The sequence below is a fragment of the Podarcis pityusensis genome (genome assembly GCF_964106645.2).
Source record: "Podarcis pityusensis genome assembly, chromosome: 10".
NCBI lineage: Eukaryota > Metazoa > Chordata > Lepidosauria > Squamata > Lacertidae > Podarcis > Podarcis pityusensis.
In genome coordinates, this window is record NC_138035.1 from 4,324,782 (window position 1) to 4,428,391 (window position 103,610).

Genomic DNA, 103,610 nt, shown 5'->3' on the forward strand with positions numbered 1-103,610 from the left:
GGTACATCAACCACGTGTTCCAGGACTTGCTAGACAAGTACGTGGTGGTGTACCTGGATGACATTCTGGTTTACTCCCGTGACCCGGCGCGCCACGAGGGTCATGTCCGGACCGTGCTGCAGCGCTTGCGCGAGCACCGTTTGTATGCAAAGCTCAGCAAGTGCGAGTTCCATCAGCGGTCAGTGGACTTCCTGGGTCACCGACTCTCACCAGGTGGGGTGCAGATGGATCCTGGGAAGGTGGCAGCGGTTCGAGAATGGGCGGCACCTCGGAACCGCAAGGACCTACAGCGTTTCCTGGGGTTCGCCAACTATTACCGGACCTTCATTGCGGATTATGCTCATCGCACCACCCCGTTGACCCGGCTACTGCGCCCCAAGACGCCGTTTTCCTGGGACAAGGAGGCAGAGGAGGCATTTCAAGGGTTGAAGGCCTGTTTCCAGAGAGCGCCAATCTTGCAGCATCCGGATCCTTCTCGACCCTTTGTGGTAGAGACTGACGCCTCCAGTACGGCTCTCGGTGCTGTCTTGTCTCAGCAGTGCGGACCGGAAGCGCCACTCTTACCCTGCGCCTTTTATTCCCGCCAGCTCCTTCCAGCGGAGCGTAACTATAACGTGTGGGAGCGGGAACTACTGGCCATCAAGGTGGCCTTTGAGGTTTGGCGCCACCATCTTGAGGGGGCACGACACCCGGTGGAGGTGAGAACCGACCACCGGAACCTGGAGTACCTCCAGACCACCCGCAAGCTGAACCAAAGGCAGATCCGGTGGGCGTTGTTCTTTTCCCGGTTCCAGTTCCGGATCCGCTACATCCCTAGCTCCCAAAACCAGAAGGCGGATGCCCTGTCCCGGAAACCTGAAGACAACGCAGACACGGTACAGCAAGCAGTACCCACCACGATTCTACCACCAGCTGCATTCCTGGCCACCCAGGAGGTTGAGCCACTGCAGGCTCGGGTGCGGGAACAGCAGCGGGTCGACGCTTGGGCCCAGGAACGACTCCGGGAACTGGCCGAAGGGTCATGCCCTCAGTATCCAGGGCTGGTCTTGCATCAGGGTCTTCTGCTGCACCACGGGCGCCTGTACATCCCACCAGGGCCGCTGCGGGCTGAGGTTCTCCGGATGACCCATGATGCTCCAGCAGCGGGGCACTTTGGGCGGTATCGGACCACCCATCTGGTAAGCCGTGAGTTTTGGTGGCCCCGTCTGAAGGCTGACGTGGCTCGCTACGTCGCTGGTTGTGATGTCTGCAGGCGGGCCAAGGGGCCTACCGGGCGACCCCCCGGCCTTCTTCAGCCGTTGCCGGTTCCACCACGTCCTTGGCACACAGTTTCTCTGGACTTTGTAGTGGAGCTACCCCCGTCTCGGGGCTACACCTGCCTTCTAGTTTTCTCCGACCATTTCACGAAGATGGTGCACTGTGCCCCCTGCCCATCCGTACCCTCAGCTAAGGAAACCGCTCAGCTGTACCTTCAGCATGTCTTCCGCCTGCATGGCCTACCTGAGCGTGTGGTGTCCGACCGTGGCGTTCAGTTCACGTCCCGGTTTTGGCGTGCTTTGCACCAGGCCCTCGGAACAGAGGTCTGTCTCTCATCTGCTTACCACCCACAGACTGATGGCCAGACGGAACGGGCGAACGCGGTGCTGGAGCAGTACCTCCGGTGTTACTGCAGCTACCAGCAGGATGACTGGGTCGACCACCTAGCCTTGGCGGAGTTCGCTTATAACAACGCGGTGAATGCGTCCACCCAGCAGACCCCGTTCCAGGCCAGCTACGGTTTTCATCCACGGTTGTTCCCGGATGTGCTGCCGGCATCTGCGGTCCCTGCGGTGACAGAGTGGCTTCAGGAGCTCCAGTCCCAGCAACAGCTGTTGATGGAGCAGCTGCGCCAGGCCAAGGAGGCGTACAAGGTCCAGGCCGACCGCCACCGCCAGGTGGGGCCGGAACTCCATGTCGGTGACCTGGTATGGCTCTCCACTCGCCACCTCCACCCTTCTCGACCTTCGCGGAAGCTGGACGCCCGTTTCACCGGCCCGTTTCCCATCGTGCACCAGGTCTCGCCGGTGGCATTCCGTCTCCGGTTGCCAGCAACCCTGAAGGTTCACCCGGTATTCCACAGGTCCCTTCTGAGTCCGGTGGCCCCACCCGACGAGTTCCACCCGAACCGTCCCCGACCGCAGCCAGTTTTGGTTCAGGGAGAGCCTGAGTACGAGGTGGAACGCATTCTGGACTCCCGATACCGCAGGGGAAAGCTGCAGTATCTCATAGACTGGAAGGGGTATGGGCCGGAGGACCGTTCCTGGGAACCAGCGACCAACGTCCACGCGCCTGCCTGCCTCCGAGAGTTTCATGCGGCGTACCCCAACAAGCCGGGTCTGGACCCTCAATTGAGGGGGGGGCCTGGGAGGGGGGATGGTGTGATGGCCTGGGATTCCGAGTCTGAGAGTGAACCGGAGGAATCCCAGCCGGCACAGGAGTCCCCGCCTCCAGGGCCGGCTGAACTGGGGCAAGGCCTAGATGCTGAGGAGCCTGCACCTGTGCCAGATCCTCAGGGGCAGGCACCAGGTGAGACCATTCTGGCCCCAGAGGTGCTGGAGGACTCAGTGGCTACAGGTGAGCCTCCCCCAGGGCCCAGTAACCCTTCGGCCTCTCCTGAACTGCAGAGGCTTAGGGCAGAGAGGCGAAGGGAACTGGTCTCTCCCAGGAGGAGTGCTCGCCTTAAGGCCAAGAGAGGCGGGGCTCCTGGGGGCCGGGACCGCCCCCGGCCTTAGAAGAAGATAAAGGTCAGGCAGCCCGGTCCCAGGTTGCGGGAGCAACGTCGTTGTGGAGTACCTGCTTTACCCAGACCTAGATCTGCACTCCCAGTGTGCTTGTTCCACGCCCGGCTACCTGCTCCTGACTCTCCGGTGTTCCTGTTCCTCGCCCAGCTGCCCGCTGCTGACCCACCAGTGTTCCTGTTCCCCGCCTGGCTCCCTGCTTCTGCTCTACCAGTGTTCCTGTTACCCGCCTGGCTTCCTGCTGCTGCCCTACCAGCGTTCCTGCTCCCCCGCCCGGCTCCCTGTTTCGGACCTCGCGTCTCATCTAGTGATTGTCTACCCGGCTGGTGACTCTGGACTGAACTTCGGCTACGGTATTAGTACCTTCCCCCCCCGGGACCAGCACAACAGTGGTACTGCAGGTTAAATACTTAATTCCTTCCGGAAGTCTGTTCTTAACCTGAAACTGTTCTTAACCTAGACACCACTTTAGCTAATGGGGCCTGCAGCTGCCGCCGCACGATTTCTGTTCTCATCCTGAGCAAGGTTCTTAACCCGAAGTACTATTTCTGGGTTAGCAGAGTCTGTAACCTGAAGCGTCTGTAACCCAAGGTACCACTGTACTCTCATAGAAAGGCGAGTTCTAATTTATTTGCTTTTGAGTGCACAAAGATGCACCCGTCTTGCATGCTTGAGTACAGCAACTCCAGGGCATGAGCGGAGTAGGGGCCACGTGTAGAGCAAGTCCCTCACTTAGGTCAAAAACACACACAGAGGCAGCAGGACTTCTTCAGTAATAGTTCACTGAGCTTTCAAAGCATGCAGTTCTCACTGGGTCCCCAGTGAGGCACAAAACTTAGCTCCTGAGAGCAAATCCAGTTTCAGCAGTAAAAAAATACAGCACACAGGATATCTACATCAGGCGGACACACACCGGCAGAAGGGAGCGAGGGAGGAAAGAGGCTTGAAGGACACAGAGCAATGGATGTGTGTCTTTCGCTTCCTGTCGTCTGGGAGTGAAGTCAGCAACTCGGCATCTGCAGGGGCTTCACAAAGCAAAGCTTTCTGCCGGCTGCTTCCAGGCAAATGAGCATCCCAGAAACACACACTGTGATCTGTGGTGTGTTGCCATATCAATTGTTTTTGAAAGGTTATCGCGATGTGGTCTAGAAACCAGTATGGGACAATATATCGCCCAGCCCTAATCCTCACTGACCACCAGCAATCCAGATAAACCCTCACCCTTCCTCTATCGAAAGGTACTTTACATCTTAGATTATAATGACATTGTTTGGCATTGCCTTCAATATTTCATTACTATACAGTTTTACACATAAATACCAGAACTTCACATACACAACATGTGTTAAAGACTGATTTCTTCCTGAGTTCATTTCTGTGAAGAAAAGAGTGGACACTGAAAGGAAAACGTCCCGTTCTCCATACATCTAAATGGGTTCTTTCATGCGAGAGTCTCTGGATGTTCCTTAAACGATCCATTGTAAATAAAGCACTTTTTGCAATCTTTTTATTTAAACTGCTCCTCCTCTTTGAGTTTGTTGATGGTTTGTAGGGTTTCAACTCCTAAAGTTCTTCCTGTCCGTGAGTCTGTTGATTTAGAATTTCCACCAGGACTGAACCTCTATCTACTTTTCTTTTTTAAAAAAGTAATATTTATTAAAGGTTTAAGGGTTACAGAAAGGAAAAAAGGAAAAAACAAAGTTAAACAAAACAAAACAATACATTACAATAAAGAAAACAACAACAACAGAAAACACTACTTATCTTAACAAAACAAAAACAAAAACAGAAAAAATTAAAAACACAACGAATATTCCCATAACTTATCTTTCATTTACTTGTTTCATTGACCTCCTCACACCTCCCTTTTTTGTATTCTAGTTCAGTTAGCCATTTCAGCAAATCCTTTCCATCTTTCTCAGTTTTTGTCCTATAATTTGTCTTGACACAATCTAACCTTACTTTTCCCCCTTTAGCCGATTAACAATCTATTTTTCCTTAATCCTTTATAACATTTCTGCTAAAGCCATATAACTTCATTCCAACATCCTTCTAACATTCACTAATTTTACAATGTTTCTGTAAATAATCTTTTAATTTCTTCCAATCTTCTTCCACCGAATCTTCTCCCTGGTCTCGGATTCTGCCAGTCATTTCCGCCAGTTCCATGTAGTCCATCAACTTCATCTGCCATTCTTCCCTGGTGGGTAGATCTTGTGTCTTCCAGTACTTTGCAATAAGTATTCTTGCTGCTGTTGTGGCATACATAAAGAAAGTTCTATCCTTCTTTGGCACCATTTGGCCGACCATGCCCAGGAGAAAGGCCTCTGGTTTCTTCAGAAAGGTATATTTAAATACCTTTTTCATTTCATTATAGATCATCTCCCAGAAAGTCTTAATCCTTGGGCATGTCCACCAAAGGTGAAAGAATGTACCTGCAGTCTCATTACATTTCCAACATTTATTATCGGGCAAATGGTAGATTTTTGCAAGCTTGACTGGTGTCATGTACCACCTGTAGATCATTTTCATTATATTCTCTCCTAAGGCATTACATGCCGAAAACTTCATACCTGTGGTCCATAACTGTTCCCAGTCAGCCATCATAATGTTATTTCCAACATCTTGTGCCCATTTAATCATAGCTGATTTCACCGCTTCATCCTGAGTGTTCCATTTCAACAGCAAGTTATACATTCTTGACAAATTCTAACTTTGGGATCTAACAATTCTGTTTCCAATTTTGATTTTTCCACCTGGAAGCCAAGTTTTTTGTCCAAATTATATGCCACCATTATTTGGTATTAATGGAGGCAGTCTCGCACTCTATTTTTTTATTTTTCAAAACTCTGTAGTTTTAATCTATCTCCCTCTTGTTCCAAAATTTCCCAATATTTCGGCCATTTGGCCTCCATATTGAGCTTTTTCTGAGCCTTCGCTTCCATTGGTGACAACCACCTTGGGATTTTATTTTCTAGCAAGTCCTTATATCTTATCCAGACATTAAACAGTGCTTTTCTGACAATATGGTTTTTAAACGCATTATGTGCTTTGACCTTATCATACCACAGGTATGCATGCCAACCAAATACATTGTTGAATCCTTCTAAGTCCAACACATCAGTATTTTCAAGAAGCAGCCATTCTCTCAGCCAGCAAAAAGCGGCTGATTCATAATAACGTTTAAGGTCTGGCAGGGCAAATCCACCTCTTTCTTTAGCGTCAGTTAATATCTTAATTTTTATTCGAGGCTTCTTGCCCTGCCAGACAAATCTAGAAATATCTCTCTGCCACTTCTTGAAACAGTCCATTTTATCCAAAATTTGCAATGTTTGAAACAAAAACAGCATCCTTGGCAATACATTCATTTTTATCACAGCAATTCGGCCTAGCAATGATAGCTTCAGGTTTGACCATATTTCTAAATCCTTTTTCACTTCCATCCAACATTTTTCATAGTTATCCTTAAATAAATTCACATTCTTAGCAGTCATGTTAACCCCAAAGTATTTCACTTTCTTAACCTGTATTAATCCTGTCTCCTTCTGAAACTTATCTCTCTCAATCACAGTTAGATTTTTCTCTAAAACCTTTGTTTTCTTTTTTTTCTTTTTTTCATATTTTTTTATTAATTTTCAAACATTTATACAGTTTTCCAAAATACAACAAATTACTTCTTATTTGTTTTTGAACTTCCCTCAGCGTCTCTGGCAATCATCCGTATTCATAACTGAAGTTACACATTCCTCCTTTCGTGTTGCCATTACACTTCCCTTCTCCCACTATTTACTGCTGACAATACTTCTCCGTTTTTACAGTACCTCTTGAAATCCCGCTAGCGTTGTATTCTCACCACATATGTTTTTCAGATAATCTACAAACTTTCCCCAGTCTTCGATGAACTTTTGGTCTTTGGTATATCTGATTTTCCCAGTTAATTTATCCAATTCCGCATAGTCTGTCAATTTCAGTCTCCATTCCTCTATCGTCGGTATTTCCTCTTGTTTCCATTTCTGGGCAATCAGGATTCTGGCTGCCGTTACCGCATATTGAAAGAGTTTGCAGTCTTTTCTTCTTATATCCTTTCCTACCATCCCTAAGAGAAAAGCCTCCGGTCTTTTTACAAAGGTATATCTTAACATCTTTTTCATTTCATTGTATATCATTTCCCAGAAGCTTTTCACTTTCTTACATTCCCACCACATATGAAAAAATGTCCCTTCTTTTTCTTTGCATTTCCAACATTTGTTATACATCTTATACATCTTTGCTAACTTTACTGGTGTAATATACCATCTATAAAACATTTTCATAACATTTTCTTTCAGTAACGTGCATGCGGTGAATTTTATATTCTCTTTCCACAATTTTTCCCATTCCTCAAATTGAATGTTATACCCAAAATCTTTTGCCCATTGTATCATTACCGTTTTAACCTCTTCATCTTTCGTATGCCATTCCAACAATACCTTATACATTTTTGACAGCGTTTTGTATTCATTGTTTATTATGTCCCTTTGAAAGTTTGATTCTTTTTCTACATAACCCCTTTCCTTCAGATCTTTTTTAAACATTTCATTTACTTGAAGGTAGTGCAGCCAATCATATACCTGATCTTTAACTTGTTCATATGGTTTCATTTTCCATTTTCCTCCTTCTTTAATTACCAAAAACCTTTGTTTTCATCTTATTCAACTTAAAGCCTGCTACCTGACCAAATTCTTGAATCAGTTCCAATACTCTTTTAGTACTAGATTCTGGCTCCTGTAAAGTCAATACCAAATCATCAGCAAATTCCTCTTGTTCCAAATCCAAATCCCAAAAATCTGCAAATTCCTGTGTGAGAAAGTCTATCAGACTGTCCTTCTCCAGTTCAGGTACAGCTCTGATCCTCAAATTCATCTGTTTTTCCTTGAGCTCAATCATAGAAAGCGTCGACTTGTGGTCCTCAAGTTGCCTCTGTAGGTCTGGGACTCTCTCTGTTTCCAGTTGTGTTACCTTAACTTCCACGGCAGCAACTGCTTCCCTGGCTTCCTCTGCGGTCTGTCGAATCGAAGTAGATTCCTGTATCAGTTTCTCGATGGTTTCTGTGTTGGCATTCACCTTTTGTTCCAAATTATTTAAACTTTCTGTGTTTTGATCAATTTTAGTAGATGCAGCATCCACTTTCTTATTTAGCTGTTCCAATGAGTCATTTAGCTTACTTAATGCAACTGCTAAAGCCTCTTCTGATAACATTCCTCTTGGTTTAGAATGTGTTAGTACAGCCGCAGATGACGCAGAAGGGCCGGATGTTGACGCTCTTCGCTGCCAAGACTTTCCAGACCTTGTTGTTTTGTCTGGGATTGAGGAATCTATTTTTTCTTTTCCATCTGCCATAACACTTAAGAAATCCAAGGTCAGTCACACAGTCCCACAGTTTTACCTTACAGCTGGAAAATTCCCCTGATCCAACTCTTGTAACAGTTTTAGAAACTTCCTCTAGGGGGAAACAGTTGCTATTTGTATTTGTATTAATCCATAATAACGCCTTTTAAGACACAGTTCAAACAATAAAGTTAGTTTCAATTTTCAGCTACTTTTCCTCCTTTTTAAGATCAGAAGAGGACAGCTAAAAACAATGTATCTCTCTTATTCATCTAGCTGTCAGCGAACGGTCTATTCACAGTCAATGCATGTTCCAAAGTACGGCAGTCTTATTGGCAGCCCGTTTCCAGGTGCTGAGCAGTGGAATCTTAACTTCCTTCCCTCTCTCTTGCAGGTATATGCGGTCCAAAACTTCCCCCCTCTTCTCCTGCTTCCAAGGGGGGGGGGGGTTCCACTATTTTTTAATGCTGGAAAATTAGTCCTTTCCAATAGGCTTTCCAAGACTTTAGCTTGCAGCCTCTTTGCTTTAATCTATTTACAAAAGCGGAAGGCGGACTTCCTGTTTTGAGCCTCCCCGTTTGGGTACCAAATTAAGTCTTTTTTTTCTTTAAGAACTTCCAATTTATTCTACTCATGGGTAGTTGCTTTTAGAATCAGATTGTCCACAGGAAAAAGTCAGAGCTCTCCGGCAACGGCTGTGCAGCTTCGCTCCGTGGAAGAAGCAGTCGATTCAAAGCACCGCGCCGCTCACCCCACTTTGCTCTGGATCCCCGAAACCAGGTTTCCCCGCGAGTAGGGGAGGCGCAAAAGGTGCCCGCCGAATCCCACGTTCACAGGCTTCACCCACCTGTGATTTTTGAGGGGTCTCTGCCTTCGCCGTGGCGGCCAGACCCAGTTTCCACAGAGCAAATTCCTCCCGATCAGAGGAATTCCGCCATTACCAAAGGTGCTAACCCGGAAGTCTCCGAACCTCTATATTCTTTCCTGATATTTATAAGGTTTGTGTTTTGTGTGAGTTTGTTGACATAAATCAAGGGTTCCACTCTGACTGAAGCTCCTTCCACAGTCCATACATTTAAACAGTTTCTCCCCTGTGTGTCTGCTGATGTTTTCTAAGATTTCCATTCTGACTGAAGCTCTTTCTGCACCCCATGCATTTAAATGGTCTCTCCCCTGTGTGAGTCCGTTGGTGTACTCTAAGGTTTCCATTATCGCTAAATGTCTTTCCGCACTCCATACATTTAAATGGTTTCTTTCCTGTGTGAGTCCATTGATGTATATTGAGGTGTCCACTCTGACGGAAGCTCTTTCCACACTCCATACATTTAAATGGTTTCTCCCCTTTGTGAATCAGTTGATGTTTTCTAAGGCATCCATGATCACTAAAGCTCCTTCCGCACTCCATACATTTATATGGTTTCTCCCCTATGTGAATCCGCTGGTGTAATTTAAGGTCTCCATTCTGACTGAAGCATTTTCCACACTCCAGGCATTTAAATGGTTTATCACCTGTATGAGTCCGTTGATGTCTTCTAAGCTTTCCATTATCAGTAAAGCTCTTTCCGCACTCCATGCATTTAAATGGTTTCTCCCCTGTGTGAATCCGCTGGTGTAATTTAAGGTCTCCATTCTGACTGAAGCACTTTCCACATTCCAGGCATTTAAATGGTTTTCTCCCTGTATGAGTCCGTTGATGTCTTCTAAGGTTTCCATTATCAGTAAAGCTCTTTCTGCACTCCATGCATTTAAATGGTTTCTCCCCTGTATGAGTCCGCTGATGTGTTCTAAGGTTTCCATTAAAACTGAAGCTCTTTCCGCACTTCATACATTTATATGGTTTCTCCCCTGTGTGAATCCGTTGATGTATATTGAGGTATCCACTCTGAGTGAAGCTCTTTCCGCACTCCATACATTTATATGGTTTCTCCCCTGTGTGAATCTGCTGGTGTAATTTAAGCTCTCCAATCTGACTGAAACCTTTTCCACACTCCATACATCTAAATGGTTTCTCCCCTGTGTGAGTCCGTTGATGTTTTCTAAGGTCTCCATTCTGACTGAAGCTCTTTCCACAATCCAGACATTTATATGGTTTCTCCCCTGTGTGAATCCGTTGATGTGTTCTAAGGGGTCCATTGTCACTAAAGCTCTTTCCGCACTCCTGGCATTTAAATGGTTTCTCCCCTGTGTGAATCCGTTGATGTGTTCTAAGGTTTCCATTATCAGTAAAGCTCTTTCCACACTCTATACATTTATGTGGTTTCTCCCCTGTGTGAATCCGTTGATGTGTTCTAAGGTTTCCATTGAAACTGAAGCTCTTTCCACACTCCATACATTTATATGGTTTCTCCCCTGTGTGAGTCCGCTGATGTAAACTTAAGTGTCCATTCTGACTGAAGCTCTTTCCACAATCCATGCATTTAAATGGTTTCTCCCCCGTGTGAGTCCATTGATGTCTTCTAAGTGTATCACTCCGATAGAAGCTCTTTCCACACTCCAGACATTTAAAAGGTTTTTCCCCTGTGTGAATCCGTTGATGTAAACTTAAGTGCCCATGTTGACTGAAGTTCTTTCCACACTCCCTGCATTGGAATCCTTTCTTGCCCATGTGAGTCCACTGATTTGTTCTAAGTTTTCCACTGTCAGTGAAACTTTCCCCACACTCCATACCTTTAAATGGTTTCTCCCCGTTGGAGTTTGTTGATGTGAACTATGTTTCCTCATTCAATGAAGCATATTCAGCATTTCACACATTTTAATTTCTATTCCTAATGGGAGGGAAAGGTGACCCATCCCCTGGAGTTCTGACTGTCTTCTCCATCTCCTTCTTTAGAGTGGGAGGAAAGGGAATCCTGTTTTGGTTTCGAGGAAGAGAACTAAGGGAAAGAGAACACATCAAGCTCCATTAGCACCTTCTCCTATTTCAACGTCTACTACATTCCTTTACCTCCTACCCATGTTCCCAGTTTTTAGGAAGTGAAGTTGCAATGTCAAATGATAGTAATTCATGAGCAATTTTCAAAATCCTGAATCAATGTTCATAAAGCAGCTTGATTCTTTAAAGAATGATGTGCTGTCTGATCTCATGCCTGTCTTCTGACGCAGGACTATCCAGAAACGACACTGAAAAGCAGGATATTCAAGGCAAATAGATAAACTGTACTTAGTGGAATATGTACTACCTTGAATATGTAGTATTGATTTATTGATGGACTGAAGTTGTGTTATTTCTGGGGACATGAATTAATTCCTGTTCTGTCTTAAAGATCATAATCACACAATATCATGTGGTGTTAGGGGAGCGGTAGTACCTCTGGTGGGGGAAATGTCATGCACCTTATGAGGTACCGTATTTTTTGCTCTATAAGACTCACTTTTTCCCTCCTAAAAAGTAAAGAGAAATGTGTGCGCGTCTTATGGAGCGAATGCAGGCTGCACAGCTATCCCAGAAGCCAGAACAGCAAGAGGGATTGCTGCTTTCACTGCGCAGCGATCCCTCTTGCTGTTCTGGCTTCTGAGATTCAGAATATTTTTTTCTTGTTTTCCTCCTCCAAAAACTAGGTGCGTCTTGTGATCTGGTGCGTCTTATAGAGCGAAAAATACGGTAATTTATCCACTATTAGCTCCCACCCAGCACCTAGTTCTCACCTGTGGCTTCCAGAAGCTGTCAGAATGCAACAGAGGCCATAATCCAAGGAATGGCTTCAATCAGCCGGCTAAACCAGGTGAGGATACCTGATGGGTCTCAAATCCTTGGTGGGTTGGGGAATTCTGTTGCAGGTGAAGGCAGGCCTTGGTGGATGGAGAGGATGAGAACAACAGTGAATTCCACAGTCAAGAAGGCAGATTCTGCCCATTCTGCAGAGGAAAGTGAGGAGAGATGGGGCTCGTAAACCAGGGAAGGGAACCCTTCGAGAAGGAAAACTCTGGTCGTAATACTTTGGTGCACTCCCTCACTTCCTCTTGAGTTATCTTCAGGATAAGAAAATGCTATGGAGGAAAACCTACAGAAATCCAGAGTGGAGTCTCTAAGACGGTTAGATGGTGTCCTGCACACCACCTTCCAGCCACTCCTGCAGCCAAGCTGGTGCCTAACGTACTGCTCTGCTTTCCTTGGGACCATATAAGCCAGGCTGAGAAGGGGGTCTTGTTGTCTAGGCAGCCCTGAACCCCCAAACACACTGCCCAGGCAGTGCTGCTAACACAGCAGTTTCAGGGGGAGCGATGAACTCAGATCTGTGTATCAGAATCTCTCCAATGTGGAATATGTAAAACAGAAGTGCTGTTTATATCATACATCAATTAAAAAGTAATCAGAATATTTGTCTTTTGAATAAAAGGCCACCAAGTATCCGATGGCCCCTTCAAAGCTAATTAAATTCTTGGGCCTGGAGCTTTTGGGGGTGCAGGATCAGGAATGCCTCTGCCACCATTAACCTTCCAATTGGGATTCAGGCCTCATCATGGAACTGAAATTGCCCTGGTTCTGCTGTTTCGTGGTTCTGCTGGATCTCTCAGCAGTTTTGGAGACCAGTGACCTTGGTATCATTCTGGACCCTCTAGGGGAGCTGGGGCCCTGCTATGCAGTGGTTCCCCTCCTTCCTCCTGGGCCATGTCCAGAAAGTGGTGTTGGGGGATGAGTGTTCAGACCCCTGGGCTCTCACTTGTGGGGTGCCTCAGGGCTCCGTCCTCTCCCCCATGCTTTTTAATATCTATATGAAGCTGCTGGGAGAGAACATCGGGGCTTTTGCCTGGGTTTTCACCAGTATGTGGATGATACCCAGCTCTTCTTCTCATTTAAATCAGAACCAGTGAAGGTGGTGAATGCCCTGTGTTGGTGCCTGGACGTGGTTTGAAGATGGATGGTGGCTAACAGATTGAGCTTGAATCCTGACAAGACAGAAGTACTGTCCCTGGGGAACAGAGGGTGGGCAGGTGTGGGGACCCCCTGGTCCTGATGGGGTAACTGTGCCCCTAAATAACCAGGTGCGCAGTGTTGTGATCATTTTGGACTCACAGCTGACCATGGAGGTGCAGGTCAATTCTGTGTCCAGGGCAGCTGTCTAGCAGCTCCAAATGGAACGCAGGCTGAGACCCTCCTTCCCCGCAGACTGTCTCGCCAGAGTGGTGCATGCTCTGGTTATTTCTGGCTTCGGCTACTGCTATGTGGTCTACATGAGACTACCTTTGAAGGTGACCCAGAAACTGAATGGGAGCAGCTACCGAGACCACATATCACTGCTCTTAAAGGATCTTACCTGGCTCCCAGCACATTTCCAAGCACAATTCAAACTGTTGGTGCTGACCTTTAAAGTGTCATGGTTGCATTTTTCAGGCAAAGAAAAGTATTGATCTAATGCAGGCTTCCTGAAACTCGGCAGTTTCCTTTCTGCTGAGAGCTGGTGGTGGGATAAGTTGCGATGAGGTTATGAAGAACCTTTCTTGTTTCATGGAACCAGATGAAGCTGGTTTAAACTGGAGTGAGCCAGGCTTGTTATCCAGTCCCAAGGTTACTCTGACATTTAATGGAATATAAATTACAAGGCCGAAAGGCTCCTGGTCCCACTTCCTAGTCTGCTATTTCTCTACTCTGCTTGTGTGATTCTTAGTTGAGTGCTGTTTTGGTATGCTAAGTTAGGGTTTTATGTAAGTTAAATTTTTGCTATTTTTTGAATCCTGTTATGCTTCTTTGCCTTCAGTAATAAATTTATTTGTTGAATGAGATTGTTATGGAGCAGCAAGATCTGCAACCTGAAGCCCTCAACAGCCTCGACCCTGTAGGCCTCAAGGAGCATCTCCAACAACATCGCTCAGTCTGGACAGGGAGGTCCTTCTTCGAAGGTCTTCTGCTGATTCCCCCCCCCCCCCCCGCGAGAAGCGAAGTTACAGGGAACCAGGCAAAGGGCGAGGAAATGGGCACCATTCTGACATTTAGAAGACAGCTGAAGGCAACCCTGTATTGGGAGGTTTTTAATGTTTGATGTTTTACTGTTTTTTATTTGTAGTGGAACCAGGAAGTGGAAGAGAAACAGACCATCGGCTGTGGTGAGGACTGCAGGGCCTGCTCCCTTCCAGGGCCCTTTCCAACTGGCCCAGGCCCTCACTCTCCCAGCTACAAAGAGACTCCTGCTGTGGTGAGACCTTGGACCATCGGCTGTGGTGAGGACTGCAGCGCCTGCTCCCTTCCAGGGCCCTTTCTAACTGGCCCAGGGGGCGTGGCCCAGGCCCTTATTTGGAACAAACTTTTGGGAAAGTGCGGGAAGTTGTTCTGCTACTGCTTCCCTGTTCCAAGTGGTTAATGTGTTTTAAAATGTCCTCAAGCAATCGGTGGCATTTAAATTTTTTCCCCTTTTTTCCTTTGTTGGGAGTGGGTGGGTGGGATGGATATTTGGTTGGGGATTAATTTGAGTATAATTGTTCTGTTTTTGTTTTTTGTTGTTTTATTGGTTGTGTATAGTTTGTGTTTCATTTTTAAGGGGCAGGATCAGGGCTGCCTGGGAGTGGGGCCCCAGCCAACACAATGGCTGGGACAAGTTCCACAGGGGGGCGGGAAGCACTAGGACATCTGATCTGGGTGATCATGGGCAGGAGGAGGAGTTACGCTAAGACCAGACCATGTCATTACCGAGGAGGCAGGTTTAGTCATTGTTTGAAGACTATCCCTGCCTCCGGGTCTGGCCTTGACCGGAGGGATGCTGGAATCAACAGGGGAAACCCACATGACCTGAAGGTGTTGCTGTGTAATGCCAGGTCAATGATAAATAAAACCACTGCCATCCACGACCTGATTGTGGATGGAGGATTTGACCTGGCATGTGTGACAGAGACCTGGTTGGATGAAGCAGATGGGCCTTTCCTTGCCGCTGCTTGCCCACCTGGTTTCTCTTTTTAAAAAAATAATAATAATATTTACTACTTTTATAGATTACAAAAAAGAGAAGAGAAAAACAGAAAAAAAGACAAAGGAGGAAAGCAAAAAGGAGAGAAGAAAAAAAAACACAATATAGTACAATATATAGACAATGCAAAACACAACCTAAACTAAACACATTAGACTAAACTAAACAAACCCCACTCCCTAACCTTAACCCTAAATAAAACAAAAGAAAAACAATTTAAAAACCTACATCATCCCTTTTCCGTACTCTATCTTTCATTCCCTTGTTTCCTCGACCTCCTGTCGCCTCCCTTTTTGTATTCCACTTCTATTAATTGTTTCAGCAAATCCTTTCCATCTTTCTCCATTTTCTATCATATTGTACATAACGTATTTTTTAACCTTATTTTCCATTAAAACTAAAATACTTATATATGCTTAACTCCTTATAACATTTCTGCTAAGCCCATAAAAAAACATTCCACCATTTTTCTATCACTCATTAGTTTTACCATATGTCTATATATAAACTTTAAATTTTCCAATCTTCTTCCACCATCTCCTCTCCCTGGTTTCGGATTCTGCCAGTCCTTTCCGTCAACTCCATAGAGTCCATCAACCTGGTGATCTTCTGGTTGCTTACGCACAGCAACCCAGGTCATGTGGATGGGGGGGGGGGTTGCAGTGATTTTTAGGAAGTCATTAGCTTGCATCAGGCATCCTACTGGGAAGACCCAGTTCTCTGAGTGCATGTTCCGGAAGCTGGGCAATAGGGGCAGTACAGGATTCCTTTTGGTGTACTGACCTCCCCGCTGCACCAAGGATTCCCTGTCCGAGCTGCTTCAGGTCATGGCGGATGTTCTCCTGGAGATACCTAGTTTGGTTGTCCTAGGGGATTTTAACATCCATGCCAAAATGACCTTACAAGGGGCTGCTTGGGACTTCGTGGAAAGCATGGCCTCCATGGGGCTGTCCCTGAATACGTTTGGCCCAACTCATAGTCACGGACATGCCTTAGACCTGTTTTTCACCTCGTGATGTGGGTGATCTGACACTAAGTAAATGTGAAAGAAAAGAAGCGCCATGGTCAGATCACTTTCTGGTGCAACTGGACTTCTCCACGACCCTTTCCCTCTGCAGGGAGGTGGAACCAATGCGGATGGTCCGCCCCCGCCACTTAATGAATCCAAATGGTTTCCAGAGAGTGGTAGGGGATGCTTTATCCCATGTTGATGGCCTTTCAGCTGATTCCCTGGTGGCCTGCTGGAATGCGGAGTTAACCAGGGCTATCGAATGTCTGGCTCCGAAGCGCCCTCTCCGACTGCATGGAGCCCTGACAGCCCCGTGGTTTTCTTTGGAGCTGAGGCGATGAAACAATCGCTGAGACGATGAAACAATCGCTGAGACGGCTAGAGCGTCGGTGACAGAAAACTCATTCCGAATCTGACTGGACACAGGTAAGAGCTCAACGTCGAGCATACCAAGTGGCGATAGCGACAGCAAAGAAGACTTTCTTCACTGCCTCTATTGCATCTGCAGAAAATAGTAGCAGGAGACTCTTTCAGGTGGTCCACAATTTAACAAAACCACCTTTACCACCTATGCCTTGTAAAGACCCCAAGATCTCCTGCAATGATTTTGCAAAGTTTTTTGCAGATAAAATCACTCATATTCGGAAGGAGGTAGACACCACCGTGGGAGCAGGGTCGGGGCGGGAGAGTGCTAGAGCCCTGTCTGGTCAAGTTGCATGGAATCAATTTCAATCCGTTACCCCAGAGGATGTGGACAGGCTGCTTGGATGCGTGAAACCAACCACCTGTCTCCTTGATCCTTGCCCATCCTGGCTAATAAAAGCAAGCCGGAAAGGGCTGGGCAATGGGCTCTGTGGGGTGGTGAATGCTTCCCTCTGTGAGGGAGCCTTCCCAGACCCGCTGAAAGAGGCGGTCATTAAACCGCTTCTTAAAAAAACATCTTTAGACCCAGCCAATTTGGCCAACTATCGCCCAGTCTCAAATCTTCCATTCTTGAGCAAGGTGATTGAGCGAGTGGTTGCTGAACAACTCCAGGCACGCCTGGAGGATGCAGACCATTTGGATCCCTTCCAGTCGGGATTCAGGCCTCATCATGGGACTGAAACTGCCTTGGTTATGCTGTTTGATGATCTCCGGCGAGCTAGGGACAAGGGTGAGAGCTGTTTCTTAGTTCTGCTGGATCTCTCAGCGGCCTTTGATATAATCGACCATAACATCCTTCTGGACCGTCTAGAGGAGCTGGGAGCTGGAGGCACTGTTATACAGTGGTTTGGCTCCTTCCTCCTGGGCCGTGTTCAGAAAGTGGTGGTGGGGGGATGAGTGTTCAGACCCCTGGGCCCTCACTTGTGCGGTACCTCAGGGTTCCGTCCTCTCCCCCAAGCTTTTTAACATCTATATGAAGCCACTTGGAGAGATCATCAGGGGGTTTGGAACTGCATCAATATGCAGATGATACCCAGCTCTACCTCTCTTTCAAATCAGAACCAGTGAAGGCGGTGAAGGGCCTGTATGAGTGCCTGGAGGTGGTGGGAGGATGGATGGCGGCTAATGGATTGAGGTTGAATCCTGACAAGATAGAAGTACTCTTTTGGGGGGACAGGGGGCAGGCTAGTGTGGAGGACTCCCTGGTCCTGAAAGGGGTAACTGTGCCCCTGAAGGACCAGGTACTCAGCCTGGGAGTCGTTTTGGACTCACAGCTGTCCATGGAGGTGCAGGTCAATTCTGTATCCAGGGCAGCTGTCTACCAACTCCACCTGGTACACAGGCTGAGACCCTACCTGCCCGCGGACTGTCTCGCCAGAGTGGTGCATGCTCTGGTTATCTCTCGCTTGAACTGCTGCAATGCGCTCTATGTGGGGCTACCTTTGAAGGTGACCCAGAAACTACAACTAATCCAGAATGCGGCAGCTAGACTGGTGACTGGGGGTGGCTGCCGAGACTCCGGTCTTGAAAGACCTACATTGGCTCCCAGTATGTTTCTGAGCACAATTCAAAGTGTTGGTGCTGACCTTTAAAGCCCTAAACGGCCTCGGCCCAGTATACCTGAAGGAGCGTCTCCACCACCATTGTTCTGCCCCGACGCTGAGGTCCAGCGCCGAGGGCCTTCTGGCGGTTCCCTCATTGCGAGAAGCAAAGCTACAGGGAACCAGGCAGAGGGCCTTCTCGGTAGTGGCGCCCTCCCTGTGGAACGCCCTCCCATGTCAAAGTGATAAACAACTACCTGACATTCAGAAGACATCTTAAGGCAGCCCTGTTCAGGGAGGTTTTGTGACATTTTAGTGTATTTTTGTGACATAAAATGTGTGACATTTTAGTGTATTTTTGGTCTCTGTGGAAGCCGCCCAGAGTGGCTGGGGAAACCCAGCCAGATGGGCAGGGTACAAATAATGTTGTTGTTTAGTCGTTTAGTTGTGTCCGACACAACTTCGGCGATTAGCCTTCTTTATGGTCCACCTCTCACTTCCATACATCACTACTGGGAAAACCATGGCTTTAACTATACGGACCTTTGTTGGTAAGGTCTCTGCTTTTTAAAATGCTGTATAGGTTTGCCATCGCCTTTCTCCCAAGGAGCAGGTGTCTTTTAATTTCGTGACTGCTGTCACCATCTGCAGTGATCATGGAGCCCAAGAAAGTAAAATCTCTCACTGCCTCCATTTCTTCCCCTTCTATTTGCCAGGAGGTGATGGGACCAGTGGCCATGATCTTCGTTTTTTTGATGTTGAGCTTCAGACCATATTTTGCACTCACCCTCAATAAAAGGTTCCTTAATTCCTCCTCACTTTCTGCCATCAATGTTGTGTCATCTGCATATCTGAGGTTGTCGATATTTCTTCCGGCGATCTTAATTCAGGCTTGGGATTCATCCAGCCCAGCCTTTCGAATGATGAATTCTGCATATAAGTTAAATAAGCAGGGAGACAAAATACAGCCTTGTCGTACTCCTTTCCCAATTTTGAACCAATCAGTTGTTCCATATGCAGTTCTAACTGTAGCTTCTTGTCCCACATAGAGATTTCTCAGGAGACAGATGAGGTGATCAGGCACTCCCATTTCTTTAAGAACTTGCCATAGTTTGCTGTGGTCGACACAGTCAAAGGCTTTTGCATAGTCAATGAAGCAGAAGTAGATGTCTTTCTGGAACTCTCTAGCTTTCTCCATAATCCAGCACATGTTTGCAATTTGGTCTCTGGTTCCTCTGCCCCTTCGAAATCCAGCTTGCACTTCTGCAAGCTGGATTTATTATTATTATTAGAAAGATGGAAGCCTGAGAGAGAGGAAAAGGTTTCTGGCTGCTTCCTGGGTGGGATTGCAGAAACGAAGAGCTGCTTCTGAGAAGGCCTCTCCCCTCCCCTCTTCCTGGACAGGGCAGGGGTTATGGGGGCTTATGGGGTGGGAAGAGGATGGAGGTTACAGGAAGGAGGGGTGGGGGGACTGGATCCCCCACTTTTCAGGAATCCCCCTCTGGTCGCCTTGAAGGGGTGGCCGATTCTTGGGCGGGAGGGAGAAGCCAAGGCGGCCCCTCCAGAAAATCCCCGTAGGCGCCACCATGGAGAAGTTTCCCCAAAGACTGGTTTCCTATCTCCCCCCCCCCCCATGCTGCCCTTCCCTGCCCCAGGGATGCTCCCCTCCCCACTTCACTCCCTCCCTCTGTTCCAGAGTCTCCCCTGCACCCAGAGGCCCCCCTTGGCGCGGCTCACTCCTCACCCCCCATCTTTCCATCCTGAGGGGCCACCCCAAGACGCACAGATTAGGGACAGGGGGGTCTCTATCCAGGCGTCCCTCACGCCCGTTAACCCTTTCATGGCCCGCCTTTCTCCGTGCGGAGCCCACACGTCCCCAGGGATGCTTGTGCGGGGGAAACGGGGCAATGGGGCCCCATGTCCGCCGCTGCCAAGGCGCCTAAGGGGCCAAGGAAAGCCCCCTTCGCAGCACACCTGTAGGGATCCAGGCCCCACGGAAGTCGCTTTGGGGAGCTGGCGGGGGTCTCTGGGTCCTTCCCCCCCTCTCCGCGGCCCGCGACCCCTTTACCTCTTTGTCCTCGCTCTCGAGTCTCATTTCTTTCCTGCAACATCCACGGGGGGAAGGGGATCCTCCTCTTCCCATCCTCCTCCCCTTTCCGAAAGCACGCCCCCCTAGAGCTACGCCACAAAGCAGCAATTCGGAGTAGAAGCTCCACTTGCGGGCGAAGCAGGCAGTTTGGAAGGGGGGCTCTCTCCGCTCATTTCGGAAACAGAAGCCGGATTGGAGGAGGAGGAAGAAGAGGTGCAGCGCACGGTGGAGGGATTTGGGGTTGTGGGCGCGGGGTGAGAGGAGGATGTACCGGGAAGGGAGGAATTGAAGGACGAAGGAGAGGAAGGTTTCCCCCCTCCCTTCTTCCTTATGGGGATGAGGAGAGCGGGGGAGGGGCTGATCCCGGCAATTCAGCTGCAAAGTGGGGTCCCCCCTACAATGTTTACATTGCAAAATCCTTCCCTCCCCCCGCCCCCCACGCCATGATCTTAGATCCATTCCATGTTTTAGGTATTGGTGCACACTGAGCAGCGGGTTGGGCTCTGTGACTCCTGTGTTACGGAGAAAATGGGCCTTGGGCTTTTGCACACACGCCCCCCCTCCCCCCCTCCCCCCAGGTAAAATTCATCCCTTGTGTCTCCGTCAGAGGCAACACAATGAGGCCAGGAAGAAAGCAAGGCAGCTGTTGATCTGTTTGCGCGCAGAACCCCCCCCCCATGCAAGGAGTGAAGCAGCCCAGAACTAAAGCGCGTTGCAATTTATACAGCCTAAGATAGTAGCCCCCCCCCCCCGTCACAGAGAGAGCACCCCAAAAACATCTCCGTTTGCGCCACAAAATGCGTTGTACATGGAAATCAGATCAGACTCCGAGTTCATGTTTGGGCAACATGACAAGTCTGTCTGTCAATCGGGATGCCTGACGATTCCTGCTCCCTGCCTTTTCCTGGCCAGCCTGAGAGGTCACTGGAAAGGGCGGATTTCTTGACTCCAGAATCCATCATCGCAGACCCGTTTCATTCAGGCACAGAGATCTGCTCTTTGGACCAGTCTGCTTGGATCATGTGGATCATCAATGGATCATCCATGATGTCATACCTATCTCAGGGGGGGGGGGCTCAGGAAGAATCTCCTGTCACGTGACTGGGGGAGTCTGGAGGCTGACTGGGATCAGACAGGGCTGCTGTTTTGCTCTCCTTCCTATTTCAGCTCAGGTTTTACTGGCAGAAGTTACATTTCATCAAGAAATGGGTGGGTTCGTTGAGGAAACGGGGCTAAGCGAAATCATCCGTCGAAAAGAGGCAAATGTGTATACTTTGTTACCACCCAGTGAGTTGTGTTGCAAAGGCCATTTGCAGAAAGGCTCCTATTGTATCACCTGCGGCTACATGCTGGAGTTTTGGTCTTTTTGCGGAAATGTGTCTGTGTAAATGCACTTATCCCCGTGCATTTATAATGGCAAGACATTAAATCCCATGAGATCCACAAGCACCAGAACCATAAGCCCACATAGGAGTCCAAAAGCACAGAACGAAGCAGCCCTATCAAAAGCTGGATGTCTAACAACAACAACAACAACATGTTTTTTGTACCCCACCCATCCAACTGGATTGCTCCAGCCTCTCTGGGCAGCTTACAAAAGGATAGAAGAAAACATAACCCAACATAAAACATTAAAAGCTTCCCGATACAGAGCTGCTTTTAGGCGTCTATGGAGGTCGTATAATGGTTTATCTCATTGACATCTGGTGGGAGAGTGTTCCACAGGGCAGTCACGACACCCGAGAAGGCCCTCTTTAGCCTCACTTCTCGCAATGAGGGAACTACCAGAAGGCCCTCGGAGCTGGACCTTATGCTTTTCATATAATCAGTTAGCCATATATCCATATATAACCATATATCCTCATAATGATTTTTTTTATAATCCATTTTTTTATAATCCTTTCAAGGTCAGCACCAACACTTTGAATGGTGCTCGGAAACAGACCGGGAGCCAGTGAAGATTTCTTAGGACCTGTGTTCCAGCAGGGACCATGTTATATACTGAGTTTAATAGGATCCAAACTGCAGCAGTCTGATTGGTCCTAGAACAAAAGGATCCAAAACGCAGCAGTCTGATTGGTCCTAGAACAATAGGATTCAGAATGCAGCAGTCTGATTGGTCCCAGAACAATGCAGCAGTATATTGGTTGGCAGGAACCACCCAATCATTCTCCAGATAGAAGCGAATCCACAACCTGATTGGCTTACAGTAGAATTCCGGAATTAGCCAATCATGTGCAGCCCATTGTGTAAATAATGTATATAAAGCAGATACTTTGAGGGGACATTCATTCATTCCTCCTCACCACTATGAGCTGAATAAAGAGCATGAAATCACTTTGCGACTCTGAGTATATTTCAGACCAGGGGGCCAAAACTGAAAGTATCCCTTGCCGGAAGTAATCCATAAACCTCTCCTCCTCCGCCTTCTCAGGAAGCCATTGGTGCGCGATGCTCAAGAGAGGGAGAGGCATGAGTTGGGTGCGCTCGGCTTGCCAAGGGTTAAACGGAAACGAGCTAGATTCCTAGACAGGAAAGAAAGACGGGGAAGGCAGGGTCCTCCAGAGCGAAAGCCCAATCCCCCCCTTTCCTGCAAGAAGTCGGGCGTGTGGGGGTCCCGTTGGTTCAGCTCTGCAGAGGCTGCCAGGGGGAGCCTGCTGGGATCCGGTGAGTCTCCTCTCTCCCACCATAGGGCCCATGGGGAGAGCGGGGGTCCCAGCGCTGCATGGCGAGAGGGGGGCAAGTCAGGGCGCGGAGGGTCGCAGGAGGGCGGCAGCTCTGCTCTTCCTTTGCATGGATGCGCTGCTGGCCCCTTGGGGAGGGGTCTTGGGTCCAGAGGCGGGGAAATGCATGCAGAGAAACCCCATTCAGATGTATGGTTGTTGTTTAGTCGTTTAGTCATGACCCCCTGGACCAGAGCATGCCAGGCACTTCTGTCTTCCACTGCCTTGTCTCCTCCTGGCTCCTGAGTATTGTTGGCCATACCTAGGAGTCCCTTAGGAGTCCTAAGGGACGCGGGTGGCGCTGTGGGTTAAACCACTGAGCCTAGGACTTGCCGATCAGAAGGTTGGCGGTTCGAAGCCCCACCAGGGGGTGAGGTCCCGTTGCTCGGTTCCTGCTCCTGCCAACCTAGCAGTTTGAAAGCACTTCAAAGTGCAAGTAGATAAATAGGTACCGCTCCGGCGGGAAGGTAAACGGCGTTTCCGTGCGCTGCTCTGGTTTGCCAGAAGCGGCTTAGTCATGCTGGCCACATGACCTGAAAGTTGTATGCCGGCTCCCTCGGCCAATAAAGTGAGATGAGCGCCGCAACCCCAGAGTCGCCCGTGACTGGACCTAAAGGTCAGGGGTGCCTTTACCTTTAATAGGAGTTTTTATAGCCTTTGGAGGCACAGTGGTACCTCGGATTAAGAACTTAATTCGTTCCGGAGGTCCGTTCTTAACCTGAAACTGTTCTTAACCTGAAGCACCACTTTAGCTAATGAACCCTCCTGCTGCCGCCGCGCCTCCAGACCACGATTTCTGTTCTCATCCTGAAGCAAAGTTCTTAACCTGAGGTACTATTTCTGGGTTAGCGGAGTCTGTAACCTGAAGCGTCTGTAACCTGAAGCATATGTAACCCGAGGTACCACTGTATACAACATTTGGTGCTGTGACTCGGATAAATTGAGGCTTTCTTTGAACCCACCCAGCTGTGGGTGCCTCAACTGAGGGAGCAGTGGCCCCCCCAGCTCTCTGTGTGTCTCAGGCAAGGGGGGGCTCCTCTGTGTGTTTTGCTCACATTTAAATTGCACATTTTTTGGGGGGGGGGAGATTTCTTTTTGTGTGTTTTGCATTGACGCTTGTGTTTCCAGCTCAGTCAGGGGAGCTGGGCTGGAGGGCCAGCTCTCTCTCTCTCTCCCTCTGTGTTTGTGGACCCCCCCCCCCTCCCTGGCAGCAGTGGACTGCTAGCTGTGGGTGCCTCAACCAGGCAACAGCAGGCTCCCAGCTCTATGAATGTCTATGTACTGTCTCAAGCTCGGCCAAGAGGGTTGTGAGGAAGGGGGTGGAGTTTTCTCACTTTGTGTTTTGCTTGAAGGCTTTTGAAGCATGACAAAACACCCTGGATGTTTGGAGCAGTTTGCATACTCAGACTCCTGGGTAGCAGTCCTCAGAGAGAACCCTACGTAAGTTCAAAAGAAAATGTTGTACCTCGCTGAGGATGCAGTGGGCACTGAAGGAGGCAGAAGTAATCAAACCCCAAAAGAAAGAGCACTTATCCAGAGGAGAGGAGAAAATGAAAGAACTGACCTGGCTCCCAATGGCTCCCATATCAGCCTTTAATTGGCCAGACCTAGGAGTTTTGATAGCCTTTGGAGGCATACAAGACCCGGACTCCGAGCCTTCTTCCCTTGGGTGTCCCCCAGCTGGTGCCTCCCCCCCCTTCACCCAGCCAGTCCATGACAGCAAAAGCAGCAACAACAGTAAAATCAGTACGATAATAATATGCACACTGGTCCTCTGGCAGGAAGAATAATAACTTCTGGGACTATGGGAAAGGACTATCTTCCCCAAACCCCAGAATAAGCAGGAGCTCTGGGATTGCCCCATGGGGTTCGTGAGGGAAGATGGGCCCCCCAGGAGACTTCCCTGTTACCTGCAGCCCCTCCTTCCCCCTATTGCAATAAGGCTTGGGGGAAATCTCCCATTAAATTACAGCATTTTAAGTTTTCTTCAGAACATGTAGGAGGCAAGGAGAAGTTCTGGTGAAGAAGCAGTGTTTGGAGATCATGCGGTGGTGGGGGTGAGAGAGTTTGGTGCAAAAACCGGTCACACACATATGCACCCGTCTTCCATGCATGAGTAGAGCAACTCCAGGGCACGAGCCAAGTATCGGCAGGGTAGGGGCCAGGTGTAGAGCAATTCCCATGCTGAGGTCAAAAACACACACAGAGGCAGCAGGACTTCTTCAGTAATAGTTTACTGAGCTTTCAAAGCATGCAGTTCTCACTGGGACCCCAGTGAGGCACAAAACTTTGCTCCTGAGAGCAAATCCAGTTTCAGCAGTAAAAAAAATACAGCACACAGGATATCTAGATCAGGTGGAGACACATCAGGCAGCAAAAGGGAGCAAGGGAGGAAAGAGGCTGGAAGGACACGGGGCAATGGATGTGTGTCTTTCGCTTCCTGTCGTCTGGGAGGGAAGTCAGGAACTCGGCAACTGCAGGGACTTCACGAAGCAAAGCTTTCTGCCGCTCCTTGCAGGCACATCCCAGAAACACACACTGTGATCTGTGGTGTGTTGCCATATCAGTTGTTTTTGGAAGATTATCATGATGTGATCAAGAAACCAGTAATGGACAATATATCGCCCAGCCCTCACTGACCACCAAGTAATCCAGATAAACCCTCTCCCCTTTTCTATCGAAAGGGATATTACATCTTAGATTATAATCACATTGTTTGACATTGCCTTCAATATTTCATTACTATACAGTTTTACACATAATTACCAGAACTTCACATACACAACATGTTTCAAAGACCAATTTCCTGCTGAGTTCATTTCTGTGAATAAAAGAGTGGACTCTGAGAGGAAGACGTCCCACACACTATATATTTAAATGGGTTCTTACATGTGAGCATCTCTGGATGTTCCTTAAACAATCCATTGTAAATAAAGCACTTTTTGCAATCTTTTCATTTAAACTGCTTCTCCTCTTTGAGTTTGTTGATGGTTTGAAGGGTTTCAAGTAGTAAAGTTCTTCCTGTCCGTGAGTCTGTTGATTTAGAATTTCCACTAGGACTGAAGCTCTATCTACTTTCCTGATATTTATAAGGTTTGGCTTTTGTTTGAGTTTGTTGACATAAATCAAGGGTTCCACTCTGACTGGAGCTCCTTCCACAGTCCATACATTTACACAGATTCTCCCCTGTGTGTCTGCTGATGTTTTCTAAGGTGTCCATTCTACCTGAAGCTCTTTCCGCACTCCATGCTTGTAAATGGTTTCTTCCCTGCGTGAGTCTGCTCATGTCTTCCAAGTTTTCCATTATCACCAAAGCTCTTTCCGCACTCCATGCATGTAAATGGTTTCTCCCCTGTGTGAGTCTGTTGATGTATATTGAGGTGTCCACTCTGACTGAAGCTCTTTCCACACTCCATGCATTTAAATGGTTTCTCCCCTGTGTGAGTCCGTTGATGTTTTTTAAGGGTTCCATTATCACTAAAGCTCTTTCCGCACTCCATACATTTAAATGGTTTCTCCCCTGTGTGAGTCCGGTGATGTGTTCTAAGTTTGCCATTATCACTAAAGCTCTTTCCGCACTCCATGCATTTAAAAGGTTTCTCTCCTGTGTGAGTCCGTTGATGTATATTGAGGTGTCCACTCTGACTGAAGATCTTTCCACACTCCATGCATTTAAATGGTTTCTCCCCTGTGTGAGTCCGTTGATGTTTTTTAAGGGTTCCATTATCACTAAAGCTCTTTCCGCACTCCATACATTTAAATGGTTTCTCCCCTGTGTGAGTCCGGTGATGTGTTCTAAGTTTGCCATTATCAATAAAGCTCTTTCCGCACTGCATACATGTAAATGGTTTCTCCCCTGTGTGAGTCTGTTGATGTATATTGAGGTGTCCACTCCGACTGAAACTTTTTCCACATTCCATACATTTATATGGTTTCTCCCCTGTGTGAGTTCGTTGATGTATTCTAAGGGTTGCATTGAAACTAAAGCTCTTTCCGCACTCTATACATTTAAATGGTTTCTCCCCTGTGTGAGTCCAGTGATGTGTTCAAAGTTTGCCATTATCACTAAAGCTCTTGCCACACTCCATACATTTATATGGTTTCTCCCCTGTGTGAGTCTGTTGATGTATATTGAGGTGTCCACTCCGACTGAACCTTTTTCCACATTCCATACATTTATATGGTTTCTCCCCTGTGTGAGTCCGTTGATGTATTCTAAGGGTTGCATTGAAACTAAAGCTCTTTCCACACTCCATACATTTAAATGGTTTCTCCCCTGTGTGAGTCCGGTGATGTGTTCTAAGTTTGCCATTATCACTAAAGCTCTTTCCGCACTGCATACATGTAAATGGTTTCTCCCCTGTGTGGGTCTGTTGATGTATATTGAGGTGTTCACTCCGACTGAAACTTTTTCCACATTCCATACATTTATATGGTTTCTCCTCTGTGTGAGTCCGTTGATGAATATTGAGATATCCACTCTGACTGAAGCTCTTTCCACACTCCATACATTTATATGGTTTCTCCCCTGTGCTATTCTGTTGATGCCTTCTAAGTTTTCCATTATTGCTAACGATCTTTCTGCACTCCATACCTTTAAATGGTATCTCCCCTGTTGGAGGTCGTTGATGTGAACTATGTGTGCTCATTCAATGAAGAATATTCTACATTTTAATTTCTATTTCTAATGAAACGAAAGGTGCACCATTCCCTGGAGTTTTGACTGTCTTCTCCATCCCCTTCTTCAGAGTGGGAGGAAAGTAAATCCTGTTGGGTTTCAAGGAAGAGAATTAAGGGAAAGAGAACACATCAACCTCCATTAGCACCTTCTCCTATTTCAACGTCTCCTACACTCCCTCACCTCCTACCCATATTCCCAATTTTTAGGAACTGAAGTTGCCATGTCATCAAATGATAGTAATTCAAGAGCACCTTTCCAAATCCTCAATCAATGTTCATAAAGCAACATGATTCTTTAAAGAGTGATGTGCTGTCTGATCTCGTGCCCGTCTTCTGACGCAGGACTATCCTAAAATGACACTGAAAAGCAGGATATTCAAGGCAAATAGATAAACTGTCGTTAGTGGAATGTGTAGTACCTTGAAAATGTTGTATTGATTCACTAATGGCCTGAAGTTGTGTTATTTCTGGGGACATGAATTTATTCCTGTTCTGTCTTAAAGATCATAATCATACGATGTCATGGGGTGTTAGGCGAGCGGTAGTACCTTTGGTGGGGGAAATGTCATGCACCTTATGGGGTAATTTATCCACCACTGGTCTCCACCCTGCACTCAGCTCTCACCTTTGGCTTCCGGAAGCTGTCAGCATGCAATAGGGGCCACAATCCCAGGAATGGCTTCAACCGGCCTGCTAAACCAGGTGAGGATAGCTGCTGGGTCTCAAATTCTTGGTGGGTTGGGGAATTCTGCTGCAGGTGATGGCAGGCTCTGGTGGATGGAAAGGATGAGAACAACAGTGAATCCCACAGTCAAGAAGGCAGATTGTGCCCATTCTGCAGAGGAAAGTCAGGGCAGATGGGGCTCGTCAACCGGGGAAGGAAGCCCATCGAGAAGGAAATCTCTGGTCGTAATAGTTTGGTGCACACCCTCACTTCCTCTTTTTTTTAAAAAATAATATTTATTTATTTATACATACAACAAGAAAAACACACACACACACAAAAACACAAATACCAAATTACACACAAATTACAATAATAACCATAGACACATAATTTTCTTGGCAAACAATAAAACATCTATTGGTCTTAACACTAAAGACCCAACTTCCCGTCTATTCCATATTTCAAATTCATATTAAGTATTGCCACTACACACATTTTTTTTCATAATTAAACTTATTCTCAATAAATCTAATTTCTTCTATCTACCTAGCAACTATCACTGAAGTTCCTCGAATGCTGCAACAGAATTTAAACTACTATATTTATTTTTCAGATATTCTTTGAAAACCTCCCATTTAGAAACAAATTCCTGTTTTGATTTATACTTTATTTTTTCTGATAAACCATCTAATTCGGCATATTCTGTCAGCTTTTGGATCCAATCTTGTATAGAGGGGATTTCATTACTCTTCCATTTTGCTGCGATCAAAACTCTTGCTGCCGCCATCGCATATAAAAAGATACCCTTCCTCTTTTCTGGAATATCCAGATCTGTTATTCCCAGGAAGTAGGCCTCTGGTTTTTTATTGAAAGAGATCTTTAGCATTTTTTGCAGTTCTGCATGTATACTCTCCCAGAATACCTGTATTTTCCTACATATCCACCACATATGGTAGAATGTTCCTGAGTCTCCGCATCTCCAACAATTACTTGACACATTTTTATACATTTTTGAAAGTTTCCATGGTGTTAGATACCATCTATGTTGCATTTTTTGAAAGTTCTCTCTAATTGTGTAACAGTTTGTGAATTTCCAATTGATCTTCCATAAATTTTCCCATTGGGCCATGGTTCCCTCACTTCCTGAAGGAGCATCTCCACCCCCATCGTTCCACCTGGACACTGAGGTCCAGCACCGAGGGCCTTCTGGCAGTTCCCTCACTGCGAGAAGCCAAGTTACAGGGAACCAGGCAGAGGGCCTTCTCGGTAGTGGCACCTTCCCTGTGGAGAACAACAACTACCAGGCTTTTAGAAGACATCTGAAGGCAGCCCTGTTTCGGGAAGCTTTTAATGTTTGATGTATTATAGTATTTTAATATTCTTTTGGAAGCCGCCCAGAGTGGCTGGGGAAGCCCAGCCAGATGGGCGGGGTATAAATAATGAATTATTATTATTATTATTATTATTATTATTATTATTATTCCTCTTGAGTTATCTTCAGGAGAAGAAAATGCTATGGAGGAAAACCTACACAAATCCAGAATGGACTCTCTAAGAATGTTGGATGGTGCCCTGCACACCTCCTTCCAGCAACTCCAATGGCCCCTTGAAAGCTAATGAAAGTCTTGGGCCTGGAGCTTTTGGAGGGGCAGGACCAGGAAAGCTTCTGCCACCATTATCCTTCTGATTGCGATTCAGGCCTCATCATGGGACTGAAACAACCCTGGTTGCACTGCTTGATGATCTCCTATGGGCTAGAGACCAAGAGGGAAGCTCTTTCCTGGTTCTGCTGGATCTCTCAGCAGCTTTGGAGACCTTTGACCATGGTATCCTTCTGGACCCTCTAGGGGAGCTGAGGGCCCTGCTATGCAGTGGTTCCCCTCCTTCCTCCTGGGCCATGTCCAGAAAGTGGTGTTGGGGGATGAGTGTTCAGACCCCTGGGCTCTCACTTGTGGGGTTCCTGAGGGCTAAGTCCTCTCCCCCATGTTTTTTAATATCTATACGAAGTCACGGGGAGAGATCATCAGCGGGTTTGGGCTGCGTGTTCCCCAGTATGTGGATGATACCCAGCTCTTCCTCTCTTTTAAATTGGAACCAGTGAAGGTCCTGTGTGAGTTTCTGGAGGCAGTTGGAGGATGGATGGCGGCTAACAGATTGAGGTTGAATCTTGACAAGACAGAAATACTGTCCCAGGGGGAAAGGGGGCAGGCAGATGTGGAAGACTCCCTAGACCTGATGGAGGTAACTGTGCCCCAAAAGGACCAGGTGCACAACCTGGGGGTCATTTTGGACTCACAGCTGTCCATGGAGGCGCAGGTCAATTTTGTGTCCAGGGCAGTTGTCTGCCAGCTCCATCTGGTATGCTGGTTGAGACCCTACATGCCTGGAGACTGTCTCCCCAGAGTGGTGCATGCTCTGGTGATCTCCCGCTTGGACGACTGCCATGTGATACATGGGGCCATCTTTGAAGGTGACTTGTAAACTGCAACTAATCCAGAATGTGGCAGCTAGACAACAGAATGGGAGCAGCCACTGAGACAACATAACACCAGTCCGAAAGGATCTTCACTGACTCCCAGTACAGTGGTGCCCCGCAAGACGAATGCCTCGCAAGACGAAAAACTCACTAGATGAAAGGGTTTTGCGTTTTTCGAGTCGTTCCGCAAGACGAATTTCCCTATGGGTTTGCTTCGCAAGACGAAACATCTTGCGAGTTCTTGCGAGTTTGTTTCCTTTTTCTTAAAGCCGCTAAGCCGTTAATAGCCGCTAAGCCGCTAAGCCGTTAATAGCCGCTAATAGCCGTGCTTCGCAAGACGAAAAAACCGCAAGACGAAGAGACTCGCGGAACGGATTAATTTCGTTTTGCGAGGCACCACTGTACATTTCTGAGAACAATTCACATTGTTGGTGCTGACCTTTAAATTGCTGTGGTTGCATTTTTCAGGCATAGATTCCTGTTATGCCTTCTGTCACAAATTTATTTGCTGAAGGAATTTTTTGCTGTCTCTGAGCTTTTTTTCCTACTCTGCTAATTGTATGTCGGACTTGCTCTGGAGATCATTATGGAGGAGCAAGATCATCGACCTAAAGCCCTACAGCCTCACTCTCTGTAGACCTGAAGGAGCGTCTCCACCCCCATCGCTCATTCTGTACACTGAGGTCCTCCTTCGAGGGTCTTCTGCTGGTTCAACACCCCCCCCACCCCCATTGAGAAGCGAAGTTACAGGGAAGCAGGCAGAGGGCAAGGAAATGGGCAACTATCTGACATTTAGAAGACAGCTGAAGGCAGCCCTGTATCAGGATGTTTTTAATGTCTGATGTTTTACTGTCTTTTATATGTACTGTAATTTGCCCAGAGTGGCTGGGGAAACCCAGCCAGATAGGCAGGGTAGAAATACTACAATCCTTCTTATTATACTGTGATTTTTTTGTAGATATTTTGGAATTCGTACTGCAATATCAGTTCATGAAATGTTATGGGTGGAGAAAATCACGGGGATGCCATAAACAGTAATCCCACCCACAAACTCTCATTCACATACAGTCTGTAAATTAGGGGAGGTCACACACCTCACCGGTGCTAATACTGGCAGTCTTTGGCCTGTATAGGCACACCTTATATGTAGAGCCTCCAGCCACAAGCACTGTCTACCATGAAAATGGGGCCTTTGACTGGGAAGAATCTCAGCTTGTCAGTCACTTTGACACTGCCTACAAAGAATAACAGGGACAGAAATGCTTTTGAGGTGCAACTTCTATATCAGTTGTGAGAGCCATTCCATGGACTCTGCACCCCTGTCTCTGATGACAGGTGTACATTATCCTCATCCTCAATGAAAAGACATTAAAGATGGAAGCCTGAGAGAGAGGAAAAGGTTTCTGGCTGCTTCCTGGGTGGGATTGCAGAAACAAAGAGCCGCTTCTGAGAAGGCCTCTCCCCTCCCCTCTTCCTCTTGGAATTTCCTCTCCTCTCCAGGGGACCAATTGTTGGACTGGGCAGAATCGCTGCGTCTGGGCAGGGGCTTATGGGGGCGGGCAGAGGATGGAGATTGCAGGAAGGAAGGGAAGGGGGGACAGGACCCCCCCACTTTCCAGGGAGCCCTCTCAAGTCGCTTTGAAGGGGTGGCCGATTCCTGGGCTGGATGGAGAAGCAAAGGAGGCCCCTTCAGAGATTCCCCGCGGGCGCCACGATGAAGACGTCTCCTCAAGGACTGGTCTTCCTGTATCTCTCTCTCCCCGCCCCCACGCCAATGCTGCCCTTCCCCGCCCCAGGGATGCTCCCCCCGACTTCCTCGACCCCCTCCCTCTTTCCCTGAGTCTCCCCTGCACCCAGAGGCCGCCTTGGCGGGGCTCCCCCCTCGCCCTGCGCGCCCCATCTCCCAATCCAGAGGACACCCCCCGCCCAACACGTGCCACACGGGGGTCTCTATCCAGGCGTCCCTCGCGCCCATTAACCCATTCATGGCTCGCCTTTCTCCGTGCAGATCCCACAGGGCCCCAGGGATGACTGTGCGGGGGAAACGGGGCAAGGAGGCCTTCGTGGGGACCCCCTGGGTGGGGGCCCCATGTCCGCCGCTGCCAAGGCGCCTAAGGGGCCCACGAAATATGCTTTTGGGAGCTGGCGGGGGTCTCTGGGTCCTTTTCTCCCCTCCCCCCGCAACCCCATTACCTCTTTGTCCTCGCTCCCGATTCTCCTTTCCTTTCCTGCAACATCCACGGGGGGTGTCCTCCCCTGCCGCCCCTCCTCCCCTTTCCGAAAGCGCGCTCCCCTAGAGCTACGGCGCAAAGCAGCAATCCGGCGCAGAAGAGCCACTTCCGGGAGAAGCAGGCAGTTTGGGAGGAGGGTTCATCCCCCCCCCCCTATTCCGGGAACAGACGTCGGGTGGCGAGGCGGAGGAGCAATATATTGGGGAGGGGATTTGGGGTTGTGGGAGCGGGGTGAGAGGAGGATGTGCAGGGAGGGGAGGGAAAGAATAGAGCGGGGCGGGGAGGAAGATTTTCCCCCTCCCCCTTCCTCCTGTAAATCAGGAGAGCGGGGGACGGGGTGATCCTGGCAATGCAATTATAAAGTGGGGTCCCCCCCAATGTTACACTGCAAAATCCTTCCCTCGCCTACCCAACGCCATGAGCCGTGTGCCCGTGCTTTAGGTATTGGTGCTATTCAAACCAGGAAGCGGGGGACAGTTATACGACTCCCCCAAAACCCCAATTCTCCACCACAGCCTCGGACTAAGGCCAGCACAATGACCGTTGACACAGGCACCTTCCATGCACAACAGCAAAGAGGCTCAGAAAAAAAGTCTATAAAAATGTAGCAGTAAGCGGATACCATGAATCGGACTGTTTCCTCCGACTCTCCATTACTGGATTATTATGGTACTTTGGGGAAGCGGGTAGTTAAAAGGTGTGGGAAACTGGGGGTGTTGAAAGGGGTGGGTGACGGGCTCATGTTTCTGAATGCCAGATTTGTGACAAATCTGTGATGCATCAAAGATGCTGTGGAAAAATGTATTGTGGGAAATGGGGAGAGGTCTTAAAAATTCATGCAACCATATGTTCAGAGTACCTACTCTTGGTGTGTTTGAACCTTGTTGCAACAAAGAAAGATCAGGTCTGCTGACCACTGTTTTGCATCTTTAACTTGGCTGGAGACTCCTTCTTTTGCTGACCGGAGGGACCCGCTGGGAGTGGCACCTTGACGAGCTGGGCAGCGGAGTAAATCCGCACCCCAGGATTTTTTTCCTTCTCAACTCTTTCCCACCTGAGCCTCACCCCTAAAAGCCTGACACCCGCAATGTGACAGGATTGTGACTCCTGCCCTCAGCAAACAAAATAGCTCTCCCTCCCCCCACTGGAGCAAAGCAACCCTGGGATGCTGAGGTCCCCCAATCCTTGAAGTGAAAAGGGGAGGGGCTTGGGAAACCTTCAGGGAGCAGGCGGGGAGGGGGCTTCCCAGGCTCCAGAAGTTCATTCTCAGTTATTCCTCCCCACCCTCTCCTCCTGCCTCTCCTGCTTTCCTACAGCTTCTTCACTTGTGGGGAAGCTGTGGCCCTTGCACAGGGGCCCCTTGGGCCTGATCCTGCAGGGCTTACCTGGCATTCCTCCAGATGCAGGTGAGCCCTCCTTTCTCCTTCAAGGTGAACAGGGTTTCCCAGATTTGGGTCTCCAGCTGTTTTCGGACTACAGCTGCCATCACCCCTAGCTAGCAAGACCAGTGGTCAGGGATGATGGTGGAAAAGATCGTAAAATAGCTCCTTCTCCTTACGGGATGCACAAGGAGCCTGTCTAGGAAACAGTCGGTCTCCCAACAGTCAGAGAAACTAACAGAGACCAACCAAGGTAATGCTGGCTCAAAGCGGCTGCTATGCCTGACCTTTTATTAAGGTAAGAAAGGTAAAGGACCCCTGGACGGTTAACTCCAGTCAAAGATGACTATGGGGTTGCAGTTCTCATCTCGCTTTCAGGCTGAGGGAACTGGCGATTGTCCACAGACAGCTTCCTGGTCATGTGGCCTGCAGGACTAAACCACTTCTGGTGCATGACAGAAACCAGAGCGCACAGAAACACCGTTTACCTTCCCGCCACCTATTTATCTACTTGCACTGGTGTGCTTTCAGACTGCTAGGTTGGCAGGAGCCGGAGCAGAGCAACGGGAGCTCACCCCGTTGCGGGGATTCAAACTGCCAATCAGCAAGACCATGAGGCACTGTGGTTTAGACCACAGCACCACCCACATCCCCCCTGATCTTTTATTAATAGACCTTCTGCAGCAGGGTCTGAAGCCACTCACGCAGGAGGAAGGTGGGAACTCTGAACAAAAGAAAGACCATACTTTTATAAATTTCCACCCCACCGTTTCCCGCCTTTGTAGATCTGTCATGGAGGACGTCAGGAAGGAGGTGCCGCAGGGTGAGGTTACAGGTGAGGATCGTTTGTGAAGTGGATGGTGATAGTGACATTATTCATGTGTTTGCAAAGTACCTGGTGCTGGGGTCTGGGCTGCACCCATTCTGTTAATGGCTGTCCCTTTTGTGATGCTGCAGGAATGGACAGAGGAAACAGCATTGGAAGCAACAAGCAGTGCATGTATGGGCGTTCACAGTTCCCACTGTTGTGCTAAGATGTGTGGAATGTGATCCATCAGAAGCAGTACAAGTCAATCTGAGACAGACTGAATTGTATAATAGTGAGAAGCTCACACAAGCCTGCAACCAGTTATCTGCTGTGCATGTAAAAAGGGGAATGCGCTCTGTTTCATAAAGGAAATTGCTGCCGCAAGTTGGGAAGGATATTAACAAACAATATATCCTCTCCTGCCACCCTGAACATTCCCACAAGATGTTCCCATCTTAGTGTCAGATTAGAACTCTTACTGGGAGAAGTCAGTCTTTATTTGTGAATGGCTGTTACTTTGTTTGAAGAATGGTTTATTCAATAAAAGTGTCTTAGTCATAAATGGGTGTTTTTTTTTATTGTAGACCCAGTAGAAGGCAGTGTGGAGTTGTCTATACTGCACACTGCAACAGTTTCACTTTGTTGCAGTTATTTTGTACAAAGTTTTACAAAGTCTGTTTCAGTAGCACATTCAAAGCATTACACAGTACGTTTGTGGTATCAACATGACCACGTTAGAGGCAAGGCTTTACACTTTCGGGACTATAATGTATACATTTTCTTAATAACAATCACAGACACATAACAGAGAATCCGCCTCCTTTTCTATAGACAGTTCATCAATGGGAATTCTAGTCAGGCTTTCGAGGTGGCTCTGGCAAGTGAGCCCAGCTGCATGTGACAAGGGTGAGGAGGAGTTCCTTCCTGTCAATCAGCTTTGCGTATAGGGGTGAGTGACCCTATTCCTCTGGCAGGAGCAATTGTGAGGCTTCCTCGCCCGCTTCCATTCAGCTCTGCCATCCCCAAATGGCAAGTCTCCTTCAGCGCTTCTGGGAGCGGACAGGCTGGAAGCTGAAGGGCTTCCCTTGGAGTAGGCTTCGCTTCGCTTTCTGCTGACCTCAGTCTCTGTATTTTTAATGTTCTGTTGGGTACCTGCAGCTCCTCATTCTCCCTCTTGCAATAAGGCTTGGGGGACAATCTCCCATTATATTGCAGCATTTTAAGTCTTCTTCAGAATGCGCAGGGGGCAGGGATGATGTTCTGGTGAAGAAGCAGTGTTTGGAGATCATGCGGTGGTGGGGGTGAGAGAGTTTGGTGCAAAAACCAGTCACACACAGATGCACCCGTCTTGATGTTAAGTACAGCAACTCCAGGGCATGAGCTAAGTAGCAGCAGGGTAGGGACCACATTCAGAGCAATTCCCATGCTGAGGACAACAACACACACAGAAGCAGCAGGACTTCTTCAGTAATAGTTTACTGAGCTTTCAAAGCATACAGTTCTCACTGGGTCCCCAGTGAGGCACAAAACTTAGCTCCTGAGAGCAAATCCAGTTTCAGCGGTAAAATCATACAGCATACAGGATATCTAAGTCAGGCACACACACCGGCAGAAGGGAGCAAGGGAGGAAAGAGGCTGGAAGGACACAGGGCAATGGATGTGTGTCTTTCGCTTCCTGTTGCCTGGGAGGAAAGTCAGCAACTCAGCATCTGCAGGGACGTCACGAAGAAAAGCTTTCTGCCGCTGCTTGCAGGCACATCCCAGAAACACACACTGTGATTCACAGTGTATTGCCACATCAGTTGTTCTTCAAAGGTTATCGAGATGTGGTCTAGAAACCAGTATTGGACCAGATATCAATATATCGCCCAGCCCTAATCCTCACTCACCACCAGCAAACCAGATTCATCCTCTCCCCTTCTCTCTCTCTCTCTCTTTTTACTTTCTTTTTATTGAGTTTCTCGTAAAAAAAAAAACCATAAGAAAAAAACAACAAATCAACAAATTCAAAAGAAGTATCCATACATAGCACAAAAATAACATCCATTACAGTTCTTTGTCTTCTTCCTTGAATCTTTATATCTTTAGATATTTAAACCTTTCCTCTACACACCCATTGACCTCCTTCCCTCCCGATTTCGGGCTTCTTAATAAAAATTCTTCCTTTTTTTCTGCAGCTATTAATTGTTAATGGATTACTTGTCGTAAGACTTATATCAAACCTGCTATAGTTTTTAGGTCTCTATAATTTCTTTCAATGTATACCATAAATTTATTCCAGTCACTAATAAACTTTGTATTCTTTTGGTTTCTGATTTTTTGTGTCATTTTTGCTAAATCAACATATTCATATAATTTTGTTTGCCAATCTCTGATCGTTGGGATATTTGGACTTTTCCAATTTTGTGCAATTAATATTCTAGCGGCGGCTGTGGCATATTGGAATAATATCTTATCTTCTTTTTTTATTTCATCCCCAATTATTCCTAGTAAGAAGGCCTCTGGTCTTTTAGGGAAGGTATATTTAAATATTTTTTTAAACTCATTATAAATAAGTTCCCAGAACTTCTTCATTATTTCGCAGGTCCACCACATATGGTAGAAATTGCCTTCTTTGATTTTACACTTCCAGGAAGCCTTATTTCCTGTTTTGTACATTTTCCCTAGTTTTGCCGGTGTGATGTACCACCTATACATCATTTTTTCCAAATTTTCTCTGAGTAAGACACATGCCGTGAATTTCATTCCACTAGTCCATAATTTCAACCACTTATCATATTCTATATTGTATCCCACGTCCATTGCCCATTTTGTCACGACCTCCTTTATTTCCAGTGTGGTGTAGTGGTTAAGAGCGGTAGTCTCGTAATCTGGTGAACCGGGTTCTATTCCCCGCTCCTCCACATGCAGCTGCTGGGTGACCTAGGGCCAGTTACACTTCTTTGAAGTCTCTCAGCCCCACTGACCTCACAGAGTGTTTGTTGTGGGGGAGGAAGGGAAAGGAGAATGTTAGCCGCTTTGAGACTCCCTAGGGTAGTGATAAAGCGGGATATCAAATCCAAACTCTTCTTCTTCTTCTTCTTCATCTTTAGTGTCCCAATCTAATAGTATGTTATACATTTTAGATAATAACTTGGATTTACCTTCAATTATTTCTATCTGGAATTTAGATTTTTTCTCGTTTATCCCTGCTTTTTTGTCTTCCTTCCATACTGCGTTTATTTGATGAAATTGCAGCCAGCCTGTTAATTTGTCTTTCAACTCCTCATATGTTCTCAATTTCCATCCACTCTCTGATCTTATCAGTAGGTCTTCATATGTCAGTCTTTCTCCTTCCATATTTGCTTTTTTGGTTGTTAAAATATCAATTGGAGATAACCACCAGGGTGTTTTCCATTCCAGGAGTTTTCTATTTTTCTCCCAAACTTCATCTAGTGGCCCTCTGATAATGTGGTTTGAAAAACCTTTGTGTACCTTTTCTTTATTTAGCCACAAATAGGCATGCCACCCGAATCTGTTGTTGAAGCCCTCTAAATCTAACAGATCGGTGTCTTCCAAATTAATCCAATCTCTAATCCAGAAGAGGCAGGAGGCCTCAAAGTATAATTACAGATTAGGTACCGAGAATCCCCCTCTTTCTTTCCGATCTGTAAGTAATTTGAATCTAATTCTTGGTCTTTTCCCTTGCCATATAAATTTCGAAAGAGTTTTTGCCAATCTTTAAACATTGAGGAACCTCTAATCACTGGGATGTTTTGGAACAAAAATATCATTCTTGGGAGTATGTTCATTTTTATTGCCGCCATCCTTCCCGCCCACAAAAGTTTTACTCTGTTCCACGTATCTAGATCTTTTTTGATCTCCTTCCATGTTGCGAAGTAATTATCCTGAATTAAATTTATGGTTTTTGTGGTTAGCCAAATTCCCAGATATTTTATTTTTTTAGCCACCTTGATTCCATTCTGTATCTCCAGTTTTTCTCTTTCATCTTTTCCCAAATTTTTGGTCAACATTTTTGTCTTTAATTTGTTTAATTTAAAACCGGATAGTTTGCCATATTCTTCTAATATCTCCAAGGCCTTACTAACACTTTTCTGCGGTTCTTCTAGGGATAGCATCAAATCATCTGCGTACGATTTTAGTTTGTATTCCTTCGTTCCAACTTTGATCCCTCGAATCTCTGGTGTTGCTCTTATTTTGTTCGTAATTACCTCTAATACCATAATGAATAAAAGCAGGGATAGAGGGCATCCCTGTCTTGTTCCTTTTTCAATTTTGAATGAGTTTGTTAGATTATTCTTTATAATCAGTTTAGCAGATTGGTTCAAATAAATCGATTTTATTCCTTCCATAAATTCGCCCTCTAGCCCCGCTTTCTCCATACTTTTTAGTAAGAACAGCCATGAGACGTTATCAAATGCCTTCTCTGCATCGATGAAAATCAGCGCCGCAGGTACCTCATTCTTACACTCCAGATATTCAATGATGTTTATAATATGCCTTAGATTGTCCTTGAGTAACCTATTTCAGTCTAAATCTCAATAAAGAAACAAGTATAGATGTAGTCTGGGATGCCAGCAAGGTGGTCCTAAGAGGGTTTCTTATTCAGCAAAATAGTTATAAGAGGAAAGTAAGAGAACAAAAGAAAGAGGAAATCCTTAGTCAGCTAAGAGAATGTGAGAAAAAATTAATAACAAACCCAAAAGACGAACAAAACATACAAATAACAAAAATGTTACAAACACAGTATTCAGTGCTAACAAGTCAAGAAATTGAATGGAAAATTAAGTTAATGAAACAAAAATATTTTGAATCAGCTAACAAAACAGGTAAACTATTAGCTTGGCAACTGCGAAAAAGGCAAAAACAAAATGTAATAAATAAGATAAAAATAGAGGAACAATTGATAGAAGATCCAAAAGAAATAAAGGAAAATTTCCTCAAATTCTATGACAAATTGTACAAAAAGGAAGACGAATAGATAACCCGGATAGAAGAATATTTAGAAGACTACAGTGGGAAGACCATAACAGAGGAAGAAAGAACTCAATTAAATAAACCTATAAAAGCAGAAGAGATCCAGGATGCGATAAGGAAGATGAAACCAGGGAAAGCCCCGGGACCAGACGGACTGTCAGCTAAATATTATAAAGTACTAGAAAATCAACTAATGCCAGTACTATGTAACATCATGAACAATATATTAAGAGGAGGTAGGATACCAGAGACATGGAAAGAGGCCCACATTTCGATGATCCCTAAACCGGACACGGATAAATTAAACATCAAAAACTATCAACCTATATCACTATTAAACAACGATTACAAAATTTTCGCAGAGGTGATGGCAAACAGACTCAAAAAATGCCTAGTAAATTTAATACATAAAGATCAAGCAGGATTCCTCCCAAATAGGTCACCCTCTCCCCTTCTCTATCAAAAGGTAAGGTAAAGGGACCCCTGAGCATTAGGTCCAGTCGTGACCAACTCTGGGGTTGCGGCGCTCATCTCGCTTTACTGGCCGAGGGAGCTGCCGTACAGCTTCCGGGTCATGTGGCCAGCATGACTAAGCCGCTTCTGGTGAACCAGAACACACGGAAACACCGTTTACCTTCCCGCCTGAGCGGTACCTATTTATCTACTTGCACTTTGAAATGCTTTCGAACTGCTAGGTTAGCAGGAGCAAGGACTGAGTAATGGGAGCTCACCCCGTCGCAGGGATTCAAACCACGGACCCATGGTTTAACCCACAGCGCCACCCGCGTCCCTGACAAAAGGTACTTTATATCTAAAATTATTCTCACTATTGTGAGACATTACCTTCATTTAAAGAAATACAGCACACAGGTACACGTACCAGCAGAAGGGAGCAAGGGAGGCAAGAGGCTGGAACGACACAGGGCAATGTGTTTTGTCAGGGAATGGTCTGAAGCCGAATATGGGGGAATCCGTTCTCAAGGAGATCAGCTTTCCTCAGAAGAAGAGATGGAGGGGGAGAAACGGCCCCCCTCGTTTCCAGTGGTCTCAGAAGCAGGGAGAGACACAGACACAGAGCAGATTAGACAGGAGTTACCCAGTTCGAGATAATGGCAACACTCAGCTGGGCCCTGAAGCCGGAAGTGAGTATGGAGATAAGATAAGATAAGAATAGTGAGTATGGAGATAAGATGGCGGCGCGTGTAGATGCAGCGGCTGGTTGCTCCTCAACTCAGAATTTGGCTTTTTTGTCCTGCCAAAATAGACTTGTTTATAGTCGGCAGGACATGTTATCTATTCGGCTAAGGAGTGAGTGCTGCACAAATTGTGAGTGTCTCCGCGTCTGCAAGGACAATATGGCCAGCTGAAGCATCCCAACAACTACAAGACTGTTTTCATGACACCGATTGGGAGGTATTCGCCCAACAGGATGTAGAGACTCATACTGAGCAAGTGTTGGACTATATTAGGTTCTGCACTGAAAATGTAACACGGAGGCGCCGGATAAAGATCTACCCAAACAGGAAGCCCTGGATGACAAGGGAGGTTCAGGGGTTGCTAAAGGCAAGAAATACTGCTTTCAGAAGTGGAAATAAGTCGTTGTACAGCTTAGCTAGAGCGGATTTAAAGAGAGGTATCCGTGTAGCAAAGGAGGCGTATAGACAGCGGCTGGAGAATCATCTACAAAGTAACAACACCAGGCAGGTGTGGCAAGGTGTACAAGAATTAACAGGGTATAAATCCAAGGATTCCCTGGCAGACGAGGGAGGGGCATCCCTCGCAGAGGATTTGAATGCCTTTTTTGCCCGTTTTGAAGTAACATCTGCAGCAACACCTGCTGAGGCTTTACCACCACCACCACCACTCCCTGTGAAGGCCTTGCCACCATCATCACCACCATCACCATCATCAGTACAAAGGAATGTAGTAGTCTCTGTGGAAAAAGAAGAGATGAGGAAGGTATTGAAGGGAATCAACCCAAGGAAGGCCACAGGGCCAGATGGGGTAGCTGGAAGGGTATTGAGAGACTGTGCAGATCAACTAGCAGGAGTTTTCACTGGGATCTTAAATCGATCCCTAGCCCAGGCTATTGTTCCATCCTGCCTAAAGTCCTCTACTATCGTTCCAATAGCAAAAAAATCTAACCCGGAAGATCTGAATGACTTTCGTCCAGTAGCACTCACACCTATAATCATGAAGTGCTTTGAAAAGCTGGTACGAAATTATGTCATTGCCTGCCTACCAGAGGGACTGGACACATTCCAATTTGCTTATAAAACGAAAAGATCGACAGAGGACGCTGTGGCGATTGCCCTCCATGCCGTTCTTGCACATTTGGAGCAGCGGGGGGGTTATGCCAGACTGCTTTTTTAAGATTTCAGCTCGGCATTTAATACCATTCTACCACAACGTCTGATGTCTAAACTGGAAGATCTGGGGCTTCCGTTATCACTTTGTGCGTGGATATTGGACTTTTTGTCAGACCGCCCCCAGAGGGTTCGGTTGGGCCCTTATACCTCTAGTATGCTTAGGACTAACACAGGAACACCACAGGGATGCGTACTCAGTCCGCTCCTTTATATTCTCTACACGTACGATTGTGTCGCTGCTTACCCTAGTAATAGGGTTGTCAAATTTGCAGATGACACAACCGTGATTGGGCTCATCTCTGAAAGGGAGGGTGAAACGGACTATAGAGATGAGGTGGAGCGGCTGACAGAGTGGTGCAGAGCTAACAACTTGCTCATAAATACAAGGAAGACAAAGGAGCTTGTGGTGGACTTCAGGAGACAGAAGAGCAATGTCCAGCCACTTTTGCTTGATGGGGTCTGTGTGGAGAGGGTAACAACGTTCAGATTTTTGGGCATTGAATTACAAGAGGATCTGTCCTGGAGTGTCAACACAAGGGGGCTTGTGAAGAAGGCGCAGCAGAGACTGTACTTTTTGAGAATTCTAAGGAAAAACCATCTTCCGCAGAAACTGCTGCTTGCCTTCTATCACTGTGCCATTGAGAGCGTGCTCACTTATGGCTTATGTGTGTGGTACGGAAGCTGTACTACCCGGGACAGGTTGGGGTTGTGCAGAGTTGTTAAGGCAGCAGAGAGCATTGTTGGCTGCCCACTCTCCACCTTAGAGCAGATTTATGCCACAAGGTGCCATAGGAAGGCACTGGACATAGTAAAAGATCCATCGCATCCTGGTCACTGTCTCTTCGAGCTCCTGCCGTCGGGACGGAGATACAGGACGATGAAGACAAGAACAAGCCGTCTTAAGAACAGCTTCTTCCCCAGAGCGATCTCGGCCCTGAATGGGAAGCCTGGACTTTGAAAGTCATCTAATCTTCCTTGCTGTTTTATACTGTATTGTTTTAATTAGTGTTTTTATAGTTGATTTGATTTTGTGTGGAGTGCCCTACCTGGGTGGATGGAGCAGCCAAGTAATTTCGTTGTCCCCGAGAGGGGGCAATGACAATAAAGATATTATTATTATTATTATTATTAAAAGCCGGATCTCCTCTGAGTTCATTGCTGTGAAGAAGAGGGGACTCTGAGAGGAACATGTCCCACACTCCATACATCTAAATGGTTTCTCCCATCTGAGACTCTCGTGATGTTTCTTAAACACTCCATTATAACAAAAGCACTTTCTGTAATCCTTCCATTTAAACTGCTTCTCGGCTTTGAGTTTGTTGATGGTTTGTAGGTTTCAACTCTTAAAGTTCTTCCTGTCCATGAGTCTGTTGATATAGGACTTCCACTAGGACTGAACCTTTATCGCCTTTCCTGACATTTATATGGTTTGTCTCTTGGGTGAGTTTGTTCACGTAAAGTAAGGGTTCCACTCTGACTGAAGCTCCTTCCACACGCCATAGATTTAAATGGTTTCTCCCATGTGTGTCTGCTGATGTTTCCTAAGATTTCCACTCTGACGGAAGCTCTTTCCACACTCCAGGCATTCAAATGGTTGCTCCCCTGTGTGAGTCCGTTGATGTCTTCTAAGGTTTCCATTATGAAGAAAGCTCTTTCCGCACTCCATACATTTATATGGTTTCTCCCCTGTGTGAGTCTGTAGATGAGTACTGAGGTGTCCACTCTGACTGAAGATCTTTCCACACTCCATACATTGATATGGTTTCTCCCCTGTGTGAGTCCGTTGATGTGTTCTGAGGGATGCATTGTAATTAAAGCTCTTTCCACACTCCATGCATTCATATGGTTTTTCACCTGTATGAGTCCGCTGGTGTAATTTAAGGTTTCCATTCTGACTGAAGCTCTTTTCGCACTCCATACATTTATATCGTTTCTCCCCTGTGTGAGTCCGTTGATGTGTTCTAAGGGATGAATTGGAATTAAAGCTCTTTCCACACTCCATGCATTCATATGGTTTTTCACCTGTATGAGTCCGCTGGTGTAATTTAAGGTTTCCATTCTGACTGAAGCTCTTTTCGCACTCCATACATTTATATCGTTTCTCCCCTGTGTGAGTCCGTTGATGTATAATGAGGTGTCCACTCTGACTGAAGATCTTTCCACACTCCAGGCATTCAAATGGTTTCTCCGCTGTGTGAGTCCATTGATGTTTTCTAAAGCTTCCATTATGATGAAAGCTCTTTCCACACTCCATACATTTAAATGGTTTCTCCCCTGTGTGAGTCCCTAGATGAATACTGAGGTGTCCACTCTGACTGAAGCTCTTTCCGCACTCCATACATTTAAATGGTTTCTCCCCTGTGTGAGTCCGTTGATGTGTTCTAAGGGATGCATTGAAATTAAAGCTCTTTCCACACTCCATGCATTCATATGGTTTTTCACCTGTATGAGTCCGCTGGTGTAATTTAAGGTGTCCACTCTGACTGAAGCTCTTTTCGCACTCCATACATTTATATCGTTTCTCCCCTGTGTGAGTCCGTTGATGTATATTGAGGTTTCCACTGTGACTGAAGCTCTTTCCGCACTCCATACATTTAAATGGTTTCTCCCCCTTGTGAGTCCGTTGATGTATTCTAAGGTATCCATTTTCACTAAAGCTCTTTCCGCACTCTATGCATTTAAAAGGTTTTTCACCCGTGTGAATCCGTTGATGTCTTCTAAGGACGCCATTTTTACTGAAGCTCTTTCCGCACTCCATACATTTAAATGGTTTATCCCCTGTGTGAGTCCATTGATGTGCTCTAAGCCTTCCATTATCAGTAAAGCTCTTTCCGCACTGCATACATTTATATGGTTTTTCCCCTGTGTGAGTCCGTTGATGTGTTCTAAGCCTTCCATTTTTACTAAAGCTCTTTCCGCACTCCATACATTTATATGGTTTCTCCCCTGTGTGAGTCCATTGATGACATCTAAGGTCTCCATTCTGACTGAAGCTCTTTCCGCACTCCATACATTTATATGGTTTCTCCCCTGTGTGAGTTTGAAGATGAATATTGAAGTGTCCACTCTGACTGAAGCTCTTTCCGCACTCCATACATTTATATGGTTTCTCCCCTGTGTGGGTCCGTTGATGTATTCTAAGGTCTCCATTCTTACTGAAGCTCTTTCCACACTCCATACATTTATATGGTTTCTCCCCTGTGTGAGTTTGTAGATGAATATTGAAGTGTCCACTCTGACTGAAGCTCTTTCCACACTCTATGCATTTAAAAGGTTTTTCACCCGTGTGAATCCGTTTGTGCTGTTTAAGGTGTCCACTCCTACGGAAGCTCTTTCCGCACGCCATACATTTATATGGTTTCTCCCCTGTGTGAGTCCGTTTGTGCCGTTTAAGGTGTCCACTCTGACGGAAGCTCTTTCCACACTCTATGCATTTAAATGGTTTTTCGCCTGTGTGAGTCCGTTGATGTATTCTAAGTTTTCCATTTTCACTAAAGCTCTTTCCGCACTCCATACATTTAAATGTTTTTTCCTGTTGGAGTTCGTTGATGTGAGCTATGTATGCTCATTCAGTGAAGCATATTCCACATTTGGCACATTTTAATTTCTCTTCCTAATTAAACTGAAGGTGCCCGATCCCCTGAAGTTTTGACTGTCTTCTCCTTCACCTTCTTCAGAGTGGTAGGAAAGGAAATCCTGTTTGGGTTTCAAGGAAGAGAACAAAGGAAAAGAGAGCACATCAGATGCCATTAGCACCACCTCATATTTCAACATATCCTACATTTCCCCGCATCCTACCCTTGTTCCAAATTTTTAGGAAATGAAAATGCAATGTCATCAAATGATAGTAATGCATCAGGAACCTTTCATAATCCTCAATCATTGTTAATAAAGCAGCATGATCAAGGAATACAGACTTTTCAAACCAATTGTTTCCTCACAGGAAAGGCAGCTGCTCTCTGTCCATGAAAAGGCCCTCTCTTTCTCTGGTCCATCATTCCTTTGGACATTTCCCATCCTCTGCAACATAATCCTCCATCCACCTCTGTCTCTTAATGAAGCACCTGCACAGTCCCATTGGCCTCAGGAGGTCCATATGGACTATTATGTGAGACCTAGGTCTATGCCTTTTCCAGGGACTGTGGTCTGGGTTAGTCAGAGAACTAGTGACAAGTCTTGGTGCTTGGGGTCAGCTGAATGGGTGCTCAGGGAAGCTCCTGTTCTTGGAGATGGACCTCCATCTAGATGCCTTGCATTGCATGGAAAGAGAAGGAGAAGCAGAAGGAAAGCAGCTGGCGCATGGGAATCCCAGACGGAAAAACCCACCCCCATTGCTCCGTATAATAATGAGGTGCAGCCTGATCTTTTCCTGTCTCCTGAATCAGGACTATCCTAAAATGACACTTACAAATCTGAATACTAAAGGCAAATAGATAACTGTACTTAATGGAAACTTCATCCTTGAATATGTAGTATTGATTCATTAACAGCCTGAAGTTATGCTGTTTCTTGAAAAATAAATTTATTCCTGATCTGTCTTAAATATCATAATTATAGGATGGCTTGGGGTGTTAGGGGAGCGGTAGTACCTTTGGTGGGCGACATGTAGTCCACCTTGTGGGGTAATTTTTCCACCATTGGTCCCCACCCTGCACTCAGCTCTCACCTGTGGCTTCCAGAAGCTGTCAGCATGCAACAGAGGCAGCGATCCAAGCAACGGCTTCAACGGGCTGGCTAAACCAGGTGAGGATATCTGCTGGGTCTCAAATTCTTGGTGGGTTGGGGAATTCTGCTGCAGGTGAAGGCAGACCCTGGTGGATGGAGAGGAGGAGAACAACAGTGAATCCCACAGTCAAAAAGGCAGATTCCGCCCATGCTGCAGAGGAAAGTGAAGGGCTGATGTGATTGTCAACCGGGGAAGGAAGCCCATCGAGAAGGAAAACTCTGATCCTAAACCTTCGCTGCCTTGTGAGTTATCTTCAGGAGAAGAGAAGGCTATGGGGGGAAACCTACACAAATCCAGAATGGACTCTCTAAGACGGTTGGATGGTGTCCTGCACACCTCCTTCCAGCATCTCCGATGGCCCCTTGAAAGCTAATGAAAGTCTTGGGCCTGGAGCTTTTGGAGGGGCAGGACCAGGAAAGCTTCTGCCACCATTATCCTTCCAATTCGGATTCAGGCCTCATCATGGGACAGAAACTGCCCTGGTTGGACTGCTTGATGATCTCCGATGGGCTAGAGACCAAGGCGAAAGAAGAAGAAGAAGAAGAAGAAGAAGAGTTTGGATTTGATATCCCGCCTTTCACTCCCCTTCAGGAGTCTCAAAGCGGCTAACATTCTCCTTTCCCTTCCTCCCCCACAACAAACACTCTGTGAGGTGAGTGGGGCTGAGAGACTTCACAGAAGTGTGACTGGCCCAAGGTCACCCAGCAGCTGCATGTGGAGGAGCGGAGACACGAACCCGGTTTCCCAGATTACATGACTACCGCTCTTAACCACTACACCACGCTGGCTCTTTCCTGGTTCTGCTGGATCTCTCAGCGGCTTTGGAGACCTTTGACCATGGTATGTGCACATTTGACCGTGTGCAGTGGTTCCCCTCCTTCCTCCTGGGCCATGTCCAGTAAGTGGTGTTGGGGGATGAGTGTTCAGACCTCTGGGCTCTCACTTGTGGGGTTCCTGAGGGCTCCATCCTCTCCCCCATGCTTTTTAATATCTATATGAAGTTGCTGGGAGAGATCATCAGGGGGTTTGGGTTGGGTGTTCCCCAGTATGTGGATGATACCAAGCTCTACCTCTCTTTTAAATTGGAACCAGTGAAGGTACTATATGAGTGTCTGGAGGCAGTTGAAGGATGGATGGTGGCTAACAGATTGAGGTTGAATCTTGACAAGACAGAAATACTGCCCCAGGGGGAAAGGGGGCAGGCAGGTGTGGAAGACGCCCTAGACCTGATGGAGGTAACTGTGCCCCAAAAGGACCAGGTGCACAACCTGGGGGTCATTTTGGACTCACAGCTGTCCATGGAGGCGCAGGTCAATTCTGTATCCAGGGCAGCTGTCTGCCAGCTGGCTGAGACCCTCCATGCCTGGAGACTGTCTCCCCAGAGTGGTGCATATTCTGGTAATCTCCTGCTTGGACTACTGCCATGCGCTACATGGGGCCATCTTGGAAGGTGACTCGTAAACTGCAACTAATCCAGAATGTGGCAGCTAGAGAACAGAATGGGAGCAGCCGCTGAGACAACATAACACCAGTCTGAAAGGATCTTCACTGACTCCCAGTACATTTCTGAGCACAATTCACATTGTTGGTGCTGACCTTTAAATTGCTGTGGTTGCATTTTTCAGGCATAGATTCCTGTTATGCCTTCAGTCACAAATTTATTTGCTGAAGGAATTTTTTGCTGTCTCTAAGCTTTCTTTCCTACTCTGCTAATTGTATGTCGGACTTGCTGTGGAGATCATTGTGGAGGAGCAAGATCACTGACCTAAAACCCTACAGCATCACTCTCTATAGACCTGAAGGAGCATCTCCACCCCCATCGCTCAGTCTGTACACTGAGGTCCTCCCTCAAGGGTCTTCTGCTGGTTCACCCCCACACACCCCGTGAGAAGCGAAGTTACAGGGAAGCAGGCAGAGGGAAAGGAAATGGGCAACTATCTGACATTTAGGTGACAGCTGAAGGCAGCCCTGTATCAGGAGGTTTTTAATGTCTGATGTTTTACTGTCATTTATAGGTACTGTAAGCTGCCCAGAGTGGCTGGTGAAACCCAGCCAGTTAGGCAAGCTAGAAATACTACAATCATTCTTATTATATTGTTATTCTTTTGTAGTTATTTTCGATTTCGTACTGCAATATCAGTTCACGAAATGTCATGGGTGGAGAAAATCACAGGGCTGCCCTAAACTGTAATCCCACCCAATACTTCTCATTCACATACAGTGTGTAAATTAGGGGAGGTCACATACCTCACCTGTGCTAATACTGGCAGTTTTTGGCCTGTATAAGCACACCTTGTACGCAGAGCCTCCAGACAAAGGCACTGTCTATCAAGAAAATGGGTCCTTTGACTGGGAAGAATCTCAGCTTGTCAGTCACTCTGACACTGCCAACAAAGAATAAGAGGAACAGAAATGCTTTTGAGGTGCAACTTCTATATCAGCCCTGAGAGCCATTCCATGGACTCTGCACCCCTGTTTCTGATGACAGGTGTACATTATCCTCATCGTCAATGAACCATGCAGTGGAAAAGACACTTTAAGCCTGAGAGAGGAAAAGGTTTCTGGCTGATTCCTGGGTGGTATTGCGGAAACCAAGAGCCGCTTCTGAGAAGGCCTCTCCCCTCCCCTCTTCCTCTCCGGATTTGAACCGCAGCAACTGGGCAGGGCAGGGGTTTATGGGGGCGTGAAGAGGATGCAGCTTGCAAGAAGGAAGCCACACGGGGGTCTCTATCCAGGCGTCCCTCGAGCCCGTTAACCCTTTCATGACCCGCCTTTCTCCGTGCAGATCCCACAGGGACCCAGGGATCCCTGCGTGGGGGAAACGGGGCTAAGGAGCCCTCTGGAGACCCCCTCGGTGGGCGCCCCATGTCCGCCGCTGCCAAGGAGCAGCACGGATGCAGGGATCTAGGCCATGCCGACGGGACGCAAAAAGGCGCTTTGGGGAGCTGGCGCGGCGTCCCTACCTGGGTCCTTTGCTGTCCTCCCCCCGCGACCCCTTTACCTCTTTGTCCTCGCTCCAGATTCTCCTTTCCTTTCCTGCAACATCCACGGGGGGGGGGGGGCGGTGTCGCCTGCTGCCCCTCCTCCCCTTTCCGAAAGCGCGCGCCCCTAGAGCTACGGCGCAGAGCAGCAATCCGGAGAGGAAGCTCCATTTCCGGGAGAAGCAGGCAGGTTGGGAACAGAGTTCTATTTCCGGAACCGAGGTCGGATGGCGAATAGGAGGAGCAACATATTGGGGAGGGGATTTGGGATTGTGGGGGCGGGGTGAGGGAAGGATGTGCCGGGAGGGGAGGAATTGGGGGGAGGGAGAGAAAGGTTTCCTTCCTCCCCTCTTCCATCTGTGGATCAGGAGAGCGGGGGAGGGGCTGATCCCGCAAACTAATTACTAAGTGGGGTTCCCCCCCAATATTTACATTGCGAAATCCTTCCCTCGCCCACCCCACGCCACGAGCCGTGCGTCCGTGTTTTAGGTATTGGTGCTCTTCAGACCAGGAGGGGGGACAGTTATACGACTCCCCCAAAACCCCAAGTCCCCACCACAGCCTCAGACTAAGGCCAGGACAATGACCATTTGCACAGGCACTTTCCATGCACAACGGCAAAGAGGCTCAGAAAAGCAGCCTATACAATTGTAGCAAGAAGCAGATACCATGAATCGGACTGTTTCCTCCGACTGTCCAATACGCCTAATGACTCCTCTGGAATTGGGGTCTCCAGGGCTCCCCCTGACTCCATAATCCCTTAGGAGGCAGGAGGCGATCAAGGGCAGCACATGTCCCAGGCAGAAATCCATCGGGATGGTGGATTGAATCCTGATGCATTCAAAGGAGAAGCGCAAGATCAATCCGGAGAGCCATTCCATGGACTCCGAACCCCTGTTTCTGATGACAGATGTACATTATCCATTTCTGGCTGCTTTCGGGGGGGGGGGGATTGCGGAAACCAAGAGCCGCTTCTGAGAAGGCCTCTCCCCTCCCCTCTTCCTCTCCGGATTTGAACCACAGCGACTGGGCAGGGCAGGGGTTTATGGGGGCGTGAAGAGGATGCAGCTTGCAAGAAGGAAGCCACACGGGGGTCTCTATCCAGGCGTCCCTCGAGCCCGTTAACCCTTTCATGACCCGCCTTTCTCCGTGCAGATCCCACAGGGACCCAGGGATCCCTGCGTGGGGGAAACGGGGCAAAGGAGCCCTCTTGGGACCCCTTCGGTGGGCGCCCCATGTCCGCCGCTGCCAAGGCGCAGCACGGGTGCAGAGATCTAGGCCACGCCGACGGGACCCACGAATGGCGCTTTCAGGAGCTTTCGGGGGTCTCTGGGTCCTTTTCTGTCCTCCCCCCCCCCCCCGCGACCCCTTTACCTCTTTGTCCTCGCTCCAGATTCTCCTTTCCTTTCCTGCAACATCCACGGGGGCGGGGGCGGTGTCGCCTGCTGCCCCTCCTCCCCTTTCCGAAAGCGCGCGCCACCAGAGCTACGGCGCAGAGCAGCAATTCGGAGTGGAAGCTCCACTTCCGGGAGAAGCAGTCAGGTTGGGAGGGGGGCTCTCCCCCCCTATTCCCGGAGGAGAGGTCGGATGGCGAGGAGGAGGGGCAACATATTGGGGAGGGGATTTGGGATTGTGGGGGGGGGGGGTGAGGGAAGGATGTGCCGGGAGGGGAGGAACTGGGGGGAGGGAGAGGAAGGTTTCCCTCCTCTCCTCTTCCATCTGTGGATCAGGAGAGCGGGGAGGGGCTGATCCCGCAATCCAATTATAAAGTGGGGTTCCCCCCCAATGTTTACATTGCTAAATCCTTCCCTCGCCCACCCCACGCCACTAGCGTGCGTCCGTGCTTTAGGTATTGGTGCTCTTCAAACCAGGAATGGGGGGGGGGGTGGTTAAACGACACCCCAAGGCCCCACCACAGCCTCGGACTAAGGCCAGGACAATGACCATTTGCACAGGCACCTTCTATGCACAGCAGCAAAGAGGCTCAGAAAAGCAGCCTATACAATTGTAGCAAGAAGCGGATGCCATGAATCGGACTGTTTCCTCCGACTATCCAATACGCCCAATGACTCCTCTGGAATTGGGGGATCCAGGGCTCCCCCTGACTCCATCATCCCTTAGGAGGCAGGAGGCGATCAAGGGCAACACATGTCCCAGACAGAAATCCCTCGGGATGGCGGATTGAATCCTGATGCATTCACAGGAGAAGCGCAGGAAAGCCTTGCAGCTGGGGGGATGTCCGAATACTATTATGGTTCTTTGGGGAAGAGGGTAGTTAAAACGTGTGGGAAAATAGGGTTACCAACGGGCAGGGTGACCTGCTCATTTTTCTAAATGCCAAAGACTCCTACTTTGTGACATATTTGTGATGTATCCAGTGGCGTAGCGTGGGGGTGCCAGGGGTGCCGGCCGAACCGGGCGCAACATCTGGGGGGGGCGTGAGTCCAGAGGGGAGGGACAAGTTCCTTCCTCCGCCGGGCTCCCCGCCGACAGCCTTGCGCCGCTGCGGCTGCGCTCCACTCACTGCTCGCAGGAGGAGCAGCCGCTGCAGCAGCGCCGACGCCGCCACCCGCCACCGACGCCTGGCCGGGCACGGGCAGCCTCCGCACCCCGCCGCCGCCGCCATCCCCTCGGCCCAGCCACAGGCGGCGACTGCTTCTGCCGACTGGGAGGGAGGAGAGCTCCGAGGGGCCTCGCCGCGCCTTGCGCTCCCCAAAACCCTCCAAGAGGAAGCCGGCGGGCAGGCGAGGGTCTCCCGGCAGAAGGGGGCGCCGCTGGCTCCGGCTCTCAGTGCAAGTCTCAGCCGCGGGGGGGGGGGGAGGACGGAGCACGGCTGGAAGCCCCTGGACCCGGCCGGGAGGAGGAGAGGCGCTCGCCAAGCCCGGATCTGGAGCTCCACCTACAGCCCAAGGAGAGGAGGGGGCGGGGAGGCGCCCGAGGGGAGGGGGCTTCGGCTGCCTCGGCCCGCGGGGGCTCCGCAAATAATAAATTTAATAAATTCCTGATGAGCCTTTGGGGGGGGTCCTTGGCTCCTTCGCTCGCCCCCAGTCCCAGTGGCGTAGCTTGGGGGGTGCAGGGGGGCCGGGCGCAACATGGGGGGGGCGCTCGCACTCGAGTGCTAAAATCCACGGGTTAGGGGGCGCAAATTACTTGCCTTGCCCCGGGTGCTGACAACCCACGCTACGCCACTGGATGTATCGATGACCCTGTTGAAAAATGTATTGTGTTAAATGGGGAGAGGTGTTAAAAGTTCGTGCAACCATATTCAATTGTTGTAAGAATTTTAAGGTCTGATATATACAAAATAAAGGTTCTATGAACACACACACACCACATGTCTGAATCCAATAGAAAAAGTTCTGGAACCATTTTGTCCCTCCCAAATTAACCTCAAATATTTCTCTGCAAGGTCATAGTGGGAAACTTCCCCATTGTCTAGACAGCATCTTAAAAAGTAGAGACATCACCTTGCCAACAAAGGTCCATATAGTAAAAGCTATGGTTTTCCCAGTAGTGGTGTATGGAAGTGAAAGCTGGAATATAAAGAAGGCTGGTCGCCGAAGAATTGATGCTTTTGAATTATGGTGCTGGAGTCTTTAGAGTCCCATGGACTGCAAGAAGATCAAACCTCTCCATTCTTAAGGAAATCAGTCCTGAGTGCTCACTGGAAGGACAGATCGTGAAGCTGAGGTTCCAATACTTTGGCCACCTCATGAGAAGAGAAAACTCCCTGGAAAAGACCCTGATGTTGGGAAAGATGGAGGGCACAAGGAGAAGAAGATGACAGAGGACGAGATGGTTGGGTAGTGTTCGTGAAGCTACCAGCATGAGTTTGACCAAACTGCGGGAGGCAGTGGAAGACAGAAGTGCCTGGCGTGCTCTGGTCCATGGGGTCACGAAGAGTCGGACACGACTAAACAACTAAACAACTAAACAACAAGAAGACATGAATAAGGGACGCGGGTGGCGCTGCGGGTTAAACCACAGAGCCTAGGACTTGCTGATCAGAAGGTCGGCGGTTCGAATCCCCACGAGGTGAGCTCCTGTTGCTTGGTCCCTGCTCCTGCCAACCTAGCAGTTTGAAAGCACGTTGAAGTGCAAGTAGATAATTAGGTACTGGTCCGGCGGGAAGGTAAACGGCGTTTCTGTACACTGCTCTGGTTTGCCAGAAGTGGCTTAGTCATGCTGGCCTCATGACCCGGAAGCTCTATGTCAGCTTCCTTGGCCAATAAAGCGAGATGAGCAACGCAACCCCAGAGTCGGTCACGACTGGACCTAATGGTCAGGAGTCCCTTTACCTTAAGATATAAATAGTGGGAGCCTGTGACCTGTGACCTGGATTCAGGAATTGAGTAGCTATCATAACAAAAGAGTGGCCAGGATGCCCAGGTAATCCAATCAGGTAACCTGGCAGACAGGAGAGAAACACTGCACTCAGATTTCTGTTGTAGTCCACCCCTTCTCTGATGTAGGTATGATGTCTTGGGGGTGGTCTTGGGCTACACCAATTCTGTGATGTATTTATGATGTTTCGGTGGGTGGGGAGGTCTTGGGCTCCAGGGCGGGGAATATCAAAATGTCTATATAAGGGCTTGCACTCCTTTGTTAGGGGTCCTCTCCTCTCCTCCTGTGTGGGGAACACCCTGTTGCAACAGCTTTAATAAAGACCAGGCTTACTAGCTACTTTGATTCTCAATATTCTGTAGTTGGCCTCTGTTATTTCCTCCTACCGATAGAGAACCTACAAAAGGACTCTATATGGGCACTTGGATACCCCATAAGGGATAAAGGAGCAGCTTCCCCCCCCCCATAACACAACCAAACAATCTTTGTGTTTGAACCTTGTTGCAACAAATAAAGATCAGGTCTGCTGACCGCTGTTTTGCATATTTAACGTGGCTGGAGACTCCTTCTTTTGCTAACCAGAGGGACCCCTGGGGAGTGGCACCCTGACGAGCTGGGCAGCGGAGGAAATCTGCACCCCAGGATTTTTTCCTTCTCCCTGCATTTCCACCTGAGCCTGTTAACGGAAAGGTCCGAGGGCTCCCTTGGACGAAACAAAGACACCAGCCAGAGAAATTCAGAGCAAAACAGCAGCCAGTAGGCCCGGTCTTTATTTAGGAAAAGACTGTCGCGACAGGACTCCCACCGCCCACAAGGTGAAGCAAAATGGAAGCCCGGAACAAAGGGAGACCCCAACTTTTATTAGTTACTAATCCCCTAAGCTACACCCTCAGAATTACATCATATTTACATCATGATTATATTAAAAATAGGAGGAGTTGGGGAGGGGTTACACAGGTAATCTGAGTGTCCTGACACCTGGCCGGAGTCTCCTCTCCCCTCCCCACATGAGTCATGTTTAAGAACAAAGGAGAAGGGCGAAGTTTCCTGCCCCCTGAGGGGAATCCGGTCATAGTCTTTTGTAAGAGTCCGTGCAGAATACACTAAGATATGCAGTTCATTGTATCCCTGATAGTCTTCTGTCTGAGCCCATCACCGATGGCTATCAAGGTTGTCACGTCTACTGGGGGGAACACAAGAGTACGTGACTGCTCGGTAAAAGGATTATGGCCGCTTGATATCAGACCACCCCCCTTTGATAGTCCTTGCAATATACAGCAGAATGAAAGTGGTCCGGTGGGAATCCGAGGTACGGCTGATTTTTAGTGAATTTATGAAGAATATTGACTTTGAAGTTCAAAGTACTTTCGCCTTCAGGAAGCAGCTTGCTACATTTTGATTAAATCAGTCACGGTCAATTGAACTCGGAAACTTTGTATTGAGAGCTGTCAAAGGTGAGGGAAGAGAGCGGCAGTAGCCTGCAGTACCTGCGTGGCCGCCGCAAGAGGCGCTGTTCGCTAACGCTGATTGGCTGAGGCGGCCGCCGGTTGACCCAGAGTTCGGCAAGCCGGTCTACTCACAATAAAGATAGGGCTATGCGGAGCGCTATAGCGGGAAGCTGTCAGGCTAGCGCTTCCTTATTTACGGAAGGCTTTAAGGGATGGCCCCCTAAAAAGGGACATCTCTAGGGTCAGGAAGGGGAGATGCGTGCATGTGTGAGTGTGGTGCTTGTGCAACACGTGTCAATGAGATGGGGGGGGGGATTTCCGGCGACAAGCCTCACCCCCTTACCTAAAAGCCAGACACAACACAATGTGACAGGATTGTGACTCCTGCACTCAGCAAACAAAATAGCTTCCCCCCACCCCCAGAACAAAGCAACCCTGGGATGCTGAGGTCCCCCAATCCTTGAAATGAAAAGGGGGGAGGCTCAGGAAACCTTCAGGGAGCAGGCAAGGAGGGGGGTGCATAGGCTCCAGAAGCTCCTTCTCGCGGATTCCTCCACTCCACACCACTCCCCACCGCAAGCCACCTGCCTCCCCATCGCTCCCATGGCTGCTTCACAAGTGTGGGGAAGCTGTGGCCCCCCCGCCTGGAGCTCCAAGTTCCTTTAAGAGCCCAGCGTTGCACAGGGCAGGCTCACCTGCAGCAGAACACAACACAGCTTCCCTGGCAGTCTGGAGCCAGGCTGGGGAGCATTGTGGGGACCCCATATAAGAATATATATAATGATTTATTATTTATACCCCGCCCATCTGGCTGGGCTTCCCCAGCCACTCTGGGCGGCTCCCAGCCCAATACTAAACACACAATACAGTGGTACCTCGGGTTACATACGCTTCAGGTTACATACGCTTCAGGTTACAGACTCCGCTAACCCAGAAAAAGTGCTTCAGGTTAAGAACTTTGCTTCAGGATGAGAACAGAAATTGTGCTCTGGCGGCGTGGTGGCAGCAGGAGGCCCCATTAGCTAAAGTGGTGCTTCAGGTTAAGAACAGTTTCAGGTTAAGTACGGACCTCCGGAATGAATTAAGTACTTAACCCTAGGTACCACTGTACAGCATTAAACATTAAAACACTTCCCTAAACTTCGCCAGAAATGTGCCCCAAGAAGAGATGTGCTTCCCCAATCAGAGGCAGCCGTCCTTCTCTGGTGCTCAAGTGCTGCCAGTGGGCTTCCCAGAAGAGGCCCCTGCTTGGCCCCTGCGAGGACAGGGGCCATGTGGGCCTGATCCTGCAGGGCTCACCTGATGTTCTAATGCAGGTGAATACTCCTTTGTACTTCAGGGAGAACAGGGTTTCCCAAATTTGGGTCTCCAGCTATTTTTGGACTATAGAACCCACCATCCCAAGCTAGCAAGACTAGGGATGAAGGGAATTGTTGGCAGGCCCTGCAGGTGGCTCTGGAAAGTGAGCCCAGCTGCATGTGACCAGTGTGGGGGGGAATTCCTTCCTGGATTCCAGAAGTGGCCATCACCTTTGAGTATAGGGTCAGTGCCCCTATTCCTCCAGCAGGAGCGATTGTGGGGCTTCCTCGCCCGCTTCCATTCAGCTCCGCCATTCCCAAAGGGCAATTCTTCTTTAGCCATGGTGGGAGCTGACGGGCTGGAAGCTGAAGTGGCTTCCCTTTGAGTAGGCTTTGCTTCGCTTTCTGCTGACCTCAGTCTCTTGGATTGTGGCCAGCTTTCCTCTTCCATTTCCCTGAATGCTGAGCAGTGTTGGATGTGTGGGGAAGTGAAATTCACTCCATAACTTTTCCGCAGGGTTCTCTCCGCAGCACAGAAGGATGGGGGGAGGGAGGAACACTTATTAGTAAACGAACACTCCTGTGAATGGAGAGAAGCAGAAAGTGGAGTCCCCTATAGATCAGTATTGGGACCTGTGGCTTTTCAACCTGTTCATAAATGATCTAGAGTTAGGAGTGAGCAAAGTTTGCTGTTGACAGTAAATTGTCCAGGAGTGTTCAAACAAAGACAGAATACAAGGAGCTCCAAAAAGAGCTCTCCAAACGGGGATTGGGCTGAAAATACAGTTCATTGTCAACAAGATTAAAGTGATGCATGTTGGGGGGCAGGGAAACACCTTCTTAATATCATGTGCAGGATCATGGGGTCTGAACCGGGTTTCTCTGTGTGCTCTAGAAGACATGGGGAGAGGGAGTCACAGCAGGAGAGGGAGTCTCCCTGGATGCTTCAGCAGCCGGCATCCTCTGGGTCTTCTGGCCCTCTCTTCTCCTCCCTCCTCTCCTGAACTGCTCTCTGCCCCAGCCTCATCCCGCTCACCAAACCGTTTCCTCCTCAGCTTGCAACACCTCCCCTCCCGTTCTGCTCCCTTTTCTCCCTCTTTGCTCATTGCCATCCCACCACCAGCCCCCAGGATCTGAGCCTTCTTCCCTCGTGGGTGCCTCCTCCCCTCACCCAATCAGTCCATGAAAGCAAAAGCAGCCATAGCAGTAAAATCAGTATGATAGTAATATACACTCTGGTCCTCTGGTAGCAAAACTCCCTAGCAGCAGGATTGAATAATAACTTCTGGGAATATGGAAAAGTATTATCTTCTCCCAACCCCAGAATAAGCACGACTCTGGGGTTGCTCCATGGGGTTCATGAGTGAAGATGGGACCCACCAGGAGACTTCCCTTGTACCTGCAGCCCCTCCTTCCCCCTCTTGCAATTAGACTTGGGGGGGGGGATTACAGTATTTTAAGTTTTCTTCAGAACGTGCAGGGGGCAGGCATGAAATTCTTGTGAAGAAGTAGCGTTTGAAGATCACGTGATGGGGAGGGGTGAGAGAGCTTGGTGCAAAAACCAGTCACACAGAGATGCATCCCTTTTGCATGCTTGATCACAGTAACTCCAGGGCATGAGCTAAGTATAAGCGAGGTAGGGCCATGTGTAGAGCAATTCCCACGCTGAGGTCAAAACACATACAGAGGCAGGAAGTTTTCTTCAATAATAGTTTACTGAGCTTTCAAAGCATACAGTTGGCACTGGGTCCCCAGTGAGGCACAAAACTTAGCTCCTGAGAGTTCATACCACGCTCCATACATTTATATGGTTTTTCCCCTGTGTGAGCCCATTGATGTATATTGAGTTGTCCACTCTGACTGAAGTTCTTCCCACACTCCCTGCATTTGAATCCTTTCTTCCCCATGTGAGTCGGCTGATGTGTTCTAAGTTTTCCACTATCCGTGAAACTTTTTCCACTCTCCATACCTTTAATTGTTTCTTCCCTGTTTGAGATTGTTGATATGAGCTATGTGTGCTCATTCAATGAAGCACAATCTACATTTCACACATTTTAATGTCTATACCTTATGAAATGAAAGGTGCCCGTCCCCCAGAATTCTGAATGTCTTCTCCATCACCTTCTTCAGAGTGGGCTGAGTGGAAATCCTGTATGGTTTTCAAGAAAGAGAACGAAGGGAAAGGGAACACATCAAGCGCCATTAGCACCTTCTCTTATTTCAACATCTCCTACCTTCTCCAGCCTCCTACCCATGTTCCCAGCTTTTAGGAAATGAAGATGCATTTGTCATGAATAGTATGAATGTTAGGCCCAAAAGAAGATGAAGAATTCACAAGGCATGATATGCTGGGAAGCGAAGCGAGAAACTAGTTTTATCAAAGAAGAATGTATGACTGTGGTGTTGTTGATGGAAAGCAAAAAACCCCTGGCAAGAACAGGGTGGAACTGGCAATGTGCCACGGACATGAGATAAAGGTCTGGAACATACTGCCTGTCTGATCTGAGGCACGACTGCAAAGGGTTTTCTTGATGATGGTCCAGGAGGAGGGAAGGAGAACAGCGGTGGAGACAACCCTTCTGTAGACAGCCCATGGACAGCAATGGGAAAGAAGACTATAAAAAGGGCCCTTTGCATGTCCTCAGTGTGCCGAGACTAGCACTACAGCTCAACACCCACAGCTCTTGAGTGAGGCATGATCAACCTTGTGAGTATGAATGAATGTGTGAATGAGTGTTTGAACCTCTTGGTACCAATGTATTAATGTATATGTGACTATATGAAATAAATGTTACATTAAAGGTGTAAACCCAGATCTGGTCTCCAACATGTCTTTTTGGAAGTCCTATAGCATATGGGATAATACTTGTCTCTCCACATTCACAAGAACCAAGTTACCACGGTTTGGTGACACAATGTCATCAAATGATAGTAATGCATCCTTTCATAATCCTCAATCATCGTTAATAAAGCAACATGATCTTTGAATACAGCCTTTTTACATCAATTGTTTCCTCACAGGAAATGCAGCTGCTCTCTGTCCATGAAAAGGCCCTCTCTTTCTCTGGTTCATTGTTCCTCTGAACATTTGCCATCCTCAGCATTATAATCCTCCATCCACCCCCGTTTCCACCTTTGGATCTTCATCAATCACCTGCACAGTCCCATTGACCTCAGGAGGGCCATGTGGACCATTATGTGAGACCCAGGTCTACATCTCTTCCAGGGACTGTGGTCTGGGTCAGTCAGAGAACTAGTGACAAGGCTAGGTGCTTGTCGTCAGCTGAATGGGTGCTCAGGGAAGCTCCTGTTCTTGGAGAAGGACCTCCATCTAGTTGCCTCACATTGCATGGGGAGCGCAGGAGAAGCAGAAGGAAAGCAGCTGGCACATGGGAATCCCAGACGGAACCCCCCCACACACTGTTCCTTATAATAAAGTTGTGCTGCCTGATCTCGTGCCCATCTTCTGACACAGGACTATCCTAACATCACACTGAAAAAGGTGGATATTAAAGCCAAAGAGATAACTGTACTTAGTGGAAACTTCAACTTTGAATATGTAGTATTGATTCCCTGATTCCCTGAAGTTGTGTTATCTCTGGAGACATGAATTTATTCCTGATCTGTCTTAAATATCATAATTATAGGATGTCTTGGGGTGTTAGGGGAGCAGTAGTACCTTTGGTGGGGGACATTGTCATGCACCTTCTGGGGTAATGTATCCACCATTGGTCCCCACCCTGCACTCAGCTCTCACTTGTAGCTTCCAGAAGCTGTCAGGAGGCAACAGGAACCGCAATCCCAGGAACGGTTTCAACCGGCCAGCTAAACCAGTTGAGGATATCTGATGGGTCTCAAATCCTTGATGGGTTGGGGAATTCTGGTGCAGGTGAAGGCAGGCCCTGGTGGATGAGAGGATGAGAAGAGCAGTGAATCCCACAGTCAAGAAGGCAGACTCTGCCCATCTTGCAGAGGAAAGTGAAGGGCAGATGGGGCTTGTTAACCAGGGAAGGGAGCTCATCAAGAAGGAAAACTCTGGTCTTAAACCTTCGCTGCCTCGTGAGTGATTTTCAGGAGACGAAAAGGATATAGAGGAACACCTCTCTAAGATGGTTGAATGGTGTCCTGGTGAGTGATCTTCAGGAAAAGAAAAGGCTACATAAATCCAGAATGAAGTCTCTAAGAGGGTTGGATGGTGCCCTGCACACCTCCTTCCAGCCACTCCTGCAGCCAAGCTAGTACCAAACGTACTGCGCTGCTTTCCTTGGGACCATATCAGCCAGGCTGAGAAGGGGTCTTGTTGTCTAGGCAGCCCAGGACTCCCAAACACACTGCCCAGCTTGAAGTACTGCCAACACAGCTGATACAGGCGGAGAGATGAGCTCAGACCTGTGTATTAAAGTCTCTCCTATATGGAATACTGTCAGAGCTGCCCGAGGTCCCAGCTCACAAAGGACCAACGCCGGTTCGTTGTTATATACAAAAGTCTTTATTGAAGTTCAGTTTTGCTTTCACAGCCGCAGCGCGCAGCTCTACGTCTGAAACTCTAGACCGCTGAAGCTCCGTCTGAATCTCCTCCCCCCAGACACCAGTTTAAGACTCTGGCCTTGCTCCACCTCTTCCTTTGCTCTTTCCTCCTCTGGTTCCGCCCGTCCGCTGGGGTCTTGCCCTTCCTAGACTCTTCTGACGCTGAGTCCCCTGAATCTTCCCCCTGCCTCTGGCGGGCTTTAGGACCTGGTTCCCAATCCGGGTTTTCTGCTGTCCCACACGCCTGTACATTCGAACTTGGCGTGCACGCCCAGCCGGCAACCTTCCTCCTGACCGTTACACTGCTCCTGTCACTGCTTCCCCCTTCGGGGGGGCTAGCTGGACCTGACCTCCCCTCCGTTCCCCCACTCTCCGATAGAGGCGTGGTCAGCCTCCTTCTGGGAATCTTCCGATCTGCTGGAGAAGCTCATGGAATCTCTCGGGTCACTGTCATACTCCCCTACGCTGCCCTCAGATTCTTCCCCTTCGCTCTCCATTTCCTTCCTCCCCTGTGCCTCTGTTCCTGAGCCCCTGACATCCATCCCCCCCTCAAAGCCCCCCTTCCCCCCTCCCCCTCTTCGGGTGCGGGTTCCGGGTGCTCCATTGCTGTGGGGGTGAGTGCAGGATACCGTTCTTTCCCCCTGGTGTGCAGCCGGCCAGCTGGATCCGGCCAGCCCGTAATGGGCTCGTCGACGTCGATCTCCTCTGCTTCCATCTCTCTGCATTCGTGCTCGAACCCGGGATCCTCCCCCAACACGTCCATGTCCTTCCCTCCCCCTGTTACCTCGGGAGAAGTTGCGTGTAAGGGCCCCCTCAGCAGTTCCCTGCTCCACCCCACCTCCGGTTGATCGTCCCACCAATAAGAGCGGTCTGTGACAAACCCCGAGAGTGATCCCTCTGGGGAGCTTGTTTCTGGCGCCGTTTCCTCAGCTGATGAGAACCCCTGGAACGTGCTGGCTGAAAGTGTGGGTGTGAAAAGACAGTCGTCGAAATAATCTGCCGGCATAGGTCTGTGTGGGAAGAGTGCATGGAACTCGTCTTTGAGGTAGTGCTCCTCCACGGCATAGTACGGTACCCACCTGTTGGTGCTGGCCGGGGTATCTTCCCTGGCGAGGAGATATTCAACTCCCTCTTCCCCCCATCTCGAGTCTAAAATCTCCGTGACCTCGTTGAGTGGCACCGCCCTCGGTGACTCCTCCCCTGTTGGCGATTTTCTGAGTGGGTCTGGTGCGTTCCCTGGCGCCTGAAACCTGTGGGGTTCCTTGTAGGGTGTGAGCACTGACCTATGAAAGACCGGGTGCATTCTGGAGCCCTCCGGGAGTGTCAACCGGAAGGCCACTGGGTTGATTTGTGCCTTGACTTGGTAAGGCCCTAGCTGCTTGTGTCTGAGTTTCTTCTTAGCTAACGTTCTGGCCGGCACTGCCTGGGCTGCTAACCAGACCCAGTCCCCCAACTGGATGTCTTCCCTGACTCTCCTGTGCCTGTCTGCCTGCATTTTGTAGGCGTGTTTTGCTAGTTCCAAGTGCCTTCGGAGTTGCTCGTGGACCTCCTGTAACTCTGCTGCCAAGTGCTCTGCTCCTCGTGGCTCCCCCTCCCCCTTCGTCTCTAACCCCGGGAAGGTTCTGGGATGCCGCCCATTGTTGGCGAAGAACGGTGTCACCCCTGTAGACCCGTGCTTCGTGTTGTTGTAGGCAAACTTGGCCAGCGGTAGGTAGTCCACCCAGGTCGAGGGCTGTTGATTCGCGTAGCATTGCAGGTACTGCTGCATGATGGCGTTGACCCTCTCCGCTTGTCCGTTGGTCTGCGGGTGTCGTGCCGACACTAAGTTGATCTTGACGTTCAGGATGCCCAGTAGCTTCTGCCAGAAGCTCGAGATGAATTGGCGACCCCGGTCGGACAGGATGGACCGCGGTAAGCCGTGAACTTTGAACACGTGGTCTATGAACAGCTTGGCGATCTGTTCCGCTGTGGCCACCTTCGCGCAAGGAATGAAGTGCGCCATCTTGGTGAACAGGTCTACGACCACGAGTACCGCTGTTTTGCCTCGCGAGCTGGGCAGATCTCTGACAAAGTCCAGGGCCACTTTCTCCCACGGTTCGAGCGGCGTCTGTAGCGGTTCCAGCAGTCCCGCCGGCTTCCTGTGTACTGGTTTGGCCCTTTGGCATGTGTCACACCTAGAGACGTAATCCGCAACTTCTCCCCTCATCTTGGGCCACCAAAAGTCTCTGGCTACTAATTCCGCCGTCTTGTCCTTGCCGAAGTGCCCAGCGCTGGGCGCGTCGTGTAACTGCTGCAGGACTTTCGCGCGGAGGTCGTCTCCCGGCACGTAGAGAGCCCCTTTGCGGAGGAGCAGTCCGTCGCGTATCTGGAACTCATCGTCCTTCGCTGTGCCTCTTCGCACCTCCTCCATCTTGGATTGTGCGAACGAATCCGTCTGCAGCGCGCGACGCACCACGTCCAGTTCCACGGTGGCTGAAGCGCACGCCCACGCTTTCGGTGCGAAAATATGTTTGGCCGCCACCGGTGCCGCTTCCTCGAGATACTGCGGTTTCCTGGATAGTGCATCCGCCATGACGTTGTTGTCTCCCGGGATGTATTCTATCCGGAAGTCGAAATCCGCAAAGAACTCCGCCCAGCGGATGTGTCTCTGGTTCAGGAACCACGCCGTGCGCCAGTACTCCAGGTTCTTATGGTCCGTGCGGACCTGCACTGTGTGTCTGGCTCCGATGAGGAAGTGCCGCCACGCCTTGAAGGCTGCATGAATGGCCAGCAACTCCCTGTCCCAGATGGTGTAGTTCTGTTCCGACTTGCTGAGTTTCCTGGAGTAGAATGCGCAGGGCCTCCAGTTCCCTTGCGGATCTTGCTGCAACAGGACCGCCCCCACCGCTCTGTCCGAGGCGTCCGTTTCAACCCTCATTGGTTTGCTGGGGTTTACGTGTAGCAGCTGTTCTTCGGACGCGAAGAGACGCTTGAGTCTCCGAAAGGACTGCTCCGCCTGGTCCGTCCAGGTGAACTTCTTCCTCTTGGAGCTGAGGGTGTCCGTGATGGCCGCCGTCTCCTTCGCGAACCCCTTGATGAACTTGCGATAAAAGTTGGCGAAGCCGACGAACCTCTGGACCTCCTTCCGATTGCGCGGGCTCTTCCAGTCCAACACCGAGCGGACCTTGGTGCTGTCCATGGTGAGTCCCTTGTCGGACAGCTTGTAGCCCAGGAAATCCACCTCCGTCATGTCAAACTGGCACTTCTCCAGTTTGGCGTAAAGTCTGTGCTCCCGTAGTCTCTGCAGGACCTCCTTGACATCTCCCTCGTGAGCCTCCTGCGATTCCGAGAAGATCAGGATGTCGTCTAGGAAGCATACGCACTTCTTGTAGAGGAGTCCCGCTAACACGTGGTGCATGAAGGCTTGGAAACAATGGGAGCCATTTTGCAGACCAAACGGCATAACTCGATATTCATAGGTGCCTAAAGGCGTAAACATGGCTGTCTTCCACTCATCGCCCTCCCGCATGCGTATAAGGTTGTACGCCCCTCGTAGATCCAACTTGGTGAAGATTCGTCCCTTCCTCAACGTCGCGAGCAGGTCGTCGATCTTGGGCATGGGGAATGCTGCGGGCTTTGTCCTGGAATTGATGATTCTGTAATCAACTACCAGCCTCCGTTGGGGCGTGTCTTTCTTCTTCATGAAAAACACGGGACTGCCCCCCACTGCTTTGGATTCTTGGATGAATCCCCGCTTCAAGTTGTGATCTATGAACTCCCTGAGTTCTTGCAGTTCGTCTTCCGACATGGAATACAGTTTTCCAGTCGGCAGCGTCGCCCCCGGCAGGAGGTCAATCATGCAGTCGTAGGGCCGGTGGGGAGGCAGCTTGTCCACTTCCTTCTCACAGAAGACCTCCAAAAACGCCTTGTACTTGTTGGGTACCGCTTGCACCATGCCTAGGCGTAGCTGTGGTTCATCCTCTTGTCCCTCCTCTTCCTGGCTGGTCCGGATGCAGTGTTCTGCGCAGTAGGAGGAGCAGAAGGTTAATTGCCGCTGGTACCATGCTAATGCCGGGCTGTGTCTATCCAGCCAACTCATGCCCAACACTATGGGCGTGTCCGACAGGTGGGTGACGTTGAAGCTGATGACTTCGCGGTGATTTCCAATTTGCATTACCATAGGCGGTGTTTGCTGTACCACCTGTCCTCCCAGTAGCTCTCTGCCATCGACCGTGACGACATTTAGGGGCATCGTGGCCGGTAGGAGCGCTATGCGATGTTGCCTGATGAAGTCCACTCCTACAAAGTCTGCATTACTACCAGAGTCAATGGTAATAGGGACTTCCAGGGCGAGTCCATTGGGCAGCTGGAGCGATGCGGTGAGTTGCACCACTGGTTTGGGTGGGAGGGGGTCTGTGGGCTGTAAAATCTCTGGGGACTGCTTCACTGACTCGCCTGGCTGGGCCCCAGTGCCTCTGCCTCCAACCAGGCTTCGTCGTTTCCCTGCAGCTGTTCCCCCTGCTGAACTGCTCCCCTTACTGTTGCTGAGGCTGCAGTGTGCCTCTGGATCCTCTGGGGACACTCTTTGGCCATGTGCTGTGCGCTGTCGCAGATATAACACTTCCTGCTCCCTCTAGGAGCCTTCGCCTTGACTGCTCCTGGTGTTTGGGTTCTGGTCGCTGTCTGAGCCCTGGCACCACCTATCTCCATCGGCTCTTCTCCCCCCCCCCCCAGTGGAGGCGTGGATTGCGCGCACCCTGTCTCTCTGGGTAGGAAGGGAGTTGTTCTGGCTGGTGTGCATGCCATACGTCCCTCATCCCTGCTCCAAGGGCGTTCTTCCAGGCGCACCCCTATCGCCAGCGCTCTCTGGACGACTTCTGTGGTACTGTTAGGTCTCTCCCCCCTCGCCAGCTCATCTTTCACGGCCCCATTTAGTCCCTCCCAGAACAGATCCCTTACGGCAGCGGACTCCTTCTCCCAGCCCAGCACATTTACTAACGCAAAAAAGCGGGAGTGATATTGTCTCACAGTGGCTTTGCCCTGCTTCAGCCCGTGCATTTCCCTCCTGGCCACATCCACATCTACCGTTGATTTAAAACAATCCCCCATAGCCTTGATAAACGCTTTTGAATCTTGGAGGGCGGGATCATTTTCGCACCATAAATTGCGCAGCCACGATTTAGCTTCCCCATGCAGATGAGTTATTATGAAGCCTACTTTCTCCTCCTCATCTCTAAAGTCTTTCCGAAGCAAATTGAGCGCGAAAACTATGTCTGCTCTGAAGTTAGGATACTGCTGCAGGTTCCCGTCGAAGTGGGCTACGATGCTGCCCCCCCTCTTCCCGAGGCCAACTCCCTCCGGCTTGGGTTCCGGCAGCCCCTCTTTGCCCAAACGTTCCCACCTGGTTTGCAGATCCCGGCAGAGCGCTACTGCTTCTTCTTCTCTCTTTCTGGATGCTGTTACTTCTGTGTAAAGCCTCGTGACAGCTTCTTGCAATTCTGTAACTTTCTCCTCCGTAGTCATCTTTGCCTATCTTCGTGAGCTCGCAAAACACCGAGTTTTGCCCCTTGCTGCGCCAACTCACGCTGCGAGGGTTCAATTCTATAATTTTGGGAGACGGAGCTTACTGTCAGAGCTGCCCGAGGTCCCAGCTCACAAAGGACCAACGCCGGTTCGTTGTTATATACAAAAGTCTTTATTGAAGTTCAGTTTTGCTTTCACAGCCGCAGCGCGCAGCTCTACGTCTGAAACTCTAGACCGCTGAAGCTCCGTCTGAATCTCCTCCCCCCAGACACCAGTTTAAGACTCTGGCCTTGCTCCACCTCTTCCTTTGCTCTTTCCTCCTCTGGTTCCGCCCGTCCGCTGTGGTCTTGCACTTCCTAGACTCTTCTGACGCTGAGTCCCCTGAATCTTCCCCCTGCCTCTGGCGGGCTTTAGGACCTGGTTCCCAATCCGGGTTTTCTGCTGTCCCACACGCCTGTACATTCGAACTTGGCGCGCGCGCCCAGCCGGCAACCTTCCTCCTGACCGTTACACTGCTCCTGTCACTGCTTCCCCCTTCGGGGGGGGCTAGCTGGACCTGACCTCCCCTCCGTTCCCCCACTCTCCGATAGAGGCGTGGTCAGCCCTGACTCATCTTCTCTCCCTGCTGGAGGAGACGCTGGCCCTGACACATGGGACTCTTCCCCCCCACTATGCTCTGGTGGGGAAGCTGGTCCTGATCTCCCGTTGCTGCTTTGGGAGTCCCCGCTGGCCCCTTGTTTCTGGTGCGTCCCCCCTGGGACCCCCCTTGCCCTGACCATCGGCGCCTCCTTCTGGGAATCTTCCGATCCGCTGGAGAAGCTCATGGAATCTCTCGGGTCACTGTCATACTCCCCTACGCTGCCCTCAGATTCTTCCCCTTCGCTCTCCATTTCCTTCCTCCCCTGTGCCTCTGTTCCTGAGCCCCTGACAAATACATAAAACAGTAGTGCTGTTTACATCATACGTCAGTGAAAAATTATGCAGAATATTTGTCCTTTGAAGAAAAGACCACCAAGTATCCAGTGGCCCCTTCAAAGCTAATGAAAGTGTAATGCCTGGAGCTTTTGGGGGTGCAGGACCAGGAAAGCTCCTGCCACCATTATCCTTCCCCTCCCATGCTTCTTCTTCTTTAATTACTATATCCTAATTTAAAATAAATACATTTATGAAAAACAGATGTACATACAAGTGAACAAACATACAATCAAACAAACAAATAACAGAAAAATCAAGCAAACCACCACACTATAAGATATAAGAAGATTAATATAATTATCATCATATATACTCCTGGTATTGAACACAATTATAAAATTTATAGAAATTTAAAACTGACTTCCAATTAATTTCACTGTACTTTGTCTATCCATTACTTTATACTGCACAGTTACATATTTCTTATATAGTTTCTTTTTACCTCCCTACAAACTTATATTTATACAATACAGGGATCAGTCTAATTCTGCCAAGATGTTTCCTTTTATTCCATAGTTATCTAAATATTCTTTGAAGATTCTGCAATCCTTATATGCTTTTTTACATCTATAGTTGTACCTTGGGTTACAGACGCTTTAGGTTACAGACGCTTCAGGTTACAGACTCCGCTAACCCAGAAATAGTACCTTGGGTGAAGAACTTTGCTTCAGGATAAGAACAGAAATCGCATGGCGGTGGCAGCGGGAGGCTCCACTAGCTACAGTGGTGCTTCAGGTTAAGAACAGTTTCAGGTTAAGAATGGACCTCCAGAACAAATTAAGTTCTTAACCTGAGGTACCACTGTATATGAAGCCACTGGGAGAGATTATCAGGGCGTTGGGACTGGGTGTTCACCAGTATGTGGATGATTCCAAGTTCTTACTCTCTTTAAAATTGGAACCAGGGAAGGCAGTAAATGCCCTGGATTGGTGCCTGTAGGTGGTTTGAGGATGGATGGCGGCTAACAGATTTAAGTTGAATCCTGACAAGACAGAGGTAACATTTGGGGGGGACACAGGGCGGGCAGGTGTGGAGGACTCCCTAGACCTGATGGGGAAACTGTGCCCCTAAAGGACAAGGTACGCAGCCTGGGGGTCATTCTGGACTCACAGCTGTTCATAGAGGCGCAGGTCAGTTCTGTGGAGTTTGGAACTGACAGGGTTAAAACTCCGTGGTGTCCTGTATCTGGGAGGAGCATGACGCAGGGAAGTGCGTCACAGGCTTTGTCTGTGAGAAGTGCTTTCACTTCTGACTGAGACAGAGAGCAACAAGCAGCTTGGCACAGAGGCTGCGTATGTGTGCTTTTGGGCACAGAGAAGAATGCCGGAAAGCTCTGCTGGAATGTGACTGATTTATGGCTTGTAAATAAACGCTACTAGAGATAAGCACCGATCTGTCTTTGGACTTGATTTATCCCTCATCTTACACGGAGCAGGACCGCTGCTGCTCTGCTCCCTGCCTGGGTCAGCTTCAAGCTTCCGAACAGAGCTGCACAGGGGAAGCGCTGGCTGGACGGCAGGGTCACTTTCAGAAGAGGTTATGGACGGTCCGTGTTTCCTGACACGTGTGAGAAGGGAGGAAGGCTGCCAGCTGTGAGCTGCTTTGAACTCCTGCCAGGAGGGCAGTGGGAGAATGCTGGAGAGCGGAGCCAAGAGCCAAGGGAGGCTCCTGCTTTGGAGGTCCAGCTTGCTGGCAACTTGTGAGTACGCTTGAAGCCCCGGGGGAGGAGATGGCTGCTGCTCAGGCACAGCAGGGCCATGAAAGCTTCAATATCCCCTTCGAAAGGCTGCATGGGGCCAATTGGGAGGCCTGGAGTAAGAGCATGCACCGCTGGCTGGCAGAAAGGAAGCTGTGGGACTGCACCCAGGCCGATCCAGTCTTTGCCCAGTCCAGTGAGAGGTCTGCAGAAGCTTCTGAAGCAGACGTGGCTGCTCTGGAGAGAGAGCAAAAGGTGCTAGCCATTTTAAAGTCCAGCGTTGATACTTGGCTGTTGCCAAAGCTCCAAGGGAGGAAGCCCTGGGTCACGTGGCAGGCACTGAAGAGGGCATGTCAAGCCTCAGTGGGAGCCACACCAGAGGGGGCTGAGAGTTGCCCAAAGAAAGCCCTATGTCCAGAGGGGGCTGGAGCTGTTTTGGGAAGCTGTGTACATGCTTCAACACGTCTGTGTGATGGACTGTGTGCTGGAGAGTGGCTGAGAGCTGGGAAGAGGAAGGCAGTGGCAAGCTGTTCCTTAGGCAGCAGAGCACCCACGAGAGGGGGTGCAGGCCAGGCAAGCCGTTCCAAGAGCTCTGAGAAAGCCAAAGTCTCCAAGAGTTAAAATAAAAAAAATTCTTCCAGTAGCACCTTAAAGACCAACTGAGTTAGTTCTAGGTATGAGCTTTCGTGTGCATGCACACTTCTTCAGATACCAAGTATCTGAACTAATACCTAGAACTAACTCAGTTGGTCTTTAAGGTGCTACTGGAAGAATTTTTTTTATTTTGACTATGGCAGACCAACACGGCTACCTATCTCCAAGAGTTGTTTGTGCTCTGAGGCGACGTCCAACAGCGCTGGGAAGCATCTGCTAGAAGCCCAGGCTGCCAAGGACACCGGCTGGCGTGGAATGTCAACAAAGCAAGTTCCCAGAGCGAGGCGTGGGAAAGCAGCAGGCCTGGAGGAAGACAAGGCGCCTTATCACCTCACAGCTGCGTTGGTATCTCTGGGAAGCTGCGAAAGCCCTAGTCGGGGGGAGGCTGTGGCCATGGCAACCAGGAAGGACACTGGCAGTGGGGGTGCGACCAACGCCATGGCATCTTTGGAAAACAGCCAAAGAGACACTTTTTCTTTTGTTGTCGACAGTGGAGCTTCGCATTGTTTAGTGGCCTCCAGAGAGCTCCTGAGGAACTGCAAGACAGTTAAAACTGCACGCTCTGTTATCTTAGCAGATGGGTCTCAAAGACCTCTGACTGAATCTGGGTCTTTGTTTTGCTCTTTTCTAGGTTGTGAAGTGCAAGCTTTTGTGGTCCCAGAACTTGCCCATTCTCTTTTAAGTGTGCCAGTTCTTACGACTGTTGGAATTGATGTTTTGTTCTCTAACAATTTGTGCTCTTTTTACAGGGATGGGAAGAAGATCTACAGTGTTGAGAAGAAAGACAGGCTCTTTCTGGTGGAGATGCCCATTGAAAATGGGGCTGGTGGGAAAATGGGGCTGGTGGAAAATGGGGCTAGTGGAGAGTCCATTGATGGTGCCCAAGTGCAGTGTGCTAATGTCCCACCACACCATGATTGTATACACTTATGGCCCAGGAAATTTGGACACGCTGGGTGGTCACTTGTGCGGAAAGCAGCAATGAACACAATTGGGTGTAGGTTCAAGGCATGTGACAGATACCTAGATTGTCAAGCCTGTAAGCAATCAAAGGTCACAACATGCACATACCCCAGGTCAGAGAGGAGAACCAGTAAACCTTTTGAACTTGTGCATGCAGATTTGTCAGGACCCATGCCCACACCTTCTTTAGCTGGGTCTAAATGGGTTCTGATTCTGATTGATGATTTTTCGAAACATTCCTGGCTATTTACGCTTAGATGCAAGTCAGAAGCAACTGCACTGATCAGAGATTGGATCACAGCGGTAGAGCTGCGTTTCTCTACCAGGGTGGTTTCCTTTCAATCTGATTGCGGGGGGGAGTTCACAGGTTCTGCGCTGCAATCGTTTTTCAGGCAGAAAGGTATCAGTCATTGTTTGACTGCCCCCTACTCTCCGCAACAGAACGGAGTGGCGGAGAGGAAGTTTCGCACTTTACAGGAATCAGCGAATGCTATGTTGGCAGACTCGGGTTTGCCACAGCGCTTTTGGGCTGAAAGTTATAAGACAGCATGCTTTGTGCAGAACAGGGTGTTCAATTCAAGTGTAGGAGACACACCGTACTTTCTGCTTCATGGGAAGAAACCGAAGGTGGACTTTCTGCACGTTTTTGGTTCTCAGGCTTGGGTTTTGGTTCCAAAGGCCATGCGCAGAAAGGGTGAGCCAAGGTCTAGGAAGATGATCTTTGTAGGCTATGAGCCGAGTTCAAAGGCGTGGCGTTTCGCATACCCTACTGGCAACCAGTCTAAGCTGCTTATTAGCGGCAGTGCTGAGTTTTGCGAGCAGAGTGGGTGGAAACATCTTCACGGGAACCCGGATGTTCTGTTAGACTCAGGTGATGAGGAGGAGGAGGAGGAGGAGGCTGAACCTGTTGCTGAGGCACAGAGTCCAGAGCAGGGATCTCCAAGGCAGAGCCCCAAACCTCTCCAAAAGGGAGTCCCAAGACCCCTCCACAGGTCTCTGTAAAGTCTGAGCCAAGGAGTGAGCCATCCTCGCCAGCAGAACCAGCTGTACGCCCGAAACGGCGCAGCAGGTCAGAGGGGGAGGTTTCTGACACAGGAGATGGTAGGGCTGATCCAGGTGAATCAGGCGCAGGTCCAGAGTTCACGCTGAGGAGGTCAGCTAGATCAACCAAAGGTAAGCCTCCTGAAAGGTATGAAGCCACTAGTGTCTGGGTTGGTGTGGCTAGATGTGAGCCTGAATCCTTTGAGGATGTTCAGAAGTTGCCTCAGGAAGAAGCTAGCAAATGGCGTGAGGCGATGCAGAAGGAGATGAACTCAATGGAGTCTCTTGGTGTGTTCTCACTCACTCAACTGCCGGCTAACCAGCGGGCTGTTAGTTGTAGGTGGATTTACCGCTTGAAACCCACAGAAACGGGAGAACCACAGTACAAAGCGAGATTAGTGGCACGTGGATTCACACAGAAAAAGGGTGCCCACTTCACAGAGGTCTATTCGCCGACCTCAAGAGCGGAAACTTTGAGAATGCTTTTGGCGATAGCAGCACAGAGAGGTTGGAAGGTGAGTCATTTTGATGTAGATGTTGCCTACCTGAATTCAGATCTCCAGGAGGAGCAAGGCATCGTGTGGCAGTTGCACAAATCCATCTATGGATTACGCCAATGTGCCAGGAATTGGAATATGTGCCTACATGAAGCCTTAGAAGAGCTAGGTTTTAAGAGGTCTGTTGCAGACAGTTGCCTGTACCTGAAGGGGTCAGGAGAGACACAGGAAGCGATTCTTGTGTTCGTTGATGATATCTTAATGATGGCACAGACGAGTGAACAGGTGAAGAAGTTTGCTAGGGAGCTTGGAAAGCGGTTCAAGCTGAAGCAGCTTGGGGATGTCAAATCCTACTTAGGTGTTCAAATAGCGAAGACTGAGGATGGTAGCTTTTTGCTTTGCCAGAAAGGTAAGATTGAACAGTTGCTTGAGAAGTTCAGAATGTCTGATTGTGCAGGTGCCAGGTCACCCATGGAGGCTGGATACGTAAAAGAATGTCAGCAAGCAGAACGCGTTGTGTTCGAAAATACTGAAGTGTTTCAGTCAGCCCTAGGGAGTTTGTTGTACTTGTCCCAGTGGAGCAGACCTGACATTGCGTTTGCTGTCAATCTGCTCAGCAGGGAAGCATCAAACCCTAGTGTGCAAGCCTGGAATGGCATAAAGAGAGTTCTGAGGTATTTGCAGGAAACCAAAGACTTTTGTCTTAGATTGCCAGCTCAAGGAGAAGTAAAGCTGACTTGCTTTGTGGATTCGGATTGGGCTAACTCTGAAGACCGCAAATCAGTGTCAGGCCTAGTGGTGAAGTTAGGGGACTCAGTAGTTGGGTGGAAGTCCCGGAAGCAAAGTCTCATAGCGCTTTCATCTACTGAAGCTGAGTTCAGTGCGCTATCAGATGCTTGCAGAGAGCTGGAGTTCTATGTGTGTTTGGTCAAGGAAATCTGTGGAGAGAATTGTCTGCCTGTTGTGGTGCATGAAGACAATCAACCTTGCCTCAAATTGGCTGAGACGGGGCAATTCAAGGCGAGGACTAAACATTTGGACATACGTTTCCGGAATGTATGTCAGAGCGTTCATGAGGGGCTAGTTGCTCTGAAATACTGTCCCTCAACAAAGAACCTCGCTGATGGTTTCACAAAACCATTGACCTTCCAGAAGCATGAGGAGTTCTGTGAGGGTCTGTGTATGGGGAAAGCATTGTTGGCTGTTGTCCCCAGATGCAGGACAAGAGGGGGTGTGGAGTTTGGAACTGACAGGGTTAAAACTCCGTGGTGTCCTGTATCTGGGAGGAGCATGACGCAGGGAAGTGCGTCACAGGCTTTGTCTGTGAGAAGTGCTTTCACTTCTGACTGAGACAGAGAGCAACAAGCAGCTTGGCACAGAGGCTGCGTATGTGTGCTTTTGGGCACAGAGAAAAATGCCGGAAAGCTCTGCTGGAATGTGACTGATTTATGGCTTGTAAATAAACGCTACTAGAGATAAGCACCAATCTGTCTTTGGACTTGATTTATCCCTCATCTCACACGGAGCAGGACCGCTGCTGCTCTGCTCCCTGCCTGGGTCAGCTTCAAGCTTCCAAACAGAGCTGCACAGGGGAAGCGCTGGCTGGACGGCAGGGTCACTTTCAGAAGAAGTTGTGTGTCCAGGGCAGCTGTCTGCCAGTTCCATCTGGTACGCAGGCTGAGACCCTACCAGCCTAAAGACTGTCCACCCACAAACTCTCATTCACATACAGTCTGTAAATTTGGAAACATCACACACCTGACCTGTGTTAATACTAGCAGTCTTTGGCCTGTATAGGCACACCCTGCGTATAGAGCCTTCAGCCACAAACACTGTATATTATGAAAATGGGTCCTGCGACTGTGAAGATTCATGCAGTCGCTGTCATTGAATGATGATCGATTGTATCTCAGCTTGTCAGTCTCTCTGACACTGCCTTAAAGAATAAGAGGAATAGAAATGCTTTTGAGGTGCAACTTCTATATCAGCCCTGAGAGCCATTCCATGGACTCTGCACCCCTGTTTCTGATGACAGGTGTACATTATCCTCATCCTCAATGAAGCAGGCAGTGGAAAAGACAATAAAGATGGAAGCCTGAGAGAGAGGAAAAGGTTCTTGGCTGCTTCCTGGGTGGGATTGCGGAAAGAAAGAGCCGCTTCTGAGAAGGCCTCCACCCTCCTCTCTTCCATTTGGAATTTCCTTTCTTCTCCAGGAGGACCCGCGGGCGTCTCCTCAAGGACTGGTCGTCCTGTATCTCTCTCTCCCCGCCCCGCCCCCCCTGCCAATGCTGCCCTTCCCTGCCTCAGGGATGCTCCCCTTCCCAACTTCCTCGACCCCCTCCCTCTTTCCCTGAGTCTCCCCTGCACCCAGAGGCCGCCTTGGCGGGGCTCGGCCCTCGCCCTGCGCGCCCAATCTCTCCATCCAGAGGACACCCCCCGCCCAACACGTGCCACACGGGGGTCTCTATCCAGGCGTCCATCGCGCCCGTTAACCGTTTCATGGCCCGCCTTTCTCCGTGCAGATCCCAAAGGGCCCCAGGGATGACTGTGCGGGGGAAACGGGGCAAGGAGGCCTTCGTGGGGACCCCCTGGGTGGGGGTCCCATGTCCGGCGCTGCCAAGGCGCCTAAGGGGCCCACGAAATATGCTTTTGGGAGCTGGCGGGGGTCTCTGGGTCCTTTTCTCCCCCCCCCCGCGACCCCTTTACCTCTTTGTCCTCGCTCCCGATTCTCCTTTCCTTTCCTGCAACATCCACGGGGGGGTGTCCTCCCCTGCCGCCCCTCCTCCCCTTTCCGAAAGCGCGCTCCCCCCTAGAGCTACGGCGCAAAGCAGCAATCCGGCGCAGAAGAGCCACTTCCGGGAGAAGCAGGCAGTTTGGGAGGAGGGTTCATCGCCCCCCCTATTCCGGGAACAGACGTCGGGTGGCGAGGCGAAGGAGCAACATATAGGGGAGGGGATTTGGGGTTGTGGGGGCGGGGTGAGAGAAGGATGTGCCGGGAGGGGAGGGAAAGAATTGAGACGGAACGGGGAGGAAGGTTATTCCCCTCCCGTTTTCCTCCTGTAGATCAGGAGAGCAGGGGAGGGGCTGATCCTGGCAATCCAATTACAAATTGGGGTCCCCCACCCCACAATGTTTACATTGCAAAATCCTTCCCTCGCCCACCCCACGCCATGAGCCGTGCGTCCGTGCTTTAGGTATTGCCGCTCTTCAGACCAGGATGGGGGGGGCAGTTATACGACTCCCCAAAAGTCCAAGTCCCCACCACAGCCTCGGCCTAAGGCCAGGACTATGACCGTTGACACAGGCACCTTCCATTTTACAACAGCGAAGAGGCTCAGAGAAGCAGCCTATACAATTGTAGCAAGAAGCGGATACCATGAATAGTACTGTGTCCTCCGAGTATCCAATATAGAAAACTGTAGAAACGTCAAATACCGGTAATCGCCCCAATTCAAGGGTTTGATCGATTTCCTGGTTCCCACGACTAATGACTCCTCTGGAATTTGGGGATCTCGGGCTCCCCCTGACTCCATAATCCCTTAGGAGGCAGGAGGCGATGCAGGGCAGCACATGCCCCAGGCAGAAATCCATCGGATTATGGATTATTCTGGTACTTTGGGGGAAAGGTGTGGGAAACTGGGGCTGTTGACAGGGGTGGGTGACGGGTCCATGTTTCTGAATGCCAAAGACTCCTACTTTGTGACAAATCTGTGATGCATCAAAGATGCTGTGGAAAAATGTATTGTGGAAAATGGGGAGAAGTCTTAAAAATCCATGCAACCATCTTCTTGGGGTTCCTGCTCTTGGTGTGTTTGAACCTTGTTGCAACAAATAAAGATCAGGTCAACTGACTGCTGTTTTGCATCTTTAACTTGGCTGGAGACTCCTTCTTTTGCTGACCGGAGGGACCCCCGGGGAGTGGCACCCTTACTAACTGGGCAGCGGAGTAAATCAGCACCCCGGGATATTTTCCTTCTCAACTCTTTCCCACCTGAGCCTCACCCCCTTACCTAAAAGCCAGACACAACACAATGTGACAGGAGTGTGACTCCTGCCCTCAGCAAACATAATAGCTCCCCCCTCCCCCCACTGGAGCAAAGCAACCCTGGGATGCTGAGGTCCCCCAGTCCTTGAAGTGAAAAGGGGAGGGGCTTGGGAAACCTTCAGGGAGCAGGCGGGGAGGGGGCTTCCCAGGCTCCAGAAGTTCATTCTCAGTTATTCCTCCGCACCCTCTCCTCCTGCCTCTCCAGCTTTCCTACAGCTTCTTCACTTGTGGGGAAGCTGTGGCCCTTGCACAGGGGCCCCTTGGGCCTGATCCTGCAGGGCTTACCTGGCATTCCTCCAGCTGCAGGTGAGCCCCCCTTTCTCCTTCAAGGTGAACAGGGTTTCCCAGATTTGGGTCTCCAGCTGTTTTCGGACTACAGCTGCCATCACCCCTAGCTAGCAAGACCAGTGGTCAGGGATGATGGTGGAAAAGATCGTAAAATAGCTCCTTCTCCTTACGGGATGCACAAGGAGCCTGTCTAGGAAACAGTCGGTCTCCCAACAGTCAGAGAAACTAACAGAGACCAACCAAGGTAATGCTGGCTCAAAGCGGCTGCTATGCCTGACCTTTTATTAAGGTAAGAAAGGTAAAGGATCCCTGGACGGTTAACTCCAGTCAAAGATGACTATGGGGTTGCAGTTCTCATCTCGCTTTCAGGCTGAGGGAACTGGCGATTGTCCACAGACAGCTTCCTGGTCATGTGGCCTGCAGGACTAAACCACTTCTGGTGCATGACAGAAACCAGAGCGCACAGAAACACCGTTTACCTTCCCGCCACCTATTTATCTACTTGCACTGGTGTGCTTTCAGACTGCTAGGTTGGCAGGAGCAACGGGAGCTCACCCCATTGCGGGGATTCAAACTGCCAATCAGCAAGACCATGAGGCACTGTGGTTTAGACCACAGCGCCACCCACATCCCCCCTGATCTTTTATTAATAGACCTTCTGCAGCAGGGTCTGAAGCCACTCACGCAGGAGGAAGGTGGGAACTCTGAACAAAAGAAAGACCATACTTTTATAAATTTCCACCCCACCATTTCCCACCCTTGTAGATCTGTCATGGAGGACGTCAGGAAGGAGGTGCCGCAGTATGAGGTTACAGGTGAGGATCGTTTGTGAAGTGGATGGTGATAGTGACATTATTCATGTGTTTGCAAAGTACCTGGTGCTGGGGTCTGGGCTGCACCCATTCTGTTAATGGCTGTCCCTTTTGTGATGCTGCAGGAATGGACAGAGGAAACAGCATTGGAAGCAACAAGCAGTGCATGTATGGGCGTTCACAGTTCCCACTGTTGTGCTAAGATGTGTGGAATGTGATCCATCAGAAGCAGTACAAGTCAATCTGAGACAGATTGAATTGCATAATAGTGAGAAGCTCACACAAGCCTGCAACCAGTTATCTGCTGTGCATGTAAAAAGGGGAATGCGCTCTGCTTCATAAAGGAAATTGCTGCCGCAAGTTGGGAAGGATATTAACAAACAATATATCCTCTCCTGCCACCCTGAACATTCCCACAAGATGTTCCCATCTTAGTGTCAGATTAGAACTCTTACTGGGAGAAGTCAGTCTTTATTTGTGAATGGCTGTTACTTTGTTTGAAGAATGGTTTATTCAATAAAAGTGTCTTAGTCATAAATGGGTGTGTTTTTTTATTGTAGACCCAGTAGAAGGCAGTGTGGAGTTGTCTATACTGCACACTGCAACAGTTTCACTTTGTTGCAGTTATTTTGTACAAAGTTTTACAAAGTCTGTTTCAGTAGCACATTCAAAGCATTACACAGTACGTTTGTGGTATCAACATGACCACGTTAGAGGCAAGGCTTTACACTTTCGGGACTATAATGTATACATTTTCTTAATAACAATCACAGACACATAACAGAGAATCCGCCTCCTTTTCTATAGACAGTACATCAATGGGAATTCTAGTCAGGCTTTCGAGGTGGCTCTGGCAAGTGAGCCCAGCTGCATGTGACAAGGGTGAGGAGGAGTTCCTTCCTGTCAATCAGCTTTGCGTATAGGGGTGAGTGACCCTATTCCTCTGGCAGGAGCAATTGTGAGGCTTCCTCGCCCGCTTCCATTCAGCTCTGCCATCCCCAAATGGCAAGTCTCCTTCAGCGCTTCTGGGAGCGGACAGGCTGGAAGCTGAAGGGCTTCCCTTGGAGTAGGCTTCGCTTCGCTTTCTGCTGACCTCAGTCTCTGTATTTTTAATGTTCTGTTGGGTACCTGCAGCTCCTCATTCTCCCTCTTGCAATAAGGCTTGGGGGACAATCTCCCATTATATTGCAGCATTTTAAGTCTTCTTCAGAATGCGCAGGGGGCAGGGATGATGTTCTGGTGAAGAAGCAGTGTTTGGAGATCATGCGGTGGTGGGGGTGAGAGAGTTTGGTGCAAAAACCAGTCACACACAGATGCACCCGTCTTGATGTTAAGTACAGCAACTCCAGGGCATGAGCTAAGTAGCAGCAGGGTAGGGACCACATTCAGAGCAATTCCCATGCTGAGGACAACAACACACACAGAAGCAGCAGGACTTCTTCAGTAATAGTTTACTGAGCTTTCAAAGCATACAGTTCTCACTGGGTCCCCAGTGAGGCACAAAACTTAGCTCCTGAGAGCAAATCCAGTTTCAGCGGTAAAATCATACAGCATACAGGATATCTAAGTCAGGCACACACACCGGCAGAAGGGAGCAAGGGAGGAAAGAGGCTGGAAGGACACAGGGCAATGGATGTGTGTCTTTCGCTTCCTGTTGCCTGGGAGGAAAGTCAGCAACTCAGCATCTGCAGGGACGTCACGAAGAAAAGCTTTCTGCCGCTGCTTGCAGGCACATCCCAGAAACACACACTGTGATTCACAGTGTATTGCCACATCAGTTGTTCTTCAAAGGTTATCGAGATGTGGTCTAGAAACCAGTATTGGACCAGATATCAATATATCGCCCAGCCCTAATCCTCACTCACCACCAGCAAACCAGATTCATCCTCTCCCCTTCTCTCTCTCTCTCTCTCTCTTTTTACTTTCTTTTTATTGAGTTTCTCGTAAAAAAAAAACCATAAGAAAAAAACAACAAATCAACAAATTCAAAAGAAGTATCCATACATAGCACAAAAATAACATCCATTACAGTTCTTTGTCTTCTTCCTTGAATCTTTATATCTTTAGATATTTAAACCTTTCCTCTACACACCCATTGACCTCCTTCCCTCCCGATTTCGGGCTTCTTAATAAAAATTCTTCCTTTTTTTCTGCAGCTATTAATTGTTAATGGATTACTTGTCGTAAGACTTATATCAAACCTGCTATAGTTTTTAGGTCTCTATAATTTCTTTCAATGTATACCATAAATTTATTCCAGTCACTAATAAACTTTGTATTCTTTTGGTTTCTGATTTTTTGTGTCATTTTTGCTAAATCAACATATTCATATAATTTTGTTTGCCAATCTCTGATCGTTGGGATATTTGGACTTTTCCAATTTTGTGCAATTAATATTCTAGCGGCGGCTGTGGCATATTGGAATAATATCTTATCTTCTTTTTTTATTTCATCCCCAATTATTCCTAGTAAGAAGGCCTCTGGTCTTTTAGGGAATGTATATTTAAATATTTTTTTAAACTCATTATAAATAAGTTCCCAGAACTTCTTCATTATTTCGCAGGTCCACCACATATGGTAGAAATTGCCTTCTTTGATTTTACACTTCCAGGAAGCCTTATTTCCTGTTTTGTACATTTTCCCTAGTTTTGCCGGTGTGATGTACCACCTATACATCATTTTTTCCAAATTTTCTCTGAGTAAGACACATGCCGTGAATTTCATTCCACTAGTCCATAATTTCAACCACTTATCATATTCTATATTGTATCCCACGTCCATTGCCCATTTTGTCACGACCTCCTTTATTTCCAGTGTGGTGTAGTGGTTAAGAGCGGTAGTCTCGTAATCTGGTGAACCGGGTTCTATTCCCCGCTCCTCCACATGCAGCTGCTGGGTGACCTAGGGCCAGTTACACTTCTTTGAAGTCTCTCAGCCCCACTGACCTCACAGAGTGTTTGTTGTGGGGGAGGAAGGGAAAGGAGAATGTTAGCCGCTTTGAGACTCCCTAGGGTAGTGATAAAGCGGGATATCAAATCCAAACTCTTCTTCTTCTTCTTCTTCATCTTTAGTGTCCCAATCTAATAGTATGTTATACATTTTAGATAATAACTTGGATTTACCTTCAATTATTTCTATCTGGAATTTAGATTTTTTCTCGTTTATCCCTGCTTTTTTGTCTTCCTTCCATACTGCGTTTATTTGATGAAATTGCAGCCAGCCTGTTAATTTGTCTTTCAACTCCTCATATGTTCTCAATTTCCATCCACTCTCTGATCTTATCAGTAGGTCTTCATATGTCAGTCTTTCTCCTTCCATATTTGCTTTTTTGGTTGTTAAAATATCAATTGGAGATAACCACCAGGGTGTTTTCCATTCCAGGAGTTTTCTATTTTTCTCCCAAACTTCATCTAGTGGCCCTCTGATAATGTGGTTTGAAAAACCTTTGTGTACCTTTTCTTTATTTAGCCACAAATAGGCATGCCACCCGAATCTGTTGTTGAAGCCCTCTAAATCTAACAGATCGGTGTCTTCCAAATTAATCCAATCTCTAATCCAGAAGAGGCAGGAGGCCTCAAAGTATAATTACAGATTAGGTACCGAGAATCCCCCTCTTTCTTTCCGATCTGTAAGTAATTTGAATCTAATTCTTGGTCTTTTCCCTTGCCATATAAATTTCGAAAGAGTTTTTGCCAATCTTTAAACATTGAGGAACCTCTAATCACTGGGATGTTTTGGAACAAAAATATCATTCTTGGGAGTATGTTCATTTTTATTGCCGCCATCCTTCCCGCCCACAAAAGTTTTACTCTGTTCCACGTATCTAGATCTTTTTTGATCTCCTTCCATGTTGCGAAGTAATTATCCTGAATTAAATTTATGGTTTTTGTGGTTAGCCAAATTCCCAGATATTTTATTTTTTTAGCCACCTTGATTCCATTCTGTATCTCCAGTTTTTCTCTTTCATCTTTTCCCAAATTTTTGGTCAACATTTTTGTCTTTAATTTGTTTAATTTAAAACCGGATAGTTTGCCATATTCTTCTAATATCTCCAAGGCCTTACTAACACTTTTCTGCGGTTCTTCTAGGGATAGCATCAAATCATCTGCGTACGCTTTTAGTTTGTATTCCTTCGTTCCAACTTTGATCCCTCGAATCTCTGGTGTTGCTCTTATTTTGTTCGTAATTACCTCTAATACCATAATGAATAAAAGCAGGGATAGAGGGCATCCCTGTCTTGTTCCTTTTTCAATTTTGAATGAGTTTGTTAGATTATTCTTTATAATCAGTTTAGCAGATTGGTTCAAATAAATCGATTTTATTCCTTCCATAAATTCGCCCTCTAGCCCCGCTTTCTCCATACTTTTTAGTAAGAACAGCCATGAGACGTTATCAAATGCCTTCTCTGCATCGATGAAAATCAGCGCCGCAGGTACCTCATTCTTACACTCCAGATATTCAATGATGTTTATAATATGCCTTAGATTGTCCTTGAGTAACCTATTTCAGTCTAAATCTCAATAAAGAAACAAGTATAGATGTAGTCTGGGATGCCAGCAAGGTGGTCCTAAGAGGGTTTCTTATTCAGCAAAATAGTTATAAGAGGAAAGTAAGAGAACAAAAGAAAGAGGAAATCCTTAGTCAGCTAAGAGAATGTGAGAAAAAATTAATAACAAACCCAAAAGACGAACAAAACATACAAATAACAAAAATGTTACAAACACAGTATTCAGTGCTAACAAGTCAAGAAATTGAATGGAAAATTAAGTTAATGAAACAAAAATATTTTGAATCAGCTAACAAAACAGGTAAACTATTAGCTTGGCAACTGCGAAAAAGGCAAAAACAAAATGTAATAAATAAGATAAAAATAGAGGAACAATTGATAGAAGATCCAAAAGAAATAAAGGAAAATTTCCTCAAATTCTATGACAAATTGTACAAAAAGGAAGACGAATAGATAACCCGGATAGAAGAATATTTAGAAGACTACAGTGGGAAGACCATAACAGAGGAAGAAAGAACTCAATTAAATAAACCTATAAAAGCAGAAGAGATCCAGGATGCGATAAGGAAGATGAAACCAGGGAAAGCCCCGGGACCAGACGGACTGTCAGCTAAATATTATAAAGTACTAGAAAATCAACTAATGCCAGTACTATGTGACATCATGAACAATATATTAAGAGGAGGTAGGATACCAGAGACATGGAAAGAGGCCCACATTTCGATGATCCCTAAACCGGACACGGATAAATTAAACATCAAAAACTATCAACCTATATCACTATTAAACAACGATTACAAAATTTTCGCAGAGGTGATGGCAAACAGATTCAAAAAATGCCTAGTAAATTTAATACATAAAGATCAAGCAGGATTCCTCCCAAATAGGTCACCCTCTCCCCTTCTCTATCAAAAGGTAAGGTAAAGGGACCCCTGAGCATTAGGTCCAGTTGTGACCAACTCTGGGGTTGCGGCGCTCATCTCGCTTTACTGGCCGAGGGAGCTGCCGTACAGCTTCCGGGTCATGTGGCCAGCATGACTAAGCCGCTTCTGGTGAACCAGAACACACGGAAACACCGTTTACCTTCCCGCCTGAGCGGTACCTATTTATCTACTTGCACTTTGAAATGCTTTCGAACTGCTAGGTTAGCAGGAGCAAGGACTGAGTAATGGGAGCTCACCCCGTCGCAGGGATTCAAACCACGGACCCATGGTTTAACCCACAGCGCCACCCGCGTCCCTGACAAAAGGTACTTTATATCTAAAATTATTCTCACTATTGTGAGACATTACCTTCATTTAAAGAAATACAGCACACAGGTACACGTACCAGCAGAAGGGAGCAAGGGAGGCAAGAGGCTGGAACGACACAGGGCAATGTGTTTTGTCAGGGAATGGTCTGAAGCCGAATATGGGGGAATCCGTTCTCAAGGAGATCAGCTTTCCTCAGAAGAAGAGATGGAGGGGGAGAAACGGCCCCCCTCGTTTCCAGTGGTCTCAGAAGCAGGGAGAGACACAGACACAGAGCAGATTAGACAGGAGTTACCCAGTTCGAGATAATGGCAACACTCAGCTGGGCCCTGAAGCCGGAAGTGAGTATGGAGATAAGATAAGATAAGAATAGTGAGTATGGAGATAAGATGGCGGCGCGTGTAGATGCAGCGGCTGGTTGCTCCTCAACTCAGAATTTGGCTTTTTTGTCCTGCCAAAATAGACTTGTTTATAGTCGGCAGGACATGTTATCTATTCGGCTAAGGAGTGAGTGCTGCACAAATTGTGAGTGTCTCCGCGTCTGCAAGGACAATATGGCCAGCTGAAGCATCCCAACAACTACAAGACTGTTTTCATGACACCGATTGGGAGGTATTCGCCCAACAGGATGTAGAGACTCATACTGAGCAAGTGTTGGACTATATTAGGTTCTGCACTGAAAATGTAACACGGAGGCGCCGGATAAAGATCTACCCAAACAGGAAGCCCTGGATGACAAGGGAGGTTCAGGGGTTGCTAAAGGCAAGAAATACTGCTTTCAGAAGTGGAAATAAGTCGTTGTACAGCTTAGCTAGAGCGGATTTAAAGAGAGGTATCCGTGTAGCAAAGGAGGCGTATAGACAGCGGCTGGAGAATCATCTACAAAGTAACAACACCAGGCAGGTGTGGCAAGGTGTACAAGAATTAACAGGGTATAAATCCAAGGATTCCCTGGCAGACGAGGGAGGGGCATCCCTCGCAGAGGATTTGAATGCCTTTTTTGCCCGTTTTGAAGTAACATCTGCAGCAACACCTGCTGAGGCTTTACCACCACCACCACCACTCCCTGTGAAGGCCTTGCCACCATCATCACCACCATCACCATCATCAGTACAAAGGAATGTAGTAGTCTCTGTGGAAAAAGAAGAGATGAGGAAGGTGTTGAAGGGAATCAACCCAAGGAAGGCCACAGGGCCAGATGGGGTAGCTGGAAGGGTATTGAGAGACTGTGCAGATCAACTAGCAGGAGTTTTCACTGGGATCTTAAATCGATCCCTAGCCCAGGCTATTGTTCCATCCTGCCTAAAGTCCTCTACTATCGTTCCAATAGCAAAAAAATCTAACCCGGAAGATCTGAATGACTTTCGTCCAGTAGCACTCACACCTATAATCATGAAGTGCTTTGAAAAGCTGGTACGAAATTATGTCATTGCCTGCCTACCAGAGGGACTGGACACATTCCAATTTGCTTATAAAACGAAAAGATTGACAGAGGACGCTGTGGCGATTGCCCTCCATGCCGTTCTTGCACATTTGGAGCAGCGGGGGGGTTATGCCAGACTGCTTTTTTAAGATTTCAGCTCGGCATTTAATACCATTCTACCACAACGTCTGATGTCTAAACTGGAAGATCTGGGGCTTCCGTTATCACTTTGTGCGTGGATATTGGACTTTTTGTCAGACCGCCCCCAGAGGGTTCGGTTGGGCCCTTATACCTCTAGTATGCTTAGGACTAACACAGGAACACCACAGGGATGCGTACTCAGTCCGCTCCTTTATATTCTCTACACGTACAATTGTGTCGCTGCTTACCCTAGTAATAGGGTTGTCAAATTTGCAGATGACACAACCGTGATTGGGCTCATCTCTGAAAGGGAGGGTGAAACGGACTATAGAGATGAGGTGGAGCGGCTGACAGAGTGGTGCAGAGCTAACAACTTGCTCATAAATACAAGGAAGACAAAGGAGCTTGTGGTGGACTTCAGGAGACAGAAGAGCAATGTCCAGCCACTTTTGCTTGATGGGGTCTGTGTGGAGAGGGTAACAACGTTCAGATTTTTGGGCATTGAATTACAAGAGGATCTGTCCTGGAGTGTCAACACAAGGGGGCTTGTGAAGAAGGCGCAGCAGAGACTGTACTTTTTGAGAATTCTAAGGAAAAACCATCTTCCGCAGAAACTGCTGCTTGCCTTCTATCACTGTGCCATTGAGAGCGTGCTCACTTATGGCTTATGTGTGTGGTACGGAAGCTGTACTACCCGGGACAGGTTGGGGTTGTGCAGAGTTGTTAAGGCAGCAGAGAGCATTGTTGGCTGCCCACTCTCCACCTTAGAGCAGATTTATGCCACAAGGTGCCATAGGAAGGCACTGGACATAGTAAAAGATCCATTGCATCCTGGTCACTGTCTCTTCGAGCTCCTGCCGTCGGGACGGAGATACAGGACGATGAAGACAAGAACAAGCCGTCTTAAGAACAGCTTCTTCCCCAGAGCGATCTCGGCCCTGAATGGGAAGCCTGGACTTTGAAAGTCATCTAATCTTCCTTGCTGTTTTATACTGTATTGTTTTAATTAGTGTTTTTATAGTTGATTTGATTTTGTGTGGAGTGCCCTACCTGGGTGGATGGAGCAGCCAAGTAATTTCGTTGTCCCCGAGAGGGGGCAATGACAATAAAGATATTATTATTATTATTATTAAAAGCCGGATCTCCTCTGAGTTCATTGCTGTGAAGAAGAGGGGACTCTGAGAGGAACATGTCCCACACTCCATACATCTAAATGGTTTCTCCCATCTGAGACTCTCGTGATGTTTCTTAAACACTCCATTATAACAAAAGCACTTTCTGTAATCCTTCCATTTAAACTGCTTCTCGGCTTTGAGTTTGTTGATGGTTTGTAGGTTTCAACTCTTAAAGTTCTTCCTGTCCATGAGTCTGTTGATATAGGACTTCCACTAGGACTGAACCTTTATCGCCTTTCCTGACATTTATATGGTTTGTCTCTTGGGTGAGTTTGTTCACGTAAAGTAAGGGTTCCACTCTGACTGAAGCTCCTTCCACACGCCATAGATTTAAATGGTTTCTCCCATGTGTGTCTGCTGATGTTTCCTAAGATTTCCACTCTGACGGAAGCTCTTTCCACACTCCAGGCATTCAAATGGTTGCTCCCCTGTGTGAGTCCGTTGATGTCTTCTAAGGTTTCCATTATGAAGAAAGCTCTTTCCGCACTCCATACATTTATATGGTTTCTCCCCTGTGTGAGTCTGTAGATGAGTACTGAGGTGTCCACTCTGACTGAAGATCTTTCCACACTCCATACATTGATATGGTTTCTCCCCTGTGTGAGTCCGTTGATGTGTTCTGAGGGATGCATTGTAATTAAAGCTCTTTCCACACTCCATGCATTCATATGGTTTTTCACCTGTATGAGTCCGCTGGTGTAATTTAAGGTTTCCATTCTGACTGAAGCTCTTTTCGCACTCCATACATTTATATCGTTTCTCCCCTGTGTGAGTCCGTTGATGTGTTCTAAGGGATGAATTGGAATTAAAGCTCTTTCCACACTCCATGCATTCATATGGTTTTTCACCTGTATGAGTCCGCTGGTGTAATTTAAGGTTTCCATTCTGACTGAAGCTCTTTTCGCACTCCATACATTTATATCGTTTCTCCCCTGTGTGAGTCCGTTGATGTATAATGAGGTGTCCACTCTGACTGAAGATCTTTCCACACTCCAGGCATTCAAATGGTTTCTCCGCTGTGTGAGTCCATTGATGTTTTCTAAAGCTTCCATTATGATGAAAGCTCTTTCCACACTCCATACATTTAAATGGTTTCTCCCCTGTGTGAGTCCCTAGATGAATACTGAGGTGTCCACTCTGACTGAAGCTCTTTCCGCACTCCATACATTTAAATGGTTTCTCCCCTGTGTGAGTCCGTTGATGTGTTCTAAGGGATGCATTGAAATTAAAGCTCTTTCCACACTCCATGCATTCATATGGTTTTTCACCTGTATGAGTCCGCTGGTGTAATTTAAGGTGTCCACTCTGACTGAAGCTCTTTTCGCACTCCATACATTTATATCGTTTCTCCCCTGTGTGAGTCCGTTGATGTATATTGAGGTTTCCACTGTGACTGAAGCTCTTTCCGTACTCCATACATTTAAATGGTTTCTCCCCCTTGTGAGTCCGTTGATGTATTCTAAGGTATCCATTTTCACTAAAGCTCTTTCCGCACTCTATGCATTTAAAAGGTTTTTCACCCGTGTGAATCCGTTGATGTCTTCTAAGGACGCCATTTTTACTGAAGCTCTTTCCGCACTCCATACATTTAAATGGTTTATCCCCTGTGTGAGTCCATTGATGTGCTCTAAGCCTTCCATTATCAGTAAAGCTCTTTCCGCACTGCATACATTTATATGGTTTTTCCCCTGTGTGAGTCCGTTGATGTGTTCTAAGCCTTCCATTTTTACTAAAGCTCTTTCCGCACTCCATACATTTATATGGTTTCTCCCCTGTGTGAGTCCGTTGATGACATCTAAGGTCTCCATTCTGACTGAAGCTCTTTCCGCACTCCATACATTTATATGGTTTCTCCCCTGTGTGAGTTTGAAGATGAATATTGAAGTGTCCACTCTGACTGAAGCTCTTTCCGCACTCCATACATTTATATGGTTTCTCCCCTGTGTGGGTCCGTTGATGTATTCTAAGGTCTCCATTCTTACTGAAGCTCTTTCCACACTCCATACATTTATATGGTTTCTCCCCTGTGTGAGTTTGTAGATGAATATTGAAGTGTCCACTCTGACTGAAGCTCTTTCCACACTCTATGCATTTAAAAGGTTTTTCACCCGTGTGAATCCGTTTGTGCTGTTTAAGGTGTCCACTCCTACGGAAGCTCTTTCCGCACGCCATACATTTATATGGTTTCTCCCCTGTGTGAGTCCGTTTGTGCTGTTTAAGGTGTCCACTCCTACGGAAGCTCTTTCCGCACTCCATACATTTATATGGTTTCTCCCCTGAGTGAGTCCGTTGATGTGTTCTAAGGCTTCCATTTTCACTAAAGCTCTTTCCGCACTCCATACATTTAAATGGTTTTTCCTTTTGGAGTTCGTTGATGTGAGCTATGTATGCTCATTCAGTGAAGCATATTCCACATTTGACACATTTTAATTTCTATTCCTAATTAAATTGAAGGTGCCCGATCCCCTGAAGTTTTGACTGTCTTCTCCTTCACCTTCTTCAGAGTGGTAGGAAAGGAAATCCTGTTTGGGTTTCAAGGAAGAGAACAAAGGAAAAGAGAGCACATCAGATGCCATTAGCACCACCTCATATTTCAACATATCCTACATTTCCCCGCATCCTACCCTTGTTCCAAATTTTTAGGAAATGAAAATGCAATGTCATCAAATGATAGTAATGCATCAGGAACCTTTCATAATCCTCAATCATTGTTAATAAAGCAGCATGATCAAGGAATACAGACTTTTCAAACCAATTGTTTCCTCACAGGAAAGGCAGCTGCTCTCTGTCCATGAAAAGGCCCTCTCTTTCTCTGGTCCATCGTTCCTTTGGACATTTCCCATCCTCTGCAACATAATCCTCCATCCACCTCTGTCTCTTAATGAAGCACCTGCACAGTCCCATTGGCCTCAGGAGGTCCATATGGACTATTATGTGAGACCTAGGTCTATGCCTTTTCCAGGGACTGTGGTCTGGGTTAGTCAGAGAACTAGTGACAAGTCTTGGTGCTTCGGGTCAGCTGAATGGGTGCTCAGGGAAGCTCCTGTTCTTGGAGATGGACCTCCGTCTAGATGCCTTGCATTGCATGGAAAGAGAAGGAGAAGCAGAAGGAAAGCAGCTGACACATGGGAATCCCAGACGGAAAAACCAACACCCATTGCTCCTTATAATAATGAGGTGCAGCCTGATCTTGTGCCTGTCTCCTGAATCAGGACTATCCTAAAATGACACTTACAAATCTGAATACTAAAGGCAAATAGATAACTGTACTTAATGGAAACTTCATCCTTGAATATGTAGTACTGAGTCATTAACAGCCTGAAGTTATGCTGTTTCTTGAAAAATAAATTTATTCCTGATCTGTCTTAAATATCATAATTATAGGATGGCTTGGGGTGTTAGGGGAGCGGTAGTACCTTTGGTGGGCGACATGTAGTCCACCTTGTGGGGTAATTTTTCCACCATTGGTCCCCACCCTGCACTCAGCTCTCACCTGTGGCTTCCAGAAGCTGTCAGCATGCAACAGAGGCAGCGATCCAAGCAACGGCTTCAACGGGCTGGCTAAACCAGGTGAGGATATCTGCTGGGTCTCAAATTCTTGGTGGGTTGGGGAATTATGCTGCAGGTGAAGGCAGACCCTGGTGGATGGAGAGGAGGAGAACAACAGTGAATCCCACAGTCAAAAAGGCAGATTCCGCCCATGCTGCAGAGGAAAGTGAAGGCTGATGTGATTGTCAACCGGGGAAGGAAGCCCATCGAGAAGGAAAACTCTGATCCTAAACCTTCACTGCCTTGTGAGTTATCTTCAGGAGAAGAGAAGGCTATGGGGGGAAACCTACACAAATCCAGAATGGACTCTCTAAGACGGTTGGATGGTGTCCTGCACACCTCCTTCCAGCATCTCCGATGGCCCCTTGAAAGCTAATGAAAGTCTTGGGCCTGGAGCTTTTGGAGGGGCAGGACCAGGAAAGCTTCTGCCACCATTATCCTTCCAATTCGGATTCAGGCCTCATCATGGGACAGAAACTGCCCTGGTTGGACTGCTTGATGATCTCCGATGGGCTAGAGACCAAGGCGAAAGAAGAAGAAGAAGAAGAAGAAGAGTTTGGATTTGATATCCCGCCTTTCACTCCCCTTCAGGAGTCTCAAAGCGGCTAACATTCTCCTTTCCCTTCCTCCCCCACAACAAACACTCTGTGAGGTGAGTGGGGCTGAGAGACTTCACAGAAGTGTGACTGGCCCAAGGTCACCCAGCAGCTGCATGTGGAGGAGCGGAGACACGAACCCGGTTTCCCAGATTACATGACTACCGCTCTTAACCACTACACCACGCTGGCTCTTTCCTGGTTCTGCTGGATCTCTCAGAGGCTTTGGAGACCTTTGACCATGGTATGTGCACATTTGACCGTGTGCAGTGGTTCCCCTCCTTCCTCCTGGGCCATGTCCAGTAAGTGGTGTTGGGGGATGAGTGTTCAGACCTCTGGGCTCTCACTTGTGGGGTTCCTGAGGGCTCCATCCTCTCCCCCATGCTTTTTAATATCTATATGAAGTTGCTGGGAGAGATCATCAGGGGGTTTGGGTTGGGTGTTCCCCAGTATGTGGATGATACCAAGCTCTACCTCTCTTTTAAATTGGAACCAGTGAAGGTACTGTATGAGTGTCTGGAGGCAGTTGAAGGATGGATGGTGGCTAACAGATTGAGGTTGAATCTTGACAAGACAGAAATACTGCCCCAGGGGGAAAGGGGGCAGGCAGGTGTGGAAGACGCCCTAGACCTGATGGAGGTAACTGTGCCCCAAAAGGACCAGGTGCACAACCTGGGGGTCATTTTGGACTCACAGCTGTCCATGGAGGCACAGGTCAATTCTGTATCCAGGGCAGCTGTCTGCCAGCTGGCTGAGACCCTCCATGCCTGGAGACTGTCTCCCCAGAGTGGTGCATATTCTGGTAATCTCCTGCTTGGACTACTGCCATGCGCTACATGGGGCCATCTTGGAAGGTGACTCGTAAACTGCAACTAATCCAGAATGTGGCAGCTAGAGAACAGAATGGGAGCAGCCGCTGAGACAACATAACACCAGTCTGAAAGGATATTCACTGACTCCCAGTACATTTCTGAGCACAATTCACATTGTTGGTGCTGACCTTTAAATTGCTGTGGTTGCATTTTTCAGGCATAGATTCCTGTTATGCCTTCAGTCACAAATTTATTTGCTGAAGGAATTTTTTGCTGTCTCTAAGCTTTCTTTCCTACTCTGCTAATTGTATGTCGGACTTGCTGTGGAGATCATTGTGGAGGAGCAAGATCACTGACCTAAAACCCTACAGCATCACTCTCTATAGACCTGAAGGAGCATCTCCACCCCCATCGCTCAGTCTGTACACTGAGGTCCTCCTTCAAGGGTCTTCTGCTGGTTCACCCCCACACACCCCGTGAGAAGCGAAGTTACAGGGAAGCAGGCAGAGGGAAAGGAAATGGGCAACTATCTGACATTTAGGTGACAGCTGAAGGCAGCCCTGTATCAGGAGGTTTTTAATGTCTGATGTTTTACTGTCATTTATAGGTACTGTAAGCTGCCCAGAGTGGCTGGTGAAACCCAGCCAGTTAGGCAAGCTAGAAATACTACAATCATTCTTATTATATTGTTATTCTTTTGTAGTTATTTTCGATTTCGTACTGCAATATCAGTTCACGAAATGTCATGGGTGGAGAAAATCACAGGGCTGCCCTAAACTGTAATCCCACCCAATACTTCTCATTCACATACAGTGTGTAAATTAGGGGAGGTCACATACCTCACCTGTGCTAATACTGGCAGTTTTTGGCCTGTATAAGCACACCTTGTACGCAGAGCCTCCAGACAAAGGCACTGTCTATCAAGAAAATGGGTCCTTTGACTGGGAAGAATCTCAGCTTGTCAGTCACTCTGACACTGCCAACAAAGAATAAGAGGAACAGAAATGCTTTTGAGGTGCAACTTCTATATCAGCCCTGAGAGCCATTCCATGGACTCTGCACCCCTGTTTCTGATGACAGGTGTACATTATCCTCATCGTCAATGAACCATGCAGTGGAAAAGACACTTTAAGCCTGAGAGAGGAAAAGGTTTCTGGCTGATTCCCGGGTGGGATTGCGGAAACCAAGAGCCGCTTCTGAGAAGGCCTCTCCCCTCCCCTCTTCCTCTCCGGATTTGAACCGCAGCGACTGGGCAGGGCAGGGGTTTATGGGGGCGTGAAGAGGATGCAGCTTGCAAGAAGGAAGCCACACGGGGGTCTCTATCCAGGCGTCCCTCGAGCCCGTTAACCCTTTCATGACCCGCCTTTCTCCGTGCAGATCCCACAGGGACCCAGGGATCCCTGCGTGGGGGAAACGGGGCTAAGGAGCCCTCTGGAGACCCCCTCGGTGGGCGCCCCATGTCCGCCGCTGCCAAGGAGCAGCACGGATGCAGGGATCTAGGCCATGCCGACGGGACGCAAAAAGGCGCTTTGGGGAGCTGGCGCGGCGTCCCTACCTGGGTCCTTTGCTGTCCTCCCCCCTCCCCCCGCGACCCCTTTACCTCTTTGTCCTCGCTCCAGATTCTCCTTTCCTTTCCTGCAACATCCACGGGGGGGGGGGCGGTGTCGCCTGCTGCCCCTCCTCCCCTTTCCGAAAGCGCGCGCCCCTAGAGCTACGGCGCAGAGCAGCAATCCGGAGAGGAAGCTCCATTTCCGGGAGAAGCAGGCAGGTTGGGAACAGAGTTCTATTTCCGGAACCGAGGTCGGATGGCGAGGAGGAGGAGCAACATATTGGGGAGGGGATTTGGGATTGTGGGGGCGGGGTGAGGGAAGGATGTGCCGGGAGGGGAGGAATTGGGGGGAGGGAGAGAAAGGTTTCCTTCCTCCCCTCTTCCATCTGTGGATCAGGAGAGCGGGGGAGGGGCTGATCCCGCAAACTAATTACTAAGTGGGGTTCCCCCCCAATATTTACATTGCGAAATCCTTCCCTCGCCCACCCCACGCCACGAGCCGTGCATCCGTGTTTTAGGTATTGGTGCTCTTCAGACCAGGAGGGGGGACAGTTATACGACTCCCCCAAAACCCCAAGTCCCCACCACAGCCTCAGACTAAGGCCAGGACAATGACCATTTGCACAGGCACTTTCCATGCACAACGGCAAAGAGGCTCAGAAAAGCAGCCTATACAATTGTAGCAAGAAGCGGATACCATGAATCGGACTGTTTCCTCCGACTGTCCAATACGCCTAATGACTCCTCTGGAATTGGGGTCTCCAGGGCTCCCCCTGATCCATAATCCCTTAGGAGGCAGGAGGCGATCAAGGGCAGCACATGTCCCAGGCAGAAATCCATCGGGATGGTGGATTGAATCCTGATGCATTCACAGGAGAAGCGCAGGAAAGCCTTGCAGTTGGGGGGATGTCCGAATACTATTATGGTTCTTTGGGGAAGAGGGTAGTTAAAACGTGTGGGAAAATAGGGTTACCAACGGGCAGGGTGACCTGCTCATTTTTCTAAATGCCAAAGACTCCTACTTTGTGACATATTTGTGATGTATCCAGTGGCGTAGCGTGGGGGTGCCAGGGGTGCCGGCCGAACCGGGCGCAACATCTGGGGGGGGGGCGTGAGTCCAGAGGGGAGGGACAAGTTCCTTCCTCCGCCGGGCTCCCCGCCGACAGCCTTGCGCCGCTGCGGCTGCGCTCCACTCACTGCTCGCAGGAGGAGCAGCCGCTGCAGCAGCGCCGACGCCGCCACCCGCCACCGACGCCTGGCCGGGCACGGGCAGCCTCCGCACCCCGCCGCCGCCGCCATCCCCTCGGCCCAGCCACAGGCGGCGACTGCTTCTGCCGACTGGGAGGGAGGAGAGCTCTGAGGGGCCTCGCCGCGCCTTGCGCTCCCCAAAACCCTCCGAGAGGAAGCCGGCGGGCAGGCGAGGGTCTCCCGGCAGAAGGGGGCGCCGCTGGCTCCGGCTCTCAGTGCAAGTCTCAGCCGCGGGGGGGGGGAGGACGGAGCACGGCTGGAAGCCCCTGGACCCGGCCGGGAGGAGGAGAGGCGCTCGCCAAGCCCGGATCTGGAGCTCCACCTACAGCCCAAGGAGAGGAGGGGGCGGGGAGGCGCCCGAGGGGAGGGGGCTTCGGCTGCCTCGGCCCGCGGGGGCTCCGCAAATAATAAATTTAATAAATTCCTGATGAGCCTTTGGGGGGGGGTCCTTGGCTCCTTCGCTCGCCCCCAGTCCCAGTGGCGTAGCTTGGGGGGTGCAGGGGGGCCGGGCGCAACATGGGGGGGGCGCTCGCACTCGAGTGCTAAAATCCACGGGTTAGGGGGCGCAAATTACTTGCCTTGCCCCGGGTGCTGACAACCCACGCTACGCCACTGGATGTATCGATGACCCTGTTGAAAAATGTATTGTGTTAAATGGGGAGAGGTGTTAAAAGTTCGTGCAACCATATTCAATTGTTGTAAGAATTTTAAGGTCTGATATATACAAAATAAAGGTTCTATGAACACACACACACCACATGTCTGAATCCAATAGAAAAAGTTCTGGAACCATTTTGTCCCTCCCAAATTAACCTCAAATATTTCTCTGCAAGGTCATAGTGGGAAACTTCCCCATTGTCTAGACAGCATCTTAAAAAGTAGAGACATCACCTTGCCAACAAAGGTCCATATAGTAAAAGCTATGGTTTTCCCAGTAGTGGTGTATGGAAGTGAAAGCTGGAATATAAAGAAGGCTGGTCGCCGAAGAATTGATGCTTTTGAATTATGGTGCTGGAGTCTTTAGAGTCCCATGGACTGCAAGAAGATCAAACCTCTCCATTCTTAAGGAAATCAGTCCTGAGTGCTCACTGGAAGGACAGATCGTGAAGCTGAGGTTCCAATACTTTGGCCACCTCATGAGAAGAGAAAACTCCCTGGAAAAGACCCTGATGTTGGGAAAGATGGAGGGCACAAGGAGAAGAAGATGACAGAGGACGAGATGGTTGGGTAGTGTTCGTGAAGCTACCAGCATGAGTTTGACCAAACTGCAGGAGGCAGTGGAAGACAGAAGTGCCTGGCGTGCTCTGGTCCATGGGGTCACGAAGAGTCGGACACGACTAAACAACTAAACAACTAAACAACAAGAAGACATGAATAAGGGACGCGGGTGGCGCTGCGGGTTAAACCACAGAGCCTAGGACTTGCTGATCAGAAGGTCGGCGGTTCGAATCCCCACGAGGTGAGCTCCTGTTGCTTAGTCCCTGCTCCTGCCAACCTAGCAGTTTGAAAGCACGTTGAAGTGCAAGTAGATAATTAGGTACTGGTCCGGCGGGAAGGTAAACGGCGTTTCTGTACACTGCTCTGGTTTGCCAGGAGTGGCTTAGTCATGCTGGCCTCATGACCCGGAAGCTCTATGTCAGCTTCCTTGGCCAATAAAGCGAGATGAGCAACGCAACCCCAGAGTCGGTCACGACTGGACCTAATGGTCAGGAGTCCCTTTACCTTAAGATATAAATAGTGGGAGCCTGTGACCTGTGACCTGGATTCAGGAATTGAGTAGCTATCATAACAAAAGAGTGGCCAGGATGCCCAGGTAATCCAATCAGGTAACCTGGCAGACAGGAGAGAAACACTGCACTCAGATTTCTGTTGTAGTCCACCCCTTCTCTGATGTAGGTATGATGTCTTGGGGGTGGTCTTGGGCTACACCAATTCTGTGATGTATTTATGATGTTTCGGTGGGTGGGGAGGTCTTGGGCTCCAGGGCGGGGAATATCAAAATGTCTATATAAGGGCTTGCACTCCTTTGTTAGGGATCCTCTCCTCTCCTCCTGTGTGGGGAACACCCTGTTGCAACAGCTTTAATAAAGACCAGGCTTACTAGCTACTTTGATTCTCAATATTCTGTAGTTGGCCTCTGTTATTTCCTCCTACCGATAGAGAACCTACAAAAGGACTCTATATGGGCACTTGGATACCCCATAAGGGATAAAGGAGCAGCTTCCCCCCCCCCATAACACAACCAAACAATCTTTGTGTTTGAACCTTGTTGCAACAAATAAAGATCAGGTCTGCTGACCGCTGTTTTGCATATTTAACGTGGCTGGAGACTCCTTCTTTTGCTAACCAGAGGGACCCCTGGGGAGTGGCACCCTGACGAGCTGGGCAGCGGAGGAAATCTGCACCCCAGGATTTTTTCCTTCTCCCTGCATTTCCACCTGAGCCTGTTAACGGAAAGGTCCGAGGGCTCCCTTGGACGAAACAAAGACACCAGCCAGAGAAATTCAGAGCAAAACAGCAGCCAGTAGGCCCGGTCTTTATTTAGGAAAAGACTGTCGCGACAGGACTCCCACCGCCCACAAGGTGAAGCAAAATGGAAGCCCGGAACAAAGGGAGACCCCAACTTTTATTAGTTACTAATCCCCTAAGCTACACCCTCAGAATTACATCATATTTACATCATGATTATATTAAAAATAGGAGGAGTTGGGGAGGGGTTACACAGGTAATCTGAGTGTCCTGACACCTGGCCGGAGTCTCCTCTCCCCTCCCCACATGAGTCATGTTTAAGAACAAAGGAGAAGGGCGAAGTTTCCTGCCCCCTGAGGGGAATCCGGTCATAGTCTTTTGTAAGAGTCCGTGCAGAATACACTAAGATATGCAGTTCATTGTATCCCTGATAGTCTTCTGTCTGAGCCCATCACCGATGGCTATCAAGGTTGTCACGTCTACTGGGGGGAACACAAGAGTACGTGACTGCTCGGTAAAAGGATTATGGCCGCTTGATATCAGACCACCCCCCTTTGATAGTCCTTGCAATATACAGCAGAATGAAAGTGGTCCGGTGGGAATCCGAGGTACGGCTGATTTTTAGTGAATTTATGAAGAATATTGACTTTGAAGTTCAAAGTACTTTCGCCTTCAGGAAGCAGCTTGCTACATTTTGATTAAATCAGTCACGGTCAATTGAACTCGGAAACTTTGTATTGAGAGCTGTCAAAGGTGAGGGAAGAGAGCGGCAGTAGCCTGCAGTACCTGCGTGGCCACCGCAAGAGGCGCTGTTCGCTAACGCTGATTGGCTGAGGCGGCCGCCGGTTGACCCAGAGTTCGGCAAGCCGGTCTACTCACAATAAAGATAGGGCTATGCGGAGCGCTATAGCGGGAAGCTGTCAGGCTAGCGCTTCCTTATTTACGGAAGGCTTTAAGGGATGGCCCCCTAAAAAGGGACATCTCTAGGGTCAGGAAGGGGAGATGCGTGCATGTGTGAGTGTGGTGCTTGTGCAACACGTGTCAATGAGATGGGGGGGGATTTCCGGCGACAAGCCTCACCCCCTTACCTAAAAGCCAGACACAACACAATGTGACAGGATTGTGACTCCTGCACTCAGCAAACAAAATAGCTTCCCCCCACCCCCAGAACAAAGCAACCCTGGGATGCTGAGGTCCCCCAATCCTTGAAATGAAAAGGGGGGAGGCTCAGGAAACCTTCAGGGAGCAGGCAAGGAGGGGGGTGCATAGGCTCCAGAAGCTCCTTCTCGCGGATTCCTCCACTCCACACCACTCCCCACCGCAAGCCACCTGCCTCCCCATCGCTCCCATGGCTGCTTCACAAGTGTGGGGAAGCTGTGGCCCCCCCGCCTGGAGCTCCAAGTTCCTTTAAGAGCCCAGCGTTGCACAGGGCAGGCTCACCTGCAGCAGAACACAACACAGCTTCCCTGGCAGTCTGGAGCCAGGCTGGGGAGCATTGTGGGGACCCCATATAAGAATATATATAATGATTTATTATTTATACCCCGCCCATCTGGCTGGGCTTCCCCAGCCACTCTGGGCGGCTCCCAGCCCAATACTAAACACACAATACAGTGGTACCTCGGGTTACATACGCTTCAGGTTACATACGCTTCAGGTTACAGACTCCGCTAACCCAGAAAAAGTGCTTCAGGTTAAGAACTTTGCTTCAGGATGAGAACAGAAATTGTGCTCTGGCGGCGTGGTGGCAGCAGGAGGCCCCATTAGCTAAAGTGGTGCTTCAGGTTAAGAACAGTTTCAGGTTAAGTACGGACCTCCGGAATGAATTAAGTACTTAACCCTAGGTACCACTGTACAGCATTAAACATTAAAACACTTCCCTAAACTTCGCCAGAAATGTGCCCCAAGAAGAGATGTGCTTCCCCAATCAGAGGCAGCCGTCCTTCTCTGGTGCTCAAGTGCTGCCAGTGGGCTTCCCAGAAGAGGCCCCTGCTTGGCCCCTGCGAGGACAGGGGCCATGTGGGCCTGATCCTGCAGGGCTCACCTGATGTTCTAATGCAGGTGAATACTCCTTTGTACTTCAGGGAGAACAGGGTTTCCCAAATTTGGGTCTCCAGCTATTTTTGGACTATAGAACCCACCATCCCAAGCTAGCAAGACTAGGGATGAAGGGAATTGTTGGCAGGCCCTGCAGGTGGCTCTGGAAAGTGAGCCCAGCTGCATGTGACCAGTGTGGGGGGGAATTCCTTCCTGGATTCCAGAAGTGGCCATCACCTTTGAGTATAGGGTCAGTGCCCCTATTCCTCCAGCAGGAGCGATTGTGGGGCTTCCTCGCCCGCTTCCATTCAGCTCCGCCATTCCCAAAGGGCAATTCTTCTTTAGCCATGGTGGGAGCTGACGGGCTGGAAGCTGAAGCGGCTTCCCTTTGAGTAGGCTTTGCTTCGCTTTCTGCTGACCTCAGTCTCTTGGATTGTGGCCAGCTTTCCTCTTCCATTTCCCTGAATGCTGAGCAGTGTTGGATGTGTGGGGAAGTGAAATTCACTCCATAACTTTTCTGCAGGGTTCCCTCCGCAGCACAGAAGGATGGGGGGAGGGAGGAACACATAGTAATAAACGAACACTCCTGTGAATGGAGAGAAGCAGAAAGTGGAGTCCCCTATAGATCAGTATTGGGACCTGTGGCTTTTCAACCTGTTCATAAATGATCTAGAGTTAGGAGTGAGCAAAGTTTGCTGTTGACAGTAAATTGTCCAGGAGTGTTCAAACAAAGACAGAATACAAGGAGCTCCAAAAAGAGCTCTCCAAACGGGGATTGGGCTGAAAATACAGTTCATTGTCAACAAGATTAAAGTGATGCATGTTGGGGGGCAGGGAAACACCTTCTTAATATCATGTGCAGGATCATGGGGTCTGAACCGGGTTTCTCTGTGTGCTCTAGAAGACATGGGGAGAGGGAGTCACAGCAGGAGAGGGAGTCTCCCTGGATGCTTCAGCAGCCGGCATCCTCTGGGTCTTCTGGCCCTCTCTTCTCCTCCTTCCTCTCCTGAACTGCTCTCTGCCCCAGCCTCATCCCGCTCACCAAACCGTTTCCTCCTCAGCTTGCAACACCTCCCCTCCCGTTCTGCTCCCTTTTCTCCCTCTTTGCTCATTGCCATCCCACCACCAGCCCCCAGGATCTGAGCCTTCTTCCCTCGTGGGTGCCTCCTCCCCTCACCCAATCAGTCCATGAAAGCAAAAGCAGCCATAGCAGTAAAATCAGTATGATAGTAATATACACTCTGGTCCTCTGGTAGCAAAACTCCCTAGCAGCAGGATTGAATAATAACTTCTGGGAATATGGAAAAGTATTATCTTCTCCCAACCCCAGAATAAGCACGACTCTGGGGTTGCTCCATGGGGTTCATGAGTGAAGATGGGACCCACCAGGAGACTTCCCTCGTACCTGCAGCCCCTCCTTCCCCCTCTTGCAATTAGACTTGGGGGGGGGGGGGATTACAGTATTTTAAGTTTTCTTCAGAACGTGCAGGGGGCAGGCATGAAATTCTTGTGAAGAAGTAGCGTTTGAAGATCACGTGATGGGGAGGGGTGAGAGAGCTTGGTGCAAAAACCAGTCACACAGAGATGCATCCCTTTTGCATGCTTGATCACAGTAACTCCAGGGCATGAGCTAAGTATAAGCGAGGTAGGGCCATGTGTAGAGCAATTCCCACGCTGAGGTCAAAACACATACAGAGGCAGGAAGTCTTCTTCAATAATAGTTTACTGAGCTTTCAAAGCATACAGTTGGCACTGGGTCCCCAGTGAGGCACAAAACTTAGCTCCTGAGAGTTCATACCACGCTCCATACATTTATATGGTTTTTCCCCTGTGTGAGCCCATTGATGTATATTGAGTTGTCCACTCTGACTGAAGTTCTTCCCACACTCCCTGCATTTGAATCCTTTCTTCCCCATGTGAGTCGGCTGATGTGTTCTAAGTTTTCCACTATCCGTGAAACTTTTTCCACTCTCCATACCTTTAATTGTTTCTTCCCTGTTTGAGATTGTTGATATGAGCTATGTGTGCTCATTCAATGAAGCACAATCTACATTTCACACATTTTAATGTCTATACCTTATGAAATGAAAGGTGCCCGTCCCCCAGAATTCTGAATGTCTTCTCCATCACCTTCTTCAGAGTGGGCTGAGTGGAAATCCTGTATGGTTTTCAAGAAAGAGAACGAAGGGAAAGGGAACACATCAAGCGCCATTAGCACCTTCTCTTATTTCAACATCTCCTACCTTCTCCAGCCTCCTACCCATGTTCCCAGCTTTTAGGAAATGAAGATGCATTTGTCATGAATAGTATGAATGTTAGGCCCAAAAGAAGATGAAGAATTCACAAGGCATGATATGCTGGGAAGCGAAGCGAGAAACTAGTTTTATCAAAGAAGAATGTATGACTGTGGTGTTGTTGATGGAAAGCAAAAAACCCCTGGCAAGAACAGGGTGGAACTGGCAATGTGCCACGGACATGAGATAAAGGTCTGGAACATACTGCCTGTCTGATCTGAGGCACGACTGCAAAGGGTTTTCTTGATGATGGTCCAGGAGGAGGGAAGGAGAACAGCGGTGGAGACAACCCTTCTGTAGACAGCCCATGGACAGCAATGGGAAAGAAGACTATAAAAAGGGCCCTTTGCATGTCCTCAGTGTGCCGAGACTAGCACTACAGCTCAACACCCACAGCTCTTGAGTGAGGCATGATCAACCTTGTGAGTATGAATGAATGTGTGAATGAGTGTTTGAACCTCTTGGTACCAATGTATTAATGTATATGTGACTATATGAAATAAATGTTACATTAAAGGTGTAAACCCAGATCTGGTCTCCAACATGTCTTTTTGGAAGTCCTATAGCATATGGGATAATACTTGTCTCTCCACATTCACAAGAACCAAGTTACCACGGTTTGGTGACACAATGTCATCAAATGATAGTAATGCATCCTTTCATAATCCTCAATCATCGTTAATAAAGCAACATGATCTTTGAATACAGCCTTTTTACATCAATTGTTTCCTCACAGGAAATGCAGCTGCTCTCTGTCCATGAAAAGGCCCTCTCTTTCTCTGGTTCATTGTTCCTCTGAACATTTGCCATCCTCAGCATTATAATCCTCCATCCACCCCCGTTTCCACCTTTGGATCTTCATCAATCACCTGCACAGTCCCATTGACCTCAGGAGGGCCATGTGGACCATTATGTGAGACCCAGGTCTACATCTCTTCCAGGGACTGTGGTCTGGGTCAGTCAGAGAACTAGTGACAAGGCTAGGTGCTTGTCGTCAGCTGAATGGGTGCTCAGGGAAGCTCCTGTTCTTGGAGAAGGACCTCCATCTAGTTGCCTCACATTGCATGGGGAGCGCAGGAGAAGCAGAAGGAAAGCAGCTGGCACATGGGAATCCCAGACGGAACCCCCCCACACACTGTTCCTTATAATAAAGTTGTGCTGCCTGATCTCGTGCCCATCTTCTGACACAGGACTATCCTAACATCACACTGAAAAAGGTGGATATTAAAGCCAAAGAGATAACTGTACTTAGTGGAAACTTCAACTTTGAATATGTAGTATTGATTCTCTGATTCCCTGAAGTTGTGTTATCTCTGGAGACATGAATTTATTCCTGATCTGTCTTAAATATCATAATTATAGGATGTCTTGGGGTGTTAGGGGAGCAGTAGTACCTTTGGTGGGGGACATTGTCATGCACCTTCTGGGGTAATGTATCCACCATTGGTCCCCACCCTGCACTCAGCTCTCACTTGTAGCTTCCAGAAGCTGTCAGGAGGCAACAGGAACCGCAATCCCAGGAACGGTTTCAACCGGCCAGCTAAACCAGTTGAGGATATCTGATGGGTCTCAAATCCTTGATGGGTTGGGGAATTCTGGTGCAGGTGAAGGCAGGCCCTGGTGGATGAGAGGATGAGAAGAGCAGTGAATCCCACAGTCAAGAAGGCAGACTCTGCCCATCTTGCAGAGGAAAGTGAAGGGCAGATGGGGCTTGTTAACCAGGGAAGGGAGCTCATCAAGAAGGAAAACTCTGGTCTTAAACCTTCGCTGCCTCGTGAGTGATTTTCAGGAGACGAAAAGGATATAGAGGAACACCTCTCTAAGATGGTTGGATGGTGTCCTGGTGAGTGATCTTCAGGAAAAGAAAAGGCTACATAAATCCAGAATGAAGTCTCTAAGAGGGTTGGATGGTGCCCTGCACACCTCCTTCCAGCCACTCCTGCAGCCAAGCTAGTACCAAACGTACTGCGCTGCTTTCCTTGGGACCATATCAGCCAGGCTGAGAAGGGGTCTTGTTGTCTAGGCAGCCCAGGACTCCCAAACACACTGCCCAGCTTGAAGTACTGCCAACACAGCTGATACAGGCGGAGAGATGAGCTCAGACCTGTGTATTAAAGTCTCTCCTATATGGAATACTGTCAGAGCTGCCCGAGGTCCCAGCTCACAAAGGACCAACGCCGGTTCGTTGTTATATACAAAAGTCTTTATTGAAGTTCAGTTTTGCTTTCACAGCCGCAGCGCGCAGCTCTACGTCTGAAACTCTAGACCGCTGAAGCTCCGTCTGAATCTCCTCCCCCCAGACACCAGTTTAAGACTCTGGCCTTGCTCCACCTCTTCCTTTGCTCTTTCCT

At 48.6% G+C, this 103,610-nt stretch overlaps 4 protein-coding genes across 17 annotated transcripts; all 4 read right to left on the bottom strand.

Annotated features, from left to right (window-relative positions):
* Positions 1-3,542: 3,542 nt before the first annotated feature.
* Positions 3,543-12,680, bottom strand: LOC308486310 (uncharacterized protein). 2 transcript variants are annotated; one of them, XM_081023043.1, is made up of 3 exons: positions 11,790-12,680; positions 9,124-11,017; positions 3,543-4,405 (listed from the first exon to the last, which is right to left on the bottom strand). In XM_081023043.1, the coding sequence occupies exon 2, from the start codon at positions 10,807-10,809 to the stop codon at positions 9,220-9,222; it is 1,590 nt and encodes a 529-aa protein (XP_080879169.1). In that variant the 5' UTR covers positions 10,810-11,017; positions 11,790-12,680; the 3' UTR covers positions 3,543-4,405; positions 9,124-9,219. The 2 variants fall into 2 exon arrangements, with proteins under 2 accessions (XP_080879169.1, XP_080879170.1); XM_081023044.1 differs by having other exon boundaries at positions 3,543-4,396; positions 9,115-11,017.
* A 12,926-nt stretch (positions 12,681-25,606) lies between these two features.
* Positions 25,607-33,030, bottom strand: LOC308486426 (uncharacterized protein). The gene is made up of 3 exons (XM_081023269.1): positions 32,842-33,030; positions 28,131-28,275; positions 25,607-27,592 (listed from the first exon to the last, which is right to left on the bottom strand). The coding sequence occupies exon 3, from the start codon at positions 26,743-26,745 to the stop codon at positions 26,047-26,049; it is 699 nt and encodes a 232-aa protein (XP_080879395.1). The 5' UTR covers positions 26,746-27,592; positions 28,131-28,275; positions 32,842-33,030; the 3' UTR covers positions 25,607-26,046.
* Positions 33,031-43,550: 10,520 nt separating this feature from the next.
* On the bottom strand, positions 43,551-58,029 carry LOC308486251 (uncharacterized protein). 6 transcript variants are annotated; one of them, XM_081022856.1, is made up of 3 exons: positions 57,623-58,029; positions 47,079-47,223; positions 43,551-46,108 (listed from the first exon to the last, which is right to left on the bottom strand). In XM_081022856.1, the coding sequence occupies exon 3, from the start codon at positions 45,924-45,926 to the stop codon at positions 43,917-43,919; it is 2,010 nt and encodes a 669-aa protein (XP_080878982.1). In that variant the 5' UTR covers positions 45,927-46,108; positions 47,079-47,223; positions 57,623-58,029; the 3' UTR covers positions 43,551-43,916. The 6 variants fall into 6 exon arrangements, with proteins under 6 accessions (XP_080878982.1, XP_080878981.1, XP_080878977.1 ...); XM_081022855.1 differs by lacking the exon at positions 57,623-58,029 and adding an exon at positions 51,494-51,755; XM_081022851.1 differs by lacking the exon at positions 57,623-58,029 and adding an exon at positions 50,140-50,307.
* An 889-nt stretch (positions 58,030-58,918) lies between these two features.
* On the bottom strand, positions 58,919-93,423 carry LOC308486253 (uncharacterized protein). 8 transcript variants are annotated; one of them, XR_013991007.1, is made up of 4 exons: positions 93,263-93,423; positions 90,199-90,343; positions 60,889-61,111; positions 58,919-59,358 (listed from the first exon to the last, which is right to left on the bottom strand). XR_013991007.1 is itself a non-coding variant. In XM_081022857.1 (3 exons), the coding sequence occupies exon 3, from the start codon at positions 89,043-89,045 to the stop codon at positions 87,036-87,038; it is 2,010 nt and encodes a 669-aa protein (XP_080878983.1). In that variant the 5' UTR covers positions 89,046-89,227; positions 90,199-90,343; positions 93,263-93,423; the 3' UTR covers positions 86,669-87,035. The 8 variants fall into 8 exon arrangements, 2 of the variants coding, with proteins under 2 accessions (XP_080878983.1, XP_080878984.1); XR_013991008.1 differs by lacking the exons at positions 90,199-90,343; positions 93,263-93,423 and adding exons at positions 74,823-75,000; positions 75,771-76,232; XR_013991006.1 differs by lacking the exon at positions 90,199-90,343.
* Positions 93,424-103,610: the final 10,187 nt, after the last annotated feature.

What these genes read in the sequence shown, in the direction of transcription:
- LOC308486310 (XM_081023043.1), bottom strand. Translation starts at nt 10,809, where the DNA reads ATGGAGTGTGGGGAAAGTTTCACTGACAGTGGAAAACTTAGAACAAAT.
- LOC308486426 (XM_081023269.1), bottom strand. Translation starts at nt 26,745, where the DNA reads ATGGAATGTGGAAAAAGTTTCAGTCGGAGTGGACACCTCAATATACAT.
- LOC308486251 (XM_081022856.1), bottom strand. Translation starts at nt 45,926, where the DNA reads ATGGAGTGCGGAAAGAGCTTTAGTGAAAATGGAAAACTTAGAATACAT.
- LOC308486253 (XM_081022857.1), bottom strand. Translation starts at nt 89,045, where the DNA reads ATGGAGTGCGGAAAGAGCTTTAGTGAAAATGGAAGCCTTAGAACACAT.